We start from the raw sequence: 144,179 nt of genomic DNA, 5'->3' as shown, positions 1-144,179 counted from the left end.
TCCAGTGCGTATCGATGGTAGTGGTAGCTTATCGTTGGAAATCTTCTTTTTTAAGTGGTATCTCCGCGACGGAGGTCGGCAATCATCATAGCTATTCGGACTCAAGAGACAGCTGCTGTGAAAAGTTTATTTGATGTACATCCGTACCATTCTCTCAGGTTGCGCAGCCACGATATTCTGCGTCTCCCTATGCTTCTTTTTCCTTGAATCTCTCCCAGCATAATCAATTGGAGCAAGTTGTATCTCTCTCCACGTGTAATATCTCCGAGATATACGTGGAACTGCGCGTGTATAAAGAGTTGACAGACCAGCGGTAAGTACTGGCGATGCCATAGTTACAAGGGAAGCGACCCTGTCCACGCGAGGAATGCTTTTTTCTAAATTCCTCACTGATAGAAACAATGTCCTATCCCTTTAAGGATCGTTCCAAACTCTAGTTACCTATTTCTGAAGTAGGACAACCGCGATCATCAGTACCAGCTCCAGGCTCAGAGCAAATGATCCTGGATCGGTTTGAAACTGGACTAGGATAAGCATGACCGAAGCAGTTTGAATGGTTGTGGTACTGCGGTGCAGAAGGCAAAGGGAAACCACTGCACTATATTTTTCCAAGAGAATTTCTCCCAATATGACAGTACAGAAAGTAAAGATGATATGTGTAGTGACCCGAATAACTGAAAACGAAATGGCAAACCACAAGCTTTCGGTGTTAAGACTGTCAGACCCTGAACAGGTAAAGGTCATTTTAAAATACCTGCTGCCAACGTCGTCTACGTTTCAGGTCCAGATAATGCAAGTGCAAATAGAATCGCAAGAATTGGATACACATAGGTACGCATCCTGTTGGCAAAATTTCCCTGGTAGTTTTGCTGAATTTCGTTGATACGGCATTGAATTTCAATTTATCCCTTTAATTGACAGGTGGTTGAAGGCAGAAATCCAGTGCGTTTCTGTGCATCCAAACGACGGAGTACACGACCAATAAATGTCTCATGCAGTCTTATTTTTAAAGAAGCCTCCAATGATACCTCCAACCCAAAATCCGCAACCAACAGTGACATATTGTGGGTGCATGTTTGTTTTTTTTTTTCTAATCAATCACATGTGGGTCCTCAGAACCCGAAAAGTGGCAATTTCGACGATTAACATTGCTGTAGAGAGGATCTTGAAATTTGCAAATCTTCTCGACAACGCTCAATTGATATCCCTGGACTTTCAACAACATTGTTCGAATTGCTTCGATATTGACGACTTGTTTTGGGCGACCATTGTGTTGATCATCACCAACTGATCCGGTCTCCCAGAATTTTTCGATCATTGTCTTCACAATTGAAGGAGTTAATTCAATATTCCGACCATATTTTGTAAGAAATTTTTAAACAGTGGCCGCCAAACTTTCTTTACTTTTAATACATATTGTTCAGCAATGAAAACGCGTTGTTTTCTCGTGTCAGGCACCATTTTTACTAACCCTAAACTGTAGGCTGCCAAAATATTTTCTTTTTTTGTTCAAATTCAAATGCGTAAATTTTGTGAAATCCTTAATAAAACACTAGTCTTATAATAGTTATACAGTCAAGCATTTTAGAAGCATAGCTTTCTTATGTGAGCTACGGACGAAATGAAATTCGATGCAATGGATCGCGCAAAGGGGTGAAAAAATAAAACAAAAGAAATGCAATACAACGGAAGGTAACGGAACAAAGGAGAAATTAACATTATTCAAGTCTATGCACCGACAGCGGAGAAAGAGGATGAAGAAATAGAAGAATTCTACAAGCAACTAGAATACATTCTGGAATCGACCAAAAAAGAAGAGGTCACCGTAATCATGGGCGATTTCAACGCTAAAGTTGGTAAGGTGGAAACTGATGGATGCACTGGTTAATTTGGACTTGGACAACCAAACGACCGAGGTGAACGTCTGGTACAATTTTGCCAAGAAAAAGAATTTGTAGTAATGAACACAATGTTCAGATTACCAAACCGTAGATTGTACACGTGGACATCACTAAGGGATAATGCAGACAACATCGTCAGGAATCAAATCGATTATATACTAATCAGAAGCCGGTTTAAAAACTCCATCACGTCTACAAAAACCTATCCAGGCACTGATATAGAATCGGATCACAATCCGGTGGTGGCTGTAGTAAATATAAGATTCAAGAAACTACAGAAAAATGCAGCTAAATAAAAGATAGACGTTAAGCAACTGAAAGACGCAACTATACTGGAAAGGACAAGAGAACAGGTAAACAAAAATCTTAGAAACCTCGCTGCTAAAAATAGGAACACAGACAATGTAGAGGACAAATGGATGGAGATAGAAAAGGCCCTTATGACAGCTGGTAAAGGCTCCTTAGCTCCAAGCAAAATTAAGAAAAAGGAATGGATGACAAACGAAATTTTGTACCTCATGGAGGAAAGGCGAAGAAATAAAACCAACAAGTCAAAATACAAAGAAGTGAACCGTGAGATTAAGAGAAAAATTAGAGAAGCCACAGAGATGTGGTTTTAACTATTTAGAATGGGAAATAAGCCACAATATTATTAAAAAATGATTTTTTATTAACGTTTCGACGCCCAAATCGGGTGCCGTTGTCAAAATACAAAATACTATTAATATAAACAAAAATGTTGTTGCTTAGTAAAAAAATTCTTCTAATAATTTATTTAATTTGACTCATTTATATCGGCAATTCAGATACATATGATACATTTTAAAGTAGAAGACTTTAAAATGATATTGCCAATATTTATGAGTTGCGTTCCTGGGACGACTTTACTGAAAGATAGTTCATTCGATTACATGAAATCAACCCCAACTCAAGAATATCCGTCACAAAAAAAATCATAGCATGTGATCTGTCTTTAAAAAGACAACCACATGCAACGGTGACATTAAAATTCTCGCGTTAGAGATCTCATAGTAAATCACGAGGGAAAACTATTAATTTTGAGAGTAAATTAAATGTAAGACCAAATACTTACGATGTCGGGATAGTATCACGAGGTTTTTCCTGGTTTTCCCTCGTGATTTACTATGAGATCTCTAACGCGAGAATTTTAATGTCACCGTTGCATGTGGTTGTCTTTTTAAAGACAGATCACATGCTATGATTTTTTTTGTGACGGATATTCTTGAGTTGGGGTTGATTTCATGTAATCGAATGAACTATCTTTCAGTAAAGTCGTCCCAGGAACGCAACTCATAAATATTGGCAATATCATTTTAAAGTCTTCTACTTTAAAATGTATCATATGTATCTGAATTGCCGATATAAATGAGTCAAATTAAATAAATTATTAGAAGAATTTTTTTACTAAGCAACAACATTTTTGTTTATATTAATAGTATTTTGTATTTTGACAACGGCACCCGATTTGGGCGTCGAAACGTTAATAAAAAATCATTTTTTAATAATATTGTGGCTTATTTCCCATTCTAAATAGTTAAAATTGTAAAAATGCCACAAGAAAATAGCTTCAGAACAACAAACAGAGATGTGGGTTCTGGAAAACTGCAAGGAAATAGAAGAATATAAAAGAAAGTACGATAGCTTTAACATGCATAAAAAGATCAAGGAAATAACAGGTAAAAAAGTGAAGCAAGCGTCCATCGTAAAAGACAAAAAAGGTAAAATAATTACAGATTTAAATGAAAAACTGGCAAGATGGACAGAATACATTGAAGAACTGTTTGCAGACGAAAGACCAGAAATAGCAGTGGCAGAACCTACAGACGACACAACAGGGCCTGAAATCCTAAAAAGCGAGATATAATATGCTATAAGGAACACAAAAGGGGGTAAAGCTGCAGGACCAGATGAAATTCCTGTAGAATTGTTGAAACTTATAGACGACGACACACTTGAAATAATGGTGAACCTCGTTAACACAATTTATAGAACAGCCATCATACTAAAGAAATGGCTCTCCTCTACTTTTGTCACAATCCCGAAGACGAATAACGCCAGAGAGTGTTCAGACCACAGAACTACAGCATTGATGAGCCACACACTAAAAGTATTTTTTAAAATAATTCACAAAAGAATATTTAATAAACTAGAAGAGGACATAAGCGCCACACAGTTTGGATTCAGAAGTGGACTGGGAACAAGGGAAGCTTTGTTTGGTCTGAGTGTGTTAATGCAAAGATGTTTGGATGTAAACCAAGACCTCTACGTAGGTTTCATAGATTTTGAGAAGGCCTTCGATAAAGTCAGACACCAAAAGCTGTATGAAATCCTAAGAAGCAAAAACGTCGACAGTCGCGACATTAACATCATATCCAGGTTGTACTGGGGACAAACAGCAAAAATCAAGGTTGATAATGAGTTAACCTAAGAAATTGAGATTCGTCGAGGTGTGCGTCAGGGTTGTGTGCTTTCTCCACTACTATTAAATATATATACTATATAGCGAAACAATATGTCAGGAAGCGCTCCTAGGGCAAAACATTGGTATCAACATTAACGGAGAGTTAATTAACAATATACGATACACTGATGACACGCTAATAGTAAGAGATAATCTAGCAAATTTACAGTATTTGATGGAAAACATAAACACTCATACCAATAAGTATGGTCTAAAACTGAACATCAAAAAGACTAAATTCATGATTATAACGAAGAAGCAAGAAGCTATACACCAATGTGAATTTAACCATAAATAATCAGCCAGTTGAAAGAGTTACGTCCTACAAATATTTAGGGGTTTGCTTCACTGATACTAATGACCAGACAAGAGAAATCAAGAGGCGAATAGAGATAGCGAGACAATCGTTTGTCAAAATGAAAAAGTTCCTATGCAGCCGGGACATAAATATAAACTTAATAACAAGAATGTTAGGGTGCTATGCTTTCTCAGTTCTGCTGTATGGCACGAAAGCTTGGACACTGAAAAAGATAAACATCAAAAACATTAAGGCATTCGAGATGTGGTGTTACAGGAGAATGTGGAAAATACCATGAACAGAAAGAGTAACAAATCAAGATGTTTTGCTGAAGATGGGGAAGGAATGCGAAGTCATAAAACCATACAAACGAAAAAACTGGAATATCTAGGCCACATAATGAGAGGAGAAAAGTACTCTCTGCTAAGACTCATAATCCAAGGAAAAATCTCGGGAAAGGGAAATGTGGGACGTAGGAAGATTTCCTGGTTGCGAAATTTAAGGGAGTGGTATGGGTGCAGTTCAATACAGTTGTTCAGAGCTGCAGCCAACAAAGTTAAGATTGCTGTGATGGTAGCCAACCTCCCATAGGAGACGGTACTGCAAGAAGAAGAAGGAAGGTAACGAAAGATCGCGCGACCACACACTACGTGTGTGGATAGTAGTTAACGTAGTCCTGAGTGTTTCTTAATAAAATAAAATTAAATTAAATTATACATAAAACATAAAATAATATAAAATAAATTAAAATAAATTAAATTAAATAAATACTTTAAATTAAAATAAAATAAAATAAAATAAATTAAATTAAAACCCATCACTCCATGCGTAGACGAGAAGAAGAAACATATGTTTCCACCCCTCAGTCACACCAGGAGTGACACAACCCGTTGTTTTTTAATTTAATATCATTTAATTTTTAGAATATTCGTGTTAAAAAAATTAAATTACTCTAACTAAAACATACTTCACCAGCAAAACAAAACAATTACTCATCTCCAAACAACCGCTTTTTCGTTTTTTCCTCATGATTTAATTCCCCTTCTGCATATTATTTACATGTTTGTTTTCCATTTGAGCAAATTAAAAATTGACAATGCTACGGTTGGAAAATAAACATAACGGTGAATGATCCTTTGTTAGTTTCGTTCTATGCACGAAAGAATTGCATGCTTCACATCGATATTGCATCGAGCTATGTGCAAATTCGAACTGACGGAAAATATAAAATGAAACATATATCTATATAGTGTTTTTGTCCAACGTAAAAAACAACTGTACAACCGAGCGATGGTCAATAGATAGCCATATTGTAACTAAATAAACTTCGACGTTTTGTTTTTGTTATTGAGTTGCAAACGATGGAATAAAATGAAAAAATTAGGTTAACATACGTCGATTATGGCAAGTTGGAATATACAGTGTGGCGCATAAAAAATTGGACTTATACTTTAAAAGTTCATTTGAAGTAGTTAGTTTACTTTCCTGAAGTTTATTTTTGCTTTCGAAAAGTTTATTTGAAGTAGTGGATAGTTTGACACACGTCAAAGTCAATTGAAATACAACGAGGTGTCAGACAGGGTTGTGTGTTAGCGATACTGTTTAACGTCTACTCTGAGTACTCTGAGGTAATAGAGAGATATCACAAAGATTAACGTTAATGTGCCAAGACGTAAATAATGTATAACGGTCTATTTCAACACAGGCATCAAGAGAGTTATCGCAAATATTTTGGGGCGGGGCTTAACGTTATTATGACAACCGACGTTTAGAATTAAATGTAACCTAGAAATTAATGCTGAGGAATACTGTTAATGTTTTTTTATTTAAAAATGAATTTGGATATTGAGCAGGTTGACATGCATTTTAATTTCAATGATTTAACCGACAATAAATATAAATAATCAGTATAAAAATAATATAAAATATCTAAAATAACTAATATCCTAAGCACAAAAAGTAGTCTATTGTAGACAAAATAAGAACACAAGCATTTCTCAACACAGGCAACAAGATGATTTACAATTTTTAGTTTATAAAATTTGTATTCTACAAATTATTTTTACGTTTCATTCCAAATGTCAAATTAGCGTTAGCGTTATTACCGTCCCTTATTGCAACCTAAATAGCGGGACACGTTATCCGGTATTAGCGTAACATTCACTCTGTGCTTGCGTACATGTCAAGATAACGTATTCCGCTATTAGCATGCGGTAAAAATACATTTGCGGTATCTCTCTAATATTTGCGAATGCTTTATCGCACGCTTCAGATGGAATCAGGACAAACGGTCAAAGAGAAAGTAACATCCGCTATGCAGATGACACTGTCACAGTATAAAGAGGGACAGTAGAACCACTCTCCGAAAAATTGGAAGTAAAATCTGTAGTCGCGCATGGCTACCGCGCAATGTTCTTAATCGCTTTTGCCCCACTCTCGCATTGCTAGTTACATAGAAACGTCCGGATTTTAACAGGGAAAACCCGAATCCACCACTGGTGAACTACCAATTGCGTACTGCCGATATTACTTCTTGAGATCAAAGCGCCGACCGAGGAGTGGTTTTACTGTGGAACCTCTATATACTGTGACACTGTTTTAATGACTGATTCGGACGATAGTCTTCAGATGCTGTTAAATAGGGTTACTGACAGTTGGGAATGAAGATGAATACTGCGGAAACCAAAGTTATGAAAATTAGGGGTCGCCAAGTTCTTGAAAATTTCAAGTTCTTGTCTTGATCTTGTCTTGATTTCAAGACAAGAAGTAATTTTAGATTTCAAGACAAGACAAGAAATTTTATGTCAATACCAAGATTTCTTGTCAAGAAAATAAGAAATCTTGAAATATCTTGACTATTTTTTTTATTAATAATGAAAACTCTAAAATGTATTTATTTGTGAATAAAAAAATATAAAAAAAAATTTAAGAAACGCTTTTCTTTAGTTACGAGTGACTAAAATTAAAAATTGTATAAAAAAATTCAACCAAAAAGCAAAAAATAAAAAAAATTGAAAAAATCTAACACATTCGTCAAAGAAAAGCGTGGCGCGTCTTCATCGAATAAACGGTTTTCGCTCCACTCTTTTCTTTAACGAATGTGTTAGATTTTTTAATTTTTGTTATTTTTTGCTTTTTGGTTGACTTTTTTTATACTATTTTTAATTTTAGTCACTCGTAACTAAAGAAAAGCGTTTCTTAAAAAAATTTTTTTATATTTTTTTATTTTTACTTTTTAGTCTAACACTTTTTAAACATTAAAATATATCGTCATGTTTATTAAAATATGTATAAAACATATGATGTACTAACATGAAAAGTAGTCGGAATCGGCAAAAAATTTGAAACTTTATTGTTTATTTATGAAGTATAGCGTAAACAATTAACGTAAAAAGTGAAATTATGTATAGTTCATATCATTAGCTATAATCCGTAAAAGTTCCAAGTTTTTGCATTGTAAAAAACGAGAGAATTTTAGCATTTTCCATTAAAATCGTTTTTTTTTATTTAAACAATTAACAAACATAGAAACAATTTTTTTATTGACTATTCGTGAATTGTTCCCTCGAATGCATATGTCTGCAAATTTTCATTCATTTGCATTGAAGAAAAGGCAGTCAAATTAACGTCTAAAGATTTGACGCAAACTATTGAACTAAATAAAAGCGTTTAAAAAGATAACATTATTTTAACATAACATACTTAACATGTTTTCATTTATTAAAATTGTATAGACTGAAATGGTTTTGTAGACACTTATGACTTATGACTACTGAATGACAGGGAGAGAAGAGTACTTTTGAAGTGTGTAAAAAATTTAAATGCTAGCTGAGCGTTTTCGGCTTATAAAGCCATCTTCAGAGTTATGGCCAATAATTTCAAAATACCACTATGAAGAAAGAGGGATCAACCAAACCAAAATACCAACCAATCCAAAATACCACTATGAAGAGAAAGGGTTCGACCAAACGTCGAACAAGGTTTTTCAATCAATAAAAAACTGCATAGGTTAAACTTTTTTCAATCTTACATGGGATCCCTCTCTCTTCATAGTGATATTTTGAAATTATTGACAATAGCTCTGAAGATGGCTTTATAAGCTTAAAGCGTTCAACTAGGATTTAAATTTTTGACACATTTCGAAAGTACTCTTCTATCCCGTTCATTCAGTTAAAAATAATAATAATTGATACTTACCTAATCTTATTGAAAGTAAAATTGCAAACTACATTGATTTTATTTTAAATAACAAATTTAGCACATTTTTAAATCGGAATTGATTAGCCACGAATTAAGGCAGATAACACTTCTTAACCATCAAGTCAACGCCTAGCCGATTTCTTTGCTGTGTTATTGTTAAAGCTGCTCTTGAAAATAGCCTTATCGCAAGTTTTTATGTTGCTGGCAGCCCGAGAGAATCCTTAGCCATTTTCGATAATGACAGGTTGACATTTTCGTGTCTTCACCAATCTAGTACATTCTCAGAATCTTCTGACCTAGGCTAAGTATTTTTCAATTTCGTGCTTCCAAGATTATAAGTGCTTATCATTATATCAGCATAAAAAATCGCCGGGGAATCACCGGACCGGGTTATCAAGAAATTTCAAGATCTTGAAATTTCTTGAATCAAGACAAGATATAGGATATCAAGAAAACGTCAAGACAAGATTTTTTAAATTACCTGACTTTTTCTTAAGACAAGACAAGAAGTTGTTATCAAGACAAGAATTCTTGTCTTGTCGACCCCTAATGAAAATATCAAGGAACAAAAATGTACCCATTTCAATAAAATATGCGAACCACAAACAGCTTGAATACGTAAACCAATACAAATATCTTGGCTGCTGGTACAACAACCAACTTGATTATAAACAAGAAGTAAGAGCGAGAATATAGGTAGACCGACAAGGCTTTATCAAAATGAAAAGCTTACTTTGTAACAGTAGCATTAATAGATATCAGCCTTAGATGTCGTTTTCTGCATTGCTATGTATGGTCAATACTTTTGTATGGAACATAGATCTGGACCCTCAACATAACGATGATGAATAAGTTAGAAGCCTTTGAACTCGGGCTTTATAGAAGAATCTTGAAAATACCTTGGAAAACTCACACGACCAACGAAAGTGTTCTGATGAGAATAGGTACAGATAGGGAACTGCTAAAAATCATTAAAGTCAGAAAAGTTAGCTATCTGGGACACATAATGAGAAACGAAAAGTATCGTCTAGCGCGACTGTTCATCCAGGGTAAGATTGAAGGAAAACGGGATCCCGGTAGGCGCCAGATTTCATGGCTTAGAAATGTTAGATCGGCCTTGATTCAACATCTTTGTTTAGAGTGGCATTGGACAGAGATAGATATGTCAATCTAGGCGCTAACCTCCACTAAAGGAGACAGCACCACAAGAAGAAGAAGTAGATAGTTGCATATACCTGGGGTCTCTTATAACAAACGAAGGAGGATGTGACAGAGAGATACGTAGAAGATTTACTATCGTAAGAACAACTATGATGAAGCTTATAACAATTTGAAAAAAACTCAAGCATATCAGTGCACACAAAATTAAGACTGATAAGAGCAGACATTTTTCTCATATAGGCTTGGTTTTCCTTATTAGTAGTAATTAAAGGAGGATGCACCCAAGGATGCTCCCATGCACGAGGAACCCAATTGAGGGGCCTTGCTGTCCTGTACCATATAGAGAACACACGGCAACACTCGATGGTCTGTCTTTAAACGTCACAATGACCCATCTGACCAGTCATTCATAATGAGTACCCAGAACAGTGAAGCCGATAGACTGCCGTCATGGCTTCATGCTATCCAATGAGAGGAGGTAAATCTAACTGAGCCTCAAGAGCCGTTGTAGGAGTGGTCTTCATGGCTCCTGAGATGCCAACGCGCGTCAACCGCTGGAGCTGAGCCAATTGGCCCTTTGCTGAATCCACTATAGCCCAGTCCACCACACAATGGTCACATACGTCAGTACAAGCTTTATATGGATTGGTCAGAAAGCTACAGTGGCCTTCTTCACCTTAACGTCCAATGACAGTTTAGAATCCAGTATCACTCCTAGTTACTTCACTGAGTTGGAAGCCTATAAAGCCTTACCATAGCAGTTAAGGCTTTCTGGTCGATCCAATGGCCATTCTCCGAGTAAACGGCACAACAGTATTCTTCTTTTCAACAATTAAATAAATTGTATAAAAATAAAGTGGAGGACAGGAGAAGAAGCACTTCGAAGCAGAGGACGCCCACCAACCAGATGGACCGACGATCTGAAGCATGTTATCGGTAACTGAATTCCGCACAGGACAGAGACAGATGGAAAGAGCTTAGGAAGACCTACCAAAATAGCTATCCAGCAGTGGATGCGTACGGGTTGATGATGATGATGATGACAAAAATAAAATCAATAATGGTTCGGCGAATAAATGGATCTTAATCAAATAGGTACATAAATTATTGATAGGTATATTAAGTAAACTACAGAATTTATAAATATCACAATGAAAAATTCCTGTAACTGGCTGTATACCATAAATCACAAAAAATAATAAAAACCTTATCTTGTAAAAGGTATATTTAAAAACCCTAAAAAGGGCTATATCACAACAAAACGTTTTCGGAATCACTATTCCATCATCAGTGTTATCACCTAAAATAAGTATAACTCTAATAAGTAAAACAAACGTGAGGTTAAATTTTGACAAAGGTAAAAAAGTGAATAGATAGTTATACTTACAGGTTTACGTGCTTTAAGCCACCAAAATATACGGGTAAGAACCCTCGAGTTGTTTTTAAACCTGGCAGATTAACCTCTGGCATCACATGACATTATCCATATTAGTTGGAAAATTTGTAGGTAGGACCTTACATGGCAGAGTTTAGGTGACAACTGAACCGGAATGGCTCTCTGAAGGGTGTCAGCACTAGATTGTCAGTGCACCTTGACAGACTGTAATAATATGTGTAGTTACTTCAGCCAAAGAATTTAAATTTTATGTTAATATTTAAATAATAACAGTAGTGAAAAAACATTTGTTGTGATTAAAACATTAGTCAGGGTAGATTAATTTTAAGCCCAACAAATGATTTTTCACTAAACATAAAATTTAAATTTTCACATTTCACATAAAATTTAAATTCTTTGGCTGAAGTAACTACACATATTATTACAGTCTGTCAAGGTGCACTGACAATCTAGTGCTGACCCCTTCAAAGAGCCATTCCGGTTCAGTTGTCACCTAAATTCTCCCATGCAAGGTCCTACCTACAAATTTTCCAACCAATATGGTTGATGTCATGTGATGCCAGAGGTTAATCTGGAAATATTTTTAACATCCTTTAAAATCGAATAATATAATGTAACCTCAACTGTTTAAAAACAACTCCAGGGTTCTTACCCGTATATTTTGGTGGCTTAAAGGATGTAAACCTGTAAGTATAACTATCTATTCACTTTTTTACCTTTTTCAAAATTTAAGCTCACGTTTGCTTTACTTATACAGTTATACTTAATTTAGGTGATAACACTGATGATGGAATATTGATTCCGAAAACGTTTTGTTGTGATACTATTTTTAGGGATTTTAAATATACCTTTTACAAGATAAGGTTTTTATTTTTTTAAAAGAATTTATAGTATAATTTGTAGTTTACTCCTAAAAGAACATGAAAAAAAAAATAAAACCTGTGTTGTCAATGCTTTCTGTACTACGGTCTGATAAACGTGACCTAAAACTTTTCTACAGTTTATGTCAGAGTATTGTTAATTTTTTTAATTAGAGGTTTTTTTACACAAGCCGCCAATTAGCCGTTATCATTACACATCTTATTATACTATTACACAGATTTCTATCTCTAGATATGTCCCTTATAGATTCCGTATTGCATGTTTTTTATATCCCCGTGTACAGTACGTGTAACTAGATGTAGGCACGATTATATCCCGTATTTCAAATAGCGTGGCGTGTATTCAAATTTTCTTATGTAGGTACGTTCGTACATATGCTAATTCAAACTTTTTATACTCCTCCGTACGTACATCAATTGATATCATTTTAACATGTGACATTATATGAGTGTGTCTGGGATATGATATTAAACCTGAAACTCGAAAATAACTCCCATTTCTACTGAAGCTAATAGAAAAATAGAATCTAATAACTCCGTATTCTGGATATAAAATGAAACTGATTGAAATTGGAATGTTAAGAGATTCAAAACGTATAATGAATGGCATTTGAAATGTGGGTCTACCGGAAAATGTTGCGCATACCATGGACCGCACATCGCACAAATGATTCAATATTAGCCAAACTTAACATAAAAACTAGACTCACCACAACTATCAACCAAAATATACTGAGATATTTTGGACATATAACTAGAAGAAGAGAAGGCATGGAACGAATGATAGTTGAAGGCAACGTAGAGGGCAGAAGATCCAGAGGAAGATCTCCATTACGATGGTCGGACCAAATAAGGGGCATGACTGGTTACTCATGCTCCAAAGAAAAACAACACGCGCAGGAGAGAGAGAGAATTGGACAGAAATAGTCAAACGACGTACATGACACCACTACATCCTTACGAAGGAGAAAAGATAAAGGAGGAGGATAGATGCTTAATACTTGCTTGGTATGCCATGGAGGAGGATACTTGCTTAATTTATAAAATTGATCTGTCTTTTTTCTTTTACTCGTATGTTCCTTCAAGAATGAGTACCTTCCAAAAAACAATATCCAACCGTCTCCGTTTGGTTCTCTTCGTCAAATTCGACGTTTCATTAGTTTCATATATTTAAGCGAAGAAATAACGTAAAAAATAACTTTAATTTTTAATTTAAATTTAAAATTTAAATCACACATCAATTATATTTATTAGTTTTTAACTGTATCTACATAATTTCCGACCTATTTTTAGACTGTGATATGTTACCCAATAATAATATTATATAGGTAGATTAGTAGCCTGTTCGTTTTGTTTCATATTATCGTCGAACGTCAACTAAACTAGGTAAACCAGCCATTGGTTGATTATCGGAACAACAGCAGAATTGTCAAGGTTGCCGAAGTCACCGACATGCTCGTATTTCAGATTAGGGTTTTGTTATAGTAATGAACAGAAATATCAGCGATAGTATTATGTTTCTAATGCGACATTTTGATAGAAGTAGCCATGAACTAACCACCGTCACAGTAGCCACCGTCGGAAAAAAATATTTTAAGACAACTGGTTCTTTAATATATTGTTCCCTATACTTCCTCGAACATCGTACCGGCCATCAATCTGACTACTGATACAGGTTGCGTTCATTACTGCGCAGCACACTTGTGCAGGTAAATATATCGAATTTAAAATTATTTTAAGAAGAAAAATTTTTTGTCATTACTTTTTAAACATTATTAGAAATATAAATTATAATTGCCACACATTTCTGTGGTTTAAAAAGTAAGGACAAAAAAATTTTTCGTCTTAAAATAATTTTAAATTCAATATACAGGGTGATTGATTAGTGTGATAGAGCTCAGTAGATCCGCTATAGTAATAGATAGCAATAAAAGTTAATAACAAAAATTGTAGCCAACTTGAGCTTCACATTACAAAATTAGTAAGAATGCTACAGGGTGTTCGATAATATAGCGGCAGTCCAAACTTGTTTTTTTAAATGGAACACCCTATACATATTTTATTTTATATTCGAAATCCTCTTAACTTCCCCATCACAAAAATATAAAGGTTTTTTATGTTATATAGGCCTTTTACAAAGTTATAACCAATTTTATATGAAAATCGTAACAAGTTCAGCTCCCTGTATAAATAGAAATAAGCACAACAGCAATGCTTTATTGGTGCCATATTTTTTTGCTGATTGTGAAAATTTTTAAGAATTGTTGATATTGCTAATTTTCTTTATAGCGAATACAGGGTTAGTCAAAACGCAAGTACATTCTTTTCTCAGAAATTTTAAATGGAACACCTTGTATTTTATATCACTATCGAAAAGTACGATTACCATACTTTAATATTTATATAATATTCCCTATGTCTAAATTTGTTAGTTTTCGAGATACATATTTTCATTTTTCAGAGCAAGTTATTAATTAGGGTGTTCTATTTAAAATTACTGAGAAAATAATGTACTTGCGTTTTGACTCACCATGTATTCGATATAAAGAAAATTAGCAATATCAACCATTTTTATAAATTTTGACAATCAACAAAAAATATGGCACCAACAAACCATTCCTGTTGTGATTATTTTTATTTATACAGGGAGCTGAACTTATTACGTTATAACTTGGTACCCTGTATCACGGGCGTCCATAAAAAATTTTCAGGGGGAGGGCCAGACCTGAAGATGTTGCAGATTATATTCTGTATACTTTGGATAACCATATACAGGGTGAGGCAGATAAAGGGCCTATTAGAAATATCTCGAGAACTAAAGGTAACAGACTCATGAAAATTGGCACGAAGGGGTCTTGAAGAGTGATCTATTTAATGAAAATATTCTTATCTATTTGCTACTTTCGGTTATACCGGAAGTTGCCTATAACTTCGTTTTTTTAAATGGGACACCCTATATATTTTTACATTTTTGGATTCTACTCGAAGTCTTATTTCTTAAAATATGAGGTTCTGTATTGTTATACAGGGTAGTTTAAAAGATAATTACGTTGTTTTATTAATTTCGTAGCAAATTTCACACCCTGTAGAATTAAAGTAGTTTGACATCAAAAACTTTATTTATGTTCAAATGATTTTTAATATAGTCTACTATTGTCAGAAATTATTAGTATAGCTAATTGTTGAATTTTAGTATACAGGGTTGGTCGAAACTCAGAATGAGTATTTTCTGAGTTTTCTTAAATGGAACACCCTGTATTTTAGTATTGTATTGAAATGATATTTTATGGTACTTTTTTATTTCTTAAGCATTCCCTATACCTAACTGCTTTAATTTGTGCTTAATTGTTAATCGCACCAAGAATCTTAACTACGTAAGTATTTTGATAGCTCAACCATTATTGGGAATTTTAACGATCAGTCTAGATAAATATACATTTATTTCCGAAAAATTATTTGTGACTGAATAATTTCAAGGCCAACCTAATAAAATTTCACGTATTTTTTGTTGCAATTAATGTTTGGCTTGAATCACCAATAACTCACAAATTAAAGCAATTAGGTATAGGGAATGCTTATAAAATGAAGAAGTACCATAAAATATCATTTCATTACAATACTAAAATACAGGGTGTTCCATTTAAGAAAACGCAGAAAATATTCATTCCGTGTTTTGACCAACCCTGTATACTAAAATTCAATATATAGCTATACTAATAATGTTTAACAATAGTAGACTATATTAAAAATCATATGAACGTAAATAGAGCGTTTGATGTCAAAGTACTATAATTCTACAGGGTGTGAAATCTGCTACGAAATTAATAAAAACCCGTAATTATCTTTTAAACTACCCTGTATAATAATATAAAACATCAAATATTAAGAAAGGAGACATCGAACAAAAACCAAAAATGTAAAAATATACATGGTGTCCCATTTAAAAAAAACGAAGTTATGAGCAACTTCCGGTATAACCGGAAGTAGAAAATAGATGAAAATATTTTCATTAAATAGATCACTCTTCAAAACCCTTTCATTCCAATTTTCATGATTCTGTTGCCTTTAGTTCTCGAGATATTTCTAATAGGCCCTTTATCTGCCTCACCCTATATAGTTTACAGCACCCGAAAAGCTAGGGGGGTCACGCCCCCCCCCTGCCGATGGGTATGAGCGCCCATGCCCTGTATAACATAACAAACCTTTATATTTTTGTGATGGGGAAGTTAAGAAGATTTCGAATATAAAATAAAATATAGGGTGTTCCATTTAAAAACACAAAAGTTTGGTCTGCCGCTATGTTATTGAACACCCTGTAACATTCTAACTAATTTTGTAATGTGAAGCTCAAAGTTGGCTACAATTTTTGTTATTAACTTTTATTGCTATCTATTACTGTAGCGGATCTACTAAACTTTATCACACTAATCAATCACAATGATTTTGTATTTACCTGTACAGGTGTGCTGCGCAGTAATGGACGCAACCTGTATCAGCAGCCAGATGGCCGGTACGGTGTTCGAGGAAGCATAGGGAACAATATATTAAAAACTCAGCTGTCTTAAAATACTTTCTCGAAAGCGTTGCTTAGACTTAGACCACCACCAGAAGACAAGATTCATTAAATCTTAAATCGGTTTTGGTAATGATGGAATAATGTTCTCTACGAATTATTCGGAAATTTTTATAGTTTATTTATTTAAAGGTTTATGTTTATGATATCACGGATGTAGGAGGTTTTAGAATAATTTTTTCAAGTTTTACCATTACTAATTTTACTACAGTAAACGTAAAACAAATTTAATTGCATTTTCACTTTATTATATTGCCAATCTTGAAGCACAAGAGGAAACTAATAATAATAAAAATTAAAATGGAAAATCCCATTGGTTGGCTGTATACCATAGTAACAAACTTACAATCAATAACTTCTAATGTATACTTATAGTGGTACTCATGTTTTTATTAAAATTTTAAAAATTATCAAAGTGGATTAAAATTTTTTCGGTATTTCGATCCGGTCGGACCATCATCACTGAAACATCTTGAGGGTAGTTGAAACTAGCCACACATTTAGGTATAATAACCTTTAGATTACAAGATAAACATATTTAAATATAAAAATGTGGTAACACGAGGTCAATTATATCGTACTTTAAGGGAACATACACCTTGTCACTTTAAGTGTCAAGCTCTTCATGACAGGTGAAAGCACCTTCACCTGGATATAGGTACTTTTTGCGCTTGGTGACCACCACTTGTAAGGTTCTGTCGTCCCATTTAGGCAAACTGTTTTCAAATAAAAATCATCTCATTCGCCACAGAACTTTTTCTACATCCTCATCATTTTGCATGCTGTCTATAGCGACTTCCCCAAAACAGTTCCAAAAACTGTCATGCATTTCCAATATTTTATTTTTATCCGTTCCATTGGTATATTTCTATTCTTACAAAGTGGAGAAAAACAATTATAATCAGTAGGTACTGCTTGACTAATCAACTGATTTTCGAAGCTTCTAAAAGAATTTTCTGGAATACTCTGTCAGTTTAAACCAGAGGTTCCCAAACTATTTCTTCTCGTAGACCACTTTAAAAATTTACTGGTTTCGGTGGACCCCCTGCTGCTACATTTTTACCATATTTCCAAAACTTGTCCCGAATGTGAAGATCTAACGATGGAAATTGGCGTCGAGTGTGAGTTCCATGCTTTAATAGAAGGGACTCAAAAATGTGATTATTAGGCATTATAACAAGTTTTTTTATTCAAAACAAGTTGTTGATCAAAATTTAGTGTAGAAAATGTTAAAATACTGTTTTTTACATTATCCTCCATTCCCAAAATACATATTCTTCTATTTGACTGAAAATTTACCCACAGATAGCCAAAACAAAGGAAATTAAGTATGTAGTTAAAATAAATTGTATTGTTTTACAATACAAGAAAAGTTACATACAATAATATCAGAGTCAAAATTATATAGTCCAGTCGGGTTAGCATTTGATTTAGCATGCCGAGTTACCAAAGCAAAGATCCATTTTTCTAATCTTTAGGGGGCAATAGTAGTCTAAATTTAAAATCGCGAATGAATTCTGCCGTTGCGTTCGCCGCCATCTTGATTTTAAAGGAGAACCGTTTTTGCTCAATATCTCTGTCATTTTTAACTTTTCGACAAAAAGTGTAAGGACTGAAATTGTTGAAAATATATTTCCTATAATTTCTTTTTTTTTTTTTGCCGTCGATATTTTCCGAGTTATGGGGGGAAATAGTGACAGTTAGAGCATAATTATTGAGTTATCTCGTTTATTAGTTTTAGAACAAAAATGTACGTACACAAAAATGGAGAGAATTAAATTTGATACAATTTTGATTTCTTTCAATTTTTTGCTAAAATCAATATTTCAGGTAGTATGTATGCGGTAAAGGCGCGAGCATAAGACCCGATTGGTTTGATAGCAGTGGTTTTGGTTCAATATCTCCGCCATTATCAACTTTTCGACAAAAATGGTAGAAACTAAAATTGTTCCAAATAAATTGTGTTTACAATAATTATTACAATTTTAACCATTTTTTTCGTACAGTTGATATTTTCCGAGTTAATTGTACTTACAATAGACGCCAATATTTTTGACTCTGATATTATTCCATGTATTTTTTCTCGTATTGTAAAACTCTCCAAATTCTTTTAATTACTTCAAGTCCTGTGTTTTGGCTATCTGTGGGTAAATTTTTAGTCAAATCGAAGGACATGTATTTTGGAAATGGAGGTAAATGTAAAAAAACGGTATTTTAACGTTTTCTACACTAAAATTTGATCAAAAACTTGTTTTTAATCAAAATAACTTGTTATAATGCGTTATTATGACATTTTTGAGTCCCTACTATTAAAATATTATTTTTCCGGTAAGTTTCGAAACCGGTAGAGGTGCTTGCAGCACTCTCTGATTGGATTGGAATATGGTTCGGCTGTATTTTCGTTTTGCAACGAAATTGAAAATGGTTATTCATTTTTGATTTACATTTACTCTGTGTGGAGTATAAAGGGAACCAGTCTCGTTGGAATTTTACCGCGCTGAGCAGATGTGACGTGAATTGTAAATTGTAGAATTCCCTCATCTTCCTTAGTCTCAGCATCCGTATGGCTTGCAAATTGTAGAAGCCTCGGAGGTGTAACCAGAGAAGGTTCCCATTGTTTTCATTCTGGTGGGATATGTTATATGCCATTAGAGTGAAAACTTAGTCTTTTGCTAGCAGTTGCCGCTAGGGCATCTATGCCATTTCGTTCGTTGCAATTCGGGACTGCACGCTGGGGTTTGTTTTGGTTGGATCAGGGAGAGCAGCATATGTGCCTCCTGATGAGAGACTAATAAGTTTCGAAACCGGTAGAGGTGCTTGCAGCACTCTCTGATTGGACTGGAATATGGTTCGGCTGTATTTTCGTTTTGCAACGAAATTGAAAATGGTTATTCATTTTTTATTATTTTTCCATTGATATTTTACGTAAAAAATGCAAATTTGTTTAAATAAATACTAAATTACTATAAAATTTTCGTGGACCCCCACTTACAACCTGTGAACCCTCATTTTTATTTCACGCCAACGTAGACCCCCGTTGAGTCCCTCGTGGACCCCTGGGGGTCCATTTGGACCACTTAAAGAATCACTGGTTTAAACCAAATCCCTGGAAAATAGTTTTAAAATGCTGATTAAGAAGAGTGATAAAAGTGACAACAAGATATTTGTCATTTTCATCGAATTTTGAACCGTTTTTAAGCTCGTCTTTTAGTGAAGATCCCATTCTCAATAAAGTTGTTGTTATATTTTAGTAAGCTCTTCGAACGGTTTAAGAAGTTCGATACATTATTCCATTAACACCCACTGAGAATGTGTTAAATTATTTAAAGATTCATGGTCTGTTATGTACAAAGAGACATCTAGCTTTTGCTCTAATAATCGCTCCATTAAATAATAGGTAGAATTCCAGAGTGTTCTTACATCTTATACTAGTTGGTGGTTTGGCAAGTTCATTTCTTGACGAATTAATTTTAACTTTGTGTATGAACCAGACTGGCCAAAACGGGTAGCACTTCGTCTCGTAGCATGCATCATCTGTGTTATTTCTGTTTGAGAATAAATTTTCATCACTTTCCAGAATCATATTCCGCAACTCTTACAACTCTTATCATATGGCCCTACTATATAATATAATATGGCTCAACAAGCCTTAAAGGTTTGTAATTTCTCCACGGTTTTTCTCCATTTTCTCCTGTCCATGGCCGCAGTTCTCCAATTTGATATCCCGATTGTTTCCAGGTCTTCCTTACATGCTTCTAACCACTTTTTCCTGGGCCGTCCTCTTCTCCTCTTTCCTTCCCCTCTTAGCAGCGAGTCCTTTGCCCACCTTCCGTCAGCCATTCTCGCAAGATGACCTAACCAACTTAAGTCTCTTTGTTCTGAACATCTGGCTTATTTCTGGTTTTCGGTACAGCTCTCTGATCTCTGCATTTGTTCGTCTCCTCCAAAAGTCTGCATCGTTTTTTACTCCTCCGAATATCTTCCTTAGGACACTTCACTCCCAGATGTTCACCATATTTTCTTGATTTTTGTTCATGACCCATGTTTCGCTCCCGTAAAGAACTGTGGGCTGGATCACTGTTCGGTAGTCTTAATTTTGCCTCTCTGGAGACGTTTTTGGCTCTAAGTAGTTTGTGTAGGGCTCCGACTGTCTTTCTTCCTCTCGAAATTCGTTTTTCAATTTCTTGGCTTTCTTCCCCTTTACTTGTTAGCGTTACTCCTAGATACTCAAACTCCGTCACCTTTTTGAAGCAATACTCTTTATTCTCGTTGCTTGTGGAACTTTTCGGTTGTGTATCTTTATCTGAGGTCTGTCCCATTTCCATATACTTTGTTTTTTGCTCATTAATTCTCAGTCCATACTGCTTGGTCTTTCCTTCAAAGAGTTTGAAAATCCTCAGCAGTTCCCTTTCCGTTCTTGCCATTAGCACTACATCGTCCGCAAAGGCCAGAACCTGGTTTCTGTTGTCAAAGATCATACCTTTCGTTCGTATTCCACTCTATCGCAATATTGCCTCCAACAAGAAATTGAAGACAGCGAATCTCCCTGCTTTAATTCCCTTTTAACTTCAAAATTTCCTGTTAGGCTTCCTTCTATCCTTCCTCTGATCATGTTTTCCGGAATTCCAAGTACTCTTAGGGTCTGGTACAAACGCCTTCTTATCACAGAATCGTAAGCTTGTTTGAAATCTATAAAGAGGAGATTTAACTTTAACTGTTGCTCGTATGTACTGCTCTGAATCATTTTCAACACGAATATTTGATCTATGGTGGATCTGCCCTTTTTGAATCCTCCCTGGTATTCACCAACCTGCTCGTTTAAGTGCCTTTCCAGTCTGCTTCTTACGACTCTGGCGAGTACCTTATATGTTACGTCTAGGAGAGTGATACCCCTATAGTTTTCACACACTGCTCTATCTCACTTCTTATGAATGGGACATACTATGGCCTCTCTCCATATTTCCGGCATTTCCTCTCGCTCCCAGATTTTCGTCAACAGGATACATATTCGCGTTATAAGTGCTTCTCCCCATGCTTGATTAATTCTGCAGTAATGCCATTGCTGCCTGCACTTTTGTTGTTTTTCATGCTATGTCCCTACTAACTGTCATGGAAAAGTAAATAGATCTTGCTCTGAGGAATATTCCATTATATGCATATTCCAAGAAATGGCTTCATCTGTTGCTGTGTATTACTTTTCGGGATATTTGTAACTGATCATTGAACTTTGAGACTGCTTACCTATTTTTAAATGTTATCGTGGTAGACTTGTATTATAATGAGAACATTAAGTTGTGGTATTTCTAATAAATTTCACGCCTACTAGTTATTGGTTCATTTACTTATTTTATCATTTGGTTGCTGATAACAGTAGGTATGGATAATACGATATATTTTTCAGGCTCATTTTGGTTAAAATAGTTATTTAATCATTGCATTTTCTTATTGAAAAGTAAAACGTATGTTTGAAATTTCTTTGAAGATAAGAGATTTTGGTGAATAATGTTAGAGTAGTGGGGGTATCACGGAATCTTCTCCTATCCGTTCTGAGTGTTGGCGACCAACGTGCTACCCTTACTTTTCTGGCAGCTATTCGGAGTAGGTAAGCCGGTTGTAGGGGTGTTAAACTACTTTCTCAGGTTTTGAAGCCAAATTCATCTTCTTCCTGCTCCTCTTTTTCCATATACCTTACCCTGAATAACGAGTAGCAACAAGCCCTAGCTCTGCTCATTTTTTATGATATGACCCGGATATTGTCTTTTAGTACATTATTTGACGGTTTTTGCTGTAAATTTTAAAGAACCGTTTGGATCGATATGAAATTTGGTTCATCTCAAAGAAAAAAAGTGATATTGTGTCGATGTGTGCTTTTGACCTGGGGGTGAGTTTCACCCCTTCTCGGGGGTGAAAAACATACGTTCAAAATAGGAATTCGATAAACTGACTAACTCTAAGCAACTTTTATTCTATACAGCTTTTTCACTAACCCAATACTTTTCGAGTTATTTGCGAGTGAATTATGTTCATTTTTCAACAAAACAAACACGATTTTATAGGTACAATTTTTTGCAAATAATTCAAAAAATAAGTATTTTATCGAAAAAACTATTCCTAGCAAAAACATAGCCTGTGAAAAAGTGAAAAAAATGGTGTACACATGAAGTATCTAGACCTAGTAGAAGCAGAGTTATAGCTAAAGAAAAATAGGTTCATATTCGCCAAATTTCAAATAAATATAATTTAACGTCAAATAACCAAAAAATTAAGCACTTTTTGAAACCAAAAAAGATTCTAGCATCAAATGTAAGCACGTTACGCTCAAAATACAGTTGGTCCCTTTTCATTTGGCAAAAAAAATCGGGAAAATCACCCCCTCATTAACAACTAAAATAAAATTAATCGTTACCGCTTCACAAGTTGCTTTATTTATTTTGTGTTTATATTATGATCTGTAAGATTCATCGATTCAACGTGCTTATTTTTGGAAAAAATTGGTTTTAAAATAACATTTTTAAAATTTTTAATTTTGAAAAAAATGCATTTCTTCAAAATAACTTAAAAATTATTAGCAATACCAAAAATCTTAAGGAGTGATAAAATGTACGTTTTGCTTTTCTGGATATTTTGGATTTATTGTTTTCCTGTTAGACAAAAATTGGTTATGCTATGGCTGTTCAAAGTTTGCATACAATCGGGATTAGTGACTCGTTCAAGCCATTTTAACTACAGCCTTTTCAAAAATAAGCACTTTGAACCGATGAAACTTACAGATCGTATAAATAATAAGCAAACAAAGTAACTTGTGAAGCGGTAACGATTAATTTTATTTGGGATGCTAATTAGGGGGTGCTTTTCGCGATTCTTTTTACCAAAAAATAAAAGGGACCAACAATATTTTGATCGTAACTCACTTACTTTTAATAAGTTTTTTTAAAAACAAAAATAAACCTTTTTTTTTAAACACTTTAAAAAAAGTTGTATAGAGTGTTCCCCGAAAAGTGTTCCGTTTTTTGGTTATTTCTCGATGAAATATTCGATTTGGAATTTGACGAATAAGAACCTACTTTGAATTAGCTACAACTTTGCTTCTACTAGGTCTACATACTTCTTATTTGCACCATTTTTTCACTTTTCATAAGTTATATTTTTATTAAGAATATATTTTTGACAAAATACTTGCTTTTTGAGTTATTTGCGAAAAACCGTCTAAAAACGTGGTTATTTTGTTGAAAAATGAACATATTCACTCGCAAATAACTCGAAAAGTGTTGACTTGGTGAAGAAACTCTATAGAACAAAAGTCGCTTAAAATTAGTCAGTTTATCGAATTCCGAACTTATTTTGGACATATATTTTTTCACCCCCGAGAAGGGGTGAAACTTACCCCCAGGGCCATAGCAAACATCGGCACAATATCACTATTTTTTCTTTGACTTATTAGCTATGTGTATGCCAAATTTCATGTCAATTCAATCGGTTCTTTAAAATTTGGAGGTTTTGCAATATTTTACCGTTAAAGAACGTACTATTTGATTGCATGAATGATCTGTAATTTCTTCTCCCCGGTCCACCTATAAAATTCATAAGATGCTCCCGTAATATCACATCTCGAAGGTTTCCACTTTTCTTTAAGAAGATTCAGAAAAAATCAGTTGATTGCACTCAGTGATTGGTAATGTGAGTGGTAATATGGATTTAAGTGATGAAGAGTGTCATGTCACCTAAATGCTGAGATATGGTGTTTGCCAACAACGCCAAAGTGTCTACAGAAAAAGTATAGATTTTCTTTAGGTATACATGAACGGAAAAACTTGTCAAATACTCGTTTGTCTCCAGGCAAAGTTTTAGCGACATGTTTTGGGATTATCGTGGCGTTTTGTTGCTAAATTTTCTTAATGAGAGACGAACCATTAATGCAGGTTATTACTGTAGTCTTTTGGACCGTGTTCGAGTTGCCTAGGTAGTGTTGGAAAATTCTCGAGAATGAAAAATCGGAGAATATTCTCGAGAATATTCTCGATATGGAGAATTTTCTGAGAATGAACCCCATGACGCACTTAAGAATATTGTTGAAGATGAAAAATAGGGTTTTAAAAATCATGATCTTATATACAAAATTATGAGACGAAACAACGTGTTCTTTGCATATAAAAAATACAAAAACAACAGAAAACACAAAATTTCTTTGATAAAAAAATGAAATTTTCTTCTTAACAGCAAATAATCGATGTGGTATGATAAAAGATGAGATCTCAGATTCAGAATCTATTTCTATTATTAGCTCATCCTAGTCATCTACAATCTGCATTTCAATGTACTGATGAGTTGTGGGATTTTGTTTTTCACGAGTGGTCAGCTCAGTCATGGATTGGTCTACGTCTAACAATTTTAAATGGTGAGCAATAAAAGTTACCTTACGAGCCCGTTCAGCAGTGAGCCGGTTTCTTTTAGAGGAGTGGATAAAAAAACCATAAGTACTGAAACTTCTTTCAGTCGCTGCACTGGATGAAGGCATGCTTAATATATCAACTACTATTTTAGTTAATTTTGTTCCGAAGCATGTACCTTTTCACCATATGATTAAGTCTAGTTTTTCAATTGATTTTACAACGTATGGTTTTCCAAAAAATCCCTCCTTAGACCGATAAAGTGCCAAATCTGCCATAATTTCAGCCGACTCATCACCATATTTTAAAGTTGCTAAATTATCTACAAACTCAGTTTCCTCAACTTGTTCTTCTCTGCTTAAATGAACACCATTCTAAATATTTGCACGTTAATATTGCACCAAAACAATAAATATTGACACTGTAAACACCCTTGCTAGTGGTTCATGGAATTGGCAAAAACAATATACCTACATATTTTTGAAATTAGAATAATTTGACCCGTATCTAGTTTTTATTTTTGTTTCGGTTTTTGAAAATATAGAAATTTTTTGCCGAGAATATTGTCGAGAGAATTTTCTGGCCGAGAATATTCTCTTCTAACATCACTACCTATAGGTCCAAAAGACGGGGATGTCGTATACGAAATCTGTTGCTCTTGCATGACAACGCCCGACCGTATACAGCTAACAAGAAAAAATAGCGGAAATGCATTGGACTCTCTTTGAACATCCTGCATACAGTCCTGATCTTTCACTATGTGATTACCATATGTTCGGTCCATTAAAAGATGCACTAGGTGGAGCGCGTTTTGATGATGATAATCAAGTGGAGCAATTCGTGAGCAATTGATTAGATACCCGCCCTCATTCTTTTTATGAAAATGGAATACAGAAACTTCCTAGCCGCTGGGAAAAATGCATACAGAAGGAAGGAATATATATAGAAAAATGGAGTAGGTATTGTTTATAGAAATGGAGTATATAGAAATAGCTAGATCAGCATTTAACAAGATGAAAATATTTCTCTGTAGTCGTGACATAAATCTTGATCTGAGAGTGCGTATGCTGCGGTGTTATATCTTCTCCATTTTATTATATGGAGTTGAGTCATGGACCATGAAGATGGGCAGCATTAAAAACATTGAAGCTTTTGAGATGTGGTGTTATCGTAGAATGCTACGTGTATCTTGGGTGGACCACGTGACTAATGCCGAAATTTTACGTCGGATCGGAAAAGGATGTGAAGTTGTACTTACTGTTAAAAGAAGAAAGCTTGAATAAAATATTGAATGGGTTGCATATGTGAGTCCATATTAAATGTAGTAATGAAACAAAGACTTACTCACAATCATTTAATTATACTTTGACGACCGGTTTCGATCTCTACATTATTCAGATCATCTTCAGGTCGGCGTTACAAGTAGTTAAATGCTACAATTAAAGAAACCAGAGTTAGAACATTGTCTGGTTGCACAAATGTTAATAGAAAGCTAAATTCGAAAACATTTTTTGAAATAAAGGTTTGCAACTGTTGACATTTCAGAAATGCGATACATACAAATGCACACTTATGAGTAACAGATACTCATAAGCAAGCATAAGCAAATGGATGCATGCAGTTTATGAATATTTGTTGAAAAAGTTAAAAAATAAATTTTTTTTATTAAAAAATTAAAACTAATTAAAATATTAATCAAAATTAAATATGCTTCCAAAATTCAAAAAATAATAATAATAGATAGTAATATTGCTCTGATCTATTTACATGCCGTTACAAGGGATGCGTTGCCACTTAGTTGTTAACATGTTAATATGTCCAACTTATGCTAATAGGTTAGCTGGGAGAGGAATAGGGCAAACAGACATGTTACGTAGGTCAAAACACAGTAATTTTTTTTTTGAAATTTGAATGGATCCTGAAGAAAGATGCGTTAGACAGGAGAAAGACAACACAACATCCTTTGTGTTGTCTTTCTCCTGTCTAACACAACATCCTTTGTTTCACAGCACGCATCTTCCTTCAGGATCCATTCAAATTTCAAAAAAAAAATTTACTGTGTTTTGACCTACGTAACATGTCTGTTTGCCCTATTCCTCTCCCAGCTAACCTATTAGCATAAGTTGGACGTATTAACATGTTAACAACTAAGTGGCAACGCATCCCTTATAACGGCATGTAAGTAGATCAGAGCAATATTACTATCTATTATAATTATTTTTTGAATTTTGGAAGCATATTTAATTTTGATTAATATTTTAATTAGTTTTAATTTTTTAATAAAAAAAAATTTATTTTTTAACTTTTTCAACAAATATTCATAAACTGCATGCATCCATTTGCTTATGCATGCTTATGAGTATCTGTTACTCATAAGTGTGCATTTGTATGTATCGCATTTCTGAAATGTCAACAGTTGCAAACCTTTATTTCAAAAAAATGTTTTCGAATTTAGCTTTCTATTAACATTTGTGCAACCAGACAATGTTCTAACTCTGGTTTCTTTAATTGTAGCATTTAACTACTTGTAACGCCGACCTGAAGATGATCTGAATAATGTAGAGATCGAAACCGGTCGTCAAAGTATAATTAAATGATTGTGAGTAAGTCTTTGTTTCATTACTACATTTAAAGCTTGAATACTTTGGCCATGTTATGAGAGGTGACAAATATTCGCTGCTGAGACTGATCATCCAGGGTAAAATCAGGGGTAAGAGAAGTATCGGTAGGCGCAGAATATCTTGGTTAAGAAATCTAAGGGAATGGTTCGGCTGCAGTTCCATCGACCTATTTAAAGCGGCCGCAAGTAAAATAAGAATAGCTGTGATGATTTCCAACCTCCGATAGGAGACGGACTTTAAGAAGAAGAAGTATTGTTTAATTGTTGTAATTATAATTCAATAAAAAGTTATTAGGAAAGGTCGGTTCATATTTGATTCACCTCTCGTATATTACGAACTAAATGGTGTTGCGCAGAATGGGAAGAAACAGAGAACTTTTGACCATCATTAAAAGGCGAAAGACAGCATATTTGAGGCACATACTTAGAAATGATAAGTACGAGTTGTTGCAGCTGATTATGAAGGGTAAATCGAAGGAAAAATCCTGATAGACGACAAATATCCTGGTTGAAAAACATTCGCGACTGGACCGAGTTAAATTCACAGATGCTTTTCTGAAAAGCAGAAGATAGAGACGAATTTGCAACGGTTATAGCCAACCTTCATTAGTGCACTAGACGAAGAAGAAGATGAGGAATATTTCAAGATGCAGCTCATATAATAAAAAAGTAAGTATCGAAAATATTACCAAATTCAAAATTGTTTATTAAAAAATAACAGTAAAATAATAAATAAAAGACCTCTCCATAAGGGTGGTGAAAAATCTAATACCTGCAACTATATAGACCTATTGCCTTACTACCGGTACTCTCCAAAATTATTGAGAGACTCGTTAAAACTCGACTTATTAGGCCAGGGTAATAAGACAAAAATATACCCTGTTCGTGACACTTCAGCAGCCAGGGCACTGAAGCGTTTTTTCGACAGGTAATAATACCTATAGGAACAAATTATAACTATTTCCTGCGTAGGATCTGGCGGTCATTTTTATTTATAAACAATTAAGTGTCAAAAAATGGCATTTTCCCCTTTTTTTTCAAATCAACGGAAAACAGTGAAACTTATGTTTTTTTTTAGTACAAATATTTTCGAGATTATGGAAAAGCTTTAAAATGACGTATTACACAGTTTGATATACTCAATTTATTGTTAATATAATTGCGAAAAAGGTCTGAGTTGCAAAAAAAAATATTTTCTCAATAACTGTTGTAAAAATTACTGTACAGCTTTGAAATTTTTGTCAAATGAGGGTTCTTTGGTGCTTAATATGTGATAAAAATTTCAAAGCGATTCATTCAATTGTTTAAATTTTATTCAAATTGTTTATCCCAAGGAGCATTTTTTTGCAATAACATAAGTCAGAAAAAAATGACCTTAGAACCATTCCACAGGTGTCAAATGAAAGAGCATGAGCTACATTTTCAACATGGTTTAAAAAAGTGAATAAAAAATGTATTTACTAGTAATAAATAATTATGCAAAGGTATCGTCAATTTTTCTTTATAAACTTTTTGAATAACTTTTTTACCCTGTTTTAAGTGCACAACTACCAAGTAATGTTACATATATCATAATTGATAAAAAATTGTAATAAATATGTATAATTTCTTATATAACAAAATAAAAAGTTTATAAGGAAAGATTTACGATACTTTTGCATAATTATTTATTACTAATAAATGCATTTTTTATTCACTTTTTTTTAAACCAAGTTGAAAATATAGCTCATGCTCTTTCATTTGACACCTGTGGAATGGTTCTAACGTCATTTTCTTCTGACTTATGTTATTGCAAAAAAAATGCTCTCTGGGATAAACAATTTGAATAAAACTTAAACAATTGAATGAATCGCTTTGAAACTTTTATCACGTATTAAGCACCAAAGAACACTTATTTGACAAAAATTTCAAAGCTGTACACTAATTTTTACAACAGTTATTGCGAAAATAATTTTTTTTTTCAATTCCGACCTTTTTTGCAATTATATTAACAATAAATGGGAATATCAAACTTTGTAATACGTCATTTTAAAGCTTTCTCCATAATCTCGAAGATATTTGTACTAAAAAAACCATAAGTTTTCCTATTTTCCATTGATTTGAAAAAAAAAGTGAAAAATGCCATTTTTTGACACTTAATTGTTTATAAATAAAAATGGCCGCCATATCCTACGCAGGAAATAGTTACAATTTGCTCTTATAGGTATTACTTGTCGAAAAAAGGCTTCAGTACCCTGGCTGTTCAAATGTCATGGAAAAAACCTTATTACCCTGGACTATTATGTCCTTTATCGTTGATAACAACATTTTATCACAAAATCAGTTCGGCTTTTTAACTAATAAATGTACCACTGATGCCATTTTTTCTGTACTACATGAGGTTTACCAAGCACTAAACAATAATCGTTATACTGCCACTGTTTTCTGTGACTATGCCAAAGCTTTTGATTGTGTAAATCACAACATCTTGATTAAAAAACTAAATTTCTATGGAATTCGAGGTATTTCTTTGAATTGCTTCCAATCCTACTTGAATAATAGGAAACAACTAGTTAGAGCCAATGATACTGACTCTAGTCTCAAAAACATTGTATGTGGAGTACCACAAGGTTCAGTATTGGGTCCTCTTCTGTTCCTTAAATCGATGGGAACATTTTTCTTTTTGCTGATGATACCAGTATCACTTGGAGCAACTCAACTATTGCATCTCTTCATGAAACTATAACTTCGGATCTACTGACGATAAAGACCTGGTCTGACTCTAATTTACTCTCTTTTAACGTAGATAAAACAGTAGCATTATCCTATAAAGGAGCTCTTCAACCTTTGCCTCTTAATAACAGCCAGATCAGTACCGTTGATTCTGTAAAATTTCTTGGTATTTTTTCAGACAGCAACCTCAAATGGTCCCTTCATATCGATTCGTTAAGTAAGAAACTCGCCTCAGCTTGCTATGCAATAAGATCTATCTCAAGGGAACTCAATTTAGCATCTTCTAAAATAACATATTTTTCGTTGTTCGAGTCTCATCTTCGATATGGTCTTCCTTTTTTGGGTTCTAGTACAGCTGCCCAATTTGATGTTATTTTTAAATTCCAAAAAAGAGCAATAAGATATCTGTTTGGCCTCAGAAGATCTACACATTGCAGAAGTTACTTCAGAGATCACAGATTTTAACACTTCCATCTTTATATATTCTAGAAACGGTTTGTTTAATCCGTACCTTCATGTCTTTCAAGCAAGACCCAATCATCTTTACTCCATCAGAAATTCAATCTTTGATATTTATTTACCGATCCTATCCACTGAGTTAGTAAAGAAATATATGCTATATTCCGCAAAAAAAACTTTACAACCACATCCCTTTACAACTTAAATCTGTAACATCTTTCCCAAAGTTCCGTAAAATGACAAAAGCCTATCTATCTAAAAGACCATACTATTCAATAGAGGAATTTCTTAATGAATAACTAAGAAATTTGGGTTTCATACGCAGTAGCTTAAACTTGTCAGTTCCTAATGTTGTATTTTATTTATTTATTTATTTGTTGTAAGTATGTTCAATTTGCAATTTATATAAATTTTGCAATAAATTGTTTTTGTGTTTGCTTTTATATCTTATATACTGTATATTGACGATTTATCTAATTTTATGAAATTGTAGTTGATATTTGTTATTGATATTATTTTTCTTTTGACTGTATGTAAGCTTTGTCCATTAAATTGTAAAAAAAATCAGTGACAATAAAGCATATTTCTATTCTATTCTATTCTAATAAAAAAATACCAATAAAAATAATCAGTAAGTATGTTGGGCTAATCTAATTACATACATATCTAAAGGAAAATATGTGATAATATAATTATTTCCTGTTGTTATCAATATAATAATAAGTTTATTATATTTATAAACATTTATTGTAATAATTATAATAAAACTAAAAACTACATAATCAGCTGAATAAGCACATCATCAAAACTATTTACAAAAATTTTGTCAGAAGAAGTGTCATAGTGGCATCAATGAAAAAGAGCAATGATTCCAAAATAATACATCCACCATAGATGCAATATTTAGTATCAGACAAGCAACCAAAAATGCTACTGAGTTTCATAAAGTTGTCTTTATGTGCTTCATAGGCCTTACGCGAGCTTTTGATAGGGTAAGGGGAAGGAAACAAACCAAAAAACAATTGAAATTATTCGACAAATGAACATCGGGAACAACACCTTCAAAAGAGCAAACAATAGCTGTCCAACAAGATACCAGTCTTAACAGGAATTAGTTAAGCAAGGGAATAGTCTCAGCTTAGTCCGCTTTAACGTCCTGGTGGATCATATCATGAAAGAAGTGAAAATTGCGGAAAAAGATTATAGAACGAGCAATACAGAGTTTAAAATAATTTGCACTGCTGATGATGAGGTGATAATACCTGAAGATGAGGACAATCGGTAGAGACTACTGTACAGGTTTGAAATAGTAGCAAAAGAATTAAACATGATTATCTCTTTCCAGAAAACACAGTTTATGACAATATCAACAGAACCCAGATGTAAGTTAGCAATTTATAATAAGAGTGTGGAAGATGTCCTTTCCAATTAGTCCAAGTAATGAAGCTTAAAATAGGACAAAAGCTCGCAATTTTTACAGAATAGATCGATTTGCTTGAAAATTTGAGAATAAGTAGTGGATAGTCCAAGGATCAAAATCTATATGATGCCGAAAGACGCTTTTACCATGGGGGTGGTTGCCACCCCACCTCGGGGTTGGAAATTTTTATTATATTTTGACCGCAAGAGTTGGTAAAAACATTCATTATAAGCAAAAAACGTTTTATACATTTTTTTGATAAAATTAATAGTTTTTGATTTATTCGCTATCGAAAGTGTAAGTTTTATATCGGAAAAAATCAATGTTTTTAATCAGTTTTCTGCTAATAACGCTAATAACAAAAATGTACCTTTTGAAAAAATAAACAAACCGTTTTTTTTTTAATTTTCTTTAAGACCAATAGTAATCGAGCTATACTTTATTATATGTTGGCTCTTCTTCGTCAAATGCTAAATATTGTAGTTTCAACGTCAAAGGACGGGAAAACTATGAATTTATCGAGGATAACTTGTTGAAACTAATTTAAAGTACCTATTTAAAAATATGTATCTCCAGAAATAAAAAAAATCTCTAGCTAAAAAAATTAAGCGACTTATAATGAAAAGAATGTCAGTCCCTATTTTTTTTCAGCAAAAAAGTGATCGTAAACAACCCCCTAATCACCACCTTAATTAAAATTTGTCATTGACCTGATTTCTTTTTCTTGATTTATGTATTGTTAATAGGTACCCTAATATAATAGGTTCTAGAAGTGTGATCAGCTTAGAATGATTAGTTTTTAAAAAAACAGAGTCAAAAGCGAATAACGAATTTTTGTAGTTTTCTTCAAAATAGAAAGATTAGCATCAGAGATACGAAAAAATATTTAAATATGAAATTGTAGCTTATTTAATTCCCAAGAACATGGTTTGCAAAAATTTTTTACAGCAAAAATTGAGTGAGCTATTGACAATTAAACCTTGTAATATCATGCAAAAACCACCTTTACCAACCATTTCAATGCAACCTCTTTTTGTGACTTAGAATTTTACAAGGATTTAATATTAATTGGCTTATAGATCTTGTAAAAACCTACAAAATTCTTTTTTAACGAACATTCTAAGATAAGAAATAAAAAAGTTACGGTTAAAAAATCAAGATATTTTTTTGAAAAAAAAAAAGGAGAAATCCAATTGGAAGCATAATAATGTAAGTTAGCGGTGTTCTTAGTCATTAGCCTTAATTATTCTTCTTTATTTATGTATTGTTAATAGATTCTAGAAGCTTGACTGGCTTAGAATGATTAGTTTTTAAAAAACTGAAGTTTAAAGCGAATAACGAATGTTTGCAATTTGGTAAAAAATGCCATTTTCTTCAGAATAGAAAGTTTAGCATCAGAGATACGAAAAAATGTTTAAATATGAAATTGTAGGTAACTTAATTCCCAAGAACATGGTTTGATAAAATTCGTTCTACGGCAAAAATTGAGTGAATCGTTAATGAGTATACCATCGAAAAACATTGATTTATTAGATATAAAACACTTTCGATAGCGAATAAATCAAAAACTATTAATTTCATCAAAAAAATGTATAAAACATTTTTTGCTTAGAATGAATGTATTTATTAATTTTTGCTGTCAAAATATAATAAAAAATTTCCACCCCCGAGTAGGGGTGGCAACCACCCCCATGGCAAAAGCGCCTGTCGGCATCATATAGATTTTGATCCATGGACTATCCACTACTTATTCTCAAATTTTCAAGCAAATTGATCCATTCTGTAAAAATTGCGAGGTGAAAAGCTTTGGTTCCTGGAATAAATATCTAGGCACTAATATTACGAGCATCAGAATTTCTCCCGGATGTAATATGGAGAAACAAGTACTTATATGAGCATCGACAGCAAAATACGAATTTATGAAACCTGTGTAAGACGTATTATGACCTATACAAGTAGAAAAAACGACTAACAAAAACGGCAAAAATGAAGACTCTAAGATAAATTACTGGAAATAGAGTGAAAAGCGATATGAGTAGGTACCCTGTGTAATATGCAAAACGTAAAATGGTCAGAAGTCAGAAAATATAAGGCAGAAAAATAGCATGGAGGGGCCACGTTGATAGAATGGGTGTTAATAGACTGACAAAGATTGCAAAAGAAGAGAAACCGAACACCAGCAGTCCATCCTGAAGACCATCCAACGCTAATATGAAAATTAGACATCAGAATCCCAACTTAGGCTAGAACAATGAAAGAACAAAACATTTTCTTAAAATCAGACGAAGAAGAAGAAATTAGAAACTCGAAGAACCAACTGTTGGATCTGATTTGCTCTAGTTCTTTCTGTGACGTTTCCAGAGACGTCCATTTTCTAACAAGAATGTGTGGTCATCAGCCTACACTAGGGCCTACACTATCATTTGAGTGTTTAATTATTTACCAGACTGGAGATAGTCTTATTGGTAATAACATTTTTAGAAAAGAAGATTACTTCATTTACTCGGCAGATTCGATTTCTTGAAACAGAAAAATTCCAAATGCTTTTAAATCATTTATAACTTTATATACAGCAACAATAAGAATAAAAATATATGAAAAAAAATATTTAAGAAACGCTTTTCTTTAGTTACGAGCGACTAAAATTAAACATATTATAAAAAATCAACGAAAAAGCAAAAAATAAAAAAAATTCAAACTCGAGGGATTATTCGAAAAAAAAACTGTTGGACAGATTAAATATACAAAAATCTCACACATTCGTTAAAAAATTGAAAAAATCTAATCTAAAGAAAAGCGTGGGGCGCGAAAGGTAAAAATGTATCTATCCTCAAACCGTTTATTCGATTATTAAGACGCGCCCCATGCTTTTTTTTAACGAATGTGTTAGATGTTTTCAATTTTTAACGAATGTTTGGGATTTTTATATATTTAATCTGTCTGACAGTGTTTTTCGAATAATCCTTTGAGTTTGATTTTTTTTTTATTTTTGCTTTTTTGTTGATTTTTTTATATTTTTTTATTTTTTACTTTTTAGTCTTACACTTTTCAAACAATAAAATATATCGTCATGTTTAAAAAAAAGGATGTATATGATAGACACATTTTTTGCATTTATTTCAACATTTGATACATACATTGTACATTTTCTGTAATTTCTTCATACATTTCTTATAGGCTATTGATTATATTCAAAATAAGATAGCTAAAAGGAACTACAACGTTAACGGGGTTTTATTATTTCATTTGGTCAATGGACATCTATATTATATGAAAAAACCGCGGAGTGCTACCATTTAAAGGGGTGCGTTTTTGAGGAATGGGTGAATTAGTCCCTGGGCACAGGTTACATTAGGGTGAGTTCTATGCACTTTTGGTACGAACATACCTACATAAAAATTGTTCCTGGTTAAATTTCCTATCTAAATATCACTTTTTAAAGTCAATGATACTTTTTTTTACAAAAATATATTCAAAAGAAAAAGCACAAAGAAACCCAAAAGAAAGAAACTTTGTTTTTTGTCCCATAACTTTTGTCCACGAGGATATAGGTATAGACATTGCTTAACAGAAAAAAAAACTACATATTTCTTCTTTAAAATGTTGTTTACTAGAGGTAATTAGTATTTGTAGTTTTCGAAATATGATTTTTTAAAGTGCGCCACTCACAGCAATTTTGTGCAATTTTCCTAGTTATTTCGCAAATATTGTTCTATAACTTTTTTCTACGTAACTGTAGGTATATGCAATGGTACACGTAATAGAAATAGAAATCAATTAGCTTTAAAATGGTCTACTGTATAACGTTGTACTACTTTTTTTTAAGAGATTATTATTCTTCAAAATTTTATACTATTAACGATTTTTTATAATATAATATAAAAATAAAATTATATTATTATATGATATATTATATATTATATAATATAGTCCGTTCGCTAAACTCAGACACAACTGGCTAGTGATTTTAGTAAGTAATTTTGCCAATTTGGTAAACTTGGCAAAAAAAGAATTACTAAATGGTGAATAATCACTAAATAGTTAGTAATTTTGCCAATTTTGGCAAAATTGGCCAAAAGCAAAAAAATTACCCACTAAAATCACTGGCCAGTTGTGTCTGAGTTTAGCGAACCGACTATATTATATTATATATAGTATATATAATATTATGTTATTTATTATATAATACCTAATACAAAAAAAAATATTATTTTTTTATTATTGAACCCTTTTTAATTATTTTTTACATTTTTTACGATTATTTTTGAAATTTCTCATTATAACTTTTTTTCTTCTACATTTAGGTATATATTATATTATATAATAAAAAAAGCTTATTTTTTTACTTTAAAATGGTGTATTACAACAAATTCTAGGATTATTTTTGAATAAGATATTATTTTTCAAAATGTAATAAGTACTTGCAACGATTTTTGATTTTAGGATTATTTTTTAAATTTCTCATTATAACTTTTTTTTCTTGTACATGAATATACTACACATTGCTCAATAAAGAGGGCTTACTTTCTGTTCTTTAAAATGGTGTATCATCTATATTTAAATAATGGAAACCGAGTGATTGTTTAATATTTTTTTACCTGTATTATTTAAAATTATTTCTTTTACAAAAATGACATAAACAGTTAGTCTTAGAAAACATCACTTTAGTTAAAATTATTTAAACGTTGACATTTAAAAAATTTCAAAATCAAAGTCCATCTCTTTGTTAGCATTAGCTTCAATATCTTCCTCTGACACCTCAGTTATCTTAGAGTCACACAATTAGTACCCATGCACTTAGGGTGGAGCGCAAATTTATTTTTTCGAATTTCATTTTTGCGGGGTGCGGAATTGATGCGTCTTCCATTTTCGAATGAAAAACTTAAATGACATTTTTTCGTATTTTCAGTCTAAAAAGTGCCCCACTGCGATTGAAATTTTAGAATTTTTAAAAAAATTTTTAATTTGATAGAGTCAACGATGATGTTTTTTATTCATTTATTAGAGCTATTAGAACTATAATATGAGGAAAAAAGAATAAATAGTAAATATAAAAGAAAAACTATATATACTTACAAATTGAAGAATAACATTAAAATCGCTATGAACTATAGTCTCTCTTAGTATCAAACTTAGGCATCAAAAGGCATGATTTGAGCTTATTCTTAATGAATCCGTCTCTCCTCTGTGACCCACAGACGGCAGCACTTGCTTCTGTAACTAATTTGACACACCTTTCAGTGGATTGTGTGACACGAAATTTTTTTGATATTTCTCAGGATTTCATTTTCCACAAGCTGTGGCTCTATGATTGCCTGAGATATTATTTCGGTATTAATACTCTTCGTAAGTGGAGGTTCTGTCTTGGTTTTCCAATCTATCAGATCGATATAATCATCAGCATCCATATTTAAGGTAGGTACCTGGAAAATACGGAAGACTCCGATCTCTGATGTCTCTCTGATCTTCAATATTCGGCGGAGTGCCAGTTCTCTGACGTACTGTCTGTTGTCGGCTAACATTCCTAGTAGTATATTCTCTGAATGGCCAAATAATGCATTTCTTTGTATAACTGGGTCAATAACATCCTTCAAATGGTTTGGCAAATAGCGCGACAGTTTTATTGTATCAAGTAAATGTTTGGCACCAAAAATACAAATTGGCTCAGTCTTGATCTTGAACCACATAGGAGCATAAACCGTTAAAATAAATGTGCTTAATATGATTAGGTTTTCTGACGGACTTTGACTTGAGACGTATAATCTCAAAATCCGGTTCGCCATTGTCAACCATCTAGAGTGAACTAGTTTACCAGGATTTCTTTTCGCAAAACTTGCATCACAATGTCCACTATTGATATACTGACATATTTGCCGTAGATATAGTTGATCGGTGCTTAACTCTTGTGTCGATTTGGTAATATCGGGCAACGCACATTGAATTGCATCAAACGGAACAACTGGTAATACTTCACAGTTAGTAACAGCCTTGCCAATGGGACCTATGAAACCTTTTGGTCCACTTGTTGTGCCATCTAGATGTTGAAAAACATGACGCAACGTCAGTTCATTAGCGTGTAGTTGGCATATGAGCCATTGGAGTGGACGTTGAAACTTGATTTCCAATAAACGAATAACGCCACCTTTGATTCCTGTGTTAACAGCAGTCCCATCACAACCAATAGCCATTATTTGATTTGCATCGATAGACTTGGAGGAAAGGAATGTCAGAATAGAGTTACAAATCGTTTTGGCGTCACCAGTTTTCAAAGAAATATGGCCTAGGTATTCAGAGTCCGGTTCTTTCAATATGGTAATATGCTCCTCCTGAGTCACTCTTCTACGACCATCTTCGTGTATTAACGTTTTATCCTTTCTACCATCGTAAAATAATCCGATGGTGTCAGTATCAAAAATTGTAGGTTCATCTGAGATAGTTGCCCTAGCTTTAGAACGAGCTCTTCGAACTCTGCTTCGGTCTATAACCCGTGATGAATCGCTCTCTGTAATAAGACCAATGTCTTGGAAAGCTGCAGAAATTATTGCAGCACCAGCACGATCTGAAACCCCATAACGATCTAATGTTCTGGCAACAACCGGAAATGTGACATCAGTCAATGTGAGTGAAGTAGTGGAAATAAGAGATTGCGATTGGAAGTCCTCAATTTCATCACTTTTCTTTAATGTATCTGTCTGCTGAACATTCGATCGTGCCTTTGAAGTTGTAGGTGATTTACAAGTACTAGGAATAGATTCCACCTCTATTTGCAAGGCTCTTTGTTCTTCACGTTGCTTTTGTTGGTGTAATCTATGTAAATTCATCTCATTTTTTTTTTGTCGTTTCACGATCTAAACTATCAATCATCATTTTACGGTCAGTTCGTTGGTCGATTAAGAAATTTCGTTCTGGTAGTGGAATTTTTCGGTTTCTAGGACAGTTGCAATCTGTAAACTCTAAACATTTGCAAGTAGCAATATCAAGTAATTTCTTGCTATCCTCACCAAACTTGAACAGCTTCGCTTTGTAACCGTCTTCGTCCTTCCTGCCTTTATAAGGTTTCAATAATGTTTTATACTTATCGTGGTAAGCTATAATTCTAGATAATATTGTTTTGTGTTCTACGATTGGTATTGAAGCTTTGCGCCACATCTCCTCTACTCTTTGCCATAGTTGTTTATAACAACAGTAAACGAATTCACACAAAATTTGTCACAACACTAAACTTTGACGATTAAGCTTTGAAGCTACAGAAAACGGTACTAAACCAACCGATTATCGAAACAGTACTGAATAGATAGTGAATAATTAATACCTACTTAGAATTGAACTGTAGTGGGAGAGTGAAGGTCCACTCGTGTGACAGGTTATAACTGTTTCTTTGCACCGTTAGGTCGGGGGTTGGCCTGCAAATTCAAAATAGACCAATTTCAGTAGCGCCGGGGCAGTTATTCTAATAGAAATAGAAAGAAGTGTTATTGAAGTTTTCGGTTCGTATCCTAAAAGAGAATTGATATCGCATCCCGCGTATGTAAAAAGGCAAAAAAAAAATTTTTTATAATTTCAAAATTAAAATCACGTTGGGGCAGTTTTTAGAGTAAAAATATAAAAAAATGACAATTAACTTTTCGAATCCTTTCCCACAGTAACATCGATTCCGCACCCCGCGTTTGTGAAAATTGTTATTTCATTTTTCCCCATACAACAGCGCTCCACCCTAAATTGCACATGCACCCTTTGCAGAATATTGAAAAACGAATTCCTATCTTCCTACAACCGCAGTTTTTTGTACATCCTTTCGTACATTTACATGCTATTTTTTCAAGCAAAGATTGTGGTGCAGGAGCTTTGACAGTAAATATTGGAATTAATCCATATTTTGAAGTTTGCCCGGCCGAGTCAAGTGGATCCAAAGTGTTACCTATAATAAATAAGATTCAATCATAACTCACAAGTACTTATTACATTTTGAAAAAGCATATCTTATTCAAAAATAATCCTAGAATTTTTTATAATACACCATTTTAAATTAAACAGAATAAGCTTTCTTTTTTATTATATAATATACCTAAATGTAGAAGAAAAAAGGTTATAATGGGAGATTTAAAAAAAATCGTAAAAAATATAAAAACTCGTTAACAGTATAAAATCTTGAAAAAGATAACCTCTTTAAAAGAAGTCGTACAACATTATACAGTAGAACATTTTAAAGGTAATTGATTTCTATTCCTCTTACATGTACCATTGCATATGCCTAAAGTTGCGTAGAAAAAAGTTACAGAAAAATATTTGCGAAATAACAAGGAAAATTGCCCAAAATTGCTGTGAGCGGCGAAATTTGAAAAATCATATTGCGAAAACTGTAAATCCCAATGACCTCTACTAAACATCGTTTTAAAGAGAAAATATGTAAGTTTTTTTTCTGTGAAGCAATGTCTATACCTATATCTTCGTGGACAAAAGTTATGGGACAAAAAACAAAATTTCTTTCTTTTGGGTTTCTTTGTGCTGTTTCTTTTGAATATATTTTTGTAAAAAAAAGTATCTTTGACTTTAAAAAGTTATATTTAGGTAGGAAATTTAACCAGGAACAATTTGTATGTAGACGTGTTTGTACCAAAAGTGCATAGAACTCACCCCAATGTAACCTGTGCCCAGGGACTAATTCACCCATTTCTCAAAAACGCACCCCTTTAAATGGTAGCACTCCGCGGGTTTTTCATACATAGAGATTCATTGACCATATGAAATAATAAAACCCCGTTAACGTTGTAGTTCCTTTCTATAGTGCATAATCAATAGCCTATTAAATCAAAATCATTATTTACACCTATTACAGTTTTCGCAGTATTTCCATCTCGTCTATGTCTGATTTTTACTGAAAGTCACAGTATTATTTGTTTGCAAATCAATACAATTATTTTTGTTATCAAAAATATTATATCTGGAAAGTGTGAATTTATAGTAATTCGCAAAAACTTGGTAACGTGGATTTAAAAAAAAGTGTTTGAAAAGATTTAAAATTTCGATTAAAAATGTATTTCTTTTATTTTAGTAAAATTTAAAATTTCAAGTATTAGTTAAAAAATCTCAAAAGCAGTTATTTAGTTAATGCAAGTTGTCGCAGGAAATGTTTATGCGTCAAATATTTAGTACATACCTTCACACTGGACCCTTCATTGCACGATGTCACATGATAACATTGAACTTTGAATGAATACGCCAAAACGAATTCTAATGTTAATTGTAGCACGAAACGTCTCTACCGGTCGTTTTTCTAAGACTACGTTAAAAACACGAATTTTTTAATTCGAGTTTTGGTTGAAGTTTTGTTTCGTATAGTATTGAAATTTGACACGAATAAGCGCCGATGTTTATATAAAGAAAGATATGAACGTTCAGAATCGTCGCCGCTTAGGATGTTTATAAACATGATGTACAAACATGAAAAAGTAGTCGAAATCGGCAAAAAATTTGAAACTTTATTGTTTATTTATGAAGCATAACGTAAACAATTAACGTAAAAAGTGAAATTATGTATAGGTCATATAATTAGCTATAATCTGTAAAAGTTTTAAGTTTCTACATTGTAAAAAACAAGAGAATTTAAGCATTTTCCATTAAAATCGTTACAATTAATAAACATAAAAAAAATTATTGACTATTCCTGTATTGTTCCCGCGTATGTCTGCAAATTTTCGTTCATTTGCATTGAAGAAAACGCACTCAAATTAACGTCTAAAGATTTGACCCAAACGATTGAACTAAAGAAAAGCGTTTAAAAAATATAAATATCCTGGATGGTTTTTAACGGAGATTTTAAGATATATTAGAAAAAACCCCTCATCTCTGAACAATTTCAAGAAATCTGCATTTTAAAATTGCTAAAGGCAATTTACAGAATAACTTTCAGTAGTGAAACGCCAAATTAGAGTTGCATATTCAGCATATATTCAAATGCCGGAAAATAATATTAGAGGCAATCCAGCAAAATGCAGTTTTAGCTTATAGTCCAGGCAGCACTGTTTAGAATTGGACAATTTCCATAGACGTCTATTTTTTGCTAGAATCACTTCAAGATGTACATTGTATCAATAATCAAGATATACACCAACCTTAAACCCTGTGCTTAATTTTTTATTTAACAAAATCTGAAAAAAATTGTAAATTTTCTCTTTTGGCGCCTATATTTTCAATTATAACTCAAGAGATATTGCTCCAGCAAAAAACATATAGAAGGTAAAAGTTTAGTTCTTTAATTTTATATAATATAAGTATGTATGTGGGATTCGTTAAAGACAATCGTAATAAAAGTCCGTTTGATGTTTAACAGTTTTAATTAATAAAATAGATAACTAAATTATTGATACTATTAAATTGACGAAATGTAAAAGTGTTTGTGTAATTGCGACTAAAATTTGACGAGTTCTTGTTCTTAAAAAAAGAAATGTATTTAGAGATTAGTAACTGCGTCTACACAATATTTTAACCGGCTTGTCATAATAAAGTACGTCTTAAAGCGTCTTTTTACGTCTTATCCCCAAGAACACGACTGTCGCTGTTCTCATCTTAAAATCGACTGACTATACAACCCCGACGCTAAAACAAATTCTCTTAAATACATCTAATCTCCCTTTTCCGTTTTCCCATGAGAACCAAACTATTAAAATTGGTTCAAAGTTGCGAATGTTATTCTTACTTAATTAGGCCTTAAAGATTCAACGTTAGCAGTATTTCGGACCGGCTACCGTAGTAATCCCAATTCGTTCCACCCATCTGGGCCAACGTAGGTCGATATGTATGTGTGAGACTCTGATTTCGTTTTCGTAATAATAATTAAGAAAAATTATATACAGAGGAATTTAAAAATATAAGGTAAAATATTTACAATTCTACATGTATGTGACTACAACTCAAAATTTAATGATTATTGCTTGAAAAATAGCTATAATTGGAAAAAAAAAGTGCAAAAAATGAGTTTTTTTTAATGTTTTCGACCCCTTAAACATAACTTACAGCCTTCTTATTGCGTCAATAAAAACTCTATAATACGACTAAAACGTGTGCTGCATTTCATTAGGATCGGTTGAATAGTTTTTGCATACTTTTGCATTCCAGGGTCCCCAACAAAATTGTAAATTTTCAAAATTATGCTAGTCCCAAAATAAGCTCTTTAAATAGTGGGAATATTTTTACATATAAAGAAAAACTCCAGCTTTCTAACGCAATTTAAAAAATTGGAATCGGTCACCTAGGAAATCCTAGGGAATTTTTTAAAGTTATGGTGGTGGGGGGTAGCCCCTCCGCGCGCCGAGCAAAAATGTGAATCGTCTTGGCGTGCAAAAGGGCTACCCCCACCACAATAACTTTAAAAAATTCCCTAGGCTCTTCTAGTTGACTTTATATGTAAATAATATTTTCGACTTATTACACTGCTTATTTTGGGCCCAGGATATTTGCAAATTTTTCAATTTTGTTTGAGATCCCGGAATTGCAAAATTATTATGCAAAAACTATTAAAGCAATACTAACGAAATTTAGCACACCTTTCATTCGTATTATAGAGTTTTTCTAGACGGAATATGAAAACTTATTCCTACCTACCTACCGACCTAAGAGGCCAAAAAAATTTACATGAGAAACTCCCTATGTTGCACTTTTTCTATTTAATTTAATTATTGGTATTTTTCAAGCAATAAACATTCCATTTTAAATTTCTAGTTACTTAGTACTTAAAATTTTATGTAAAGTTGAAAACGAAACTTTTAAGTACCTTCCATAATTTTTTTTTGTTAGAGCAATATTGAGTTTTAAGCAAAAATTTTCAGATTTGTCAGCGATTTTTTCAGATTTTGTTAAATCAAAAATTGGTATTATTATATAAAAAGGGACATCCGAAAGTGATTCCAGTACAAAATAGACTCAGTACAATGGAAAATGTCCATTATGGTCTGCTTTCCTACAAAACCCGGCTGGACTATTAGTCAAACAATGTAACATTCAAAATACCTACGCAAATAACTTTTAAAAATATCGAATACGAAGATCCTCAAAATATAGTCGATAATTTTGCATCCTTTTTTCTTCCATTTATGTAACTTTAAAAATTGTTAAATCGATAACTTTGAAATTTTTCATAACTTTCGAGACACTTTAAACTCCACATAATAATATAGCAATTAATTTCGTAACGGAAGAAAACGTCGTGACAGGTCGGGTCGTTTACGGAAGTAGGGAACACGATAAAAAATCTATATAACAAGAAAAAAAAGGGACAGGAAGGGAACAATTGTTCACAAAGAACGGGCGCCACTCTTTTGAAATATTTGAGTCGAAAAATTAAAAGAAAGGCATATAGCAATTTAAAAAGAAACGGAAATATTATATGAGTCGCCCACTTAAAAAAACTCGTTATGTCCATTTTTCAAAATTTTTAGAAACATCAAACAACTGTAGAATAAAAAGTAATGTAGATTGAAAGCTCCTTTCTCATTTTTACTAAAGGTTTGTAGATTATAATGTATGTAAATTGTCCTAAAAAATATATGTTAACATTTAGGGGGGTTTTAAGGGGGTTTTATTTTGGGCATAACGAGTTTTGCTACAGTATACTGGTTACTGGATTAAACAAGTTTTGCTCCACTATATGGGAGAGAAATATTAAAATAAAGAGAGAGCTCATTTTTAACATATGTTTATGTTTAATGTAACAAAAATGTTTCAGAAATAAATAAAAATAAAATGTGTAAATTATTTCAGTTTAAATATATTAAATATCCATGCTGATCTAACTCTTTTCCAGCATTTTCGATCTCACCAATGTCTGATTCGTTGTCTTGAGTCACGGGCGTAGCCAGGGGGGGTTTTGGGGGTTCAACCCCCTCCCCCCCCCCACGAAAAGTTAAGATATTAACATATTTCAAATTGTAATTATGAATATAAAGGTTATTTTATGTAGTTTTAGTCGTTTTACTTTTTTGAACCCCTCCGAAACTAAAACCTAGCTACGCCTGTGTCTTGAGTATTAGAAAGAGTTTTCTGTTGGTAAAAAAGTTTTTTAAAGAAAGAGAGATCCTGGATATGTTCTCATTCCTTGGTAAATGTTTTGTCAGAAGTGTATATATAGTATAAGTCCTTTAATATCAATTTTTATAGATATAATTCCTTCGCAGGTTTTGATTTCAAGGTTGACAACTGTTTTCCAGGCTTATTAATACTTTTCCGACGCCTAAGCCTAAACTATAATCGTTGTCAAAAATGTTTCGAAAATAATCATACTTAACTTTAAGAACTTCGTGATGAGAGCCTTGGTACCTACTGCTGCTAAAGTCCTCTGATGGTTAACTCACTTGGGAGATATTGACTAGTTACATTTTTACCCCCACAGTTTTGTCTTGTACTTGAAGGGACTCTATAAAAGCTTTTACAGCATTTTTGTGCATAGATATTTCAATGAGCTTGCATCCCCACCACGTTGGTCTTTGGTACATATCCTTATTCAAGGAACTCTTTACGCAATAACTGAATTCTATCTCTTGATACACTTAGGGTGTTTACAAAGAGATTTTTCCACACTGAAACTAGTTCTGGCCGACCACCTCTTAAAACAGGTATGAAATATTTTGTTGATTTCTTTTTCTTCTAGTTTTCCTCATCTCCATTTTTGGCCTCCGATATCGTGTTGCTGCCAACCCGATAACATTGCGATAACACAAACCCTATAATGTCTCAGAATTTAATAAAAACAGCATACAGCGAAGAATTGTCTAAGCAAAATCACACAAATTTCAGAATGGACATAACGAATTTTGCAATAGTTTAATTATTGGTAATCCACTTTGTTATGAGACATGACGAGTTTGAAACAGTTTTATTATGTTGGACAAAACGAATTTTGCTGCATTATGAAAATGAACGTAACGTGTTTTTCAGCATTTATTGATTTTCTGATACGTTTTAAACAGGTTTATAACGACTTTTGCAACACGACATATATGTTTTTGGATGCAGGAGAAGAAACTCTACAAAATGACGGTTTTATCTCAATTTTGAAAAAAAAATGGACAAAACGAGTTTTGCAACTGGGCGACTCATATGCAATATATAGACAGATATAAATCAGCCTCTAACAAGTGTAAAAAGAGCTCAAATGAAATATAGGGTTGTACATTTATGAGAATACATCATAATTTTCTTTTGTAGTTCACACTGTATATGAAAATTTGTCAATTATTGTTAAACCCCATATTGTAATAGCGGGGTTTATGGAAGGAATAAGGTAAACTATACAGGGTGGCCTATTTAAACAAGTTTATGTTTGCTTTACCACCTAGTTATTAATCACCCTGTAGAATTCGGCGTATTATGCACGCCTGGAGAATACCTGTATAGATACAATTTTTTTATAGCCATCGTCTCTATTTTTATATAAAAATGTGTCCTTTTTAAAAATAAATTTAAATGTACAAGGTGATTCAAGCAAGTGTATCCTAGTTCATAAGCTGTATTTTTAATGGAACACCCTGCATATTTTGATATTTTTAGAAGCTACTTAACAAGCTCATCGCAAAATGGTTATTTATGAAACAGTTCGTGAAGTATGTATGCTTTTTGCGAACGCACGCGATGTTTAGAGCACGAGCGACAGCGGAGCGAGTGGTATATATCGCGTAAGTTCGCAAAAAGTACTTTACGCACAGTTTCATACAATATTTTATCTACGATAAACAAATAAAAAAAACTATAACTCTTCGTCACTGGAATTCATTTCTATTCTACAATTTTTAGAACTTTGACATTTAAAAATTCTAACTTCTTTCAAACCACAAAACTGTCAAAACTTTTGTTGTAATTTATTGCTCAAATCACCATGACAACGCGAGTTAAGGATATTTGATTATAACGACAGAGATAGCTACCTATACAGTGCATGTCTATTCTTAATTCAGATATACTTTCCAGTTTACCTCACCTTTGCAGTGTGCGTCAAAACAAGAAAAGTTAGGTTATGTGGAGATGTTGGTGGTGGACATATACAGCATATTGTTTGATTTTATTTATTATTGTTACTTATAATTTTGTTAATTCTTTTTATTTTTGATTAAAGTTCTGTGTTAAAGGTTTTGACTGATTTTTTATGTTTTATGTTAATCAAAATTAATTGATAAACCAATGATATAAATTCAGATTAAAACAAGATATACGTAATTTTTTGCACGGCTAGCTTTGATCCCAATAATTGTGGATCGCTTGAACAGTGCGAAAAAGTAAACCCCATTTAAAATACATTGTTACTTCACGCACACTTTAACTCCTTCACACACTGCTATCTATAATGGCATTTTCCCAAACTAAAAACTTATGCATAGTATGAGATAGAGTAGATAAAAGTATGCAGTGATGAGCGCGCTAATAACCGGAAAAATAGCGCAAAAGATGGAAAACATAATACATTGCGAAACAAAAAGAGATGAAACTAGTAGAGGTGGATAGGATCGTTATAAACGTATAAATTAACATTACATTACATAGTTTCCCACCTTTAGACGTCTGTGACAGAAGTAGTTTATAAAATTATACTGTCACAGTGACAGTTGTCATACTTCTCTGATACGTCTAAACGATAATTTTCATCTCCACTAGTTTCATCTCTTTTTGTTTCGCAATGTATTATGTTTTCCATCTTTTGCGCTATTTTGCCGGTTATTAACGCTAGTTCAGAGAAATAAGGGAAAAAAATATCCTGTTGGTGACACAACCCCCTCCAGGCCGAAACCAAATTTTTTGAGTAATATGGACATCTATATTAATAACCTATATGTTTCCTGCAGCCGATTTTGATGATATACATAGTTATAAACAAATGAAGGTCAAAAAACGGTAAATTTTCGCTTCTTTCGTCTATAACCAAAAAGTTAAGTATTTTAAACAAATTTGAGAGTGAGGAACTCATAAATCGTATAAAAAACTTCAATATGGCGTTCGCTGAATATGTCTATCCTTATTGGCTGCTTAGAAAATTGCAAAATAAATCATAAATTTTGAGTTTTTATAAATAATCAAAACTTGTGTAAAAATTAACTTAGAACGTTCTTATTACACGAAATGCTGAGACTTCTGGTGCTTGAATTATATTTTAAATTTCATTTCAGTATACGCTCTTTCTCACACTGCTGCTTACCTATGAGCTTTTCATTCACATGCAAGCGTAATTTGTTTGATCACCTGGACGATTGTCTTATGGAGAACAAGCCTACGTTCTTTCCGATGAGGCTCCAATAAGAGCCGAAAATCGCGATTCAAGGGACTGGACTGCGCTCCGTATTCTAATTGAAAAGTAAGATTGTTTTGCCTTCGCATTGCAACTGAATTAAAAATAAAAATTTTATTTTATTTTTATATTGGTCTTTACTCCTTCGAGTAACTAGGTCCATTTTCTGTTGGAATTTACCAGCTGAACAGACGGGGTCGTGAATTGTAAGTTTTTTGAATTCCCTCTTGTCTTCTTCGCTTCAGCATCCATTTGGCTTGCAAATTTTAGAAGCCTTGGAGGTGTTACCAAGGAAATGGACCAATAAGTTTTCGATTTAAAAATCTTTTAGTAATATTTTAATATTTTCTAAATATTATTAATAATGCTATTAGGATCGAAAACTTCATCTTTCCATATTTTTTTATTTATTGTCAAAATTTCTAAGAATTATGGATATTGCTAATTTTCTTTATATCAAATACAGGGTGAGTCAAAACGCAAGTACATTATTTTCTCAGTAATGTTAAATGGAACACCCTGTATTTTATATAATTATTGAAAAGTAACATTAACGTACTTTAATTTTTATTTAACATTCCCTATGCCCAAATTTATTAGTTTTCGAGATATTTTCATTTTTCAGAGCAAATTATTTTAGGTGTTTAAAATTATCTAAATTTGAAGTAAGCCATGACTGAATTGACAATTGAAGATTACCGATTATCAATCCGGTAATCAATGTAACACTGTAGCAAATAAATAAATAAAAATAATTTATTAGTAATACATTTTACAAACAAAAACACAACCACTACAAGCAACGTTTTTGAAACAATTAAAAACTATCTTTTTATGTAAATGCAACAAATAAACAAAGAAAATTAGTAATAAATTTTACAAAAAAAACACACAAACACAAAATACAATATTTTGTGAAGACAATTAAACACTACTTTTGTATGTAAATGTAACAATGTAACAAATAAAGAACGAAACATAATTTATCAGTAATACATTTTACAAAAAAAATGTTTGAAAAAATTAGAAGCTACTTTTAATAAAATATTTTTAATATTTAATTACATAAGGTGTTCAAAATTATCTCCTAACACATTTATGTATGCCTAAAAGTGATCATTGAATGACCTACCTACTCTACGGAGCATTTATAAATTAACACATCGAAATACACTTTGTATTCTATTTTTCATCTCATCCCTTGTTGTTGGAGGTATTTGATAAACTTCATTATTAACGTAACCCCAAAAAAATCAGTCCAGTTTATTAAATTGTGGTGATTTGGGTGGCCACGCTACTGGTCCATTGAAAAATGAAAATATCTCGAAAACTAATAAATTTACACATAGGGAATGTTATCTAAAAATTAAAGTACGGTAATGGTACTTTTCAATAGTGATATAAAATACAGGGTGTTCCATTTAACATTAATGAGAAAATAATGTACTTGCGTTTTGACTCACCCTGTATTTGATATAAACAAAATTAGCAATATCGACCATTCTTGAAAATTTTGACAATACGTTAAAAAATTTGGCATTAATAAACCATTGTTGTTTTGCTTATTTTTATTTATACAGGGAGTTGAACTTGTTACGATTTTCATATAAAATTGGTTATAACTTTGTAAATACTCTGTATAACATAACAAATCTTTATATTTTTGTGATGGAGAAGTTAACAGGATTTCGAATTTAAAATAAAAGATAGGGTGTTCCATTTAAAAAACATAAGTTTGGTCTGCGACTGTGTTATCGAACACCCTGTAACATTCTAACTAATTTTGTAATGTGAAGCTTAAAGGTGGCTAAAATTTTTGTTATTAACTTTTATTGCTATCTATTACTACAGCGGAGCTATTGAGCTTTATCCTACTAATCAATCACCCCCTGAAAATAATCCTGGGGCGCCCATGCAAGCATCTTGCAGAGTTAAAATCTCTCGCATGGCTTATTTATTATTTTCTTTATATTTGAATATTCAAATTTACTTTAAAGTCACGTCAATGATATTTTTTGTAATAACAACTTTTACCATTTTTTTAACTTTGGGGGATTTTTGGGGAAAACCGCTACCCTCCAGCCAGACCGGCATTTTTGTATTAGGCTATCATGGAAGAGTTACCTGAAAAATTTTCGGATTGTCTAAAATACCTACTCAAAAATGTCTAACAGCTCTCAAGCTATATATATAGTTTGTTGAGATCATATTCTTAAAGAAAGAGCCTTTAAAAACATAAAAATATACAAGATGTTCCATTAGAAATAAAGCTTATGGAGTATGCTGTATGCTAGGCTTGAGTGAATCACTCTGTACATTTAAATTTATGTTTATCTACAAAAATCGATGAGTCTCATCGATTTGTATATGAAGCAGAACAAGAAGTCAGGAGATTTTTCTTCGATGGCGAATTAGGTAAAGCGCTGAATCCACGATTACTGGAAGCTATTGGACATTGTTACGAATAACGTTTTATTCCAACAATACAGCTACAGTGTACCATGCAACATACCCTCTTTGTCTTTTGCATTCTTTATGTAGAGAAATGTGTATAAATATAATATATACATATTATATGATGTACTTGTTACCTTGTTACTTGATTACTTCTACTACTCTGGTCTATCGTACCCAAGGTTAAGGTACTATGAAAAGTTAATTGTTGGCCCGTTGGCCGTTGAACACCTAATATCATTATTACAGCTAACTATATTCGTAGAATATACTTCGGATGTTTTAATAGTGTATAAAGGGAAATAAATGGCTAGATTAAAATCTGGCATATGGCAGATATGGCATATCTGAATTTGTAACTCTTTGAATACAAGATTCTAGTGACATTAAAGGTCCAGCAAAGCTGTAACAGATTGATATAAACAGGGCTGTATCAGTTTGCTACTATAGTGACAGGGTATACTTCAATAACCTAGGATAACATACAATACAGTAGGTAGTGCTTTGCGTTGACAGCATAAAATTGAACAAAATAGCAAATTCAACTTGAGAAGGTAAGGGTACTTTGAACAGTAGGAAACAATTTGGTTTATTAGTCGCAGATAAACATAGTAACATAGGAACAAGGTTCCAACAAAATTATTGGTCCAAACCTTATCTTTTTAACATATCAATCAAATCTTTGTCTAATTTCTAAAATGGAAAAAGTATGAAGATTTATTGGAAAACAGAAAATCAAAAGGATATGTTTATAGGTCATGGATAAAGTCACCTGGTATATTTTCAGGACAGAAACCTATTGGGGAAATTTGTTCTTATCTAGACACCTGAAAATTCAAAATGGCGTTATTGCGATATTGCAAAATAATCTAGTCTAAACAAATGCATAATATTAACAAATGTAGATGGCAATATTGTTCAAAATCTTATAAACATTGATCTTTACAATTTATATCATTTTATTTAGATAAATGTCAACATACTGTAATTCCTGTTTAACAAAAGATTGAATGCATTGTTTGTAATCAAAATTATTTGCAAATGATTGCTATTATAAATATCCTAGGAAACATATCAATATGTTGATAACATTACGAGCAGCAGGTATCAGCGGATATAAGCTTTTTATACAAGAGGGGACAATTATAATGTACTAAAAATATGTATTTTTGAGTTGCGTGTATTATTTGAAAAATAAGAGAAACATTCCATATAGATAAAAAGTGCGCCTCAATATATCTACCCTGTTATGGAAAGTGAATAAGAAAAATAGGTCATGACGACTTACCCTTTTGACTTGAAAATTGTCTGATCTAAGAGTTTCTTGGATCTCCTGGTCTTGCCTGGAGGGCTGAGCAACAGAGTTGCGAAAATTGTCCAACACGCCTTTGAAAGTAAACTTCTTCATAACTTCACGTCTATCGTCCTTATCGCGCCTCATCACAACATACTTTGATAAAATCCCGATAAAACAAAAATACTATTATCCGCGAAAGGTAATTTTTTCAAATATCAACTCTGTATGAGATTACACCATTCTGCAGCAAAAATATCGACTAAAGTTAGTCTTGGCCTGTAGTATGTCACGTAAAGTCTGAAATGTATAGGTACAATGCGCTTCGAAAACCCGGACTTTTAGCAATATATCTCGACGATATGCGTCGCGACGGGGATTTCTGTTGCCGTTCTCACCAACTTATGGCACTCTCGCAAAAAAGTCAATATCGGAATATCCGCACTGATTTCGCACTGTTCCCAAAGCTGCGCTAAAAGGCCCTAACCCAGAGCGCAAGCCAAAATTTGCACCACTATTGTTTCTCACAAAATAAACATCAAAATACACCCCCGACAGCAAGGATTGGTTAGATCGGAACACCCTGCGTTTATCTACACAACACTGTACCTTGACAGATCGATATGACACAAAAAAACCACATGTTGCTTAGGATTTAAATTAAACAATCTTATCATCTTCTTTTTTCTTTCTACTCAGGCGACCGAGAGAGATATCCGAAAATTGATAGGATAATGCGACACAACCTGTTAGTTTGGAATTAGGTCCGGCTTAAGCCAATTGTACCATGCGAACAACAGAGCAGATAATCGTCATACTTTAATTACACTTTGGAAAGTAAAAGTTGGTCAAACTAAACAGTTAATAATGTTATTTGTTTATTCCATTACGTATTCCATGATTTATGTATGTAAATTGATTCTTGGACGTAAATACATGTTTCTAAAATAACTTCAAAACTTTAACACCTGTTTAATTTTCCTTTTTGTGAAAATAATAGGGTAAAGAATAAAATATTTATTGAATTTGATCAATTGGATCACAGACAAGGATGAGTCAAGGGTGTCATTTGATAGGGTCAGGGGGCATTTGCCCCCCCCCTGAACCTGAAAATGACTGAAATTTACAAAAAATACATCAATTTTATTACTATAGTGATTTATTTGTATTATGCTTGCATATGTATTGCATAATGTATTGTATACAGGGTGTTTCATTGGTAAAGTAACATACGTTAACTGTAGAAAGAGGATACTTAGGCGGTCTTAAAAATACCATACTTAATGGGTCTTACTCCATTAATAACAAAGATACTGGGTGTTTTATATATTTTTCCATTTTCTTAATTGGTTCATAACTTTTTGACCACACTGTATATTTATTTTATATTTGGCACGCAAATATCATTTAGGGCGTACAATAAACTAATTTATTTACAATTGTAAAAAATCCAGGTCCGGCTTAAAAAATATTGGAAAAATATTCCGACCCCAAAACAACACCCTGTACATTAAATTTTTTAAAATGGATTTTTCAGTTGAAAAGAGGATAAAAAACTAAATTCAGTGGTATACCTTGAATTTTCGGCAAAATGATTTTTCTGGTGAAATTTTGAATTTGAATTCGGAAATTAAGTGAATTGCGAGAGCTCTAAGTAGAAAAAAATTGAAATACAGCTTACAACTTGCCAACCACACTGTATATTGATTTTATATTTAACACGCGAATATTCTTTTAGGTGTCCAGTCAATTAATTTAATTACAATTATAAAAAATCCAGGTCCGGATTAAAAAATATTGTATAAATGTTCCAACCCAAAAAAACACCTTGTATATTAAACTTTTTTAAAATGGATTTTGCATTTAAAAAGAGGATGAAAAACAAAATTAGTGGTATACTTTGAATTTTCGGCAAAATGATTTTTCTGGTAAAAATTTGAATTTGAATTCTGAAATTATGTGAATTGCGAAGGTCAAAGTAAAATAAATTAAAATATGACTTAATTTTAATGAATACCATTATTTAATCTAAATTGGTAAAATATTATCATTTGCACACATAACAATAATTTTTGATGACCCCCTCTGTGGCTCAGTGGTAAGAGCGCCTACCTTTGGATCGAAAGGTACGAATGGCCGTGAGTTCGAATTTCACCAGGGTCATCAATTTTTCGTTTATTATAAATTAATAAATGAAAATAGTTTCTGGCCTTGTGGGATCGGTACTCACCAGAGGGACCGCAGACGTTCGGATACAATTAGCGTCTCTTTGCAAAGACAATGACGTCGACTTTGCAATGTAACAAGACACTTACTCAACACATACAGTACACAGTACACATGACGCTAGGTACCTAACCACAAAAATTTACCGTACCTACGTAAAAAAAAATAATTTTTGATTGTGGTAATTTTGAATAAGTACTTTAGTTTTGAATAGTGATTATGCTGCAAATTTTCGCTGTTTTGTTATAATTTTTAGCTATTTTGTTGATTAAAATGATGTATTCTTTATTGACCCTTTATTATTTATTCATTATTTAAAGATAAATATTCGCCAAAAATTATTTTTCACACATAATAAAAAACACTAAAATATTAACATTTTACCAATTCAGATTAAATAATGGTATTAATTAAAATTAAGTCGCATTTTAATTTTTTCTACAAGAGCTGTCGCAATTGACATAATTTCAGAATTTAATTTCAAAATTTTACCAGAAAAATCATTTTGTCGAAAATTCAAAGTATACCACTAATTTTGTTTTTCATCCTCTTTTCAAATGCGAAATCGATTTTAAAGAAAATTAATATACAAGGTGTTTTTTTTTGGGTCGGAATATTTACACAATATTTTTTAAATCGGACCTGGATTTTATATAATTGTAAATAAATTAATTGATTGGACACCTAAAAGAATATTCGCGTGTTAAATATAAAATCAATATACAGTGATGTTGACAAGTTGTAAGCTGTATTTCAATTTTTTTCTACTTAAAGCTCTCGCAATTCACTTAATTTCCGAATTCAAATTCAAAATTTCACCAGAAATCATTTTGCCGAAAATTCAAATTATACTACTGAATTTAGTTTTTCATCCTCTTTTCAACTGAAAAATCCATTTTAAATAAATTTAATGTACAGGGTGTTGTTTTGCGGTCGGAATATTTTTCCAATAGTTTTTAATCCGGATCTGGATTTTTTACAATTGTAAATAAATTAATTTATTGTGCACCTTAAATTATATTTGCGTGCCAAATATAAAATAAATATACAGTGTGGTTAAAAAGTTATGAACCAATTAAGAAAATGGCAAAATAGATAAAACACCCAGTATCTTTGTTATTAATGGAGTAAGATCCATTAAGTATGGTATTTTTAAGATCGCCTAAGTGTCCTCTTTCTACAGTTAACGTATGTTACTTTCCCAATGAAACACCCTGTATATAATGCTTGCATCCCCCCAATCAAAATTTCAATTCAAATGCGACGCCCCTGGGATCATGATACTATAAATAACAAGATAATATATTGCACATCCGGAAGTCGTGACGTAAACTGGAAACCGGCAAGTTCGTGATGGTTCGTAATCATTCGTAATGTCCGATTAGTTTGAATTGTTCGCGGTTGTAAGCTAAGTGTATTTTATATTTTATTTTTGACAGGAATCTCGACACTAAATTTTTTTCGAATATATTGAAGTTTAATGTTATGTTGCTAATTGAATAATTTCGTCACAGAATGCATACAAATCCCATTTAACTTTATCAAGAATTAAAATTCAACTTCCGGTCTCCAGTTACGTCATCATGCGCGAACTCGGACGTATTTGAGGTACGGGAAGATACTATCTCGTTATTTATAGCAGCGTTTCTCAACCTTTTACCCTTTGCGACCCAATCTTGCATAATTATTTTCACCGCGCCCCCCCTCGTTCAATAATTTTGACAAAAAACAGTAAAATCTTACTTTTTAGTATTGAGTGCTCTTTATGTTTATAACTCCTATTCAGTGTTCATGTGTATTTTATTTTTTATTTTGTCAGAATTTTGTTTTGCTTTGATTTTAGTAAATTAGTTAATGTTGGTGTATTTTTTTTATATGCTCACGCCCCCCCCCCCCCCCCATTACTAAAAGCGCGCCGTTACAACCCGAAACTGCAACCCTATCATATTCTAGTTCAATCTTCAATCAGAGAGTACAGCAAGTATATCTACCGGTTTCGGGGCTTTTAGCCCCTCATCAGGAGATCCATATGCTCTTCTCTCTGCCTGAAGCAGGATAAAACTCCGCGTGCAGTCACATATTGCAACGAACGAAACGGCAGGGATGCCCTAGCGACATCTGTTGGAAAATGACTAAGTTTTCAGTCTAATACCGCATAAAACAATATTTAAAATATTATTTTACATCCTACCAGATTGAAAACAATGGAAACTTTCTCTGGTTACACCATCCGAGGCTTCTGAAAATGCAAGTCATGCGGATACTGAGACTAAAGGAAGATAAGGGAATTTTACAATTTATAATTCACTTCCCATTACTCAGCGCGGTAAATTTCCAGCGAGAATAGTTTCCTTCGTACTCCAAATAGAGTAAACATACAGGGTGAGTCACCACTAACGGGACTGAAAATTACAGCGAAATGGTAAAAGATTTGAAAAAAATTTTAAATTAGTAGTTTGTAAGTCGATAAAAGCTACATTTTAAAAGTAATTTGAAATATACAGGGTGTCCCAATAAATGGAGGCGTATCAAAGTTATATTTTTTCTTATGGAATACCCTGTATTTTATTGCATTTTTTAATTTTCTGCAAAAAATTAGGTATAGTTTTATAAGGCTTACCTATACCTATGTACAGAGTGTTCTGAGTTATGTTGACTTTTCTTAAAATGTAAAGTTTTAAAAGAAGGCTTATGCTCAAGTTATTTAAGAAATTATAAAAATATTACTTTTACATCTAAATTTTTGGATATTGGTTGAATGTATTCCATGATTAATTATTACACATTTGTCTACAGGGTGTTCAAAATTTACAGTTTCATTATTGAAGTATTATTATGCTTAAGTATTTTCTATGGGAAATAAGCCACAATTTTACTTAAAAATGAACTTATTAACGTTTCGAAGCCCAAATCGGGTTTCGTTGTCAAAATACAAAATACGATTTGGGCTTCGAAACGTTAATAAATTCATTTTTTAGTAAAATTGTGGCTTATTTCCCATAGAAAATACTTAATTATAAAAATGCCACAAGGAAATAGCTTCAGAACAACATTATTATGCTTATTTTTATTTTAAATGGAACACCATGTATATTAATAAATAATTATACTTAACAAATTAACCTCTTTCGAATGGTATATGGATCATAGTTTTTGCGTAATTCACAATTATTTAATCTGTAAATTGATTTTAAAACAAAAGATGAAGTTAATTAATGTCATTGTATGACATTTTCATTTTATGACAATAGGGTCTGGTAATTATCTTATAATTAATGCATTCCATGATTGATTATTACACATTTATTTACAGGGTGTTTAAAATTTACAGTTTCAATATTGGATTATTCAATGTAGCATAATATGATGGTTATTTTATTAGAACATCATGTATATTAATCAATGATTATACTAAACACAGGTTCCTCTTTCGAATGGTATGTTCTATAACTAGGAGTCATAGTTTTTGCGTAATTTACAATTTTCTTAAACGCTACATCGATTTTAAAAATATTTATAGTCACTCTGGATTTTTAAACCCATCATTTTGGCATAGTTGTTATAGAGTGTAGTTGTAAATAAATATGTAGGTATATTTTTATTTGCTGATTTGTAAAATAAGTTTTTCGTTATTAAAAATAACTCAGGTCCCAATCATTCAGCAGACAACCCTGTTTACACACGCACATTTATAATTACGTACATTTATATTTATATCTGAAAATACCATTTTTTTATTGCAGATTTGGATTCCTTACGTAAAAATAAGTAACTTTTATTCGAGACATTTTTTCGAATTATGGAAAGGTGACGCTATAATCGGAAAAAACGATTGTTGGAAATGGACAATTAAATTAAAAAATGGAAAGTCCCCACTAAAATGGAAAACTTTACTTAACTTTTTTTGGTTTTAGGACCTAATCTTCACAATCCAATAGGTCCCCATAACGCTCGAGTAACCAGTGGCGGTTCCAGCGTCGTTAAGAGGGGGGCCGAAAGGCTAAATTTCTATAAAAATAACTGAATGTTTTTATAATCTTTATATGTATAATAATTTAAAAAAAATTAAATCACTTGGTTTGAGAGGGGGGCTGATCGCCCACATCGTCCCTCCCTGGATCCGCCACTGAGAGTAGTTTTCTGTTTTACCATTCTCCGTGGTTTCCATGGCCTCATCCACTTCATCCCTCCATGATCATCGGGGTATATCTCTTCTTCTCTTTCCTATTGCGCTCCAATCCCAAATCTTGGATATCCACCTGGTACGATCTGCTCTTCTCACATGTCAATGCCAAATTATAGGGGAGTGCCATTAGAACGAAAACATGCATTGTTTCGGAAAAATTCAAACAAGCTTGTATTTTTCTAAAACCTTTTTGGTTAGTTTATATACATGTTAAAGTAAAAAGTTCTTTCTTGCAGATTTGGCCGCTAAATGTTTATTAATCGTTTAAACAATAACAATTTTTTTGTATAAACAATTTTAAAAATATAGTTGAATTCATAATTTTGCTTTAATCAAATATGATTTTATTTTGTTTTTGGTTATGCTGAATATGAATATGGCATTACAATTTGAAAATTCTTATACAGAAGCTCTTATACAGTATGTTTGCGTAGCTAGGTACCACATGGAAAACTGTTTTATTATCAATTTTATGAAAAAAAGTTATTCTTCATAAAATGCTCTACCTGGTCTAGAATCTAAGATACAACCATCAGATATCAAACTTTTTTTAGTTTTATACGAGGTATGTAAATAATATGAATTTTTCTTAAGAGTTAAGTGCCTTTGTTATTCACAATATTTTAATTAAAAGGATGTAATTGAACACTGAAAAATGTTTTAATTCCAAACAACTTTTCTTAATAACAATTTTCGATATTGTGAATTATAAAGGTACTTTACTCTTGAGTGAAATTCATATTTTTTGACATACCTCGTATAAAATTAATAAAATTTTATATTTGATGGTTACATCTTAGATTATATACGATGTAGAGTATTTTATAAAGAATAACTTTTTTTCGTAAGACTGATAATAAAAAAGTTATCAATAGGTTCCAAGTTACGCAGACATACTGTATAAGAACTAAAAAAAATTTTTTTGTTGAACATTTATTATTGTTGAAGCTTAATATTAAATATATTTTAGGTAGGCAATTTTTACAGAAAAAAGTTTTGATCACTTTGTATAACCATTTTTTTAGCTGGTGATTTTCGGTTTTTGTATTACATTTTTGTTATCTTTCTTAATTTTCTTAAAAAGAAATAGTTTATTTCATTTCTAAAGTAAAATAATTTAGTGAATTTTAAAGATTACATCCTAATCTTAAAAAAACACCAACAAAACTGAAACAGATCTGTTCAAACTTGATTAATACCGTCTTAAAATGGTGTTGATTCTGTAAAACTATGGAATTTTCAAAAATTACATTTTTTGAGACGTCGTATCATTTGAATTAAATTTTTGAGATTTTTTTTGAATTCAACATCGTTTAGTAAGATGTTTGAAAGGTAAGTTGTGCAAAATTTAGAGTTTTATAAGAAAAATTGTATTAGTTACACATTTTTAAATCATTTTTAGACAAAATTCATGAAAGTCTCAGTTTCAGCCCACACTGTACTTATGCCCATACATTTTTTTTTCTTTTTATTATAACCATAAGATAGTTTAATTATTCTTCTTTCATGTCCAATTTGTAAAATTTCATTTGATCGATTAGTTAAAAAATTACATTAAATAACTCAACCGTGCACTTCGCCGTACGCTAGTTTACAGTGCGCCAATGTTTGTGAGAAGAGTGACTTTAGCGTTAAAAATAAAAAATTATAGAAGCTACAGATTTAATTTTAAAAAATCTTTATATAAGGTTTTTTTTGTAAAATTTTCTGAATTTTGCAATGGTCAAGTCAGTTTTTTTCTAAAGTTTATATTTTCGGAGTTATTTAAAAAAAAATCTAATTTCGCAGTTCATTTGTTTAATAAAAAATGAAGCACCCACTTCTCGAGTAGAACTTTTTGATATGTTGTTTATTAAACATTTCTTAATGAAATTACAAAAAGTTCTATCTTGTTTGATTTTTTCCGAAGTGTAAATCTATATGCACTCCCCTATTAAACGTTTTTCTTCGATGTAGCTGAGGATGTCTTGTTCTAGTGACATTCTTCGTTTGAGAAATCTTATGTTTGAATGAAATTTTGAAGACATGGTTGTTGCTGTCAGGTTCCAATTGGCTCCGTGCGTCTCCCCTCTACTTACAGTCACGTGGCACGCTGTCAGATTTTGTCAGGACGTTTCAACATTGAGTCTTATGGGATTATTTTGTTAAACTTGAATATTTTATTTTGTAGTGATAATAACCGAATACAATTGTTAGAATTCATTAGTTATTAATTTATACTGTAATTTATAGTGCAACAAAAATATTTTCTTTTTCGTTAATTAAGATTTATTGACATAAACTGCGATAGTGAGGTTATGTATACAAAATCAAACTGATAATCAATATTGGAAATAGAAGAATTTATATCAGATTAAGCGCGTTTTTATTTTCTGTTTATATTAATACATAAATCACTAGCGTGACACGGCATTTTTTTAAATGTCTCATTTACACCTACACAAAGCGTCCTGATAAAATTTAAAAAAACCGCCACCACGAGCAGGTCGGTCGATTTTGCTTTGATACTTTGTTAACGTTCAGAGCGACTGGCGATAATTCTTATGTACTTCGTCCTTGGCATCAAATCCCAACTCTTGTAGGCATTTTATCATTAGTTCGTATTTTACATTATCGAATGCTTTCTCATAATCGATGAAACACATAAAAACACCCTTTCTTTAATCTAAACCATTCTGTATTAAAAAAAAAAATGAATAACCATTTTCAATTTCGTTGCAACACGAAACTACAGCCGCATCATTATTCCAGTTCAATCAGAGAGTGCAGCAAGCACCTCTACCGGTTTCGAAACTTATTAGTCTCTCATCAGGAGGCACTATTCTGCTCTTTCTGACCCAACTAGGACAAACCCCGGCGTGCAAGTCACGGATTGCAACGAACGAAATGGCAGGGATGCCCTAGCGGCAACTGCTAGCAAAAAACTAAGTTTTCAATCTAATAGCACATAAAACAACATCCAAAAATGTTATCTTACATCCTACCAGACTGAAAACAATGGGAACCTTCTCTGGTAACACCTCCGAGGCTTCTACAATTTGCAAGCCATAACGGATGCTGAGACTAAGGAAGATGAGGGAATTTTACAATTTATAATTCACATCCCATCTGCTCAGCGCGGTAAAGTTCCAACGAGAATGGTTCCATTCGTACTCCAATCAGAGTATACATGTTTACTCTGATTGAAGTAGGAAGGGAACCATTCTCGTTGTAACTTTACCGCGCTGAGTAGATGGGACGTGAATTATAAATTGTAAAATTCAATCTGGTTTGCAAATTGTAGAAGCCTCGGAGGTGTTACCAGAGAAGGTTCCCTGTTGTCAGTCTGGTAGGATGTGGGATAACATTTTTGGATGTTGTTTTATGTGCTATTAGATTGAAAACTTAGTTTTTTTTTTTCATTCTGTATTAATGTTTGCATACTAAAGGTAGCTTCTCTCGTGCCAAGTCCATTTTTAAAACCAAACTGACTCCAGCCACTGACCACTGACCTCTTCACATTCTTAAATAATCTAGTGTGTAGTATTCTCAAGAAAAGTTTTAAAAAGTGACTTTGTTTTGATTATTGCTTTGTTGTTGATGTAGATGGTCCAGATTTTAGTCTTGCTTTTAGAAATAAAGGAATCCCAAGTCTGTGTTTAATTCTAAAATCTTTGTAGGTATAAAGCAAAATTTCTATTTTGACGTTCATGAATTTATGCTAGTATTTAAATATTAGAATTAAAGATCTTGTTTATAAAATACCTAATAATAAAATTATTATTATCGATTTTTTTTATATTCTCTCCTAAGTACCGTCCTGATTTACAGGTTAAAAAACAAAACACTAGACTTGGGATAGGTAAGCAAACAGCTGATCTAGCTCACATTTAGCTGATTTGTTCAATTTAGTTCAATGAGAGAGTTACATTTTTTAACAGACAAATAGATAGGATTAAAATGTTTTTCAAAGTATTTGTAAAAAATTTCACATTAGTTTTCTATCAAAGAGAACAGAAGCTATCAAAATTGCTGTAAGTTTGAGGTTATGTCTAGCGCTAAAATCAAATTAATCTTATTTTATTTTTAGGAAATATGGAACAGTATTCACGGGCTCAGCAGCATTTTTGTCTAACAAATCTAAGTCAGTTGATACAAATGAATTTATGGCTTTACCAATAACGCCTTTGCAGAAACTATCTTCCAACCCAGATGATATGAAGACTAGAATGGAACTTATGATTATGAAGGTACAAAAAGAGTTTTGCAAAGCTCTAGAGACTGAAGAAGACTGCAATAAGTTTATCGTCGACAGATGGGAGCGACAAGAGGGAGGTGGTGGCGTAACTTGTGTGTTACAAGACGGAAGAGTTTTCGAGAAAGCTGGAGTTAACATTTCTGTAGTTTCGGGAAATTTACCTGCAGGTGCTGTGGCTCAAATGCGCTCCAGAGGTAAAAAACTTGACAGTAATGGACCTTTACCTTTCTTTGCTGCTGGTATAAGTGCTGTTATACATCCAGTTAATCCTATGGTACCAACAATACATTTTAATTATAGGTTGGTATACAAATAAATTAATTATATATGAAGTTGGCACATTTACAAGGCAGTCCATAAGAATAATATTGAATTTCTAGTTCAGTTTTAGGTGTATTCATAGGTAAAGGAGATGTGAACACCTTGGCTGTATTTAGAGATATTTTTAAATTCAAGTTGAGTGCAAGACTAGTATATGTCCAATATACCCCATTTGCCACTGTGCATTAAGATACAGTTGACACAGCCAACTGTTAATGTAATAAGAGATCTATTTGTCTCGTATTGCAGCCAAGGTGTTTATGTAGGGTCACGTAGGGTTAGTGTGACAATGTTAAATACTAATTTATATTGTGCTTTTATATTACATATGATGTTATATTACATTTCTATTGCATTTCAACAGATTATTTTAAAAAAATTGTTTCAGTCCCTTCTGTTTTTTAGGTTAAAATCATAGTACAGTAGAACCTCGATTATCAGTCAGGGCACCAGGGGTCGTATTTTCGAATTCTATCGAATATTTTCGCATACGAGTTAACTCGAATGAAAAATTTCGTATACCAACGTGAATGTGTATTTTTGAACGTCCTTCGAAATGTTATACGTATACGAGCAGAATTTGCACCGCAACACTGCAAATTCGAATAACATTGAACTTATTTGTCATCTGAAGATTCACAATGTTGCCATACTTTTTTTATCAATTTCTTGTACAATTTCAATCAATGGTATAATCGCAGTATTAAAAACAAAATGTTATATTTGTTATATATTATGTATACTGGGGTATAATGTACAAGAATAAGATTGTATAAGAACGTTTAATGTATAAAGATAACGACTTATAGTCTGAACAAATTATAAAAAAACAGGCCATTTTTGGGAAAAGTTGCTTAGCAGTTATTTTAAGTGTAATCGAATCTTAAGATTGCATAAATATATTAGTAATATCGATTTGCAAAGTCCGCAGAAAGTGTGCTATTTTGTTTAATATTACTTTTGTATCCAGTATTTACACTGATATTTTACTATTTACTTTTCAAAACTTTACTTCAAAGCGATTTTTTAAATAATGCACCTTTATGTAATGTGATAGTATGAAAAAATTGAGGATATGGCAACGGTGTCATATGTTAAGTTTGGAGCTTAGATCCAATGCTAAAATGCGTACATAAAGTTAGGTTATGTGTTATTTTCAAGGTGTAATATACAACATGTCCTTTATTTCTATTAAAGAATTATCTAAACCAGCCATTAAAAATAAATTTCAATGTAAAAATATTGTAGACAACAACACAATTAACACTATCAGGTAAAACTATCATGACAGCTTAAATGACCTTGAAATGACAACAATAATTCGTATACGAGCATCACGATTCGAATGGTTCATACCCATTCGAGTCGTCGTATACGAAAAAATTCATACACGAAGTATTCGAAAATACAAGACACCGGATTTCAAGCGAAATTCTTCTAATTTCGTATGCGAAATATGCTCGAATGAATTCGAAAATAGGACCCCTGACCAAGGGTATGACGGATAATCGAAAAGACGGTTAACAGAACATTAAAAAAAAATTAAAAATTCATAGTACAACTTTCAAATTTCATTTGTATGTTTGGTTTGACAATAAAAGAGGGATTTGTGTTCGTACAATTGAATCAATTTAAAATATTCTGAAAGCTTTCTTTGTTTTACTGTTGCTTCACATTTTGGGACAGCTGAATTTCTTAATCGGCATAAGATCATGCAATCTACTTATTGGCTTCTTCTTGTTGAGAATACCACTCGATGAATTATTGCATGTGCGATGCAGCTTCTCTAGGTTATTGACGCAGATCTTTGACAGTTACAATAGGTTCATCAACAAATCTACAATAAAATTCCAAGTCTGTGTCAGCTTCTGAATCTGTTTGGTCTGCTTTTGTTGCCATTTCAACGATTTCTTTATCTGTCAGCAATGGATAGCCATTTGTGTCCTCATCACAAATCAAATTAACTTTTTTTTTATTTTTTTACATTAAAATTTTTGCTTATGTAGTCAATACAACGTCTGTATGTACCCTGACGGTTAACAGAGGTGACGGTTAATGGAGAGACGGATAATCGAGGTTCTGTATTTATTTATGTATGTATAATCTGAATTTGAAATTCTGATATATTAGTCCAAATTTTGAATTTTTTCAAAATTATTTGTATTTAATTATGATTTTTTCTCTGCATGGTATTGGATCACTTATTTTAAATGTTTAAACTTATTTTAACAGCCTAATTGTCTATATCTATTATTTTTTTAGACATGTTACAGTAACCCCACAGATTTTCACACTGTGGGGTTTCTGTGACAGTGAAACATGGGTATAGTGTGACATGTGACACTATCACCACCTACTACCTTAGTTTGATCAGGTTATGGTTGACAGTAACTTGCAACCGTTCATCAGAAGAGCAAGGGATCGCTGGTTCATCATCTATCACTCTATTAAAAGAGCATCAAATCACTGGCCAATCCTCCAGTCCATTACAAGGGTGTCAAATCACCGAACTTTCTGTTGGGTAAGAAACACCAGAGAAAGTGTTTGAGCATATGCTTCTGGAAAAGATAGTTCCAACTAGCGCAAAAAAGAAAGTTAAACGAAGAATTGATACTGCAGAAATAATAACAAAAGAAGAATACATCAGTTCTTTAAACACAAAAAGGCAGAGTCCATTAAAGGAAAACAGAAAACCTGTCCCAAACACAATCAAGAAAAATCAAAGAAAGATGGATCAGCTAGTGATGAGGAGATAGAAGATATGTCTTTAGGGGAAAGTGACGAAGCAGAAGAGGAATTCTTAGAGAAAACTGCGACACTAAAACCTGTAAACGATGAAGATATTAAACAAGGCTCTTTTATAGTTGCAACTTTCATGGGTGGGAAGCGTGGTAGAACTGCTTTTAGGTATGTGTGTGTAATTGAAAGCTTTGATGACACTAAAGATGAAATAGAAGTAGTTGGATTAAGAAGTGTTGATAAGGATAAAAAAGAGTTTTGTTAATGAAAAAGACTTCATTTATTAGAATGTCTCAGATTATAGGAATATTGATGGATCCGATATTATCCCTTAATGCTGAAAGAATTCGGTATACTTTTAATGGAAAAGTTGATGTTTTTGAATGTTAGATGTTACTGAATTTTTAAATAAGAAAAGATTCTCAATAAAATACCTACGTTTAATAAAAAAATTGGTGTTTTAAATAAGAAATTTCATATTTTTTTTCTTCTAAAATTGCCGAATTTTTAAATGCCAAAAATTATTACAATATTTTTGTAATGTCTTTCTTTGTCACACCAAGGCACACTCAATCCTAGGTGCTTTTAAATGGCAAAAAAGCTAGTTGTCACACTATCCCTAATCCAGGTCACAGTAACCCCATAATGAAGGGATAGTGTGACACCTTGCCCTCTTAAATAAAACATAATGTAGAAGGAATTTTAAAAATGCAACATGCCAATTCACTGTGCAATGATTGTGACAATTAACCAGAAAGTCTTCGTTAAAAATGTGAAACCATTGAGTTAAAAACAAATATATTTTTTTTTATTTTAAAATCAAATTTGCATATTTTTACGTCACACTAACCCTAGGTGACCCTACTTATTATCTCAAAGTTTGCCTTCGTGTTATATTATTTTTTTTAAAAGCTTCGATCCTTATGCAATATTATCACATACATTCATCATCATCAGTTGTCTCTCTTAAATCTCTCTTAAATCGTCCTGTACGTTGTCTAGATCAGCGTTTCCCAACTGGTGGGTCGCGACCCACTAGTGGGTAGCGGACAGATTTCAGGTGGGTCGCGGCGTGCTTCTTTCTTACAGTAGCTGAGTGACGTACAGAGTACAGAATAGCGTATCATCATGGGTGAGGGATGGGTCGCGAATATGAAAAATCATCAGAAGGTGGGTCGCCAGACGTAAAAGGTTGGGAACCACTGGTCTAGATATCTGAGTTTAGTTCGCCCCTTTTCTTCCGACTGACCTATGTTACATAGTTATTTTAGTATAATCACTTTCATCCACCCACATAACGTGGCCCACGTATCTTGGCAGTTTCTTTTGATGGTTTTCACAATATCTGCATCAGCAAGATGTCTATAGAGTTCGAAATTATTTCATCTTCTCCAGAGGTCCTGTTAATTAACGTCACCACATATGGTCCTCAAGTTTCTTTCAAAGATTCGTAGTAAATCTTCATCTCAAGTCGTCATTGCCAATGTTTGTTTAATAAAGTTTGCACTCTGTTGCTCTTGATATACATCTTTCTCTTAGTTGAGGAATTCATAGATTCCGATAAAAAAAATAATATATCAGGGACATCTTCAATTTGTTCCAATCCATATACTATTCAAATCTCAAAAAATTTATTTTATAATTTGCTACCATAAACATAACACCATATCATCATGATGGCATCTACACTCCTAGCGGAGTGATTGCCTCCCTCTTTGGGCTCTGCTGATTTATTTGTCACAGGGAATCAGTCTGCATTAATATTTTGATTTTACAATACTGGACCTCGGCTGTAAATTACACTGTTGACATGGTGATGTTTTGAATAAGTTATTTTAATCCACTTATTTTATTAGTTGGATTCTACAAATTGGTTATATATCTATTATCATTAAAATATGGTCATATTGTCTTTCAACCAATTATGGGATATGTTAGATTTTTATTCACATTCTAAGTGCTCTAAACTTTGTTGCAAACACACACTAAATACAGTTGCTCGAAATGACATAGTGTAGTTTACCTCCCAGGTGCAGAATTGGTTGTGTGATTTGGCATCACAATTTTTTCCATTTGTTCCCTTTTTATCTTTAGTGGAGTCAATGAAGGTTTTCACCTCCGATTTCGTTGAACCTCCATCGATTTCCATGAAAATTGGTAAGTATGTAGAGGATACCTCAAGAAACAAAGGTGACATGGTGCCAACTTGCGCTTTTACTCTGGGGGGGGGGGGGGGATGCCACCCCTTCTCGGGGGTGGAAATTATTTTATTAAAAATAATACCACTAATCGATAGAGGAACAAATTATAAGTAAAATTTGTTATATAAAGTTATTCCAATAAATCAATAGTTTTTGAGTTATTAAAGATCAAAAGTTTTGATTTTTCCTAAAAAAAATCCATGTTTTAATGCAGTTTTTCATAAATAACTCAAAAACCATAAGTTTCTTCAAAAAAGTTGTTATTACCAAAATCGAAGGTAATATAAAAATAAATAAGCTCCTTATTCGAGAAATCCTTTATTACATATTACAAAGTGAGTTATATGCAATTGAATGTATATTTTTTTTCCGCGAGTACTCAAATCTTAGTATTCAAGCTTAAATAACAGGAAAACGATGCACTTTGTTAAATATAGATACTAAACATTTTAATAAAGTACTTAAAGGTAACTATCAAAAAGCTATATAAGAAGTCGATAGCATCAAAATTAAGCAAGTTATGATGGAAATAAGAGGACCCTTTCAGATTTTTTAGGGAAGAATGAAAAATGAAACATACGTCATTTCCACAAAAATTAAAATTTATAGTAACCCATTTAAAACTTTATTTATTTTAACATGAGTAATAACTTCAACAATTTTGACCGGTTTAGAATGCATATTTTTGAAACAAAAAATACGATTAAAAAATTAGAATTTTTCAAATTTTCGTGAATTTCATTTTCTTTTGATAATAACTCCAAAAATACTCGATATACTTAAAAAATGGTAGAGAACAAAATTTTAGTTTGAACTTTATTTAAGCTTTTTCTTTTTTTAATATTTCTTTACGACAAAAAATAACCGAGATAGAAACATTTAAAACCTAAATTTTACTGCGAGAACCATGTAACCGGGGCCCTTTCACCTTGTATTAAAAAAAAAATAAAAGATTTAGAAAATTATGTTTAATACAGTGTTATAGACCTTTTACTTAGCTTTGTAATGGTTTTTGGATAAATCTCATTTTTCAAAAGTTAACGGAGCTATTTTAAAAAAACTAATAACATTTTCTTTGAAAGAATTTTATAGCGGAGATTTTGTATGTATACAGGTTGTGGGAAGTCCAATTAGTCGTTTGTTGTAGGAGATACGAAAAAAGTTTATTTAGGTGAGATTGGGGCATAGATAATATCAGAATTTAAATACATTTCCAAATATACAGGGTCACCCATATTGACAGAGTGAAACAAAATTTTCTTTTGTTTAATGGAACACCCTGTATATTTTTACATTTTTGGATTCTCCTCTATGTTTTATTTCTTAAAATATCAGGTTTTGTGATGTTATACGAAGTAGTTTAAAAGATAATTACGTTTTTTTTTTCAAATTTCTTAGCAATATTTACCCCCTGTATAATTGTAGTGATTTGACATCAGAAAATCAATTTATGTTCAAGTGATTTTTAATATAGTCTATTATTGTTAAAAATTATTAATCTAGCAAAACGTTTAATTTTAGCTAGTACAGGGTTGGTCGAAACTGAATGAGTGTTTTCTCAAAGTTTGAGAGTATGAGTTTTCTCAAACGGAGCAGCCTGTAATGAATGTAATGAGCATTGTAATGAAATGCTATTGTATGGCACTTTATTATTTCCCACCCTGCCAGTGAGAACTGAATTTATTTTTAAAATCATTAACTTTATGTCTTTAATTATTTTAAATATTGTAAACGATTAAAAAACAATCAAATTAAATTGAAATGAATAACCAGTGTATATCTTCCACATTTACTTTATATTTAACGTAGTCTATACCATAACATTGCACAGATTGCTATCCCTGTATAGCAACGATATACCATGAATGTGAATTCATACTTGAGAAATGTCCTATATCCAGTCTCACAAAAAAAAAGGGATTTCTCAAACATAATATATATGCAGACAAAATCAGCCAAAGTGATTTGCGATATCTAATTAAAGGCCGTACCAAGTTGGTTTTGTTGAATATAGCATGAAAGCACGACGATACTTTAGTGATAAGCGTATTTTTCGTAGTAGCTATAGTATGTTGTTTTATATTATGTATTACCTATATTAAATTAGTTTTAGTACATTTCGTTTATCTAAAAAATGTAAAACAAACAAAAATTCTGTTTTTCTTGTAGTTGTTTTTTCGTATAGATATTGTTTTATATTGCAGTAAATTGAATTTAGTTTTAGTATGTTCCGTTTGTTTGTAGAATTATATTTAATTAGATTTGCTTTAATTACTAAAATAAATAAATTTTCAATTATATTTTATGTATTTGTGGAAAAGGAAACCTAGCATTAGCGGCCACATTTCTATAACGGCCAATTGTTTTCTATTTTTAGTGGCCGTTATTGTCAGGTTTTACTGTACCAATAATATTTTATTAAATTATGAAATATTATTTAAATAAAAAATTTATAAACTTGATAAAAGAAAGTTTGTTTAGAATTTACTCCTCTATCTAATTATGGGGTTATTTTTAATAAAATAGTGTTCACCCATGAGAAGGGGTAACATCCACCCCCAGGATAAAAGCGCAAGTTGGTACTACATCATTTTTGTTTCTTGAGGTATCCTCTAACTATTTACCAATTTTCATGAAAATTGATGGAGGTTCAAAGAAATCAGGGGTGAAAACCTTCAATGACTGCCTTTTTGGAAATATAAAAGAATAATTTTTTTCGTGATTGTCGATTTGCTAATTTTCTAATTTTTGGTTGCTATAAAGTTTGAAAAATTAATAAAAATTATAAATCATGCACATAAAATAAATGTAAAAAAATATTTATTTTACTTAATTAAACGAGATTGCTTGAGCCAGAATGCTGAAATCTGCATTTTTATCATTAAAAAAAAGGCGGATTTCACCCCTAAAATGCAGAAAGCGCAACTTGGTGCCATATCACTTTTATTTTTTGAGGTATCCTCTAACTAATCAACAATTTTCATTAAAATCGATGAAGGTTCAAAGAAATAGTGGGTGAAAACATTGAGTGACTACACTTTCAGAAATATAGAAGAATAAGATTTTCGTTCCCAATTTCGTTAATTTTCGGATTTTTGGTTGCTATAAGGAATGAAAAATTAAAAAAAAATGTTATTCATGCACATAAAGATAAAAAAAATAATTATTTTTCTTAATTAAACGAGATTACTTGCGCCATAATGCGGAAATCTGCATTTTTTGCAATTTAAAAAGTAGGGGTGTATTGCAACCCTAAAATTCAAAAGCGCAAGTTGATGCTATATAACTTTTATTGCTTGAGGTATCCTCTAACTACTTACCGATTTTCATGAAAATCGATGAAGGTTCAACGAAATAGGAAGTGAAAACTTACAGTGACTGCACTTTCAGAAACTAAAAAATAATTTTTAAAAAAGGGGTGTATTTCACCCCTAAAATGCAAAAAGCGCAAGTTGGCACTATGTCACCTTTGTTCCTTGAGGTATCCTTTAACCACTCACCAATTTTTATGAAAATCGATGGAGGTTCAACGAAATCTGAGGTAATAACTCATATCCACCTTCATTGACTCCAACTTATGGTTCTCCATTTTTTAACTCCCATCTTCTTAAGGTCCACAATTATCTGGTTCTCCTATCTAGTTTTTGGTCTTCCTCGTGGTCTGCCTAATACTGGTCTCAATTTGGTGACTCTCTTGATAACTTCTTCTTGATTTATCTGTTCTATATTATGTCCCATCCTGAATCTCTGTGCCTTGATAACTCTGACAATGTCCTTCTCCTTTCAAAAGTTCCCTTACTTTGTAGTTCATCAGTTTTCTAAATTCATTATTACCTAAGTTTAGTGGGCCTGCTATTCTCTGAACGATTTTTCTCTCTAGGATCCTCAATCTTTCTTCATCTTTCCTTGTCAAGCACATTACGTCAGATCCATATGATAATACCATATATTTTGTGAAATTTCCCAAAATATATGTGAAAATATAACTTAGTAAATGTTTTGATCTAAATGTATAATTTTCAGATATTTTGAGGTTAAAAGCGGTGACGAAACTCAATGGTGGTTTGGAGGTGGCACTGACTTAACTCCATACTATTTGAATTCAGCAGATGCAGTCCATTTTCATCAGACGTTAAAAGATGCCTGTGATAAACATGACAAAACCTACTATCCAAAGTACAAGAAATGGTGCGATGACTACTTTAACATACCACACAGAGGAGAAAGAAGAGGAATTGGTGGTATCTTCTTTGATGATTTGGATACTCCTAGTCAGGAAAAATGTTTCCAGTTTGTGAAAAGTTGTGCCAATGCTGTGATACCTTCTTACATTCCTTTAGGTAAAGTATTTTTTTAGTTATTATGAGCTAGTAGGTACTGATAAAGCAATTTCGATGATATATTAGTTTTGTAATCAGGTGTGTTTAGAATGAATTATTGTGGATTTTAAAAGTAGTTTAAAAAAATGTCTGATAGTTTATATGATTATGAAACCTTAAATCTTAAATATCAGTAGATTATAATAAGATAAGACAGTTGAGTTTAAAACTTGATTGATAAAAAGTGATCATATATGTTGTACTTACATTATGAAATACATACTATTATGCTCTGTATTTTCTCCTTGTTATGAGATTGATAAGCATCTTATTAATTCGATTAATTAATTAATTATTTTAATTGCTACTCATGTAAACAAAACCAAAATTTAATAAAACTTTAAAATAAAAATAATAACAATAAAATGAAAAATATTCTCAGGGCTAATTGATTTTAATGTATTACCTTTAGTTTGTGGCTTCTAGTATTTCTCGTTGCTTACTTTATCCATGGACAAAACAGGGAAAATAAATATACTCAAAATCATATAGTAAATTTTATAACTACTATTTATAGTCGGTTCGCTAAACTCAGACGCAACTGGCTAGATATTTTAGTCGATAATTATTTTGTTTTTTGCCAATTTTGCAAAAATTGGCAAAATTACTAACTATTTAGTGATTATTAACTATTTAGTAATTATTTTTTGCCAATTTTACTAAAATTGGCAAAATTACCGACTAAAACTTCTAGAAAGTTGCGTCTGAGTTTAGCGAACAGACTATATTTATATACTATACCATAAATATAAAAGATTAAAAATTCATGCTAACTTCATTCTGTTGTAGAAAATTTTCTTATCTACTCAAAAATAAATCTTTAATTCTACTTTTTGAACCAAAATTCATTCAAATGAATCGGTAGACTGTTCTTATTATTATAAAAAAAAACAAAAATTTCATTTTCATTTTTTAAATGGATTACATACTTATATCTTCTACGAATTTATGAATGAATAATTTATGCTGTGAAACTGTTAAGTTGAAAAAAACACAAATATGGTATGTAATACAAAACAACTCTCTCTTTTCACAAACAATCTGACTAACCTTTTCTATCGTCCTTATTTCTTCTCCTGGATTGTGTTGTCCTCAGTTCTCCCACAACGTGCTTCTCGGATGCTGCAACTGTCCTTCTATTTAAAATAATTTAAAAAAAAACGGCACTGGCTCGAATTCTCTCCTTAATTAAATCTGTGACTCGATAAAAACAATATCAATTATTAGAATTCCAAGATGTTTCTCTCAGCTCGGTATCTCATGCAAAGTTTATATAAAACGGATACTCGTTCCAGACAGAAACTGGAATCTATTCGGACACAAGGAGTTTGTACTTCTCGACTTGATCACGATTTCGTCTCAACACGAATCTGCTTCCACGGCCACCAAATTAACACACTTTACACAAAAATACTACTATCAAAACTGGACTGCCTGCTCTCGATGTTAATTACACAGTGGAATATTTTCTCCCATCAATCTGACACTCGCCACTCTATTCCCCTTCCATCGGTCTCCTCTCCAATCACAAGCATTCTCCACACATCATATTCCTACTTTTTTTTAAGAACAAATAGTATATAAAATTTCTATCTCGTCAATTTCCAGGAGATATTAAAATTAAACTTACTGACAATCTAGAAAAACCCTCTATTCTAACTAAACAAAATTGTTTACGATCCGTTTCTTTATGCGAAAACATTTAGAAACCCACTGTCTATTGTCCACTCCAAACGCGGCATGCATTAACTTTCTAAAATAGCCGTTCGTAGAAACTTTACCACTAAATTTTTACTCTTCCGCGAAACACTGCTTACGGCTAAATTATTTTATTTACAAATTGACTATATACAGGGCCATGAAAATTTACGATCTCGTGGTCTTTGACATAAAATTAATTCTCTAAATTCGCCCCATAAAAATTATTTAACAATATATTATACACATATGAAATAGTGTTTGGGAACAAATCACTAATCAGATCAGATAGTCAAGCGGAACGGGAGGTTGCCCGCACTTCACTTTGTTGTGAGATATATGTGACTCCAAATTCTGGCCTGGTGAACGGAAAAACAAAAAGGGTAGCGCAGCAGTTTAAAATTCTAATACATGAATCTGAGGCTTAGACTGAAAGCTGGCGTCTGATCAGCATATGGGCGAGCAGTAATATAAAAAATCACTAATTACTTACTTACTTAGTCCTAAGCCTTTCTACCTTTAGGTGTAAGGCTGGTGGAGTTGGGTTTGGCATTGTAGTCTCCATGCTTTACGCTCTTGTGTTAGGTTTCTTGCACTTTTCAATGTCAATCCTTTCTTCTTGACTTCTTTCCTGATTTCATCTACTCACATAACTCTTGGTCTTCCTCTTTTGTTTTTCCCCTGCACTCTCGTTTCGAACACTCGTTTTGTTAGTCTCTCGTTTGACATTCTACACACGTGCCCGAACCATCTAATTTGTCCCTCTACTATGTTTTCATTGATTGGTTCTAGTTTTAGGTTTTGTCTGATTGCTTCGTTTCGTATTTTGTCTGTCCTCTTTCTGTTTGCTGTTTTCTCAGGAAGCTCATTTCCATAGCATTGTCTCTGGATTTTTGTTTCCCCGTCAATGTCCATGTCACGCTGCTATACATGATTGTTGGTATAACTACTGATCTAACGACTGCCGTTTTTACTTTCTCCGTTTTCTCTTTTTTCCCTAAAAATATTGTTTTCATAGTGTTAAATAAGCATCCTGTTCGTCCCAGTCTCCCGTTTTATTTACATGTCTTGTTTACAATTTGATTTAGTTATTACTCCTAGGTATTTAAAATATTCCACTTGCTCGTGTTGTTTCCTGTCTAATTTTATTGTGTGTGTCTTCCTCGTATTTGAAATTATCATTGTTTTTGTTTTCTATTAATTTTCATATTGATGTTTGATAGTGCTTCTTCTAGGATTTCAAGATTGTTTTGTTCTCTAAGTATTCTCTGTTTTCTGCTATCAATACCACGTCGTCTGCAAATAGTAGCTCTGATAGTTGAGTCTGTTTCATTTGTAAGTATCCTAATGTTAGTTTTCTCATTATTCTCTTGGCTTTTTTTTATTGCTTCATCAAGCACCATTGAGAATAGCAGTGGACTCAACACGCATCCCTGTTTGACGCCTTGACTTGTAGTAAATTCTCTGGATTCCTCGTTATTGGTTCTCACTGTATTTGTATTATTTTTGTACATATCCCTTATTACTTCTATTATGTGTCTGTCGACTCCCCTTTCTTTTAGTGTCTTCTATACGTCTTTTCTTCGGATTCTGTCAAACGCCTTTTCCAGGTCGATGAAGCATATATGTATCTCTCTATTCTTATTGATTACCTTCTCACTTACTTGTCTTATTGTGAATATTAGATCTGGCATGCTTCTGTCCTTCCTGAATCCACTCTGTGTTTCTTCCATAGGTGTTTCTATTTGGGTTTTTATTCTTGTCTCTATTATTATTGTGAATACCTTCTCAGGGATACTTCATATGGTGATACCTCGGTAATTATTACAGTTTCTCTTTAACATACCACACAGAGGAGAAAGGAGGGGAATTGGTGGTATCTTCCTTGATGATTTGGATACCCCTAGCCAGGAAAAATGTTTTCAGTTTGTGAAGTGTTGTGCCAATGCTGTGATACCCTCATACATTCCTTTAGGTAAAGTATTTTTTAGTTATTATGAGGTAATACAGATAAAATAAGTTCGCTGATATATCAGGTTTGTAATCAGGTGTGTTTATAATAAATTATTGAAGTTATACTTCTTTACGCGCGATATGAGGGTGAATTTTTATATGTTAAAACCTACGATCCCGGCGCATGCGCATTATAACTTTGTTCTGATTGGATGTTCAAATGACATGTCAAAAATTATCCAATATGGCAGCTGTAGCGCAGCTGTGGTTTGGACGGTTGACGGTTTGGTTATGTATGGTTGTTGCGTTTTAAAATTTGTTGGAAGAGAAACAACAAAGGTTAGTTAATAGTTATACTGCCTTTTTAAATAGTTTTCATATTATATTTTTGAAGTTATACTTCAAAATGTTTTAATTTATGTATGTATCAGTCCAGAAAAGGTGTGGAAAGAAAATATTAGTGTTTTTAAATATATTTTTCTACAAACGTGTTAAAAATGCAATTTTTAGGACTCCATAGGAGCGTTAAATATGCTACTTTAAGGCACTAGTGCTTTAAAATTTTTTAGGCACTGCAGTTAAAAGTGAATTGTCAAATTGTGAAACGTCAAAATATTTATATTTCATTTATTAACATTAATATTAATAATACAACTTGCGCAATTTGAAAAAGGTGGTTTAAAAGGTTTTTTATTATTATTTTGTGTCTTTGGATTTGTCTTCCTTGGGCGTAAAATAATAAAACATCTATTTTTATATTTCACTTGTCACCGTGATGTATAATTATGTATATCTGAAAGGTAACTAGCATGCGGCTTGATGGCCTTGTTGGTAGAGCATTGGACCAGAGATAAAAAAAATTGCGAGATTGCGGGTTCAAATCCCGGATGATTCATATTTTTTTCTTTTTTTTTTTAACATTTTTCATTGTTAAGTTTTGGTTCATTTTTGGTAATTATTGTTAATTTTTTTAATTGTAACTGTTAAGTAGGTATATTTATTTCGTTGAAATTATATTATAACAGAAGTATAACTTCTTACGTGCGTACAAAGTACACACACATTCTTTTTGATTTTACAAGTAGTTCAAAAAAATTATCTTGTAGTTTATATGATTATATAACCTTAAATATCAGTAGATATTAATAAGATAAGACAATTCCGTTTAAAAAGGTGGCTATGACCGTGTAAATAACATGTAAACTTGTATACTATATCGGCATGACTCATAGCTCTTGTCAAAAACCATTACCTCTACTTAAATAATATGTAAGTATATTATATCTTACCTGATCTGAAATATTTTTGGGGAACAAGAAGTCACTAATTAGGTATTTAATAATATAAAGAATTTTTGTACAGTGAAACCTTGATTATCTGTCTTCTCCATTAACTGTCACCTCTGTTAAGCGTCAGAGTCCGTACATAAGTTGTAAGCAAAATTTGAGTCATCAATTCATTTTGTTTGAGCGTTGCTATAAGCCAAACGAAATTCGCTGATTGCTGACAGATGATGAGATGGTTGAAATGAATGGCATCAGAGGCAGACGAAACATATTTAGAAGCTGACACAGAATTTTACAGTGGCGATGTCGATGATGCTATTGCAACTGACAAAGATTTGCGTAAAGAAGCTAGAGAAGCTGTATCGCACATATAACAATTCCCCAGACGACCAATGGTCATGGGGGAAAATGTTTTATTAGGAGAGCTATTACTTTAAGCATTACTGTATTTTAAAGCAATAAACATTTCTGAATCTGAATATAACAATTCAACAAGTGGTATTCTCAACAAGAAGAAGCCAATAAAGTAGATTGCATGATCTTACGCTGAAGAAATTCAACCGTTGGAAAATGTGAAGCAACAGTAAAACAAACATAGATTTCAGAATCTTTTAAACCAAATTGATTCGATTGTATGAACACAAATCCCTCTTATATTGTCAAACAAAATATACAAATCAAATTTGAAAGTTGTACTATGAATGTTTTTTAATGTTCTGGTAACCGTCTTTTCGATTATCTGTCATACCCTTGGTCCGGTACCCTGACGGATGATCGATGTTCCACTGTATGTCCATTGATTTTTTTGAATTAATATTTTTGATCTGTTTATACTATGTTTTATTATAAAGAATAATTTGCACATATTCATAAATTTGATATTTGTTATTGTGTAAGGTTTAGTACATATCTGTTTTATTCTGACATTACTTTGACTTTTGTGGTTTGTGGTCGTGTGTGTTTTTTGATAATGTGGTAGTTAAATATTGTATACGATAACAACAATTATTTTGTAGAAAGTTCAAGTGCAATGCCAGTATAAATCTAATTTCTAAAAAAGTACATGTAAAGAAGATTCGATTGCATTTAAATCCTGAAACGCATGAAGTATGTTTCAAAGTGTACAAAAATCTACATAAGAAATTCGGCTTTGATGAAAAACTGTTGGCATAAGCTATATCGCTACTGACTGTGGCATATAAAATACTGTCAAATATTGTGTATGAGCGATTGAGACCATATGCGGAACAAATAGTTGGGGGATGTCAATGTGGTTTCTGCAGGCAGAAGTCCACAATAGATCAGATCTTCGTCTCGAGGCAAATATTGGAAAAGACTAGTGAATTTAATATAGACACACATATATAACACCACAAAATAACTTACAGTAGGCGTTCTTGCAATAACAGCTAACTTGAAATGCGAATTTATAACTAGTAAGTCTGGGGTTCCCCCAGGCGATAGCTCCTAATTGCAATTGGTTTTCTTACCTATTATGAAAGAAAAGTTAAAATCAAAATTATTAATGTTTAAGAAAATATGATTTAAACAATGTTTTTTTCTAAGTTTTATTTGCTCAAAACATACAATTTAAAATAAAAAACGCATGTTTAAAACAAAAAAAAAATGTTAAAAATAAAAAAAACATGTGTTTTAAACATGTTTTATTTGTTTAAAACATAAAATTTAAAAACAAAATAAAACATGTTTAAAACAAAAAAAAAACGTTTAAAACAAAAAAAAACATGTGTTTTGTATAAAATTAAAAAAACATGTTTTTTTTTCAACCCTGCAACTTAGATACATGGAGCAAGTGGAACAAGATCTGAAAACACTTGAGATTACCCACTGGAAGAACAAAGCAAGGAACAGAACAGAATGGCGGAAAATCCTAGAACAAGCCAGGACCCAAAAAGGGTTGTCGAGCTACTGATGATAATGGGATGCATCACTCATAAAACTATTGAAAAACACAATAACCTACAATAGAAGTAATAAGAAAAAAATTGGATAAAGAAAATGGGCTGTAAATTTAAAACAATAAATTAATATCACGCAGTTATCGAGAACCGAAGAATAGTTAACAAACGTAATATGTACCTAAAATAAATTACTAAATATAGGCAAGAAAGTAGACAAAATTTAGATGAGATTTTGTATGATACCCACGATTCAGTAAAAAAAGATGGACAAATGGTTCAAACATGTGCATATCAAAACTACCTACAAATAAAAGATCATTATACATTATGGAGGAAGTGAAGTGAGGGATAGCTTTGAAATAAAACTGGATGCTTTAAAATTATGAGAGAAGAAAATAGAGGATTGTAACGTTGACTACCACAAGAGGGCTGTGGAGTAAAAGGCAAAATGAGAATTCCCATCAATAAAAATTTCTAAAATGAGTGTACCATTTATTATTAATACAATTATATTTTTTTAGTTCAAAGACATAAGCTGACAAAATATACCAATGTGGAAAGGGAATGGCAGTTGCTGAGAAGAGGAAGATACGTGGAATTTAACCTTATATACGACAGGGGTACGAAGTTTGGTCTTTACACACCTGGAGCCAGATATGAAAGTATTTTGATGTCTTTGCCTTTGACCGCTGTAAGTACTATTGGTATAAGTTTGTTCAATTAAAACATATCTTTGGTTGTGTTAGCCTTGAAAACAATTATTGTAATCACTCAACTGACTTTCTGAAATGTTAGTTTATGTCAATAAACATTTAACATAGTTATTAAACAATAAACAAGCTTAATCAAGCAATATGACCATAACATCCAGAAAAGCTTATCATTCTTCTTTATGTTGCCGAAGAAGTGAAAAAATCTACAACGAAAGAAATAGAAGGTATTCGAGTATCCACGCTACAGTTCAGATTTATCACTCTACTAAAAGAATTCTTCAACCTACAGCCACAAGAATTCTTGAAACAGAGTTTACATCGGTTGGTGCAAAAATAGGTTATGTGCCTTAAATATGGTAGTAAATTATTGTAGTTATGTTTACCGATCAATTTTTTCTGGATCAAAGATATGTTTCAATTGAACAAGCCTAATCTATTTAAAAATACCTCATTTGAAGTAAACTAAAGTTCCGTGTAATGTACCGGGTGTCCCAATTAGAATGGCTCTCGGCCATATCTCAGGAACCGTTTATAGTACAGCTTTGAGAAAAAAATATTTATAACAAAAGTTGCCTCTGGAAAAGCCTGAAAATTATTTTCATGATTGTGGGTCCACCGCTAGAGGGCGTAATTGAATATCAAAAATTAAAAATTTTTGCAAAATTTGCTTAATGAAAGGGCACTGGAAATCCAATCATCGTATTCTTCATAAAATTCTGCGCATATTTGATTTCACATGTTTAAGTCTACCTTTGCAAAAAAGAGGTGGGGGTGAGTGGGAACCTTCTTATGAAAAAATGGCTGTAAGTCCGGTTCTGCGAAATCGAATTTTGCATACTTGGTCTTGTTGAAAATAGCTTTTTTTCGTCAATGTAAGTGTCTTATTTTCGAAATAGCCTAATAAGTAATATGCAAGTTAGGAGTCGTTATTTAATTATTTTCGGAAATCTAGTTTTCTTTTGAGAATATTAAAAACAAGTATTTATTTTTAATCATGTATTACAAAATTAAACCAAATGATCAACATAATACCGAAAACCGCATGTCGATACCTTTTTTCTATCTCGAGATATCTTAAGAAATATGTAAATTTTAAACATAACCGATACTGTCATCGGTAAACGAGGTTAAGGAAAAGTAGTGTGCTATGGAAAAAACAAATAACCATTTTCCAAATGTAAACGTATATAATTAATTAAAACAACAATAGGACAAACAACACTATCAAATATAACAAAGAAATAAAAGCAATTACTTACTTAGTCTTAGTGACTGAATAAATATTCAAATTGTTGCCCATCATTTTCGATGTAAGCATTTACTCCCAAGAGTAGATTGAATAGCAACATATTTAATTGTATTAGACTTTTATTTATGGAGACGGATTAAATACCTTGTTTTGGCCGCTAGGCCCACTACTCGAGAAAACATGATCTAGAATCTAGAGAATACGAAACGCCATTCAAAGCATTGCGAAAGCAGAAATTGAGACCGCTGTTCAATCTACTCTTGAAAGAGTAACTGCTTGCATCGAAAATGATGGGCAACAATTTGAACATGTAAGTCGTCACTAAGTAAGTAGTTGCTTTAATTTCTTTGCTATATTTTATAGTGTTGTTTGTATTATGGTTTTAATTAATTATATACGTTTACATCTGGAAAATGTTTCTTTGTTTTTTTCCATAGCACTACTTTTCCTTAACTTGGTTTACCGGTGACATTAACAGTTGTTTAAAATTTACACATTTCTTAAGATATCTCGAGATAGAAAAAAGGTATCGACATGCGGTTTTCGGTATTATGTTGCTAATTTGGTCTAATTTTGTAATACAGGATTAAAAATGCATACTTGTTTTTAATATTCTCAAAAGAAAACCAGATTTCCGAAAATAATTAAATAACGCCTCCTAGCTTGCATATTACTTATTAGGCTATTTCGAAAATAAGACACTTACTTTGACGAAAAAGAGCTGTTTTCAACAAGACCAAGTATGCAAAATTCGATTTAGCAGAACCGGACTTACAGCCATTTTTTCATAAGAAGGTTCCCACTCACCCCCACCTCTTATTTGCAAAGGTAGACTTAAACTTGTGAAATCAAATATGCTCAGAATTTTATGAAGAATACGATGATCGAATTTCCAGTGCCCTTTCAATGGGCAAGTTTGGTAAAATTTTGATTTTTTAATTTTTGATATTCAATTACGCCCTCTAGCGGTGGACCCACAATTATGAAAATAATTTGCAGGCTTTTCCCGAGGCAACTTCTGTTATAAATATTTTTTTCTTAAAGCTGTGCTATAAACGGTTCCTGAGATATGGCCGAGAGCCATTCTTATTGGGACACCCGGTACATAATGTTAATTAAGACACAAAAGTCTCTTTTATACCCCTTATCATCATACACAGCTATGCAAGTGCTTCTTTGCAGACAACATAGTCCCTCTTAAGAATAATTATACTACTGCTATCAATTCGATGGCATATTATGAGTAGAACTGACATTCAGATCGAATATTATCGTGTCTTCTTCTTCTTTCTTCTCAACGTTCAAGGACTGCTCTTTCAGTGGTCATTCAGACCCAGCTTTTTTATGCTTTCGAGGAGGGTCTTCGGAATGACTCCAGTAGTAGACATAATAATCGGTATCGTCTGGGTACTTTGCATTCTCCATTGCCTTCTTATTTGAATTTCCAGATCTCTGTACTTGGCGATCTTTTAAGTAAATTTACGACGTAGATTATTGTTGTTAGGTATCGCCACATCAATTAGTGTTGTTTGTCTTGTTAATTTATTAACTAGTACGAGATCTGGTCTATTATAGCAGTATAGCTTGTAGTTGCCATCCTCAAGCATACTCTCAGGGACGTATTGATAATACGGGAGATGGTCCGTTTGGAGAAGTCCCAACTTGATAGCTATCTCTTGATGAATGATTTTTCACACTGCGTCATGCCGTTCCTTGTATTCAGTTGCAGCAAATGCCTGGCAGCCCCCTGTAAGATGTTGGATGGTTTCTTGGGCTTGACATGCATATCAGCATCTGTCGTTTTGAACCTGAGGGTCTTTGATGACATATTTCAGGTAATTTCTGGTTGGTATAACCTGATCCTGAATGGCCAGTAATGAACCCTCCGTTTCAGGGAACATCTTTCCTGATGTCAACCAATAGTTCGACGCTGTATTGTCGACATAGTCTTGGCTGACTTCATTGGGATGTCGCCCGTGCAGAGGTTTACCCATCCAGTTGCGAATTTTTTCGTCTTTAGTGAGGTGGTTTATGCGCATTTCTGGTTCCCTCAGTTTGATCGGTGTTGTGTCATCTACTGCGCAGATAGCGCGATGTAGAGTAGATGTCTCAGCCTGCATCTGAAAATAAGTTCTTAAATTAGCAATTTGTTTGTCTAATTGCTCACCTATATCCATAAGTCCTCTTCCTCCTAGATTCCGTGGTAATGTCGTTCTTTCTACTGCACTTTTAGGATGGTGCTTTTGTGCCTTTGTGAGGTGTGTTCGTACTTTTCGCTGAAGATTTTCTATATCTGTTTTTGTCCACTTAACAATACCAAATGAATAGCTGAAATGAAGTGCGGAACAAGCGTAGGTGTTTAGTGCCTTAAACAAATTTTTACTGTTAAGCTGTGAACGAAGCAGCTGTTTTATCCTTCGTATAAACTCAGTAGTTATCTCAGTTTTCATTTGCTTATGGTCAATTTTCCGCGCCTGCTTTACTCCAAGATATTTGTATATATCGTTTTCACCCATGGCCTCGATGTTCTGGCCATTTTGCCTATCGAATCCACCGGGCTGTATCTTTCCTCTGACTATATTTAAAACGCGGCACTTGTCTAGTCCAAAGTGCATATTAATATCGTTAGAGAATGTTTCTACTGTTTTTAGCATCTCTTCTAGATTGTTTCGAGTGGAAGCCATTAATTTCAAATCCTCTATATACACCACATGATTAAGCTTCGCTACTACAGTATTGTTGTTTTTAATGCTAAAACCTGAGTCAGTGAAGTTTAATATAGCTGTGATAGGGGTTCATAGCCAAACAGAACCACAATGGATTCAGCGAGTCTCCTTGAAACAGGCCCCGGTTGATTGCGATATTTTACGTTTCAATAGTGTTTTCACCAGGTATTTGGAGGTGAATTTTAGTCTTCCAACTTGTCATTATATGCCTTAAAAAGTCACTATGTTATCATGGACTTTGTATATTCTTAATATATCTATAAGCCATTCATGCGGCACTGCATCAAAGGCCTTTTTGTAGTCAATAAAGGCAGTAAAGAGGTTCCTTTTTTTGGTGAATGCCTGGTTAGAAATGTCGATGATAAGTTGTTCTTTGCAACCCATAGCACCTTTAGCGCATCCTTTCTGTTGAGGCTCTATGATATTGTTTAGTTAGAGCATAGTGTTGGTAGATACGCCGGGTTATACAGGATGTGACCAATTTGTACAAAGTTGGAAGACAAGTAATTGGGCGGTACTTGGCTGGATCTTGGGTGCTATTTTGATCCTTCAGTATTAAATAAGTGGTTCCCTGAGTTGGAAATGATGGTATTTCCTGCGGGTTAGAAATAACATAATTAATTAATGTTGATAAGCACTCATGAATACTCTAAAACTTCTTAAGCCAGAAGTTCTGAACTCCATCTGGTCTAGATTTCCAGTTATGAAGCTCTTTGATGATATTTGAGACCTCTTCAGTAATGAATGGTTCGTAGTTAGCTGTGACGTAGTGGTGACAGTTGTGCGTAGTATCTTCTATCCAGCCAGCATTGTTGTTAAGAGCAGCTGGCGTGGAAAGTTGATTTCCCCAAACCTCATGAATTTCTTCTTGGCTTGGATAAGACTTATCGAGATTTTCTACGGTGGAATTGAGTTTTCGGTAGAATGCCTTCTCAGAGTTCTCAAAAAGTGCATTGTCACATTTTCGGTTGTTACTAATTTTATACCTTCTTAATAGTCCTGAATATATGGAGAGTTTTTGTTTTAATATATCCACACACTGTTGGGTTGTGTTATTTTCTGGATCGTATCTCGAGTGTCTTGCAGTGCTCCGCATTATTTCTTCAGCTCTCTTAATGACTTTTCTATTTGTTACACCTCTGATATATTCTGTGACTTGACCAATATCCGTACGCAGTAATTCAATTTTTCCGAGAGGTCTTTTTTTCCAGGGTGCAATTCTGTTACCAGTCCTTCCGTTATTAGTACCCCGTCGTGTTCTGATCTTAAAGCCCATTACATTAGCAATTGCTGTTGCTGCACGGTAGATTAGCATATGCAGATATTCCAATATGTGGGCTTCTACGACATAATTGGGTAAAATTTCAGTGTTCACAATTTGTTACAGCGCACCTAGTTTCTTACAAGAATATATTCGTGGTAGCGGTGGTCTGCTAAGTGGATTTGTTCCATTAAATTCTTGTACTTTGAGTCTTATAAATTTTATTTACTTCACTTCAGTCTTATGCTAAAGCCTTATTATAAAAATATAAGTAGATATGCTATTTTATTTATTTTTGTTCTTTTTTATTGATTAATTTAAGGTCAAACATAAAGAATATTTTTATTTATTAAGCTCAACAGGTCTTGTAGGCCTAGAGCTAAAACTTTTACATTTCTGATTACATTTTATTTTAGTCTTATAAATTTTATTTACTTCACTTCAGTCTTTTTATACACTTCTTCACTACCTCCCTCCATCTCCTTCTGTCTAATGCTAGTTCTTTCCATCTCTCAATGTTACTTTTTTTCAGGTCTTCGTACACATTGTTCTTCCATCTTTTTCTTGGCCTGCCTTTCCTTCTCTTTTGTGTTGGTCTTCGTGAGAGTACCATTTTTTACTCTGAGCTTGATCTTTGTCGTTATCGTTGTCTCTTTATACAGTTCTTCCAACTCTTTATTGGTTCTTCAATCTCACTCTACTGACCTTCTATTTTCACACCTCCATATATTGCTCTTTGCATTTCTCTCTCCCATCTTTCTAAAAGGTCTGTTTCTGACTTTTTCACCACCCACGTTTCGCATGCGTATATTACTGTATTCAGGCCCCGGGCTTAGGTGACTGGCGCCCTGGGCAAATGGTCTACTAGCGCCCTTTATTACTATAATGTAAAAGCAAATAATCTATGTTACTTATATTTTATGAAGTAAAGTAAATAACAAGAAAACACGTCTTTCATACACAAAACTGTAGACATTTATTTCTACATAATTCACACTTCCAGCAAAGATTACAACTTAAAATTATATTTTTAAGATCCTACTTTGTACAAAGCATTTTAAGTGACAGATTTTTTTCTAACCTTCAATTTGGCAAACTTGTTTACTACATCAGAAAAATCTGTGCTTAGAGTTAAGTCTTTTTCACAACACAGTAACATGAGACAATTTAACTTGCTTATTTTCGGCACTTTCTTCAATAACTCTTGTTTATCACTCTCCTTTGCAGCACGCTTTCTGAATTCAGAACCATTTAGTTTTTTGTTCATTTTTTAACAAAATTATCACTCACTTTGTCCCAAACAATAACTACACTTGTCAAACAATAAACAAACAACGTTTGAGGTTATAAGATTGTTGGTAAGACAGCGGAAGATGAGCGCATGCGAGGATGCACCGGCACCGGCTGTACCCAACGGTACAAGTACTGCCAACAGCGTATTAACTAATTGCAGTGTTACCAGCCCTAATATTATTATTATTTAATAATATATGAATAATAATGCTTGATATTAACTTATCATTATTATGTTTTTTACTATTTTTATTTTACATTTTCGGTAGCCTGTATTATATTTACTTGGTCTGTTCTATATATTTTTGAAAATTTTGTGTCAGATATTTTTTAGTGGGTAATTTGTTTCTTTCAGTTGTCTATCAAGTCTCTTAGTGATTAGACGTGTTTGATTTAAAAGTCGATTCACTAATTGCCGCAAAAAATACACAGTTTGTTTACCTTTTACTCATTTATTTGGTTAAGTTTTTTGGATTTCTACAAGTAAGTCGATTCATTACTTAATTTATCCTGGGAAATTATACTTAAAAATCCGACATCTGTCTGGGACGGATGTCGGGAACTTCACCTGGCGGCGGGAAGCCGCCGCGATCTTCAAATATAAGAATCGAGGATATTAGGGTTCTGGATGGCATGGAACTCGACGATTCAAATGTAAATATTAATCAAGATGGTTTTCGCGGATTTACAGAAGCCGATAAGAATAATATTGCAACAGGGGACAAAAATCAAGTTTTTCCAGCAGATAATGATAACAATAAAAGCTCATTAACAACAACAGCAAGTAATTTAGATCAGCCAAACCAGTCTTTCAAACGCGATATTTCCATTAATAATCGATTTACGTCAAGAGATACAGGTCCGTACTTAATTTTTGTGGAACACGAAGTTTTGAATGTGGGAAGATTGCATCCAATGAGACTTGGTGAAAAACTGTTAGCACTTTCAGAATACGAAAAATCGATCTTAGAAATTAGTAGCGTGGGTCGTAATAGACTTAAAATTGAAGTTAATTCAGGGTTAGTTGCGAACAAATTAGTGGAAAATTCGGTATTCAAAGACAATAAACTGATAGCTTATATCCCCTCACATTTAACTGAAAAAAAAGGTATTGTGAGATCGGTCGATACATATCTGACTGAAAATGATCTTGTTAAAGTTATAAAATCAGAGTGTTCTGTTCGTAAGGTGCAAAGAATGTTTCGAAAAGTAATAAAAGACGGAGTGATTGAAAAAATCCCCCGTCAAATGATAATTGTCACATTTGCAGGGAACAAAATTCCCCAATTTATTTATATAAATAAAGTGAGATGTCCTGTAGACACGTACGTTCATCCTGTTATGCAGTGTTACAATTGTCTTCGTTACGGTCACTCTGCATCTCAATGTAAAGGAAAAAAGAAATGCCGAAACTGCGGCAAAGAAAATGATAACGAATGCACTCAATGTGATAACTTCTGCATTTTTTGTAACTCTAATTCACACAACTCGACAAATCGAGATTGTTCAGAGTATAAAAAACAAAAACGAACTAAGGAAGCAATGGCACACCTTAATATTTCTTTCAAAGAGGCCGAAAAAGTTATTGACAATCCTGCCTACACTAGTATTGTTCAAAAAAACAGATTTGCTCCGTTACTGTCATCCACTACTGAATTCCCTTCATTAGTTTCCAGGCCAAATACCTATTCCAATATTGCTCAAAGCTCATCAAAACATTTGCCTTCCATTGCAAATATTTCAAATACTGCAGCTTCTACTAGAAAAAAACGAAAAATACACCCATCGTCTCCTACGCTTATTACCGCTCCAAGCGAATTTAGCTTTTGTGCTAGCCCCGTATTCCAGTTCGGAAACTATAATAAAAATGTATCTAAAAATAACGATGAACATCTTAAAAATGAATTCGCTACTACTTTGAAGGATTCAATCAATAATTTCTTTTCAGACATTCCTGCTCGAAACCCTGCGATTAATAGTTCAGTTCCCTCTATACAAGATGTAGAAAATATAATTAACAGCGTGATTAAACATTTCTTTACCTGATATGGCCGGTTTAAAAATTGTCCAGTGGAACGCTAGATCAGCGTACTCTAATAAAAACTCTATTACGCAACTTTTTACAGAAGAACACTTTGATATAGCTCTTATTTCGGAAACTTGGTACAAACCTAAGTATGAAATGTCCTTACAGGGATTTAATATTGCCAGAAAAGATAGACGTAATAAACGAGGTGGAGGTGTTAGCATAATTATCTCTAATAATATTAAATACAATAATATAGTATTCAACCAAACATTTAATAAAAATATTGAAGTTTGTGGCATTGATATTGATGTCAATGGCACCAAAATATCTGTGGTTAGTATTTATCGTCCAGGTAGCATTGCAGTCACAGTGAACGACTATGTTTCTCTTTTTCAACAAATTCCGCATAATTTTATTATTGGTGGCGACTTTAACGCCCATCATGGAGCCTGGGGCTCTATAAACAATGATCATAGCGGTAACATACTCATGGAAGCTTTAGAATACTTCGACAACTTTATCATTGCAAATGACGGATCTCCTACCAGAGTATCTGCCCCTGGCTCTCCTCCATCATGTGTTGATCTTACCCTCATTTCGTTCAACTTTAGCTCACAATTCTCTTGGTCTGTTAAAGCAGATACGTATGGCTCTGACCATTATGCTATCACATTTGTGTTACAAGAACTCAGAATTGATAATATTAATATTACCCCCATTCATAAATGGTCTATGCGAGAAGCTGATTGGGCATTGTTTCAAACAAAAATTGATAAAGATTTTTCCGAGATTCCGTTTTTCAACAATACTAACGAAATGATTAACTTTATCACCAATTCAATGACATCCTCGGCGGATTCAGCTCTTAAAAAAACTTACCCCTTCTCTCCTAAAAAGGCTCCTCATCCCCCTTGGTGGGATGAGGAATGTCAACAGTTAGTTACCCAAAGGAAGGAAGCTTACAAAACGTACAAGCGCAATATGATAACTTCAAATTATATCAATGTAAAAAAAATAGATGCGCTCTGCAAAAGAACCTTCAAATTTAAAGCCAAACAGGCTTGGGCAGACTATTGTACTCAACTCAATAGGAATTCAAATCCCTCGGAAATTTGGCGCCGGATTAATATATTTCAAAAGAAGAAAAATGATATCCAACCATGTGAAGAAAATGAGGCGGAAATACTTTTTCATAAATTAGCTCCAAGTTTTGTTAGTCCTTACATTCACTACACACCCACCAGTAATCATGATCATTCTCTTCTAGCCCCAGTTACACTAAGAGAGTTAGAACTTAATATCAAATCGTCAAAACTTACTGCTCCAGGCTTAGATGGCATCAATTATATGATGATTAAAAAGCTCCCTGACTCGGCGAAACACTTTCTTTGCAAAATATATAACAATATACTTTCAGGAGATACGGATTACCCCTCACTAAAACAGTGTCTAATTATTCCTATTCCTAAGGTCAGTGACAACAAAGCTCTGCGACCCATTTCTCTAATGTCTTGTGTATTAAAAACTTTGGAAAGAATTATCAAACTCAGATTAGAATGGTGGTTAGAAAATAATAACATCCTCCCCCAATCCCAGTTTGGTTTTCGGCGAGGTAAAGGTACTCTCGACTGTGCAGCCAATCTTGCAACGGAAATTCAGTTGGCTTTTTCAGAAAACCATTATTCAGCTGCCTTATTTTTAGATATCTCTAGTGCTTATGAAAGCGTGCTGTTGGATTGTTTATATGAAAAGTTAACATACATCCATATACCACCACAATTTGCATTTGTTCTTATTAATATGTTCCTCAGACGACAGATCTTTATAAAATGCAATACAAATACTCTAGGTCCTAGAGAGGTTAACTCGGGTCTGCCACAGGGGTCGGTGTTGAGCCCGCTTCTATTTAATATCTATACCCTCGATGTTCACAACCTTGGTATGAACGCAAGAATTTTACAATATGCTGACGATTTTTCTATATACACTACTCATAAAAACTACTCTCAATGTGTTAGTAATCTTAAGTATATAGTGCATTGCTGCTTTAAATACTTTCCTGAACAGGGATTTGAAATATCACCTCAAATCTGCTATTGTATTTTTTACCAGACACCAATTGCCAGAACTTAATAGCCTTACAATTCAAAATCACACTATACCTGTTTGCAAAACATACACATATTTGGGTATCACATTTGATTGCAAACTGACCTGGTCCGATCACATATCAAGATGCATTAAGAAAAGTGAAAAAAGTCTTAATATCCTAAGAGCAATTAACAGATATCATTGGAGCGCTGACCCTAACATTAACTTGATTTTCTACCGAGCGTACACTCGATCTATCCTAGATTATGGTTGTTTCTTGTATGGATCAGCCACTAATTCCAGACTTTCACAAATAGATAGGGTACAGTTCAAGGCTCTACGCATTGTTCTTGGTGCATTTAAATCCACTCCCACAGCTGCTCTCCTTGCAGAGTGTGGCGAACCCCCCATGCAACTTCGACGACAGTTACTAGCTGAAAAATTCGTCGTTAAACAAAAACGATTTACACACAACGACCTTATTAAAAATTTAGGCATCTTAACTGCATATAGCTACACTAATAAATACTGGCACAACAGAAACTGTCCCCCTCTAGCTGATGCATTTGCAACAGTCTCAAACATCGAACTACGTGATGATTCTGGTTTGCCGTTCTTCACGGCTAAATTCGATATATGTCTTACACCACCAAATATTATTTTTCCAGAATATAATGATAACCCAGCAATTAATAACATATCTATGCAAATAGAATTAGAGAAATTAGGTAATGTACATAAATTTTTTACAGACGGATCCAAATCCCCTACTGGAACAGGATGTGCAGTGTACAGGGAAAACACAAACGAAAGTTTGTTGTTTAAACTAAACAAAAACTCTACAATCTTTACAGCAGAGGCACTTGCTATATTTAAGGCTTTGGATTGGGCAAACAATTCACTGCTACCCTTGTCAAACTTGGCTATAATATCGGATTCGAAATCTGTTTTATCAGCTCTGGTGTACCCGGTTACCTCCATATACAATAACTCAATAATCGTGGAAATTTTGACAACCTTAAGAGCCTTAGATTATAAACAGATAAATACATTCTTCATATGGGCCAAAGGGCATTCCTCCATAACGGGAAACGAAACAGCTGACAAACTGGCAAAAAGAGCTATCACTGATGGCAAACAAGCCCCCGAATTAACGCTACAAGACGCATTATCTATATGTAAGCAAAACTTAAGAACTAAATGGGCAGACAAATGGACAACAATTAGATCTAACAATGCATTTCAGTACTGCACGCTTTTTCCAACACTTCCTTCTACAAAGCTTGCTAAAAGAAGCCATCCCAATAGAAAAATTAACACCAAATACATTAGGTGCCTCTTTGGACACGGAGCAGTCAACTCCAAGCTTTATAAGATGAAATTGGCCACATCCCCCCTCTGTGACTGCAGTGACAGTTTTGACGACTTTAATCACTGGATTTTTCAATGCAGTCATAATTCTAATGCCACCTCTTACCTTATTACGGAACTAACTAAATTAAAAATCCCGTTTCCTCAAAATTATCTTTCCATTATGCTGGAGTGCATCCATAATCCCGAAGTAAGAGCTATTTTTTGTAACTTTTTTAGTCGTACGAGGAGACGCTTATAATTTCCTCAACTTTTAGGTCTGTATCAACCAATCCAAATTGTATTCAGTTAGGTATTAAATATATATGTATAGATTTGTAAAAACTGTATTTGTACCAAATAATTGTATTCAGTTACTGTATTTATATGTACAGATTTGTAAAAATTGTATTTGTACCAAATTGTGTTCAGTTATATGTATAGACTTTTAAATGTTATAAATTTTCGTGGCAAAACGGGTTCTTCCCAAAGCCAATAAACCAAAAAAAAAAAAATTTGTTTCTCTAATTTATTTTTATTATCTCTTTTATTTTGCGGCCCCAAAAATTTGGCGCCCTGGGCAAATGCCTAGTCTGCCCATTTATAGCCCGGGGCCTGACTGTAGGTCTGATAACAGTCTTATAAATTCTGATTTTTGTTTTTCTTGATACGTATTTTTGGATTTCATTAATGTTCGTAATGCTCCATACTTTTTATTTGCTTTAGCTATTCTTGCCTTTATCTCCACTTCCTCATGATCATTTTCATCTATTTTGGCTCCCAGGTAATTAATTTCTTTGGCTCTTTTGAACTAGTATGTTTTTTATTCATATATTTGTAATACGATGTTATTTTCTTTTCCTTTTGGATCTCTCACATTATCACATATACTTTGTCTTTTCTTCATTTATTTTAAGTCCCAATTTTTATATTATGTTTTTCATTAATAGACTAAGAGCCGCTATGGGTGAAATTTCTTAATCATTTTAGGCACGATGGGACCCTATAACTTAAATAGTAGAACCTAAAAGAAAACGTTTGAACACTGTGCCGTCACTTTTCAGTGGCACATGCGTCGACAGTGGCGCCTCAAACTTTCCTCTTATGGACGGGATAAATAAATTAAAAGTTAACAGAACTTACTAACAGAATTAATTTTTATTATTTTTTTAAGTTCTATGTGATTAACACATAGAATTCAGCGTAAACTTAACCCACCACCCCCTTCCCCCTGCCCCCACCATCAAAAACTTCATTTTTCGTTTTTATTTTTTTTTGGTGGGATGCAATCAATTTTAAAATTTCAAAAAATTCACACGCATAGCTGAGGCTTTTATAAAGCATGCCTATTTTTTATAGACCCATAGGTAGAGTGTACATAACCTCAAAAAATTAAAAGAATTTTTTTTTCAAAAAAGCGTATAACTTTTTTTGAGGAATAGCTGCAGGTTTAATTTTTTCTTAATCTTGTGTGTTTTATCAAACACTATATTTTTAATTTTTTTTAGATTTTTCCGTAAGGCTCCCCACCTTCAAAAATCCGAAAAACTCTTTTTTGGGGGGTTTTGGGGGATTTTCCCTATTTTATAGACTTCATAATATATCAAATCAATTTTGTTTTTATAGGTTATATGTAACTTGAAGTAACTGAAGTAATATTTAAAAATCAGAAAAACACGTTCAAACCCCACAAAACCCCCTTAAAACAGTTTTTTGGATTTTTGAAGGTGACCAGTGTTACAGAAAAATCTGAAAAAAATTAGAAATATAGTGTTTGATAAAATACACAAGACTAAGAAAAAATTAGATCTGCAGCTATCCCCAAAAAAAAGTTATATACTTTTTTCCAAAAAAAAAAATTTTAAATTTTTTTGAGGTTATGTACACTTAACCTACAGATCTATAAAAAATAGACGTGTTTTATAAAAGCCTTAGCTATGCGTGTGAATTTTTTGAAATTTTAAAATTGATTGCATCCCACAAAAAAAAATAAAAACGAAAAATAAAGTTTTTGATGGTGGGGGCAGGGAGAAGGGGTTGATGGGTTAAAATTACGATGAATCTTATGTCTTAATCACATAGAACTTAAAAAAATGAAAAAAATTAAATTCTGGTAATGAGGGTGGGTATTTTTTAATTTATGTATCCCGTCCATAAGTGGAAAGTTTGATGCGCCACTGATCACTGAAAAGTGACGGCACAGTGCTCAAACGTTTTCTTTTCGGTTCTACTATTTAAGTTATAGGGTCCCGTCGTGCCTAAAATGATTAAGAAATTTCACCTATAGCGGCTCTTAGTCTATAACTCTTGTAGTTCTTTCTTGCTTGTTGCTAATAGTGTCAGATCATCTGCAAATTCTATGCATTAATGGATAAAGAAAATCCAAATCCAAATGATATTTCTAGTAAATTAATTTAAATCATTTTTAGAGATGGGAATACATGCATGCCCCCAACGAAAATACACCGGAAGGAGAACTGATGAAAGTATTGAAGAATCCTAAGGACTGGGTGGATTGTACGTGTAAAGATGAAAAACAATAATTTTAGAGAGAGATAGTTAAAGTCTGCTTGTTTGCTCTCTTTAATTCCCTTTTTGTAATTCCATAATTATGTAAGAATGGTTTGTTTATATATTTTATACACAAGGACTGTTACTGTACATACAAAATTTCTACTATATATTTAATATAGGACTATATTTAATATAGTCTGTTTTATAATATTAGTAAGAACAAAACTTTAGAAATATATTTTATGTTAAAGGTATTTCAAGTGTTATTCAAACCTCGAATTTATTTTTTTATTTAAATTAATGTGTATATGCCACCTATGGTCATTAGCATGAGTTAGAGTTACAATTTACATGGTATGGTTTCATCAACAGCTATTCGATCCATCGTCGAATGTAAGGTTCCTTTAAGTTGTGCTCACTACGGAGAGCAATGGATTGTATCCTCGCTCCGACCGTTGCTCCCTGGTATTTATATTCGTGAATTCTCGCATTTAAAATATTGTATTTATTTTACATAGCGATCGGTAATATAGTTTCGATCGCTATGTAAAATAAATACATTATTTTAAATGCGAGAATTCATGAATATAAATACCAGGGAGCAACGGTCGGAGCGAGGATACAATCCATTGCTCTCCTTAGCGAGCAAACCCGTAAGTTGGATTTATAGTTTGACGTAGCGTAGACGTAGACGCAACGTAAGAAACGGACTGGAAACGTAAGAAAATATTATGTCAATTTATAGATCGACGTAGCGAATTTTTGCGCATGAGTAGAAAGAGTAAACAATTCTAATTCAACAACATAGCCTATAAATTATGCGAACAGTAATAAACAAACTTTGTGTTTATTTATTTATACTTATACTATTATTTATTATAATATTTATCTGTTTTGTGTGTTACATGGATTAGGAAATAAACGAAAATATGCTCTTTGGTGCCGCATGCCGTGGGATTTCCAACTATTTTGTTTCATTTCCTGGTCTTTAAAATGTTTATTGGATTTACCTATCGTATAATATGTGTATAGAACCCCCGAATTAGGCTAATAAACAACTCATATTTATCTGAAATATTGAAATGACTCTATGATATATTTTTATTAAATTAATAACTTAACATCCATTGTTTTAACAAATAATTAACAAAATTCGAATATGTTGATAAACAACTTTATCTTTACAAAATTGATGAGGGCGTGTCCACTTTGGGTGACAGAACAAAATTCTTAATTTTGATTGGCCAGACGTAAGAAACGCACTGTAAAAGATGAAAGTTGGTGAACTCTTCCGTTATGTTACGTTTCTCTTATGTTCCGTCAGGCGCTTGCGTTCATCTATAAACACGAGTACACAAAATTCAGTGTTGATCTTTTCCAGTGCGTCTCCGTTGCGTCTACAGGCGGCTGCACAATTGACCGGGAACGGGAACGAGAACGGAAACGGGAACGAGAACGGAAACTGAAAGCATCGGCAGATTCACAATTAAATGGCAAACAGCTGTTTTGTGTCACTGTCACTTGTGCTATTACACTCCGTCTACCGAACAGACGGAGTAATCAAGTGAATAAATCATAATATTTCTTCAAAATACCTTAACGCACAGCCTTGTACACAATACCGATAACACCAATTACCGAATACCTTGTTATCGGTATTGTGTAGAAGGCCGTGCGTTAAGGTATTTCGAAGAAATATTGTGATTTATTCACGTGATTACTCCGTCTGTTGGGTAGACGGAGTATAATTATTTTTCTTCTCAAAATAAATTTTGCGGAACGATCTTTTTCTAATTTTATTAAAAGAACATGTCTGTGAACTCTAAAAATATGGATTTATTTGATGACGAGCTTTTATAATATTTTCGTTTTTTATAATCTTGGAACTAATTTACACAATATGTGTGCAATCGCAAAGGTTTGTCAGCATAAAGATAAAAAGCATATCATTCAAATATTTATATTATTATTGTATCTAGTTACCATATAAGTACACATACTATGATCTACATCAATCATACGGATGAGGACATTTTTCCAATAAAGAAATCAATCACACTTCTAATAACAAATTTTTATTGGGCATTTGACAGTATTTTTAATACTGCCTTCTGATTGGTTCCGGGAATACAACGGGAACGAGAAAGTTGAAACATGGTCAACTTTCCCGTTCCCGTTACCGGACAGCTTCTCGTTCTCGGTTATTGTGCATCTACAACATTATTTTACATAGAGGTTAACTTTTTTCCCGTTCCCGTTTCCGTTCTCGTTCCCGTTCCCGGGCAATTGTGCAGCCGCCTTACGTCTACGCTACGTCAAACTATAAATCCAACTTTAGGTGTGGGTGTGACCATTCATATAGTACAGGAACTGAAGCTTTTCACCCCGCAATTTTTACAGAATGGATCGATTTGCTTGAAAATTTAAGAATAAGCAGTGGATAGTCCAAGGATCAAAATCTATATGATGCTAAAAGGCGTTTTTACCATGGGGGTGGTGTCCACCCCATCTCGGGGGTGTAAATTTTTTAATATATTTTGACTGCAAAAGTTGATAAAAACATTTATTCCAAGCAAAAAATGTTCTATACATTTTTTTGATAAAATTAATAGATTTCGATTTATTCGCTATCGAAAGTGTTAGTTTTATATTGAAAAAATCAGTGTTTTTCGATGGTATACTCAAAGGTAATACCACGAGTCCTCTAAATTTTATCGATAAATTTTTTTGTTTTCACGAAAACTTCTTTATTTGGTAAAATTACGAAAACAAACTGAATGATAAAATCACGAGTCCGAAGGACGAGTGATTTTATCCATTTCGGTTTGTTTGAGTGATTTTACCCTAAATAAAGAAGTTTAAGTATGAAAACGAAAAAATTTATCAAGCAAAATTTAGAGGACGAGTGGTATTTGAAAAGATTATTTTGTGAACCAATATGTATTATTAGTAAATACGGGCATCTGTGAAATATTTTTAAGACAACTAGGATCAATGTCTTAAGTAGGTTATAGATTATAGTTATAGGTATGTACGTATTATGTGAAATTTAGGGTACCTTAAGTTTTATCAGGGAAGAGGCTGTTTTATCAGTATTACACTCAATGATTGGCTAGAACGACGCGTGGTGATTGGCTGAAAAAGCAAAAACGTCAGAATTTGACAGGTGAAAAAAATAATCATTTATGATTCACTCAATTTTAGCCGTAGAAAAATTTTTTTCAAACCAAGTTCTTGGGAATCAAATAACCTACAATTTCATATTTAAACATTTTTCGTATCTCTGATGCTAATCTTTCCATTCTGAAGAAAAGGCCATTTTTTTCCAAACTACAAAAATTCGTGATTCACTTTTACCTCCATTTTTTTAAACTAATCATTCTAAGCCGGTGAAACTTCTAGAACCTATTAATAATACATAATTAAAGAAGGACAAATAAGGTCAATGACTAATTTTAATTAAGATGGGAATTAGGAGGTTGCTTCCGGTCACTTTTTCGCTGAAAAAAATAGGGACGGACACTCTTTTCATTATACGTCACTTAATTTTTGAGCTAGAGACTTTTTTATTTCTGGAGATAGATATTATTAAATACTTTAAATTAGTTTAAATAAGTTATCCTCGAAAAATGCATAGTTTTCCCGTCTTTTGACTTTGAAACTACAATATTTAGCATTTGACGAAGAAGAGCTAACATATTATAATAAAGTATAGCTCGATTACTATTGGTCTTAAAGAAAATTAAAAAAAAAAAGGTTTTGTTTATTTTTTCAAAAGGTACATTTTTGTTAAGTAGAGTTGTTTTGATAAAACGAAAACTTTTGGAGTTATTAGCAGAAAACTTATTGATTATTTCGATATAAAACTAACACTTTCGATAGCAAATAAATCGAAAACTATTAATTTTATCAAAAAAATATCTTCATTGGATGTGCAATCACTGAGCTTAATATTGAGTAGTCTCCTTTCCATAGCTCTTTGAGTGACTTGAAGTTTGTAGACTACGCTGTTGTTGAAAGCCCAAGTTTTAGTTCTATATGTCAGAATTGGCAATACGTACTGATCGAAGGTTTTTGCCTTTAGGTATGGTTTACATTTACATGGTAGTCAAAAAAAATTTAACGTTTATATTTTGTTTAACAGTGGAGTCTTCTCGAGGAATTTGATCTCTTTGTTGATTTGGTCTGTGCTGTTTAGGACATCTTTTAGGATAAGACTAATATGAGTTGAAAAAGACTGTATGACTTGTACACACTTCTAAGTAGGTTAAACCGGCAAACAGGTGTATTAGGGTGGGCCGAAAAAACTAAAATTATTTTTTTCAAGTCGTAATACCGCGGAAAAGTTGCGAATGTATGAGACTAAAAAGGGGTAAGAATTTAAAAATTATCGGTTTATATCTTCCATTCGCGCATGAGCCGTAAAGTTTGCCGAAATTGTTAAAAAACTTATTTTTTGCGATAATATTTTTAACAGATTAAAATTAGCGTTTGTAATACGTTTTCTCATTCTTAATAACCATACTGACTAAATTTAAGCGTGTTATTAAAATCTCTTAACATTTTCCGTTCGCGCATAAGGCATAAAAATAGCCAAAATGTGACAAAATTGCATATTTCACACACGTTTCATTTTTCGTAATTAAGAGGATTCATATTTTCGTAATTGAATGGAAATAATACTCACATATGAACTGTATTTGTTGAACTTGTATTGAGAACACTTAAAATAATCACATCATTTTCAGAACTTTAGTAGGCTATTATTTAAAAATATTGTGTGAAAATAAAAAAAAAAAACAAATTTTTTTACGAGATGCAAGTTTTCAATTCGACAATATGGTCCAATGTCCACCAGTCCATTGTCCGTCCAGTCCATCTTGTATTATTTTAACACCTTTTTGCTATTACATAGTAGAAGGCACTTTGAACTGTGATTTCTGTGTAAAGTCCGGCATTGCATACCTTGATAACAATGTTGTTCTTATGAAGCCGTCGCGATTCTCAGCTCCGCAAACTTTTCCAACTTTTCCTGTTACGAGTTTTACACATCGTTCTACTGCCTGTGTATGAACAGGAAATGACTTTAATATTACATACCAGTTAGGGGCTGAATCACTCTAAATAATTAATGTTATTTCATCATCATTTATATATAATGGAGAAGATAAGTCACAGTCTAACCAATGAATTATTTCTGAATAGTCTCGACATTCAAAATTTAGTTTTGGCGGTTTGAATATTCTAATGTTAGATCTTGTTTTATCTAGCTGTCTAGCTTTCAGAATTCTGCGAAGTCCAAGTTCTCTTATATGTTTTCTGTTATCTTGTGTGATGGCCAAAATCAAATGTTCTGGATGGGCGAAAATAGCTCATATGGGCAATAAATTTTTGAAGTAAAAACTTCTTTAGGGACGTTGTGCACTTTTTGGATGGGGAAAAATGATTAAATTTGGATGGGGAGAAAGTAATACATAAGCGACCGTCATCGCTTCTACGAAATAAACATTTGAAGTGAATACTTTTTTAGGGACCTTGTGCTCTTTTTGGATGGAAAAAAGTATTAAATTATCGACCGTCATCGCTTCGATGAAATAAATTTGTAAAGTGAAAACTTCTTGAGGGACGTTGTGCACTTTTTGGATGGGGGAAAATTATTGAATTAGGGACCGTCATCGCTTGGACGAAATAAATATTTGAAGTGAAACTTCTTTAGGGACGTTGTGCACTTTTTCGATGGAAAAAAGTATTAAATTAGCGATCGTCATCGTTTCGATGAAATCAATGTTTGAAGTGGAAACTTCTTGAGGGACGTTGTGTACTTTTTGGATGGGAAAAAATATTAAATTAGCGACCTTTATCGCTTCAACGAAATAAATTTTTGAAGTCAAAAATTTCTTTAGGGACGTTTTGCACTTTTTGGATGGGTATAAATTACTAAATTAGGGACCGTCATCGCTTCGACGAAATAAATATTTGAAGTGAAACTTCTTTAGGGACCTTGTGCACATTTTGGAATGGGGGAAAAGTATTGAATTAGGGACTGTCATACATCACTTCGACGAAATAAATATTTGAAGTGAAACTTCTTTAGGGACGTTGTGCACTGTTTCGATGGAAAAAGTATTAAATTAGCGACCGTCATCGCTTCGATGAAATCAATTTTTGAAGTGGAAAGTTCTTGAGGGACGTTGTGCACTTTTTGGATGAGGAAAATATTATATTAGCGAACCTTCATCGCTTCGACGAAATAAATTTTTGAAGTGAAAACTTCTTGAGAGACGTTGTGCACTTTTTGGATAAAGAAAAATTATTAAATTAGCGACCGTCATCGCTTCGATGAAATAAATTTTTTAAGTGAAAACTTTTTTAGGGACGTTGTGCACTTTTTGTATGGAGGAAAAGCTTTGAATTAGGGCCGTAACCGCTTCGAGGAAATAAATATTTGAAGTGAAAACTTCTTGAGGGACGTTGTGCACTTTTTGGATGGGGAAAATTATTAAATTAGCGACCGTGATCGCTTCGACGAAATAAATTTTTTAATTGAAAATTTCTTTAGGGACGTTGTGCACTTCTTGGATGGGGAAAAAGTATTGAATTTGCGACCGTCATCACTTCGCTGAAATAAATTTTGTACATATATAAATTATGTGTATGTATAGGTACATAAATAGCATAGGGCATACGCATCGCGTATATCGTATATGATATAGGTATAGCACTTCTTTTAGGATGAGGTAAAAGCATTGAGCTCGTAATTTATATACTATAAGAAGTTTTCACTTCTTGTCTGTCGGCACTCCGACGAGTGCCTTCAATACAAGTTTTTTTTTAAACAATTTTCTCTAAAATGTATAAGAACCAATCGAAAAAAATATAAAAAATATTTTTTTCTTTTTTTTTCACCTGTACGTCTTCACAGATTTATCAGCTACCCGTCATAATAATAGGGAACTTGCACATTTTTTTCTTATTAGATAATAATGTTCAGTTTTGTTTAAAAATGAGATTTCCAAAATTTCACGCTTCAAAAACTCGTAATAACTTAGAAATACATATTTAAAGTCTTCAGCGGTATAAAATAGTTCAAACGGCACGTGACGTCACATAGTTTTGCATTAGTTTTTATTATGGTTATATTTCGCTGTGTCTAGGTACACGCTAACGTGTACGCAAATAAGAAAGTTAGGTAGACGCGAATTAAACTTCATCAAGCCAGTGACGTCATTATTTAGCTTGCGCAGTGACTATATATTTTGGTACATGCTATTTTGATATGTTTAGTGTTTGTTTGATAGAAAAATACTTGTTAAGGGAAGGGAAGCAGAACTATTCAGATGTTTCAAACTTAATTATAATAAATCAATTTGTATATATAAAAGTATAATTTAGGTTAGCAAAATAATTATATGTATTTAGTTGACATGACATGTAGGTACAAAATATTGTTAAAATAATTTTTATACGTAAGTGAATTATTATAATCAACTATTCTAAATGCAAAATAAGCCACAATTTAACTAAAAAAATTATTTTATTAACGTTTAGACGTCCAAATCGGATGTCATTGTCAAAATACAAAAATTAGTCAGATTAAATAAATTATTAGAAAAATTTTTTTACTAAGCAACAACATTTTTGTTTAGTTTAATAATATTTTGTATTTTGACAACAACATCCGGTTTAGAAGTCGAAACGTTAATAAAATCAATTTTTTAGTTAAATTGTGGCTTAGTTCCCATTTAGAATAGTTGATTACAAAAATGCCACAAGGATAATAGCTTCAAAACAAGTTAATTATTATTGTGAAAGCTTTAGGTCTTCCTTTTATTTTAATCTTTTACGGTAATACTATTTCATTTATAACTAAAAAAAATATATATTAATTTATAGTCTCTTATCTTTTGCGTACTGTTTTAAAATGTTCTTAAACTCATTAAAAGAACTAAATAATTGTCCGCACTCCGTAGTTAATTTAAAAACAAACACTAAACAAATAAAAAATAAGAAATCACTGACATTCTAACTTTTTTATTTGCGTACACGTTAGCGTATACCTAGACACAACCTTATATTTAGGTATATTCTTCTTCTCATTCTTTAGTTTATTGGCCTCCACCTACTTGGGTATTTGGCAAGCTCATCGTCGTGGAATAAGTCAAAAATATTTATATTCGAATGATATTTATCGTATGTCATTGTAATAATATATACCAGTTTGTTAAAATTGTAGTTTTATACTGTTTTTGAAGGAAAGGAACGAAGGTTTACTATTGAAAATAAAACCATTTTGTAAAAGTACAAATTTTCTATGAATAGGTCAAACGATCAAAAACACTTGTAACGTCACATAAATGTATTTTCTACTGACGTTTATAACGTCTAATTTAAAATTCTGTTTACTTTATTGGAAAAATGTAAATGTAAAACCAAGTGACGTCACGATGCGTTTTGGACCACCTGTTTTAATTTGAATTTTTAATCGTCTTTAGGGGCCAAACGAAAGACAAACAAAACTTTTTTATCTTTGATACATGTTTTAAATTATGTTCTGTTGTGATTTATAACATTTTTTCCGAATTTAAAAATTTATGCAAGTTCTCTGTTATACCTTTTAGAACCTTCAAATATCTGTATAAGGTGTTTATCTCATGAAATTTGCAGTGAACTATTGAACATTTTTCAAGGCCTTTCTCTTGCGTCATATAGTCAGTCATATTACTAAAATAATAATAATAATTATGAATTTATTGGTGAGATTGCAAATTGCGATATGTACATTAAACAATGTTATCAATAACAAACATGTTAGGAATTTACGAATATATATATACACCGTTTTTAGGCGTCAACGCCCTTCCGGTAGGGATCTATGGAGGAGTGTCACCGAGCCGCAAGCCCTTAACCCTTGCCGTACCGCTCCTCCATAGGCCGATCAGACACCAGCTTATTCCAGACCAAGTCGTAGATTCTTTTTAGAATTTTAGACTACGACGTCAGCCTTTTTATTTTTCTATTCACCGGGCTGGGGCACGAATCTCGATCGCCTCGACCGCATATCCACTATAGATTTGTCAATCGTGCGCCTCAGTCCGCTTGGCTAATCTGATCGACGTCTTAATTAGGAATTTACGAATAATTTGCTTAATGGTATTAAAAATACAAATAAATATATCAATATCGACAATTGTGACGTAGTGATAGGAAATATATATACTTAATAAATTGTCGATAACGTAATATTCAAACAATACTTTGGATGAAAAGGTTATCTGTCTTATCGCTCTTAATTACATAAAAGTATAGTGCAAAGATAAACAGAAAAACGCAGTTGTGAGCAATTTTAAAGTAAAGTGACTAAACCTACAGACGTGAAGGTTTTGTCAGTTTAAAACCGGTTAATATTTTAATTGCCAGAAAATTATCAAAATGTGTGTCCTAAAGAACCTTACAGAAGCTTCTAAAGAGGAACAAGTAAATTATATTAATTCTTTTGATGAAGTACTGCTGGATGTCGATGGTAAGAGATATTTACATATTTTTCTAATACTTAAAGGGGTAGGCGCAAAATTTCGGGTCTAATGCTTTTTAAATGCATTATTTTTTTTTTCGAATGCAGAGAAAACTTCTGTAAGTCCCTGAAAAGTTCTGTAATGTTTATTTTAATAAGTTGCAGTGGTGAAAAAAAAAAAAAAAAGAAAATTTAGTGTGATTTTTAATTTCAAATATCTCATTTAAAAGAAACTTTTTTGTTTATTCTAAGGGACTTTCGGCACTCGGGAATAATGTAATCTTTCATTCTGCGTTTAAATTTTTTAAAAATATTTATTAGATTTCTCAGGATTTGAATGCATTTAATAAGGATTGGAGCCGAAATTTTGCGCCTACGCCCTTAAATTCAAACAACATGAATAATTTAAACGAAAAAACACTAAATAAGTATTTGTGTAATTTTAGTTTTGGAAAGAGTTCTCCAAAATCACATATTTGTCCTTTTTGATCATATAAGAGTTTCTAACAATAAAACACTGAAAACGTTTGTTTTCTATACTTCCATAAAATTTATTACAACTATGTGACTACAGCTGTTTCGGCAGAGTGCCTTTCTCAAGTGATTTAGATTACTATGGGTTTGCCTTTTTGAAGTCTTCAACTGAAGAAGTTGAGGAGTGGGGAGCTGTTTGTGTCGAGTTGATCATTCAGAATTATATCTGTATTTTTCAATTTATTAATTTCCATAGATTCTAGTAAAGATAGCTTAAGGCCTTTATTTTGAATATGCAGAATTTGAAACTGTTCATTAAAAGAATGATTATGATCTAGAAGGTGAAGTGCGTATGTAGAAGTGTCTGTTTTTCTTATGCTGAAAGCCCTTTTGTGTTCTGCTATCCGTTTGTCAAAGATTCTGCCAGTTTGACCGATGTAAGTTTTCGGACAGTCACCACAAGTTAGTTTGTAGACACCACTCTGTAGTTGTTTTCTCTTTCGGCTCTTATTGTTCTTAATATATTTGCTTAAGTTGTTGTTAGTTCTGAAAGCGGGTGTTATTCCTTTCTTTTTTATGTATCTGGCTATTTTTGTTGTTATCTTGCCAGTATATGTGATAGAGCAGAAGGTACTGGGTTCTTTCTGTGGTAGTGGATAGACTAATTTCAGGGCTTTCTTATGGAGAGAAAGAACCCAGTACCTTCTGCTCTATCACATATACTGGCAAGATATCGACCAAAATAGTCAGATACATAAAAAAGGAAGGAATAACACCAGTTTTCAGAACTAACAACAACTTAAGCAAATATATTAAGAATAATAAGAGCCGAAAGAGAAAACAACTACAAAGTGGTGTTTACAAACTAACTTGTGGTGACTGTCCGAAAACTTACATCGGTCAAACTGGCCGAACCTTTGACAAACGGATAGCAGAACACAAAAGGGCTTTCAACAATAGAAAAACAGACACTTCTACATACGCACTTCACCTTCTAAATCATAATCATTCTTTTAATCAACAAAAAAATTATATAATGTACGTTCAATTTACTTTGAACAATGTCAGTTTCTAGTTACAATTTTTTGGCAAGATGGCGCTAGGAGTTATCGTCCCGGACAAACAGCGTTTCGTGTCGTCCTAGCCTTTTATGAGATTAGATTCTTAACTTTTTTGCTTTATTATCCAGCTTTCTATATCCATATAACAGGGTAAATGCGCTCATTGCCTTATAAAATGTTAACATTATATCTTTTCTTGTCTATATTCTTGTATTTTCTTTCTTCAACCTTAGCTCTTAACAATTGCCTTGAGCTGCAACCAAACCCTATCAAGTTTTTCAAGCAGGAAACACGTCTCCTTCCTACGCTTCTCCTACCTTCTATTTTTCCTTGAATTATGAGTCCCAAGATATTGTATCTTTTGCCTCTCATCACATATCCGAGATATTGCAATTAGTCGAGAAAATAAAACTGAAAAAATGGCAAAACCTCGCAATTTTTTCGTCCAGCATCGATTTGTACAAAATTTTGGGATTAGGCTTATTTCACCCTCTAGTTCATTTTCTATATTGAGCCGTTGTACGCTTTTGATTTTTTCAGGGTGAAAACTACCCGTAATTGTAAAAAATTATAAAATAACATTTAAACTTTATTATTGTCAACATTTCATTCTTATTAGTTACATAATGATTGTTTTATGCTTTAAGATATAATATCATAATATGTATTTTAACCCTTATAACCATCCTTGTTGGAGCTATATATAAAAAATTGAGTTATCCTAAAAGAATAATTTCGGATTGCATCGATTTACATATAAATTTGAGATTAGGATCATCTCACCCTGTACTTCATATTCTATATCATGCTCAAGGGAATTGATTATTTTTAGGGGTGTTAACTACCCCTTATTGTCAACAATTATATACAAACATTGTAAACTTTAATATGGGTAAAATTTGGCTTTGATTGGTTAAATAATGATTGTTTAATGCTAGAGGATATAATACCATATTTCAAACCTTAAAAATCACCCTTAGTAACATTGCAATTTTTATAAGTAGATAATGTAATAGATCTGTAGAGAAAAAAAAGTAGAATTAAAGAATTACAAAAACATTTATTTACACAAAAATACAGCAGATACATATTTAAATAAAATCGAGATACAACAAAATAAATGCTTAAGAGTTTGCCCGGGATATCTAAAGTCAACGCCCATAAACATTATACAAGCTGAAGCCGTGGAATCTCCTCTTAAACTAAGAAGACAACTATTGAGCAGAATGATAAAACCATTTCCAAAAAAACTTCTTACCTCAATAGTATACAGTCACTAACAGTTCAAGTTTTGACCCATAGATACTGACACTTCAAGAAAACCCTCCTCATAGTAGAAACTTTCTCAGAAATAGCTGACATTACAGATATAGTCTATTCCAACCAACTCCCCCCGGTTTTAATTTACTCACCTGAACAAATTTTTTCACGTGAAATTAGAACCTACTATTTTGAAAATCAAGAAGTAACATGTATCAATCAAACAAAGTTCAACGAAACAAAAAACAAATACTGGCCAAACTATGATTCTATATTCACTGATGGATCAAAGTCAAAAGAATATACCAGTTGTGCCTTTTACCATTTTGAGGTAAAAACTGACAAAAAATTTATTTTACCAAAGGAAGCTTCCATATACACTGCAGAATTAACAGCAATAGTGCAAGCTATGAAATACATACTCGGCTCTAACCACGACAAATTCATAATATATGTACGGACAGCAAAAGTGCAGTAGATAAACTTAAAAATGTTAAAATAAATAGATCAGTTAATCATATTGAAGCAAAAATCCTGTATTTACATAATGAGATACACATCAAGAATAAAGTCGTCATATATCTATAGGTAAAGGGACACGCAGGTATAACAGGTAATGAAATGGTGGATGCCTTAGAAAAAACAGCCTCAACATCAGGAGAAGAACTAAATCTTAAACTACCCCCGTCCGATTTATTCTTAAATCAAAGAAACAAAATAAATGAGATGTGGCATAAGTTTCCCTGAGGGTCCGTTTCGAAAACCTATGACACTTCCGGGGTCCGGATTTATGCTGCCTGTGTCTGACTGTTCTGATTCGGTTTCTTTGTGGATTCTTGTTAAAAAATATCCCCTATACACAAATCAGAAGGGTGCCGGGCGAAATTGTTTTAATATATTTTTTAACCAATTCAAAACATCACCTTTTTTGCCCGCGAAAATATGTTTTTAGCATTTTTGGGTCATCTTAAATAAAAAAGATCTGTCATTTTATTAAAACTTTTCAAGCTACCCAAATGCATATTTTCGCATTTTTCAGATTTTTAAATCGCTTATAACTCGAAAACTATCAACTTTTCAGAAATATGATAAGAGACCTTTATTGTTTATAATTACCCAATAAACTTAAAAATACATTTTTAGAGTGAAAAAAAGTAATTTTACATTTGCTTAAAAAGTTGTTTCACCCGGCACTCTTCCGATTTGTTTAAAGGGGACATTTTTGAACAGGAATCCGCAAAGAAATCGAGTCAGAAACCTTTTTCATATGAAAGTGGCCTCACACATGGACTAATATGGAAAGGAAAATTAATATCTGATTGTTTTTGGTTACTGTATACTTCTGTAAGTTTTCCTGGTGCAATAAATAAAAGATATATTCATTGTGTATTGTTTTGATGTTATTATCAGTATATTTTGAAAACAGCAGTATTGTAAATTGTTACTGAAAATATTTTAAAAATCAGGAATTTATATTTTGAATGCTAATGAAGTTTTTAGACATCTTCAATTTTGTAGAAAGGAAACTGAGGAATTTAAAATAAATAATCATAGTACAAAATGCTAATTAACATTTTATCTTTTATACATTAGTTTCAATGCAAGGTGTTTGTTGTAAACTTATTAAATCTGAAAATTATTTTAATTAAATGCACATCTGAAAAGTACTCCTACTTAACATATAGTAGAGAAGAAATGAATATAAAAAAATGCACATGACAATTTTATATTACAGTTTATTTAATTTCAAAATTAATGATTAATAAGTATAACAATAAGAAGGAAAACTGTTTACAAAATTAAATTATCAGAGAGAAAAATGACATTTTTTATGTACAACCTGTTTGAAGTTTGGAGTGAGTTTAGTGCAACTGAGTCTCATTAGGGAGTTGAGATATTCATCTGTTAAGTGAGAACTCTACCGATTTTTAATAAAGTTCATTTTGATAAAGCGGCTTCGCACACATAAGTTGAGCCAAACATAGTACACAATTTCATGGCAAAACATTTTCAAAATTGCCAAACACTAGGTATATTCTGAAATTATTGACGGTCCGCACAAAACTAGCTCACGGTCCGGATGCGGACCGCGGTCCGCTAATTGGTGACCCCTGACCTATGCAGTGCATCAACAACCGGAACAAACTTTTGCAAACACCAGCAAAGAATCCCCAGAAAACCATGGTTTCAGAAAATACCAAACAGAAACTTTGTCGCCACAATAAATCGAATACGTGCTAATCATGCACTAACACCTTATTATAAGCACAAAATGAAAATTACAGACGATCCACTTTGCAGTTGTGGTAAAATGGGTGCTTACATTGGTACATGTTTTACTTGAATGTCCAATAAATAATGTAAACATTAACAAACTATATAAAAACTTAATTCACTACAGTATAAACCTTCCAATAGACCTAAATTGTATTATTTTTTCAGGAAATAATGATATACTTTATGTACTTCATCAACACATCATAAATTGTAAACTAAAATTGTAAAATTACTAACCAATTTTGTAAGCAATTCTGCGAAACAAACTAAATGTAAAGCATTATTACAGGAAAAAAAATGGCGATGACAAAAAAAAATTAATAAACCAATTAAAATAAAAAAATAAAAAAATAAAGAAAAAAAAAATAAAACAAAAAAAAAATAAAACAAACTAAAAATAAAACAAAAAACACACACACACAAAGAGTGCTGAAACCTTCGGGGTGTTGAACCGGGTTGACGCCCTAGCGCTGTGAAGAAAAAAAAAAAGAAATTAATAATAATAATAATAAAGGCCTTTATTCATTCTATAATATTATTCACATAATGAATATTAGTTTAGAAAAAGCTCCAGGCGAGTTTCAGTTCAGGAGATGTATAATGCGGGGCAGAATACATGTCCTGTCTGTTCAGCTAACCTGGACCTCACCATTTTCGAAGAAAATGGTGAAAAATACGAAATTGCAAAAAAATCAATTTTTCGTTAAACTCCAATTTTTCTAAAACTAGGCCTTTTAAATGGGTCAAACTTCTTGGGTGTATTGATAATACAAATATAAAAGGCATTACAGAAAGGTGAAGACCAATTTTTAATTAGGAGGGTAGTTAGGGGGTTGTTTTCACTGATTTCTTTTCATAAAGAAAAGCAGGTACCGACCTTTCTTTGATCATAAGTCACTCAATTTTTATGGTAGAAACTTTTTGTTTTTTCTTTTGAAAGGTCCAATTGTTTTTTTTTGAGTGAATTTGATGGCCTTGGCCGAGCCAATTAGCCAGACATTTTGTTATTTTAAAAACAAACAAATTTGATTTTTCAATCAGAGGAATTTTTTTTGTATTTCTAACTCTAAATACATAACAAACTAACATTATTATCTACAATTATTATCTAAATAATACTTTGTTTTGGTTGTTCATTTTTTTTGTATTTTTTGTTGCATTTTTTTTATATTGTTAATTTGTTTTTTTTATTATTTTTTTATTGCTTCCTTGAAAAAATATTATTAAAGTTTTCGTCGAAAAATGCAAACTTTTCCCGGTATTTGGCTTTGAATATTTCAAATTATACATTTGACGAAAAAAGCTAACCTTTAACATTAAGTATCTCGGTTTTTATTGGTGGGAAAAATTTCGATAGCTACAGTTTTTTTGATTAAATGCATATTTTTTGAGTTATTCTCAAAAAACCCTCTAAAAAAGTGGATTTTTTCGTCGAAAAACTGTTACTTTCAACCGCGAATAACTCGAAAAATATTAGTTTTACAAAAAAATATAAAATACATTTTTTTCTTAGAATTACGTTTTACATCTATTTACATAGTTAAAATTTGATTAAAAATTCCCACCCCCGAGATGGGGTAGTAACCACCCCCAAGGTTTTAGCGTACAGCGGCATGATGTAGAAAATGATCCTTGGAGCATTCCCTACTTTCTGTGAAAATTTCAAGTAAATCCATGCTGGACGCAAAAATTGCGGGCCAAAATTCTTCATTTCCTCGACTAAATTTCCTTTCTTTTATTGTGTTTTCCATTTCCTTCTCCCTGCCTATTCTCCTTAACACTTCTGTATTCGTGAGTATTTATCGTTACGAAGTATGTGGCCCAGATACGATGTTTTTCTTATTTTAATTGTGTTCATCAGCTTTCTGCCATGTCCAATTCGTCTCAACACTTCTTCGTTTGAGACTTTTGCAGTCCAAGGAATTTTCAGAATACGCCTATATAGCCACATTTCGAATACCTTCAATTTTTTTACGGATTGGGCTTTTAGCTTCTACCCCATATAGTACGCCATACTCAACTTCTTATTTGTAAACGTTGACTTGTATTTTATAAATATTTTTCGAGCTATTTCTATTCTGACCTTTATCTCCTCATCTGGATCTAATTGTGAATTTATAATTGCTCCGAGGTATTCATACTTGTCGACCCTTTCTAGCGGTTTACTCTCCAATATCAAATGTATGTTGTCAACAGGGTTTTTTGAGATCACCATGTATTTGGTTTTATTTATAATCATTGTTAGTCCCATCTTTAGTCCAAATAATCTATATTCTCTGCCATGATTGCGGTATCGTATGCAAATCTTGGTCAACTAATACGATGGACAGAATATATAAAGGAATTATTCGATGATGAAAGAAGCGAACTAGAAACGCTAAATGACATAAGCGGTCCTCCAATATCTAAGGAAGAAGTGCAATACGCTATAAAGAACGCAAAAAACGGGAAGGCGATCGGACCAGATGGGATTTACGTAGAAACACTAAAGCTTTTAGGTGTCGAGGGCATTAAGATACTTACGAAATTGTTCAACTTAATCTATGAAAGCGGAAAAATTCCTAAAGATTGGCTTAAATCCTCATTTGTTGTACTACCAAAAAAACACAGAGCCACAAAATGCAGCGACTATCGCACCATCAGCCTAATGAGTCATGTATTGAAAACGTTTCTTAGAATCATTCATCAAAGAACATATAGAAAAATTGAGGAAAGAATCTCAAGTACTCAATTCGGTTTTCGCTGTGGCCTTGGAACGCGTGATGCACTATTCGCAACCCAAGTTTTAATTCAGAGATGCAGAGATGTAAATCATGACGTTTTCATGTGCGCGATTGATTTTGAAAAGGCCTTTGATAAAGTTCGCCATGAAAAAATGCTACATATTCTCAAAACTACCGGTCTGGACGGTAGGGACATTAGAATAATCGCAAATTTGTATTGGGGCCAGGCTGCATGTATTAGGGTTGCGAATCAGTGCTCTGAAGAAGTAAAAATCAAGCGCGGAGTTCGACAAGGCTGTATATTGTCACCAATGTTGTTTAATCTTTACGCTGAAACAATCTTAAATGAAGTCTTGGAAAACGCAAAAGAGGGAATACTCATTAATGGTATGCTTATGAACAATATCAGATACGCAGATGACACCTTGTTGCTGACTGGATCAATTGAACATCTTCAAGCGTTATTGAATCGAATGGTGGCATTCTGCGCGATATATGGACTCAAACTTAACGCAAGAAAAACAAAGTTTATGGTTATTAGTAAACAGGCAGCCGTAAATAATAATAACTATAACGTAACAATCGGTAATGACTCAATTGAACGAGTAAGTAATCTTGTATATCTGGGTACTCATATTAATGAAAGCTGGAACCCTAGTACAGAAATAAAAAGTAGAATTGCCAAAGCAAGAACAAGTTTTATGAAATTTAAGAAAATCCTGTGCAGTCATGATCTAAATTTGGAACTTCGCATAAGAATGGTCCGATGTTATATATTCCCAGTACTACTTTACGGGGTTGAAGCATGGACACTGACAGAATCGCTTTTAAAAAACCTAGAAGCATTTGAAATGTGGGTCTACCGCCGTATTCTGAAGATCAGTTGGGTAGAAAGAGTCACAAACGAAAGGGTTTTGCAACGTTTGAATAAAAGTTGCGAAGTAGTGAACACGGTTAAAAGGCGCAAATTGGAATACTTTGGTCATATAATGCGTCACCCAGAAAAATATGACATACTTCACCTTGTCATGCAAGGTAAAATAATGGGAAAAAGAAGTGTGGGCCGCCGTACAACTTCTTGGCTTAAAAACCTACGCCAATGGTTTGGGAAAACTAGCACTGAACTATTTCGTGCGGCTGTAAATAAGACAATGATTGTTAATATGCTGCACAACATGAGAGCCAACGATCGACAAGCGGTCTCGGCACCTTAAGAAGAGAAGATGCAAATCTTATTTTATTAATAAATATTAATAAATAGTTAAAATTATTAATGATGCTCTCACCAATCCTTGCACCTTCAGTTCTTTCCCATAGTGCCTCCTGAAATATTAGTTGGGAGTACACATTAAATAATTGTGGCGACAGAACGCATCCCTGTCTGACTCCTCTTTGAATTACCACTTGGTTTGTCTTACTATTTTCCACCTGTACGACCGCTGTTTGGTTGTAGTATAGATTTTTGATTAAATTAATATCCTTCGGATCTAGCTGTATGTGTTTCAGTGCATGCATGAGTTTACCATGTTGAACTCTGTCAAATGCTTTTTGTAAATCTATATAACGTATGAATACGATTTTATTATATTGAGGAGATAAATTTCAAAACTTACTTTAGAGTTTATGATACATTAAAAAAGTAATAGAGTAATTTTCCTGAATAGAAGATTATCCACCTTATCCAAAAACTCAAGAATATTACAAAATGTTTTTAAAAATTTTTATTATAGGAGTAATATGGCTCAATTTCAATCCAGTCCAAGGCGCAGTGGATTGCGTAAGTAATCTTAAGAAACTAGGAAAGAAAATTAGGTATGTCACGAACAATACACTAAGTTTAACACAGACTATTGCAAAAAATCTAACTGATAGGCACTTCGTTACAAATGCGGAAGATGTTGTTACACCCAAGGAAACTACTATTGCCTATCTAGACCAGTTGAATATTAAAGACAAACATATATACATAATAGGTTCAATAATTATGAAAGAGACCCTTCGAAACGCTGGATATAAACTTATTCCTGATCCAGTAAGTATCAAAAATTTATTTATTTTATTTTATTTATTTAGCCTAAATACACCGAAAACTAAGGCCATTGGCATGGTACAGTTGATTTCACAATCAGATTATAGTGCAATTTGTAGTATTAGCGTTGAGTAAATGTATTTATCATCATTCTCTTTGCCTTATTCCTATACGGGGTCGGCTTCCCTAATTGCATTTCTCCACATAATTCTATCTTGGATCACATCAATGTTAATCCCCTTTACCAACATGTCCTGCCTTATCGCCTCCCCCCACGTCTTCTTCGGTCTTCCTCTCCTACTCCTTCCAGGAATCTGCACTTCAGCTATTCTTTGTATTGGGTGATTAACGTCTCTATTAACGTAACTATTCTTCGTATTGAATGAACAACGTTTCAACGTTGAACATGACCAAACCATCTTAACCTATGGTCTCTTATTTTGGCATTCATTTTGTTCTGAAGCTATTTCCTTGTGGCATTTTTATGATTAACTATTTAGATGGGAAATAAGCCACAATTAAATTGAAAAAATAATTTTATTAACGTTTCGACGCCCAAATCGGGTGTCGTTATCAAAATACAAAATACTACTCAGTAATAAAACGTTAATAAAATTATTTTTTCAATTTTGTGCCTTATTTCCCATCTAAATAGTTTGGCATCAATTGGTGCCACACCTAGACTCCCCCTAATATACTCATTTCTAATTTTATCCTTCTTTGTCACTCCACTCATCCATCTAAGCATTCTCATTTCCGTCACATGCATTCGTTGTTCCTCTTTCTTTTTCACTGCCCAACATTCAGTTCCGTACATCATAGCCGGTCTTATGGCTGTTTTAAAAAATTTTCCCTTCATCGGGATTCATTGGAATTTTTCTGTCACACAACACACCACTCGTTTCTTTCCACTTCATCCATCCAGCCCTAATTCTACTGCATGCATCTCCATTTATTTCTCCATTACTCTGTAATACCGGTCCTAGGTACTTAAAACTATTGCTTTTCACAATCATTTCACCATCCATAGATACCATTTTATTTGTAGTAACTCTATCTTTAAATGAACATTCCAAATACTCTGTTTTTGTCCTACTAAGTTTTAAACCTTTTTCCTCCAGAGATTGTCTCCACTGTTCCAGTTTTTGTTCCAAGTCTCTTTCACTATTTCCTATTAACACTACATCATCAGCATACATTAGGCACCATGGAATGCTACCCCGTAGTTTAGCTGTTATCTGGTCCAAAACTAATGAGAATAAATAAGGACTAAGCACCGAGCCTTAGTGCAATCCTACTTTCACCTGAAATTTATCTGTCTCTCCCACACCTGTCCTAACACTAGTCGTTACTCCCTCATACATATCTCTCACAATCTTTACATATTCGCCAGGGACTCCTTTCTTATTGAGTACCCACCACAGAATCTCTCGAGGAACTCTATCGTATGCTTTCTCAAGAACAATGAATACCATATGAGCGTTGGTCTCTTTATTCCTGTATTTTTCCATCAGTTGCCTTACAATGAAAATTGCATCTGTTGTTGATCTGCCCTGCATAAAGCCAAATTGATTATCGGATATTTCGGTTTCTTCACGTATCCGTCTATCAATTACTCTCTCCCATATTTTCATGGTGTGGCTAAGTAGTTTTATAGCCCTCTAGTTTGTACATTGTTGTATGTGTTGTTTTTGTAGACAGGTACTAATATACTGCTTCTCCATTCGTCTGACAGTTGTCCAACTTTCACAATTCTATTAAATATACCTGCTAGCCAACTTATTCCTGTCGCTCCCAATGCTCTCCATACCATATATCATCTGGTCCGACTGCTTTTCTTTTTTTTATTTTTTGAAGCGCTTGAGCCACTTCCTGGTTTGTTATTCTGGTAACCATTGCTGTCTCCGTTACCTCCACAGGCTTTCTGTCAAATTCTTCATTAATAAACTGTCAAAATACTTTCTCCATCTCTTTTTGACATCCTTTTCGTGAAATATTATTTTATTATTTTCATCTCGGATACATCTAATCTGATTAAAATCTCTTGCTTTCTTTGCTCTCTGTTTGGCTATTTTATACATCTTTGCTTCGCCTTCCCTGGTTTCAAGTTAAACGTATAGGTTTGAATACGCTTCTGCTTTAGCTTTTGCTAATGCTACTTTCGCTTCCTTTTTGGCGACCATATAGTTTTGAAGATATATGTCCGATCTGGTTTCTTGCCACCTTTTATATAATTTTCCCTTCTCTTTTATTTTTCCTTGTACTTCATTTGACCACCAACAAGTTTCTTTATCCTCAAATTTCTTTCCTGACTTTCCAGATTATAGTGCAATGTGTAGTGTTGGCGTTGAGTAAATGTATTGTTACTTGGTAAAGTCGACTTCTTTGTTTTTACAAAAAGACGGTTATTGTATCCGATCGTCTGCATTCCCTCCGGTGAGTACCGATCCCACAAGGATATAAATTATATCCTTTTATTAATTTTTAATAAAGAAAAGTTTCCTACCCACCTGGGATTCGAACTTACAACCCTTGGATCCAAACGTACACTCTCTTACCACTGAGCCAGAGAGGGGTAAACATTTATTAACAGTGTTGATTTGTATAATATAATATGAATAAATAATAAATAATAATAATAATAGAGTTTATTTGTAGCATTTAGTACATAATAATAAATAATATAATAATATAAATAATAATAATAAGTACATATACTGAATACAACATTGGTAAAACGTTGTTAATAAGAAATCCCTTATCAAATGTCTTCTTCTTCTGATCTTAGACTTTCTCCTGCGTATTCTTATCGTTTCATTCAACATAAAAAGAAAGACAGCGATTGCTTTCGTTAAGCGGAATTTGCCAATATAAATAAACAATTGGATTATGCTTATTCACTTCGACGATTCTAAGAGGAAATTCAAAATGTTAAATCAAATAAATTTTTATAATAGAAAACTGTTCCTCTTCACTATAATATATATTGATAAATTTATAGTGATGTCACAACGAGAAAAAAACAATTGATGTAGAAACCGGCAAATAAAAGGGTTTTAAATATCTTTCAAACAAGCATTTTTCAAATTAAAATTCGTGTTATGTAATATAGTATATTAAAAATACAGCTGTTGGCAATACAGAAATGGCCAGTTTTTCTAAAATCGCATTTTTTTTATCAGTTCTAAAATGAGTACTATTTCCTGACAATCTCAAATGGCATAAAGATTTAAATAGCAGTCACTCGAGCGTTATGGAAACCTATTGGGTTGTGAAGAGTAGGTCCTAAAACCAAAAAAAACTTAGTAAAGTTTTCCAGTGAAGTGGGGACTTGCCATTTTTTAATTTAATTTTCCATTTCCAACAATCGTTTTTTCCGATTATAGCGCCTTCTATCCATAACTCGAAAAAATGTTTCGAATAAAAGTTGCTTATTTTGACGTAAGGAATCCAAATCTGCAATAAAAAATGGTGGCTTCTATTTAAGATTTTAAAGTAACCTCACACCCCACTTACGTGGGCGGTCGTGTTTAGTGTCATTCGATAGATTTTTCAAAAATATAGAATACGTCTATTTTGCAGTTTTTCGATCTGATATGTTTATTTCGCGAAATATCGCGGGATTTCTATTTAGAATTTTAAATTTACCCCCGGGGGTATCTTTCGATAGATTTTTGAAAAATATTAAACATAAATATTAAACATAAACATTTTTTAGTTTTTCGATCTTACGTTTATTTTTAGAAGTATTCGCTTTTTTCTTGTGAAACTTCCTGACTCCCCCATGTCCTTATGCCCCGCTCAAATCGTCAGATTTTTTAAATATACACTGTTTTGCATGTAGTACAGTCACTGAAGGTGGATATGAGCTATTCCCTCCGACTTCGTTGAACCTCCATCGATTTGCATGAAAATTGGTGAGTGGTTAGAGGATATCTCAAGGAACAAAGGTGACATGGTGCCAACTTGCGCTTTTACCCTGGGGGTGGATGCCACCCCTTCTCGGGGGTGAAAATTATTTTATTAAAAATAACCCCACAATTCGATAAAGGGACAAATTATAAGCAAAATTTGTTATATAAAGTTAATAAATCAAAACTTTTTGAGTTATTAAAGATCAAAGATTTTAATTTTTCGTGAGAAAAATGCATGTTTTTAACCGATTTTCATAAATAACTCAAAAACTATAAGTTTTTACAAAAAAGTTATTATTAACAAAATTAAGGCTAATAAAAAATCAAATAAACTCTTTACTAGAAAAACCTTTAGATGTTAACTAAAAGTGAGTTATAGGTAATTGAATGTATAGTTCTTTCGTCGAGTACCCAAATCTAAGTATTCAAGCTCAAATGCCGGGAAAATGATGCATTTTATAACATAAACTTATTAAACATTTGTCAAAGTTCATAGAAATATCTATCAAATAAGCCCTCGAACAAGTTGATAGCATTAAAATTTATGCAACAAAAATGTTTCAAAATGTATCTTTTAAAAATTTTTCTAAAAAATGTTATTGTTTTTTTGTAAATAACTTCGTTAATTTTTAAGATGTCAGGTTCAACTAAAATCTAATTAAAAGTTGATTACAAGAGTTATTAAAAAACGTCGAAATTAGTCTTTTAAACCTCTTAGTTTTTTAACAATAAAATGTTAAATGACCCCGGTTACATGGTTCTCGCAGCAAAATTGAAATTTTAAACGTTTCTATCTCGGTTATTTTTTACTTTCGGAAATAGCAAAATCGGTATAGTATTTGCAACAGAAAAAACTAAAATTTAGTTATATATCATTTTTTACGTATATGAGTATTTTTGGAGTTATTATCAAAAGAAAATGAAAAGTACGATAATTTTAAAAATTCTGATTTTTTAAATTATATCTTTTTTTTTCAAAAATATGCATTCTTAACCGGTTAAAATTGTTGAAATCATTAACTATGTTAACCCAAAGAAATTTTTGTGAGGATTACTACAAATTTTAATTTTTGTGGAAATGGCGTATGTTTTATTTTTCACTTTTTCCTAAAAAAATCGAAAGGGTTCTCTTATTTTCATCATAACTTGCTTAATTTTGATGCTATTAACTTCTACTTGAGCTCATTTGATAGGTATTCCGAAGTAATTTCACAAGTGTTTAACAAGTATATTCTATAAAATGCATCGTTTTCCCGTTATGTAAGCTTGAATACTTAGATTTGAGTACTCGTCGAAAAAAATATACATTCAATTACCCATAACTCACTTTGAAATAACCTTAGTTTAGTTCTTTAAGTGGGGAGTGTATTAAATTTTTTATTATCTTTAATTTTGGTAAAACTAGAAGCTTTTTTAAAAAAGCTTCTAGTTTTTTAGTAATACGTGAAGAACAGCTTTAAAACATGCATTTTTTTAATAAAACAATAAAATCTTTGATATTTAATAACTCAAAAAGTATTGATTTATGTTAATAACTTTATATACAAATTTTGCTTAGAAGTTGCCCCTCTATCGATTTCTGGTATTATTTTTAATAAAAAAATTTCACCCCCGAGAAGGATTGGCATCCACCCTCAGGGTAAAAGCACAAGTTGGCATCATGTCACCTTTGTTCCTTGAAGTATCTTTTAACTACTAACCAATTTTCATGAAAATCGATGAAGGTTCAACGAAATCGGAGGTGAAAACCTTCAGTGACTTAACTTTAATGTACTTAACTTACCTTATCTTAATCTGACGATTTGGAGTTTTTCTAAGGATATACTATATATTTTTTTCGAACCCCCCTTAACGAACTCCCCTGTATTAAGATCCAATACATGGCAGAGGTACATTTACAGGGTACAAGGTATCTCCCCATATGATAATCTGACGCGCTGGAGTAACTGCAAAAATCCCCGCTTATGGGCATGAATGTACACTTGAGAGCAAAATAATCGACTCGCTTGCTGAATAATTGTTCACGTGGAATTTCCTAAACCTGTTGTTCGATTTGAGTGATTTTTTTTAGTTTGATATAGCCTTATTATTTAAGAAAATCGATGTAATATTATTGTTGATAGACAGGTAAAGGTCATTTTATACCGGGTGTAACAATCATACAGTGTTTTTTCTTAAAGTTCGGAACACCCTGTGGAGTATTCTGGCATATAAAAAATATTTAAATTAAAATTCAATTGTAGGCTTAGGCTTTATTAACATTTTCTTTTTTGACTCATTTGCTTATAGTGGATAATAAAAAAGTTCAGTACGTTTAAGAAAAAAAAAACACCCTATGATTGTTACACCCGGTATAAAATGACCTTTTTGCACGATTGATCATTTTTGACTGTTTACCGTGACAGATTTTACGTCAGTAGGTGACATTTACTAGCAACTCGACGGTAAGTAATCCAACTCGACGGTAAGTACTCCAACTCGACGGTAAGTAATTCACTTACCGTCGAGTTAAAAAATCTCTTAATTTTAATTTATTTTTTGAAAGAATAAAGGAAACTAACGAATTATTTATTAATATTGAAACTTCTTAGGCCTATAGCCAACATTTTTTCTCTTCAAATACGCGATCAAAGTTGAAAACTTGGAAATATCAATGCCATCATAAAGAAAAACGGTGGATTTAATCATTGAATATTCTGCCCAGAGGCTTCCAGGAGCTTTCAACTGCATATGTCTTTGAACGAAATATGCCAATAGAGTCTTTTCTTCGATTCTTAAATTCTTGCCTTCGCACCATTTTTTAAAACTTTGGTAGGTATTTTGATAACGGATTTTGGATTTTTCGGGAATAATTGCGGAACACCCTTCTTCGTTCTTCCCAAGCCCGTTCAATTTCTTCAAATTCACTTTTAGTCTAGGCGCCAGAGGGGTCACCGTGTCATATTCAATTCTGATGGACAAACTCAACGGTTTCTTATGGATTTTTGGCAGCTGATTACAAATTTCGAGGGGAGATTTCGATCCGAGTGGTCAAACAATTGTTATAAACAATTTAATTGTTTATAAATTGTTTATAAGGCTCTGGCTCATAAACTAAAAGAGATAAAAAAAATGTTTCAAATAAAATTTGTTCCTTAATAAAAAATGAAGAAAAAACCGTTTACTAAATTTAAATCTAAGAATTAGAACTCAAGATATTGTAAAATTAGTGCGCAATGCAAATTGCAAATTGCAAAATAAGTATTTTTCGAAGCTTTATCGATCGTAACTCGGCTTCTACGCATGCAAATAAGTCTTAGATAGTGTCGTTTTAAAGCTTAATTAACAGGCTTTCAAAAAAGTTTGTTAAATTACTTGATCTTTATATGTTTTAAAGTTATACCCGTTTGAAGTTACAATTTTCTTAAAAATATTGTACATTCATTTGTTTATAAGGGTTTCAAGCAAATTTGAGCTATAAACATTTATACTTTAATGAACAATAATGATAGAAAAACTCAAAAGGAACAATTTGAGGTTATGAAAGTGTTCATAAGTTTATTTTTGGCCAAGATGTCGATATTTTAATGGCGCGCGCTATGAGGCGCAGGATCGGCTCACCGTGTAAAGGTTCACGCGCTAACTTCTCGATGCAAATTATAATTTCTATGTATACATGCGTTATCTTCATTTTTCATTTTTTAAGATCCTAATAAAATTTTATCATATAATTATTATAATTAAATCATCATACTGTACCTCGTATCACCTTTCATTCTATTTACATTGTCTTCTATTTTTTGCACTAAATGAGAAAAAAAACATTAAAAACTAATATTTCTAAAGTATAACTAAAAAGTAAGTTGATATTATTTATTAATACTATTTTTACAAACATTTTTTTCATGCATCTGCAAATCTGCATAGTGATATACAGGGAATATCAGCTTTTTTACATCTGCATAAGTTCTTAGCGAAATTTTAACAGTTACATGGTGGTACAAGTCTGTTCTTGTAGGCAGTAAAACTAAAACTTTTTGAGGCTTCAGAGTCTAATTGTCTATATGATATCCATATAAAGTGGATCTAGTTCTTTTGCAGCATCATCAAGGCCCGTCAATTGTGTGTATGCCGCCACATCATAAATGCTCGTTGTATATGCAATGATGATGCTGCAAAAGAACTCGATCCATTTTTATATTGATATCACATATTGGCTCATTTTCATGCGTAGGAGCCGAGTTACGATCGTTAAAGTGTCGAAGAATACATACTTACTTGACTGTGAGCCAATCTTGCGCCTCATAGCGCGCCATTAAAATATCGACATCTTAGCCAAAAATAAACTTACGAACATTTTCGTAAGCTCAAATTGTTCCTTTTGAGTTGTTTTATCATTATTGTTAATTAAAGTATAAATGTTTATAGCTCAAGTTTGCTGGAAACCTTTATAAACAAATTAATGTACAATTTTTTTAAGAAAATTATAACTTCAAACGGGTATAACTTTAAAACAAATGAAGATCAAATAATTTAACAAACTTTGTTTGGAAGCATCTTAATTAAGCTTTAAAAAGACACCTTATAAGGCTCATTTGCATGCGTAGAAGCCGAGTTACGATCGGTAAAGCTTCGAAAAATACTTATTTTGCAATTTGCATTGTGCAATAATTTTACAATATCTTGAGTTCTAATTGTCGGATTTAAGTTTAGTAAACGGTTGTTTCCTCATTTTTTATTAGGGAACAAATTTTATTTGAAACATTTTTTTATCTCTTTTAGTTTATGAGCCAGAGCCTTATAAACAATTTATAAACAATTAAATTGTTTATAACAATTTTTTGACCACTCGGATCGAAATCCCCCCTCGAAATTAGTAATCAGCAGCCAAAAATCCATAAGAAACCGTTGAGTTTGTCCATCAGAATTGAAAATGACACGGTTACCTCTATTTGGCGCCTAGACTATTTCGCTCATATTTTAATTTTTAATAATCAAAATTGTACTTAAAATTATTGACAACTAAATAAAAACTCAATTCTCCATTGTTGTTATGCACCCTAGTTACTACCTAACAACCAAAGTATCTATCTTGATAAAATGAATGAAACTAGTCAATACGACAAAAATGTTTAATTTTATAATTTATAATGGTATCATTCGTGCAAAAAACGTTATAAGCATGTCGAACGTTAAGGGTAACCGATCTCAGACAATAATTGGAGTCGTCGCTCCGCTCCTCCTCCAAACAATTGTCTTCGATCGGTATAAAACCCTTACCGTTCTCCATACTTAATATACTATTACCTGTCTAGCAATAATAATATTACATCGATTTTCTTAAATAATAAGGCTGTAACATACTAAAAAAATCACTCGAATCGGACAACAGGTTTAGAAATTCGAGACTTCTAACGTGTACAATTCAGCAAGTGAGTCGATTATTTTGTTCTCAAGTGTAGTTCTATATGTATACAATAAACACTACTTATTGGATTCATTGGCCCGAACTATTTTTTGTGACCGTTTAACTATTGAGCTTTTTGCTTCATAAGTAAGGCAATACATGTTGTAGTTAATGTTTTCTCTCATCTGTTTATAGTTATTTAACCAACAAGTGTATTAATAAGGGCGATTAAAAATTAAGATATTTTAACGCGTGAGCGTTAATGTTCGAGATTGTTAATCGCCATTTTATTTCACGAGTTCGTTAAAAAACTTTTCCGTCGACCGTACTTTTCAGAAATAAAGATATATCCATCTTTTGATTTTTCAAATACACAGAATTTTAAACAATAAAGTAAATAATGACATACAATGACAGATAGTACTAACAGCGGCTACTTGATTTTAAATTTTTTAGTGGGAATATAAATAGGTATATGTTTGGTTGCCTACACCACAGGTCACTGCCAATCACAGAGCGTTTAATTAATTTATGGAAGCAATGTATGTTGTGTTGCCTATAATGAAATCGTTCATTAATAGAAAATCATTCATTAATATGGGTCATTAATCAATGATTTTGAGGGTGTTAAAATTGATCATAAATGGACGGTCGACGGAAAAAGTGTTTAATGAAGCCTTTACTTTAGGTGGTCGAGGACCAAAGTTATAGTTTAATTTTAATCTTAATGTGAAAGTCCTTTTGTTTGATTAATTAAAAATAAAAAATATTTATCGAATTACAGCCAATATGTCAACAAGCTCATGTCTATTAAACAATGTAATCGCAAATGTATCACGTATCCTAAGAAAGTTTAACATTTCAGCCTGTCGAAATTAAAGAGGGACTAGCAAACACTTTATCCTACTACGATGATGCAAACGTTGGAGCAGTAATAATAGATTTTGACTTCAATTTTAATTTTATAAAAGTACAAAAGGCTTTTTGGTATTTAAATCGACCAAATACCGCCTTTATTATGACATTAGGTGACCGCTTAATTCCAGTGGGACCCAAGGGACCTATTATTAGTAAGTAGAATAATATGACAAGATAATTTTTTTTTACAAAGATTAATTGAATCATGCAGTTTGGGAAGCCTTTCTGCTTCATCGCGTTTTTCTTGAATCTGTTTCTCTTTAGATTCTTTCCACCTATCCATTTTTAGTAGCTGTTTATATATTTATTTTGATCGGATTCCAGATATAATAGTCTAAGCGCCAAGGTCACCGTGTCATTTTCAATTCTGATGGACAAACTCAACGGTTTCTTATGGATTTTTGGCTGCTGATTACGAATTTCGAGGGGGAATTTCGATCCGAGTGGTCAAAAAATTGTTATAAACAATTTAATTGTTTATAAATTGTTTATAATGCTCTGGCTCATAAACTAAAAGAAATAAAAAAAAATGTTTCAAATAAAATTTGTTCCTTAATAAAAAACGAAGAAACAACCGTTTACTAAACTTAAATCCGACAATCAGAACTCAAGATATTGTAAAATTAGTGCACAATGCAAATTTCAAATTGCAAAATAAGTATTTTTCGAAGCTTTATCGATCGTAAATCGGCTTCTACGCATGCAAATGAGCCCTATAAGGTGTCCTTTTAAAGCTTAATCAAGAGGCTTCCAAACAAAGTTTATTAAATTATTTGATCTTCATTTGTTTTAAAGTTATACCCGTTTGAAGTTATAATTTTCTCAAAAAAATTGTACATTAATTTGTTTATAAAGGTTTCATGCAAACTTGAGCTATAAACATTTATACTTTAATTAACAATAATGATAAAACAACTCAAAAGGAACAATTTGAGCTTACGAAAATGTTCGTAGGTTTATTTTTGGCTAAGATGTCGATATTTTAATGGCGCGCTATGAGGCGCAAGATTGGCTCACAGTCAAGTAAGTATGTATTCTTCGACGCTTTATCGATCGTAACTCGGCTTCTACGCAAGCAAATGAGCCAATATGTGATATCCATATAAAAATGGATCGAATTCTTTTGCAGCATCATCATTGCATATAAAACGAGCATTTATGATGTGGCGGCATACACACAATTGACGGGCCTTGATGATGCTGCAAAAGAACTAGATCCACTTTATATGGATATCATATAGATAATTAGACTCTGAAGCCTCAAAAAGTTTTAGTTTTACTGCCTACAAGAACAGACTTGTACCACCATGTAACTGTTCAAATTTCGCTAAGAACTTATGCAGATGTAAAAAATCTGATGATATTTCCTGTATATCTCTTTGCAGATTTGCAGATGCATGAAAAAAATGTTTGTAAAAATAGTACTAATGAATAATATCAACTCACTTTTTAGTTATACTTCTGAAATATTAGTTTTTAATGTTTTTTTCTCATTTAGTGCAAAAAATAGAAGACAAAGTAAATAGAATGAAAGGTGATACGAGGTACAGTATGATGATTTAATTATAAGAATTATATGATAAAATTTTATTAGGATCTTCAAAAATGAAAAATGAAGATAACGTATGTATACATAGAAATTATAATTTGCATCGAGAAGTTAGCGCGTGAACCTTTACGCGGTGAGCCTATCTTGCGCCTCATAGCGCGCGCCATTAAAATATCGACATCTTGGCCAAAAATAAACTTATGAACATTTTCATAACCTCAAATTGTTCCTTTTGAGTTTTTCTATCATTATTGTTCATTAAAGTATAAATGTTTATAGCTCAAATTTGGTTGAAACCAAATGAAGATCAAGTAATTTAATAAACTTTGTTTGGAAGCCTGTTAATTAAGCTTTAAAGCGACACCTTCTAATAGGTCTGGATCCCGCGTATGAAAAAAAAGTTGATTAATAGCAAGCTGAAAATTTGTTAATAGCTTAAGGGTGTCTAGTCGAATAAACTTTGATATGTGTGAACACTGGAACAGGGGTAGTTTTAATTGTGGAACAGGTTAAAAATTTGGAACGGTCACAGCACGAAAACGGCACATTTATTTTGTCCGACAGAACAGACTTAAACTCTTCGAACAGAGATTAAACTCTCATGCAAAAATCAGACTGCTATTTATCACCAAATGGGCGTTTTAATGAGTGGAACATGTAGAATATGTCAAATGACAGGAATTATGACAGGTAATAAATAGCAGTCTGATTTTTTCATGAGAGTTTAATCTCTGTTCGGAGAGTTTAAGTCTGTTCTGTCGGACAAAATAAATGTGCCGTTTTGGTGCTGTGACCGTTCCAAATTTTTAACCTGTTCCACAATTAAAACTACCCCTGTTTCAGTGTTCCCATATATCAAAGTTTATTCGACTAGATACCCTTAAGCTATTAACAAATTTTCAGCTTGCTATTAATCAACTTTTTTTTCATACGCGGGATCCAGACCTATAAGACTCATTTGCTTGCGCAGAAGCCGAGTTACGATCGATAAAGCTTCGAAATAGCTATTTGTATAACAAGGGAGGAAAGTGTAACTTTTCCTCCCGAGAATGAAGTTTACTGCCCGACGCGTAGCGGAGGGCAGTAATCATTCAAGGGAGGAAAAGGCACTTTACTCCCATGTTATACATATGGGTTTTCCACCTTCCTCAAATAACAAGTCATTTTTTCATTTTTACTTAATTTATTTATGTAACTAACCAACAAAATCTATTAGAACTAAAACAACAAAGAGGTACAATATAACTGTCAACTGTCAAATATAAGTCAAATTAATAATGTAAACATTGTCAAATCAAAATAACAATTTACTGTTTTTTACCATTCTGCAAAATACAGGATGTTTTATAAATAAACTTTAAAATGTATAGATACTTCGTAATAGAAAATAGATATTATACAGGGCGTCAATAAGTTATATTTCATGAATGAAATACCATGACGTCACTTTTACTTTTCCTCCCTAGGGAGGAAAAATATTTTCCTCCCTAGGGAGGAAAAGTACAACTTTGCTCCCTACAATCAGGTCCGGAAAGGTATACTTTCGGTAGAGGTAGGTGGAAAAATACTTATTTTGCAATTTGCAATTTGCATTGTGCACTAATTTTACAATATCTTGAGTTCTAATTGTTAGATTTAAGTTTAGTAAACGGTTTTTTCTTGTTTTTTTATTAAGGAACAAATTTTGTTTGAAATATTTTTTTTTAATCTTTTAGTTTATGAGCCAGAGCCTTATAAACAATTTATAAACAATTAAATTGTTTATAACAATTTTTTGACCACTCGGATCGAAATCCCCCCTCGAAATTCGTAATCAGCAGCCAAAAATCCATAAGAAACCGTTGAGTTTGTCCATCAGAATTGAATATGACACGGTGACCCCTCTGGCGCCTACACTATAAATGAATGCATTTTATTCCTAATATACACACATTAAAATAATCTAGGGGACACCTATATTCACAGGTTTAAATCAATGTTAGCTGCAAATATAAAAATAAATTTATGGTTTTTATATTTATTGTTGTTTTTTCGATTATGGTAATGCTGAAGAAGAACTTGGACGGTAATGCTGAGAAGAATGGCTATAAAAAATAAAAAAAAACTTCAATATGCATTTTTGTCTATAAGATAAGAAGTAATATTTCTTTATTGGTACTTGCTTTTTGATGCCTATGTAGATTTACATTTAGTTTTGCAATTGCGAATAACGAAGAGACACCATTTAAATCGGGAAGTACAGTGGCCTGCTATCGGGATGCTTAGACCTGACAGAAGTCAAAAAGACCTTGCTGAGGTCATCCACGCGAACAGTAATGTCATTAATTGTTTGTGGTTAAGGTTTCATGAAACTGGTGACGTTTCTGAATGTCATACAGGCCGTACAAGGATAACCAACCAGATTGCAGTCCGTTTTCTTAGGTTGCAGGCTTTGCGAGATCTTACTACAACAGCATCACAATTACAAATGAGGCTGCAATGCAAAATACCCATCAGGTGTTTGTAAGTTGCCAAACTATTAGAAATTAACTGCATGAAGTAGCTTTAGATACTCGTAGACCTGTGAGAGTGCCTGTGTTATCCAGAGGAAATCGCGTTCGTCAACTCAGTGGGCACAAGGACACGCAAATTGGGTTAGACGTGAGTGGGCCTCTACTTTGTTCACATATTAGTCTCGATTTGCATTTGCACCAGATACGAGACAGACAAGAATTTGGAGACGATCTGGCAATGCTGAACGATTGGTCGCCGCGCAGGAGGTTCATAGTCAGCAAGGCGGCAGTATAATGGTATCAGGTGGCATCACTCTTGGTGTAATAACCAATCTCGTTTGTCTGGAATGATTTATAAATGCAACAGACTACCGCGATATTATTCTCGAACCTATTGCTGTACCCTTTGCATAACAAGCTGGTACCCAATTTCAATTAGTGCACGACAATGCGCGTCCACATAATGCCAGGGTCTTGCAATCATTCCTCGAAGATAATGAAATTGAGGTTTTATCATGGCTTGCACAATCGCCAGATTTAAACCCAATTGAGTATGCATGGGACATATTGGGCAGATGTATTTTACAAAAAAATATTTCGTTCAATACGTTTATTCAGTTCAGAAACTGTTTCGAGGGCGTTTTAATGGAGTGGAACAGAATACCACAGAAAGACACCATCTGATCAAAAGACCATCTGATCAAAAGTTAGACCAACAGATGTAGGGCAATAATCAACCACCGTGGAGGTCATACACTATACTAACTTAACCTAAAGACTACTTTGTTGGGAGTAGAGGGGCAATAAATTAGTTTTTTATTTTTTTCGTTAGTATTTTTTGACTTACGGAGTTCTCTCTTAATTTTTCTAAGAGCTATTGCGATCATTCTAAGAAAAAATGTTTATTTTATATTCGGGACACTTGCTTATAACTTCTTTTTTTTAATATTTGAAATAAATTATTTGAAATCCGTCTGTAACCTCGTATTTTGTTTTTGTCCCCTAGATTATTTTGATGTGAGTATTATAAGCTGGTTCATTTGGATATTTCCATAAACTCTCTACAGTGTGTCAATTTGAAAAGTTGCCACCCCCTATAATTTGGTCCCTATAGAAAATCTACAAATAAATAAAAACACATCAAATTTATTTGTGAGGGAGAGATTTAACTAAATTACCTCAACCCTCTAGCGGGGGTGGACACAACCTCCAAAATCTTTAATGGAAAGGGGGGTTGAGTGATACCTCATTTTAAAGGTCATTAAATTACCTTTTCAAAAATACCACATACCTTATATTTCTTTTCAGTACTTTTGGAAAAATCTAGGGCTCAATACTCTAAAAAAATTTTGGAGTTCTGAACTCTATACTTAATATCTTTACGGTTTTACATGATTTTTCCAAAAATACTCCAAAAAAATACATATACTCCAATACCCAAAAAAATTCAATTTGTAGTTCAATACTCAAAAAAAAGTTTTGGAGTTCTGAACTCGATACTTAATATCTGTATGGTTTCACTTGATTTTTCCAAAAGTACTGAAAATAAATATAATGTATGTGGTATTCCTCAAAAATGTATGTGGTATTCCTGTATAAATATTGCTCAAAGTTCTTCACTACAGAATCTCCACAAAATGCGATAAGGTTCTTGGTTGCTCACAATTTGGATTTCGAAAAGGCCTGGGTACCAGGGAAGGACTAGTTACAACCCAAGTGCTAGCTCAGAACTGCTACGATCAAAGGAAAGATGTAATGATGTGCTTTATAGATTATGAAAAAGCCTTCGATCGAGTACAACATCATAAACTCGTACATAGACTAAAACAACTCGACATAGATCAAAAAGACATTCGTTGCATAGAAGCTCTTTACTGGAATCAAACAGCTGTCGTCAAGGTCGATAATGAAACAACGCAAGCTCAAAAAATTCTCAGAGGTGTAAGACAGGGATGCATTCCCTCCCCACTACTGTTCAATTTATATTCAGAAAGTATCTTCCAGGAAGCTCTTGAGGAATGCGAAAGCGGCATCAAAGTAAATGGTACCTGGGTCAATAATATACGATATGCGGATGACTCGGTCTTAATAGCAGACAATATAGAAGACCTCTAAAACCTTCTTAATAAAATTGGAGAGCATAGCGAGAACATGGGACTTAGCATCAACATAAAAAAGACGAAGTTCCTTATAATCAGCCGTCAATTTTGTCAGCATCAAAATGCAAGACTAGCATATAACAACCAAGAAAGTTTAAGTACCTGGGAACCTGGCTATGTGAAGACTGGATGTCGGATATGGAAATTAAATGTCGGATAGAAAGGGCCAGAATTGGCCTAAATAAGTCGGATAAACCTAAGACTAAGATTCACAAAATGCTATATATGGACGGTGCTCCTATATGGCATGGAAGGATGGACTTTAAAAATAAACACAATGAATAAGCTAGAGGCATTTGAGATGCGGATCTATCGACGAATCCTTAAAGCTCCCTGGACCGCAAGAATAACAAATGAAGAAATCCTAAGAAGAATTGGTACAGAACGACAACTGCTATGCACAATTAAACAGAGAAAAACGGCATACCTTGGCCACCTTATTAGAAATATGAAAGATACCAGTTTCTGCAAACCTTAATTGAAGGAAAGATCGAAGGAAGAAGGGGAGTGGGCAGGAAGAAAATGTCATGGCTCCGTAATGTCAAACAATGGACAGGACTAAAAAAACATAGGAGATCTAATACATACTGCAAGGGATAGAGAAAAATGGTCAAACGTGATCGCGAACATCCATTAGTGGATTGCATAAGAAGAAGAAGAAGATGTGGTATTTATGAAAAGGTAATCGAACGATCTTTAAAATGAGGTATCACTCAACCCCCCATTCCATTAAAGATTTTGGGGGTTGTGTCCGCCCGCGTTAGAGGGTTAATGTAATTTAGTTGAAAACTGGTCTACAAAATGTCCCCCGCACAAATAAATTTTACGTGTTTTTGTATATTTTTTAGATTTTCTATAGGGACCAAATTATAGGGGGTGGCAACTTTTCAAATTGACACCCTATATACTGGATACTATACGTCAGTTATTGCTGATGATTTTATATATCCATTTTCTACTTTTAGGTCAATATTTCGCTGCACACGCGCTAAAAGAGGTCACTAATAAAGAACCTATTCTAATGGGAAAACCATCTGATATGTGTGTAAACTTTATCAAAGAGAGCTTTAATATTAAGGACTGCAGTAGGACATTATTTGTTGGAGACTCGTAAGTATTTTACTTATAGTAATAGAGTGTTCTTGCTTTTAAGTGAGATTCCTATATTTCCTGTCCAGAACAAGAATGACGTAACTGCAAATTTTGTCAATTCCTATTTATTGCGTAATTAACATTGTATCGTTACAAACGTCACATCTTTGATATTTTATTTTTAAATAATTATCTTACCTTATTTCCTGTAATATTTCATTAATAATTATCTTCTTCTATTTGGTTTACCCATTTCCCCTTTAAAAATCGGTTGGCGCCCGTTCTATAATAGGCAACCCTATTTACATTGTATCATCTCTTGTGTTCCATGTTCGTTATTTCAAATTTCGGTCCAAGGTTCGTTGTCATGTCATTTTAATGACAGTGACAACCCCCGTATCTCATTCTCAAAATGGAGGTGGAAATGTTTTAAAAGGCAGAACAGCTTCAAAAATAAATCATTTTATTTTAACAAATCATCTTCCTCTTGGGTTTTTGGAATAAGATCACCGTTCTCCCTCCGGGAGTTTTAACAACCCTCAAATCGCCGGCGATAGAACAACGAGGACATGGCATCCATACTGCAACCCCAACAACTACACTGCAACGACCAACACCTGTAGGCCTGGTGGAGTACAGCTTTTAGAACCCCAGAGCCCGTTGCAGAACCAGCAGCAGTACCATACGACATCAAGAAGTTACCATCGAGCCGAATACCAAAAGCCATAAGTATAATCCAGAATTGTTAGTTTTTGGCAAGAATTTGAATACATTTGTTAATGCAATTTACTAAGTCATTTTATTTATTATATCTTTATGAACAATAAACATGATTAGTTAAAAACATTGTTTTGTTTGCTTCCATTCCAATTTTCATAGTTCATATCTAAGGTTAGGACAAGACGAACACACACCTGAGTGACTGAGCTAAGCTAAGGGTGTGGCGATGGCTATCTTGGTTAGTTGGGATGATATTTTCGAATGTTATTTCAATTAGCTGGGGTAGTCCATCGCTTACTCGTTACAACATCTACAATACTGTGTACAGATGATACAAAAGCGACTGAAATTTAACTATGTGCTGAGCTTTATACAGGGTAGTTGCGTCGTTATTGAAATACGCACCATTTTAGACCTTGTTTCAGATGAATAATGACGCAACTGTAAATAGGGTTGAAAATGGGGGTGATTAAATTAAGATAATGAAATTTGGACCAATAGGGATGACAATAAAAACCATCGCTGTAGAAAAGTCATACTAAATATTTAAAAATCGTTTTTTATACAGAGAAATTTTAAGATTAAGAATGACGCAACTACAGACAGTGTTGAAAATGGGGGGATTAAATTAAGATAATGACATTCGAACCAATAGGGATGAAGCTAAAAGCCATCATTCTAAGAATAAACGCCATACTGATGTTCCTGGACGGTTACTCTTTATTTAATCACTATTTTAAATATCTAAAATTTATTAGCTGAATAATGACGCAACGCATAAAAATGGTGGAGGGGATTAAATTAAGATAATAAAATTCGAACCAATAGGGATAAAATAAAATTGAAAAAAACTGTATGACTTGTACACACTTCTAAATAGGTCAAACCGGCAAACAGGTGTATGTTCTTAAAAAAAATTATAGTGTAAAAAATTGTGTGTGATTCTAAGAATCATTCTAAGAATAAACGCTATACCGATGCTCCTGGACGATTTTACTCCCCGTTTAATCCCTGTTTTAAATATTTAAAAATTGTTTTTTGCTCTCCTGAGAAATTTGGCTTTTTGCAGTTACGTCATTCTTGTCCAGGACCGGCGATATGAAGAGACAGTAACGAAATATGAATTATATTTAGCATTTAATACCTTAACAAAAAATTGTTTTGTTTCATGGTGTCAATCACATTGTTAGTCTAAAAAGATTCCAGAGGATAGTACCTTGAAACAGTAAATTTATGAATTATGGTGTTATGCACCACCTTGTTTGGTTCAAGATTAAAAATCGAAATTTTGGGATTAAAAGAAATTGGTTCCGTTCGTTTACTACTATACATATGAAAAAAAGATCATCCTAGATTTTCGTAGAAATTAAAACAAAAATTGTGGAATAACTCATTTCTGGTTGCCATTTATTCGACATAACAAATAAAGGAATAACGTTTCTTACAGTACCTTGAAAACATAATGTTTTTAAGACAATTTATTTTGAATCAGGCACTGATACTTGTAACGACTCCTCATTTTTAATTTCTTGTTTCAAAGCCCAAATTTACACTAAATACTAAACCCATCTACACCATCTTGAAAATTTTTACTGTTTGACCCAAACAGAAATTTATAAAAACTCTTTGCATCTTTTGAGAACTTACACATATCTGTCATGCATTTAATCTGCTATACATTTATGTCATTGTTATACATTTATGCTCTTATGTCGTCAGAAGTTGTAATAATTATATTAATACTGCTTTTTTTATTATTTTTAGTATTGCATCAGATATGGCAATGGGAGCTAAAGCTGGCTTCCAAAAACTTCTAGTGTTAAGCGGTATTTCATCAATAGAAGACATCAGAGATTGGAAACATCCCGAAGAATATAAACCTGAGTACTATATTAGTAGTCTTAATGATCTCAATAATATTATTAAAGAACATTTTTCGCTTACATAATTTTAACGTAATTTATTATGTATTCTGTGATAATTTATGTCTAAAATAAATGAAATTATTACGTTAGAGAAGTTGAGGTGTGGTTGAAAATCAATTAATGAGAATATACAGTGATGAGTGCGCTAAAAACCGACAAAATAACGCAAAAGACGGAAAACATAATACGTTGTGAAATAAAAATGTGTACGTTGTGAAATAAAAATGTGTACGTTGTGAAATAACATTGTGTACGTTGTGTTCAATATTTTTCAAAAATCTATCGAATGATTTATTTATTTATTTATTTAATTAAAACTTACAAACACCACCTAGGTAGTAATTACATGTAAGTGTGCTCATTACTTGGTATAACAATATACACACAAAAAGTACAAAAAAATACAATATACACACAAGTAAAAAATAAAAGTACAGAAAGTAAACACATTAAAAAAAAGGCACAAGTTAATAAAATTTTAAAATTGAGCCCATTACTTATCTATTGACGATAACATTTTTTAATATCCCTTACACTACAGTTAAAGAGGTCTATATCACAGATCTTTATTAATGCATTACACTGATATTGCATATAGTTTATTATTGCACAAGGATTATATGGACTACAAGAAAATAGGTCATTACTGTTTACTCTTAGGTTGACCTTTGGCACATGAAACCTAATAAAATTGATCAAACCACATTTCTTATATTTAACATTGTTAATAATATTATGAATAAACACAACACAATGCATATTTCTTCTTTGCTCTAATGCTTGCAAGCCAAATATTTCAAGCAACTCTTTTGATGGCGTAAGGTGAGTATACACATTGTATTTCTTAAGGTATAAATACCTTAGAAATCTTTTTTGTACCTTTTCTATATGATTAATATGAAATTTGGCTTCAGGAGCCCATACCACTGATGCATATTCCAAGTTTGGTCTGACTAAAGCGTTATATAGTCTAATGGTTGTGTTTATGCTAAAGTGTTTGGAATTTCTTATTACAAATCCCAATATTTTGTAGGCCTTGTTAACAATATTTATATAGTGTTCACTAAATTTCATGTTAGCCTGTAGGTATATTCCCAAATCTTTACATTTGGTTTTCCTAGATACTACACAGTTGTCAATTCTATAATTATTTTGAATGTAGTCGATTTTGCGAGTAAAAGATATGACTCCACATTTCTTAATATTCAAGATCATATTGTTGTCCCTAAACCATTCTATAACTGAGGTCAGGTCCTCTTGTAGTAACTGACAATCATTTGGATTATGTATAGTCTTAAAAAGCTTAAAATCATCAGCATAGATCAAACTAGAAGAAAATTTAAGAGATTGTGGTAGTGAGTTGACAAAAATTAAGAAAAACAAAGGCCCTAAGTTGCTCCCTTGGGGGACACCAGATGTAGCCTGAAATTTATCTGAAAAACACCTACCAATTTTGACTCGTTGAAACCTTGATTCCACATACGATTTTATAAATGTACAAGCATCATGCGAAAAACCAAACTCATTCAATCTCGATAAAAGAATGCCATGGTCAACCATATCAAATGCCTTTGAGCAGTCAGTCATTATTAAATCTAATTGGAGTTTATTATTTATTGCCTCACTAGCAAAATTAGACAAAATGCACAGATTACTAGTTATGGATAACCCAGGCAAGAAACCATGTTGTTCTGCAGCAAATTCATTTTCAAAATTTTTCAGTATATTCATATAGAGAATAGATTCAAATATTTTAGCCAGGGAATTAAGGATACTTATTGGACGATAGTCTTCTATATTGTTTCTATTACCTGATTTAAAAACTGGAGTAATGGTAGCCTCTTTGAGTTTGTCTGGAAAGGTGTTAGTTTTAAGAGATAGATTAAATAGATGTGATAATGGTTTTTGAAATATATCAGAACATCCTTTAAAGATATAGGCAGGGATATTATCACTACCAGTGGCCTTTTTTGGCTTTAATTTTTTTATACTAACCTTCATATCTTCTTCATTAATAACTGAAAAGTTAAAAGATCCCTGTGAACTACCTTGATGTGTGGATGATACCTGATAAATTGAGCTAAAATGATGAGAGAAAGCCATGGCAATATCCTGAGGGCCTGTATATTGTTATATTTCTATTTGATATAAAAATTAAAATTTGATAATTATAAACAAAAGTCACTTTAATATAAAATATTTTTAATTTTCTCAACCACGGGCATATAAATTTAGAACAACCTGTATACAACAAATTGTTATATTTAATTTTAAGAAGTGATTAAAACGATACTCGGAACAATGCGCTTAAAATAAAACTAAAGTGAAATCGAAAATAGGTCATTATCGTTGTTCGCGGAAGGTTCAATCATTAGCCGATGCTAAAGAAGACTTAGTGAAAGTAGATAATAGATCATTAAATTTTGTAATTAGTAGAAAGTAATTTTTAGAATGGGAATTAACTATTTTCTTTGAAATCCATTAAGCATATTTAGAAAGTTTAAAAATTGGTTTTGAGGAATACTGCGAATGAGAGTTGGTGGTGGAATTTTGATTTGTGAATCTGGAAGGGATATTTAGAAAGGAGGGGAATGAATGACAAATAGAGATCAGAATGTTTTGAGCTGTCGAGAAGTGAAGTCGAGTAGTAGACGGTAGTGTTCGAGGAGTGAGAAAGTCGGTGTAGTTCCGTGAGTGTGGAGAATCTATCGTAGAACGAGAGGTAGGCCAAGTTGAGAGTAAAAGAACCTCCTTGAGCCAAGAGTTCCCGGTAGCTGATTGCAGTTTCGAAAAAGGTAGAAGACAGCATCACAACAGAAGCAGGAAACGAGAGCTATACGAGTTAGTTTCAGAGGAGAACATTACTGGAAGCCAGGACGAGGTTTGATTGCAGCCAAGGACAGCAGGAAACGGGTCTTATGTGAAGACATTCTCAGTGCACCAAAAAAAAGGTCAGTCTCATTTGTTTGGACATGAATGTATGGGTTTTTTCGTAGTAAATACCACATTTAAAATTGAGGAAACATAATCAATAATATCAGAAAAGCTTCATCAAACTTAAATAGAATTGTTGCTGATAAATCATAATAGTTAAATGTTAATAAAAACTTTCAATTGGAAATCAAAAGGAAATAAGATTCCCATGTATAAATGTTATGTTTAAGAATAATAAGATATAGCAAATATTAAGCAGTGATTGCCATTTAAATAAAATAAACAATATTTTGATTACAATTGTAACCCATATGTGTTATTATTCTACTCTTTTCTTTCCTATCCCGATTAGGAACCATTAAGAAATACTTAGAAGCCACGTATGTAAGTAATTAATTTTATAAAAAAGCCCTGAGATTGAAAACATATTGATATGTGATCTGGTAAATTAATTAGATTATTATTAAAGCATTGATTAAATTAAATGACATATAAAATTATTATCTCATATCAATAATCAAGATCACAACAACTGGCGTCCAACGTGGAGGGCATTATAAAGTATTTCTAGTGGCAAATTTGAAGGATAGAAAGAGTAAAGCCGGTATTTGAAAATTTATATGCCTGTGGTAAAAAGTGAGATACTTACATTTGATAACATAAAATTTTAGATCTCTTTAGGTACAAATTTTACATAACTGATTTAATATTTTATTTTTACGATATTACATTTGATATATTTATTGACAATTTATAATATTTGGGTGAGAAAAAGTCGTCTTGGTAACATACTAGTAAAATTTCATATTTGGCGGGGACAGTACTTCTTGAAAACAAATGTCTGTGACAAGAAGCCAAAGCAAAGACAACAAAAAACAAAAAGAACATTCAAATCAAGAGAATAATTCAGACCAAGAAGACATTTTAGACACGACAATCATGGCATCAGAACAGCAAGAATTATCAGGAATAGATAAAATATTACGAATGATGCAACTCCAGTCACAAAGAATGGAACAAAAACTGGATGAAAATCAACGTGAAACGAAACAAGCCATGGAAGAAACATCAAAGAAAATGGATAAAAATCAGGAAGAAACATCAAAGAAAATGGATAAAGTGGAGCAAAAAATGGATGACAATCAACAGGAAACAAAACAAGCCATAGAAGAAAACAACAGAAATATAGAGAGTATTAAGAAGGAAATGGTTAAAAAAATAGAAGAGATTGCAGAAAAGGCCCCGAGAAACACAAGATTACAGAGATAGAAATCAAAATAGGAGGGACTATACAAGACGAGATTTTAATCCCAGAAGGGAAAACGAAAATAGAGACAACGGAAGAGGAAATTATGAACAAAGAAATAGGCAATGGAATGAGGACAGAAATCGAGAATACCAGAATAGAAACACCACACGCTCAAATCAAGAAAACAGAAATAATGGTAGACAAAATGAACAGGGATATCGAGAAAACCGAAACAGATCCGACAGACCAAGAGAAAATAGAAGAGAAGTAAATGTACAATAAATATATTATACACGGCTCACTAAAATAATTAGTTACGCCCCTGTACTACTGATTACTTAAAATTCAAGTAGTATTTATGTAACCTTTCTGGAAACTCCAGGTTATTGTTGAGACTCGCATTTGAACCCCTCGCCGGGGCAGATCGTCAAAAGCTTCCTAACGAGAATCATCTCTAATCTATCGACGCTCCCGCTATTCGTAAAAAGGCCGCATTTTACCGGCTTTTTTTGCTATCGTTTTATACCGCTCAGATAATTCAATCTGCTCAGTATTATCGACGATGATTTATTTAGCGTATTAGTGAGTGCCTTACAAATGAACCAAATGGATTATGGAATTCAATCAGAGCTCTGATGTGACACGTCATCAAGGAATAAAACTGTAAGTACTCTACATGTATGTGAACATAACTTATTAGTCGTGATACTGTATGCATTTTGAACCATATACCTCTCGTAGCAAATATTCTTTGTGCCATTTATGCAGATAATACTTTAAATTACATATGAAAAATCGTTATCTACTCTTAACCAGCTTACCTATGGGAATATACTCTATAACCGTACAATAAGTATAGGTTACTATTGTTAAGGATACTTTACGTATTGCCTAAACATTTCTGTTCCATCGAGCCGTATCATATTAATTATTTATTAATTAAATCCTCAAGGTCCTTCGTATTTGCATATTTTGATAATCTCTATTCTGAGAATAACGGTTTTTCATTTATAGTGTCTTTCTGTTGCATTTGGAAATTTCCAAGCCACGCCGCCCCGGCACAAAAATAAAATATTCCTCTCTTTCTGCACTCAAATTCTCAGTATTTAACCCAGCACGTCTCTACAATAGCTGGTAGGTTGTTAAGCCCGGTCTACACGTGCAATTTCAGAAACTACTTGCTTTGTTCAAATAAAGGAGTCGTTTTGTTTGTATGAAAAAATATTTGCATATATTACATTATTTTATTTTCGTAAATATATTTTTCTGTTTATAGTATACAAAAAGTGTACTCATTTCTTGGCTGATAGTACGGGTGTTATAATTTTAACATTGTTTGTTCAACCTTTTGATTTAAATTAAATTTATAATTTTGAATCCGATTAAGCCTGGTTCACAGGTTACAAAAATTATTAAAAATAATTTTGTTTTCTTGCATAAATTGTAAGTTTTTGCTACATTTAGCTTCGCTTAAGCTCATTTTACACTTCTAGAAAACTATAGAAAATAAATAATTGTTTTTTCCTTCAATTTAATTAATTTAAATACTTGTTAAGGGTGTCTCACACTTGCTGAAAAATACCCATTTTGGAAAATTGCATATATTTTGAAATTTTATAGTTTTGCATTTCATATACTAATCTGCGCTCATACAGGGTGATACTATTAAGCCAATCTCACACTATTAAACGTGTAATATATAATATATTGTACATATTCTCTCATTTTCGCATCGATTTATAGGTTTAGACATTTGCAAATAATCTATCTAATCTCACATTCTCGCAACATGGCTGACCGATCAAAATATAACCGACAGAGGCTCACCGCAAAACTTGATATAACCAAGTTGGCTGATTCGGTTCCCACAACTCTTAATTCTCTAAACAAATATAAAATTCGTGAAATAATTTCACAACTCAAACATTCTTACGGACTTTTCCGCGATGCTCAAAATGTGCTGGAGACGATCCCCGAGGAACCTACCCCCTCTACTGATTCCTCTGTGGTTTTTGATAAATATTTGGATACAATTTCTCTATTGGAAGAAAGGTTAGAGGTCATTGAAAGTTCTAATGTGACTGCTACCCCCTCCCTCCAATTTGACCCTAATTCTTCTCTAACCTCACAGTCTATGGCTAGGCAACGAACAGTAAACCTCCCTCGTATTCAGTTAAAACCATTTAGTGGCTTAGTTACTGAATACAATTCATTCATTGAGACCTTTGATACAATAATAGGATCTGATACTACATTAAGTGATCTGGAAAAACTCATTTACCTCAAAAGTTTTCTAACTTCCGAGCCTTTGACGCTTCTCGAGCATATCCCACTCACAGGTGACAATTACAAAATAGCCCGGGATAACCTGACACAAAGGTACGCCAACTCTAAATCGCTTATCAAAACTCTCATCTCTCAAATTCTTGATGCGCCTCCTATTTCTGGAAACGCAAATCACTCACAATTAAGAAATTTTCATACGGTCATGTCAAATAATTTCAAGGCCCTATTGAACTTGAATAGGCCCCCTTCAGATCTCTTGCATTTACTTCTCATACATATCGCTACTCAGAAACTCGACGCACCTACCATTAGGGCTCTTGAGTTCCAATCCGGTGGTAGCCAAGCTACCCCTGATTTTGTCCATTTTCTAGGGGAAATCGAGACACGCGTTGTTCATCTTGAGAATATTCAATCTCAATCAAAACCAAAATCGACTACTACTTCCAGACACTCTTTACACCTAGCCTCAGACACTTCTACCAGTAACCTTTCGCCTCGCTTAGGTCCTAAGAAATGTTCCTATTGCAACGACTCTCACTCGATCTACTCTTGTCCTCAGTTCAAGCAGTTGAATTCTAAAGAACGTTTTAGTTTTGTCAAACAAAATAAATTTTGTATTAATTGTCTTGGGTCTCACATGCTCGATCAGTGTAAATCCAAATTCTCTTGCATAGTTTGTAAATCTCGTCATCACACGTTGCTCCATTTCGACAAAACGGGTCATAGTAACCCTTCCGCGGCTGTTGGCCAACACAACTCAAATAATCATAATAAAACCGCTATCTCAAATAACTCCCATACACAGGGTAATTCACAACAGGGGCCCTCACATGTTAGAGCTCCTGAAACGGAAGTTAATCTTCAAAATTCGACTCCACATTCAATGGCTCTATCTGCAGCCTCGCTTGATAATCATTTGGTGTTATTAAGCACACTCCAGGTCTATCTTGTCGCTCCTAGCGGCAAGAGGGTCTTCGCAAAGGCACTCTTAGACTCGGCCTCACAGGTTTCATTTATTAGTGCTGACCTCGTAAAGGAACTGTCACTCACCACTAGAGATGGAAAATTACGGATCAATGGAATTAACTCCACCTCATCCTCGTCTCAATCTATTGTAGATACAACAATTTTCGCTGTCGCTAACGACGTTCCTTTTGACATCTCGTGCTCTGTACTCCCAAAGATAACAAATCCGCTTCCTCAAATTTCTATTTCGGCGAGCAAACTAAACATACCCTCAGAGATACCATTAGGTGATCCGATGTTCCATGTAACATCCCCAATTGGTATCCTGCTCGGTGCAGACCTGTATAACGATATCATTCAACCTGAAATAATTCGTTTGGGAAAAGGTCTTCCCGTTCTTCAACGCACTCTACTCGGGTACACGATATCAGGGTCAGTTCCAGACTTTGCTCTTAAGTCGAAAAATACTAAAAAGGCTTTGGAATTTTATTCAAACTCTCTCGTTACTTGTTGTTCTCATAACACTCCTTCCGCCGTAAATGAGCCGGTAGTGTCCAACGAGGAACTATCCGATCATTTACAAAAATTCTGGGAGCTGGAAGAAGCCGCTCCTCAGAACACCGATCTCATTAATGATCACCCCGCTGAAATTAATTTTGTAAAACATGTTAATGTTCTCCCCAATGGACGATATGAGTCCACACTCAATCTCAAACTCCCTATCGAAGATATAGACATGGGAAATTCGTTTCTCTCGGCAAAAAGACGTTTTCTCAGTCTCGAGAAACGTTTTCAACTCAACCCTGATTTATTGGAAAAATATCAGGACATTATATCGGAATATCTCAATAACGGACAAATAATTCAAGTGCCGTTAAAAATGCTAAATGACTCAGGTAAACCTAATTACTTTCTCCCTCACTTTCCCGTTTTCAAATCCAACTCTACTACTTCCACTCGTATAGTTTTCGATCCAAACAATAAATCGTCTACGGGAATCTCCCTCAGTGACGTCATAGACAAAGGTTATGTCGTCCAACATGAACTTTTTGACATTCTCGCTAAGTTTCGTCAGTTTAAATTCGCACTAGTAGGCGACATCAAGGCTATGTTCCTACAAATCGCCATTTGTCCCACTGAAACATTTCTGTTAAATTTTCTCTTTAGGGACAATATTCAGCAGCCTTTACGGTGCTATCAATTTCAAAGATTACCCTTCGGGCTCCCAAGTAGCCCATTTATCGCTCAAAGAGTTATCAAGCACATCGCTGACAACAACAAACATACCCACGAACTTGCTACTAGTGTTCTGCAAGAATCTATCTATATGGATGACCTGATCAGCGGTGCTGACAGTCTTCATGAATTAAGTTGTCTTTTCGAACAATTAACTTCTTTGCTAGAAACCCATGGTTTCCTCCTCCACAAGTGGAACTGCAGTTCTTCAGAATTTCTGTCTCAACACAATTTAAATCCCGTCTCTGAAGTCAGTCTTAACTTCACGGGATCTGATAAAGTCTTAGGCATATTCTGGGATTCAGAACGCGACCACTTTTCGTTTAAAACTCCTATCTTCAAATTGGCTAATGTTGTTACTAAACGTACTATTCTCTCCTACATTGCTACTTTGTATGACCCGCTAGGATGGTTATCCCCTGTCCTTGTGAACGCTAAGCTCTTGATACAGGAAATATGGTCCCAGAAATTGGACTGGGATCAACCCATTGACTCACCCATCATTATGAAAAATTGGCAAAACCTCTTATCGACATTCAAAACTATAGAAGAGGTCAAGGTACCTCGATGCTTACTTTTACAAAAGAAAGTTGTTGATGTTCAATTAATTATTTTCACCGACGCATCGGAAAAAATATACAGCACTTGTGTGTATCTCAAAGCGACATACTCAGACTTTTCTGTATCGTCGCGGCTTATCGCTTCTAAAAACAAAATTTCTCCGCTAAAAAATAAACTCACCATCCCCAAATTGGAACTTTGTGGAATAGTGTTGGGAGTCACTCTGGCTCATAGACTTTTTCACATCTTCAAGAAAAATTTGAGTATATCTTCATCTCATCTCTTTGCTGACTCTACAATTGCCTTGTCTTGGATACTTTCTAAAAAACACATTTGGAACATTTTTGTACAAAACAGAATTCAAAAGGTCAATTCCTTGTTGGAAACTTTTCCTTGTGATTTCCATTTCGTCAGAAGTCACGAAAACATCGCTGACCCCGCTTCCAGAGGGATAAATGTCTTTGATAATCCCCAGACCACCGAAGACTGGTTATGCGGACCTAGCTTTATTAGAGACAATCCCATCGATTTTTCTCTTCATCAAATTCCTCATTTTCAGGATGATCTTCCTGAATTAA

The 144,179-nt window shown here is 32.9% G+C and overlaps 2 protein-coding genes across 2 annotated transcripts; both read left to right on the top strand.

Moving 5' to 3' along the window:
- The first annotated feature begins 62,735 nt into the window (after nucleotides 1-62,735).
- Nucleotides 62,736-95,133, top strand: LOC114329720 (oxygen-dependent coproporphyrinogen-III oxidase). The gene is made up of 5 exons (XM_028278904.2): nucleotides 62,736-62,930; nucleotides 62,987-63,454; nucleotides 72,439-72,755; nucleotides 80,175-80,344; nucleotides 94,795-95,133. Exons 1-5 carry the CDS (start codon nucleotides 62,857-62,859, stop codon nucleotides 94,906-94,908), a joined length of 1,143 nt encoding a protein of 380 aa, XP_028134705.1. The 5' UTR covers nucleotides 62,736-62,856; the 3' UTR covers nucleotides 94,909-95,133.
- Nucleotides 95,134-103,803: 8,670 nt separating this feature from the next.
- Nucleotides 103,804-134,463, top strand: LOC114329719 (uncharacterized). The gene is made up of 5 exons (XM_028278903.2): nucleotides 103,804-104,399; nucleotides 113,916-114,217; nucleotides 124,380-124,584; nucleotides 131,598-131,742; nucleotides 134,209-134,463. Exons 1-5 carry the CDS (start codon nucleotides 104,309-104,311, stop codon nucleotides 134,390-134,392), a joined length of 927 nt encoding a protein of 308 aa, XP_028134704.1. The 5' UTR covers nucleotides 103,804-104,308; the 3' UTR covers nucleotides 134,393-134,463.
- Nucleotides 134,464-144,179: the final 9,716 nt, after the last annotated feature.

The sequence above is a fragment of the Diabrotica virgifera genome, chromosome 5 (genome assembly GCF_917563875.1).
Source record: "Diabrotica virgifera virgifera chromosome 5, PGI_DIABVI_V3a".
In the NCBI taxonomy this organism is placed as follows: domain Eukaryota; kingdom Metazoa; phylum Arthropoda; class Insecta; order Coleoptera; family Chrysomelidae; genus Diabrotica; species Diabrotica virgifera.
The sequence above is the reverse complement of the archived record's forward strand: the minus strand, read 5'-3'. Positions and strand labels throughout refer to the sequence as shown.

Excerpts from the sequence above, each read along its gene's own strand:
- LOC114329720 (XM_028278904.2), top strand. The coding sequence starts at position 62,857 with ATGTTTTTCAAAGTATTTGTAAAAAATTTCACATTAGTTTTCTATCAA. Across the intron at positions 62,931-62,986 it reads CAGAAGCTATCAAAATTGCT|GAAATATGGAACAGTATTCA; the intron begins GTAAGTTTGAGG and ends TTTTATTTTTAG. Across the intron at positions 80,345-94,794 it reads TGTCTTTGCCTTTGACCGCT|AGATGGGAATACATGCATGC; the intron begins GTAAGTACTATT and ends AATCATTTTTAG.
- LOC114329719 (XM_028278903.2), top strand. The coding sequence starts at position 104,309 with ATGTGTGTCCTAAAGAACCTTACAGAAGCTTCTAAAGAGGAACAAGTA. Across the intron at positions 124,585-131,597 it reads ACCCAAGGGACCTATTATTA|GTCAATATTTCGCTGCACAC; the intron begins GTAAGTAGAATA and ends TTCTACTTTTAG. Across the intron at positions 131,743-134,208 it reads ACATTATTTGTTGGAGACTC|TATTGCATCAGATATGGCAA; the intron begins GTAAGTATTTTA and ends TATTATTTTTAG.